The 121,896-nt window shown below is 57.0% G+C and overlaps 1 protein-coding gene and 1 long non-coding RNA gene across 2 annotated transcripts; one reads left to right on the top strand and one right to left on the bottom strand.

Annotated features, from left to right (window-relative positions):
* Window positions 1-853: 853 nt before the first annotated feature.
* KIRREL3 (kirre like nephrin family adhesion molecule 3) lies at window positions 854-116,231 on the bottom strand. Its single transcript, XM_036277257.1, has 17 exons — window positions 116,216-116,231; window positions 115,526-115,603; window positions 85,382-85,531; window positions 80,910-81,059; window positions 39,403-39,560; window positions 29,717-29,867; window positions 24,026-24,131; window positions 19,208-19,356; window positions 17,386-17,513; window positions 16,435-16,561; window positions 12,444-12,544; window positions 10,522-10,720; window positions 9,276-9,311; window positions 6,105-6,212; window positions 4,629-4,738; window positions 3,080-3,166; window positions 854-2,491 (listed from the first exon to the last, which is right to left on the bottom strand). Exons 1-17 carry the CDS (start codon window positions 116,229-116,231, stop codon window positions 2,048-2,050), a joined length of 2,298 nt encoding a protein of 765 aa, XP_036133150.1. The 3' UTR covers window positions 854-2,047.
* Window positions 31,342-36,761, top strand: LOC118640053. The gene is made up of 4 exons (XR_004961327.1): window positions 31,342-31,471; window positions 33,308-33,360; window positions 36,091-36,274; window positions 36,699-36,761. It is a non-coding gene; the product is annotated as an uncharacterized LOC118640053 (long non-coding RNA).
* Window positions 116,232-121,896: the final 5,665 nt, after the last annotated feature.

Below are 121,896 nucleotides of genomic sequence, written 5' to 3'. Positions count from 1 at the left end.
AAGGAAGGCTGTGGTGGGGATTAGGAGGATTTCCCACCCACTTCCAAGGCGAGGAGACCAGGGCACATTGATGGACAAATCCTCTTTTTCAAACCAGCACACTAAGGCATTTTGCATATGGTCTTGGGAACTTGTTCCCTTATGGCAAAGGCAACACACACATGGAAAGGAAGAAGGCTCTTCGGGATAAACCTACAATGCTCAGGGACCCATTCCCCGGCCTCTGTGTGGGGCCAGAACGGTACCAGGAGCGAGACATGGGACTGGAGTGAATAGTTCTCATCAGTTTCTACTCCGTGGGCTCAGGGGCTGCAAAAGAAGACGTCTAGGGCACTGGGGGTTTTGAAGCCGTAGGGAAAAGGTGGACGCGGAGCACCCTCTGCGTGGAGATTCAAGGAGAGCAGTGTATAAATCTGTGGGCGGGGCCATCCAAGGAATCAGTGTGCGGAAGGAAGCACAGACTTTTGTGGTGAAGATTCCCACGATGGGTAAGGACTATGGGGGAAGTTGGAGAAGAAAGGCCTAAAACCATTGAGGAATGCCAACCTCAGGGACAATTTACATTCTCCAAAGTTCCATTTGAATTCTGCTCCCCGAACCCATCCCATCCCATCTGCCATCACTACATCAAGCTGCCCACCAAGCACGCCCACTCTGGGCACATTACTGGAGTCTTAGAGTGTTACGGTTTTTGGTGCCCTAGGTTCTTTGAAGAGGGCCTCCTTCCCTGAACCCCCAAAGAAGGGAGCTTGCCTTGCAGAATGTTGCTAAGAGACTTTGAATGCCCCCCCCCCCCCCAGGCAATGACCACCTTGCCTCTGAGCTGTGTATGGCATGAGGCAGGTGGTTGGTGAGTCCCGCTTTGGCGCCCCTCTGGGTTGGGCTCATCCACGAGGAGAGGAGTTTGCCTGGAGGGACCACTGCACCCCAACCAGCGCGCTGGCTTCATTACCCAGGAAAACGGAGTCAAACAAGGGCAAAGAACCTGGTGTTCCCAAAGCTCCGGGTTCTTCCCGTGGCTCTGCAGGAACAAAAGGGAAGAACGGATTTGCTGGAGTAACAGCCCTAACGTTTATTCTCGGGCAGTCAGAAGGAGGGTAAGGTGTTGATGTACTTTCTCTCTTGTCCACGGAGTCTCACTGAAGACAGGGCCACTGTTCCTGGTGTGAATGGAGGGCCCTGGAGACACATCAACTGAGAAAGCGCTTCCAATCATCTTAAAGACCTGCCCTCTGGTCCCCTCAAACCTGCATCTCCCAGGAAACACTGTCCTGGGGAGCAGAGTAGCTCTCATCCTCCTTGTATTAGCTGATGTGCTGCAGAGAGGGGGTAGGCGGAGGCTCGGAGGCTCACAGCCTGGCAGGGGCACATGGGGAGGCGCTCCCCCCCACCCCACCCAGGACAGCAGTTTCCGATCTGGCCAGTCCCCCCTCAGAGGTCAGAGGCGTGAGTCCAAGGACAGAACTGCCAGCGTATGGACACAAAACGCCGAACGAATTGGGGTGGGCTCCCAGCCAGGGTGGTGAGAGGCGGTCCTGAGGCCCGGGCCACTTCTGGCTCTGAGCAGCAGAGGGCGCTGGGGTCTCGGGGCAGCTCAGTGAGGGGTGGGGCGCGGCTTCACCCCTCTTCTCCCTAGGGTTGCGCAGGAGCACAGGCGCGGGGTGGAGCTTCTGAGCCGCGAGGGGGAGAGCTCAGGGGAGACGGAGAGTGGTTGGCAGGTTCATTAAAGCAAAGTTACAGCCGCCTCTAGTGCCTGTGGGAGGAGCAGGTGGGGAGCGGCCTCCAGGAAAGGGCTGGGCAGTGTCCAGCGGAGCCTAGGGCGCTGAGCCGCACCCTCTGACACTTCCCACCCCGCGCCCCTGGCGCACTGCAGCTGGGGACCCAGATTTGTGCTTGATCGGGGCTTCAGAGGAGGATGGCGGCAGAGGCCGGCGGGGGCTGTCCTGGAGGCCCGGTTCTGGGGTCCTCTGCGAAGTCCCCGTGTTATCTGGAGAGCCAGGATGTGCGGCTGCCCCAGGCCCCGCCTCCCTGCCGGGGAACTGGATGCTCAGACGTGAGTCTGCATCCGCCGCTGCAGGGGTCGGCTGGGGTCGGAGTTCTGGGAAGAGGACTGGGAGTGGTGGGAAGAGGAGGCAGAGGCCTTGCTGGCCTTGTCGAACTGCACGTAGCCGTCCTGCTTGCCGCTGCTGCTGACGCTGCTGTCGCACTGCGTGTCCAGGAAGGAGCTGCTGTCGCTGAGGGAGCCCCGCTGGAACTCCCGCTCGCACAGCTCGATGGACGAGCTGCCCATGCCCAGCACGAACCTCTGGCTGTAGTCATAGAGGCGGCCCTGGCCACTCAGCGTGCTGTAGATGTTGGTGAAGGACATGCCGGTGGGCACTCGCTGCTTGCCCGCAGGGCGCAGGTCCGGCTGGCAGCTGGACAGCGAGATGGTGGGGGTGGAGTGGTGCTCCTTGAAGGTGTTGACACTGTAGTAGCCGTTGGTGGGGTCCTGAGAGGGGTCAAAGCGAGAGAGCAGCGTCACCGGCACGCAGAGCCCGCCCTGAACCTCCTGGGCTGAGCAGTCCTACCTTCCACAGGAAGGGACGCGGACACGCAGGAGGAAGGGACAGCAGCAGAGAAATGCGGGGAGGGGCTCTGGAAGGGTCATCCTGGTGGGGACACCAAGAAGAGAGGCCTGTCAGGTGTTCCGGCGGCAGCAGAGGGGAGGGCCCCGAGGGAGGGGAGCGGGGCCTCTCCTGGGTGTGCTCACGTAGCCCAGCACAATGCCAGGTCATTTGAGAAGAGGCTTTGTTTTTGTCCAGAACACGGATACGTAGTTTTTAAATGTATCTGTGAAAAGGCCGTGGGAGAGGAGAACTGTGGGACCTCAGCCTTAACCCTGTTGCCTCCTGAACGTGGGGCTGACAGCAGGGGGTGTGCAGGTGAGGGTCCCTGAGGGAGAGGACAGGCACCCGTCCCCAAGGGGACCTCTGGCCCTTGTCCTCTGTTTGCTGTCATTGTCTGGCCACAGGGCTTGGGCTAGCTGAGTTGGAGGCCAGATTCTGTACCGGACCCTACAGCTCGTGGCCACTCCTACCTTCAGGTTCTGAAACTCCTTCTCCTCTTCCTTGAGGACCTCCAGCTGCTTGAGGACTGAGTCTTGTTGGAATTCTCCCCGGTCCATCTGCAACCCCAAAATGGGTGTTCAGTGGGCGGGAGGTGGGCTAAGTATCCACTCCTCCCCAGGAAAAGACGGAGAAATCAACCAGAAAGGAGTCTGCCATCTCTGCCCCACCCCGCCCCGCCCCCACTGCCTGGCCCACAGGAGGCAGGTGAAGGAGGCAGGAGCGTGTGTGCGTGCGTGCGTGGGTGAGGGGCATTTCTCGAAGACTGAACTCACTTCCCCTCGGGGGCCACCTACAGAGCTCTCGCTTGGCTGTTTCACTTCAATTTATTGAGCATCTGCCGTGCTAAGGGCCAGGCACGCACAGAGTAAGGCACAACTGTTCTCATCAGGGCAATGGATCTGTAGATACATGATTATGAGACCTTGGCACCTGGGCACGGGGTGGGGCCCCAGCAAAGCAGGGCATCATCCAGTGCTAGGCTTAATGAAGGCATGAAGAAGAAATCACAGTGAGCACGGTGACCCCGGGCCACACAGCAATGACCTCGTGTCCTAAGTTTTCTTCCTTCTCAGATACCAAAGAGCTCAAGAGAAGGATCACTTCTTGTTTCTCTTTGGGTCCCCAGCACACCTGGTACAGTGCCTTGGGTATTGTGGCCACTGACTAACATCCTTTGGGGATGGAATCCTATTTAAATGTTTGTATTAATTCCTGGATTTGCCCAGTGCAATGCCTACTCTGCACACCGTGGGGCTGTTACGGGTGTTATGTTTGTGTCAGATGCATGAATGCAGTGGCGTAGCTCTAAATTCCTGAGAATTCAAATAATACACCTACGGTGAAACATGACTCATACTCAGCACACAGAGGGCGTGTCCGTTCATCTGAACGACTGCAGGGCTGCTATCTGTGCCCGCAGCTGCTTCCCCTGTGTCACTGCTGCACAGATAGCTGGCATCTCTGGAGAGCCGACTGTGCTCTCTTACTTTCATCTCGCTTCCCAGCTGGGGAGACTGAGGCAGGGCAGCCCCTGCCCCTCCCCCTCCGTTCAGGATGTTTGCACAGCTGGGAGGAGGAGCGGCCTCCGGCTGGCTGCTGGAGACCTTATGGTTTGTTTACAGTAAGCAAGTCAGTTTCGATGAGGAACCTATGCCTCTTGCAGACTTTTTGGGGGACATTGGGATATGAGGTACAGACTGAATATCTGTAATATCTGTGGGTGAAGGTGTGTGGAGTTATATGTTCTAGAACACACTATGGCTATGTATGTGAGTCTTCTCTCCCTACCCAATGGCCAGGTTCTTTGAAAGCTGGGACTGCATCTTAGACGTCTAGGAGACTCAGGAGCACCCAGCACAACAGAGCAGACACACGGCCACTCTTGGTGGGTTGGTAGCAGGCACCTGGCCTAGTACTGGGGGAAGGGCCCATCCTGACCGACACTCTGCTTCATGGGAGCGTCTCGGGCTTCCGGAGGGCACAGAGGCTGGGTGGGGTGGGGGTAGACAGCATTCTCACCATCAGCTGCTTGATGGTGGGGTGTTCCTCGGCCTCCCGGCCGGAGGCGGGCTCCTTGTGGACGATCTCCACTCGGATATCGTTCTTGGCGGACACAACGCCTTTGAGATCTGGACACAAAATAAGAATGTGGAGATGACAGACTCCATCTGCATCCTCAGGCTTAGGGCCTGAGACGTCAAGCCCCCATCCTCGTCGCGCCCAGAGTTCACCCTCCTGCCCGAGCTCAGCGGCTTCCCCGCGTCCCTCCTGCCGGCAGCACGCCCGCTGACTGCGGAGGGCTGTAGGACCCCAGGGCTCTGCCTCGGTTGGCTCTTGGTGGCATGCACGTCCCTGCGCTGTGAGAGGTGGTCCCCATCCTCGTCCACCTCACAGAGCGGGGCCCTTGCACGCTGCTGCATCCCCACCTCCTTCTGGAAGTCTCCTCTGACCATGCAGCCGGCTCTGAGCTCCCTTCACAGAAGCGCAAACCTGACTGACAGCAAGGACCTTCCTGGCCAGCCTCCCGGCCGAAGCAGGGCCCGGCACGCGTGGCCCAGCTCCCGTGTCCATGCTCTGGGGATGGCAGCTTCTCGGGGGAGCAGCCAATTCGTAGTCTGAGAGTTGTTAGAAAATCCCAGCTAAAACCTGCTCCCCCATCGTTTCCACTGAGAGGGTGGTGAGGCAGGTCCCAGGACCACACCACTAGGGCTGTCAAGGCCACTAGGCTTGGAGGGGAGGAGACGTAGGGGAGCACCCCGCTTTCTGCCACAGTGAGGGCCGCCACAGGGCGGAGGGAGCAGGCTCACTGATTATCCACCTGCGCCCCGTGCTCACAGCGCAGAGCGCTAGGGTCGCGGGGGGTCACCAAAGTCAGCCGTCTGACGCCTGACTATCACACATAGGGAAACCGAGGCCAGGAACGGTGTGGCCTGCCCAGGCTCACGTGTGGGGACGTGGGACCGGAGGGCTGTGCCTCCGTTGTCGACACCTCTGTGCTGCCAACGTTTTACACGTCGGTCCGGCAGCATCCGCGTCGGGCTGCGCGTCGGGGGAGGGGGCTCAAGAGGCACAGTATTTCCAAGGGCATACAAACACCAAGATGTTGTTGCTGATGACTAAAGACCTTGAAAAGGCTGCACAGAGGGATTCCTTGAATGCTATTTTTGTTTTTTATGTGTGGGTGACCAGCTTTTCCGGTTGGACTTGCTGGTCTTGGAGGGTGAGATTTCTATAGCGTTCTATCCGGCTACATGTGTTCATCCAGAGCGCTGGCTGACTGCCCTGTCGGTGAAGTTAGTTCAGTCCAGTTCGCTGAGTGCCCACTATGTGCCAGACGCCACGCCCTGCACACAGGGAGGTGCACACGCCCAGCGGCCCGCGGCTCACGGCGCCGCCGGGCCTGCTCCCTGCTCCCTGCTCCCTTGCTCTCCGGGACAGTCTAAGCCGGGCCTTTTCCTGTCCCCCTCCCTGAGACCCCGGGTCCCCCTCCCGTACTTCTCTGGGAGCGGGCGCAGCAGAAGGCCACGATGGTTGCCATGAGGACGAGGAAGGCCACGCCAGCTCCTACGGCCACCCCGATGATGACGGCCATCGGCACAGACTCTGTGGGAGAGAAGCAGGCACAGCTGACAGGGACCCGACAGCCCACACCCAGGGCCCGACCCAGTTCCCGGGGGGGCAGCCTCCGCAAGCTGGGGCCAGAGCCCTGCATTTCCTGGAAGTGCCTGTGGGGGGCGCTGGGCCGGCAGCAGCGGAGTCCCCCAGAGCCAGCTCAGTGGGACATGGGCTGGGTGTGGGCGGGAGGGCAGGAGCGGTGGTGGGCAGGGAGGAGAGCAGCCGGGAGGGGCTGGGGAGGGGCATGACAGATGAGAGGCTGGACTGGGCGCAGGTTAGCTCTCTTGGGTACCGAGCCAGGGACAGTCTAGGATGTGGTGGCTGAAGAGCTGCAAGTCCTGGCTTTTCTTTGAGAAATGACTGTGGTCACGTCCTTGTCCGTTCAGTTTCTGTGTTCCTCCTCGTCCCTTCCCCGGGGGTGGGTGTGAGAGGCGGGCCAAGGCCAGCCAGTTTTGTGAGTTCTCAGGTGTGAAGCAGCACCCCCTTGGGGCCCGCCGGGCACAGAAGTCTTGGTGGTAGAGACCCAAGACTCAGGGGCCAGGGGAGCAGGATCACGGCTCCTTCCTCTTTAAGGAGAAATGCCCCTTTTCCTTGTCCCCCTCCCCGCCTCGTCCTGCGCCTTCCTCTCCTAGGCCAGTCCTCTGGGCATCTGGCAGCCTTTCTCCAGGGGCCCAGGCTGCAGCTCGGCAAAGCCTGGCTCCCCACCGAGTTTCTGTGGCCTGCGCCTGCCCAGCCCAGCAGAGGTGGGGACAGGAGGGTGGTGTTGGGGTGGGGTGGGAGGTGTCCTTCCAGAAGGCCCTGGACTTTCTGTGGCTCCATATGGGGCCCGAGCTCATGATTTGGGGCCCTGAACAGAACGAGAGAATGCAGGGCACAGAGACCTTAGGGTCCCCTGAGTCCATGCCTCCCATTTTACAGATGGAAACACTGAGGTCCAGAGAAGTCGGGTAACTTGGTCAAGGACACACAGCTTCAGCAGAGCCAGGGCAAATCTAGGTTTCCTCTTATCCCTCCCCCCAACGCCCAGTCCAATCCTGCCCAGCTCTGCTCACTGTACCACCCAGCAACTGTCCCCTGCTCTATACAGTCCAGACCCCATCCCTCCTGAGCGACTTTACCTCTCCTAGCTGTCAAACGGATGACAGTGCCCACCTGGGCAGGGAGTGAGCGCAGGTGCCGGCCTCGGAACAGCCTGGCCCCCGGCCCCTCTCAGCCTCTGCTCTGCTTCTGTCCGGGGAGGGCCCTTCCTCACAGAGCGGGGGCTCCCTCCCTCACACCCGCCCCTGCTACTCTATGTGGCTGACTGTGGGACATCCAGGTATTTGTCTTGAGCTGTGGGTTAGCGTCTCATCGTCGTTTTCTTCCCAGAGAAGAAGAAAACCGCAACCCTGGCCCTTGGAGATGCTGCCGGGAGGAGGAGGCCGTCCCCTGCTCCTGAAGAGGGTGCTCGCTGGTTGGCAGTGCTGGTGGTTACGCCGGCGCGTCCCTCCCAGCCCAGGACTTGCACACCAGCTGCCGACTGGTGGCTGAGAGCCCTGCTGGCGTGGCAGGGGGCGGGTGGGGAGGGCCTGGGGCGCTGCACACATTCAGGGGCTGCACATGGAGGTGCCTGGATCGATCGCAATAGTCAGCAGAGAAGGGACTGGGCTTCAGTGACAAATAGATGGTTCTGTCTTCAGCTGCCCTTCCATCAGGGAGGGAAACTACTTTGGAAGCTCACTGGCTCCATGCTTTTGAATTATATTAATTTTGGACTGATTTTGTTTCTCGTCGGACTCCCGGTAGGTTTCCTTGGGATAACTTGGTCTTGTCTCAGCTGAGCCCAGAGCCTGAGGACGACCATGGAAGGTTCCTCACCCTCTCTGGGCCTCACTCAGGGTCTCACCTGTAAAACCAGAGAACTAGGGAAGCGGACCTCTGCCCCGGCCTCCTGCGACTTCACCTGTCCTGACGTTGTTAGCAGCCGGAGGCACCCTCTCATCTGGAGCAGGTGGGCGGGCAGGAGAGGGTCTGATGGGGGCCCGGGGACCCCTGGGGTGGCCATCCTCTGTGGCCTGCCTGTGTGCATCTCCCCTTGTCCACTTTCTGAGGTCTCTGCCCCTTGTGCTGGCTGTCCTTTTCTGGACAGGGCACCCCTCAGCTGTCCCCTGGAGGTTCAGCCTCCTCTCCATCCAAGGCGGTGGACTGGGCACAAAGGGGTCAGGGCCCTCTGAGCGAGGGTGAACACACACGGGACATGGCAACAGGCCGGAGACACCCGGCCAGCACCGGCGGGCTCCGAGGGGCCCCTGGGGACAACAGCAGGCAGCTGCCCGGCCCCCTGAAGCTCGCAGAGGAACTGAGCGCCCAGCTCCCTGCGGGCCAGCGTGGCGGGAGCACGAGGGCAGAGGACCCCACACGTTCGCTGTCCTCAGCCAGCCCTGTGCACTCGGGTTTGCCCTGATTCTCGTCTGGGATTCTGCTTGGAGGGTGGGGGCAACTGTCTCCTGTGAGGCCCAAAGAGCAGCTCAACCCAGGGGTCCTGATGACCACTCAGCTGGGCGGGGTGGCCGTGCTCTGGGAAGCTGGGGGAGGGGCAGCCATGAGAAAGCATGGATTTGCATGGATTGTGCGGCCACAGCAGGGCCTGAGGCCCTGGCCCCTGGGGGCCAATGCCAAGCTGGTGATGATGTGGAGAAGCTGGAGAGTCAGGAAGAGAAAGAAATAGAGGGAGAACAGGCTGAAGGAGCTGTCCCCCGTGGGGAGGAGCCCGGCTGTTGAAGGGAAGGGATGAGAGGGACAGAGCAGAAGGAACAGAGCCTGGTCCCTGGTTGCAAGGAGCCTGTAGGCTCCGGTGGCAATGAGGCAGGAGACAGGTCTCCGGGGTTCCTTGACCCACGCTAGCTGGGAACCCCTCTCCCTGCTGCTCTGACTGTGCTGAACTCTCGAGGTGGGGGAGGGCAGAGAAGTTAGCGGCCTGCATAGGCCTCCCTCCCCCCCTGGAGTCCCCTCCCCTGCTAGCCCTGAGGTCCCTTCCCCCCAGCCCAGGGAGTTCTCTTGTCTCCTTCGTACCTGCTTCCAGCCCGGCTCCCGACTTCATTTCCGAACCTGTTTGGGAATAAAGCAAGCGTCCACAGCCAGGGCCTGGCTGGCCAGGGTGGGGCGGGGCTGGGGACTGCCACCGGGGGGTCCGGGTGCGGGCGGCCCTCTTCAATCACATCTGTGGGACTGCCCCATGGGCCCAGGCTATCCCAACTGAACTTGGAGAGACTTGGAGACTCCAGGGGAAGGGACCAGAGAGAGAAGTCAGGGCTGGGGAGGGTGGGTCTGGGAGGTGGGGTAAGAACTCAGAGGAGAGCATGGGGGGTGAGGGCACCAAGGGGAAGACATGGAGGGAAAGCAGCCGGCCTCGGGATGATGTGTGGATGGTATTATGCAAATTGTATGCAAAGCATTATGCGAAGCAGCACCTATTAGGGAAGAGGTGTTGGGAGACCCTGTGATCCAGAGTCCTTGCGGCCCCGAGGGCCCAGAGGGACCACCTGCATGGTCCAGAGCCTTTGCCGGGCCTGACAGCCTGGGGGTGGCCTTCATCTTGGAGGGGCTAGTCCTGGACAACCCCAGGAAGGGGCAAGGTCTGCAGCCCCTCCCGAGCCCCAGTGGGCGGCGGGTGTCCCGAGCTCCTCTGAGTCCCACTCCGTGCACCCTCTGGTCTGTCAGACCTGTGAGCAGGGACGAGCTCATGACCAGGAGCTGGGCAGCCTGCACCCAGGTCGGGGGTGAGCCTTCGCCTTCCTCCGCTGAGGGCTTCCCTTCAGCTCGGCCTGGGGCCTTGGGGGCTTTCTGGGTGTCTGGACGGGCTGGCTTGTCATGTCAACTGGCACAGGGGTATCTGTGTCCTGCCCAGGGCCCCGGGTTGCCCCTCAGTGGATCGCACACCCCCGCGCTCTTTGGCACCAGACCGGTGCCCCCAGGGAAATGCCGAGTGCAGGCAAGCCGGGGCCTCTACGGGGTGTTGGCAGCTCATCATGGCGAGGAACTTGGCTCGCTCCTGTGGGCGCCCTTTCCCGAAGCAGCACCTCGGAGAGCCAGCTCCCTGAGCAGCTTTCTACCCCCTGGCTTCCTGGCGAGGGCTTGTGCCTCGCCCGTCCTGCGACCTGCCCGAGGCTGCGGGCCGGGGAGCCGGACCCTGACCTGTCCCCAGGCCCAGCCCGCTGGAGCCCTCAGCAGGCTTTCTTTCCCCTCAGGACACTGAAGGCCGCTCGGAGGCCTGCCCCGGGCGGGGAGGGCCTGCCGGCCCCAGCGCCCCGGGCCCCACCTTGCTCCTTGAGCCGGATGATCTCCGTGTCGGAGCCGAAGCTGTTCCAGGCGGTGCAGTTGTAGATGGTCTGGAAATCGGCCCGCACGATGTTGCTGATGGTCAGGGTGGAGATGACACCCTCCTCCGTGCTGACCGTCTCCACTGTGTAGCGCCCCGAGGTCCCCGACTCCAGCACGTTCTCCTTCCACGACCAGGCCTGCCCGGGGTGCCAGAGTTAGGTGGAGACCTCACGCGGCCACCCACACCGGGACCACCGTGCTGCCGCCTCGTGAGGCGCGGCTGACCCCGCCGGGCTCACATGCAAGCCCAGTCACCGCACCGGTCCCCGCACATCCCAACACACCTGTGCTGCACGGACATTCACACGTGTACACACATTCCAACACATCATGAACACGTGCACACACCACACACGTGACAACACCCACATAGCACCCCACTCCACAGTGCCACTCCGTACAGGCGCATGTACACGCACATGTACACGCACACAGAGGTTAGGCCGCCTCGGGGGGCATGTCCTCCCAGACGGGTCCTCATGTGCTTCTACACCGGGGCACTTTCCACAGGCGAGCGGGAGGCTCTGCGGCAGCCACGGAGCACGCCCTGTCCCCCGCCCCAGAGAGGCCGAGTCTAGTTTTGTTACTTTTAGGTCTTGTCTGTACAAAAGCACGCTCCGAGAGTTGTGTTCGTGTATCTTAATCTCTCCTGGTGTCTCAGGGTGATCGTGCACTTCCCCCCCTGTTTCACGGCACACCTGTTTGGCCGGGGTTTGTGAGAATGTCACGCAGGTGGGACAGTGCCCGGCGGGCACCGGGACCGGGAGCGGGGCTCAGGCTCAGCACCACGGACAGTCCAGGCTGTGGGCTGTCCTGTGCCCTGCAGGTCCCCGAGCATCCTGGCCTCCGTACAACAGAGCCGGAGCACCCCTCCAGCAGGTGTCACCCCTCCGGCTGTGACACCAAAGACTCTCCGGACACCACACATCCCCGGGGGCCAAACTCACCAGGAGGAAGACTGCGACTCTGCTCAAGAGTGAGCGGGACGGGGAGGCTTCGGTATTAGTTCTATGTGTGAATTCTTGCCATTTTTGTGTGAGTCTTTCAGACAGTGAATTAACTGCGTGCAGGAGAAAGTGTGAGCAGCAATACTGCTCTAGTAATGCCTCATGTACAGGATGGCACCGAGTTTGTCGCCTCAGCGCCCCAGCCCTGGACACGTGCGCCCATGCCCTCCCTGCGCTACTGGATCATGAGAAGTAGCACTGCCCCGGAGCTGGCCCAGGGTGTCTTCTAGCAGAACGGTCCTGGGCCTGGGGGCTCACTACCCAAAATATCTGCCCACCTCCTCCAGTGCCGCCCCGGCTTGCACCAGTTTCAGCTGGGCTGGGTGGAAGGCTCTTGCACACACGCAAGTGCCCGGAAGGGCTAAGTGTGGCTGCTCAGCTGCCTTAGCTGCACGGCACGAAGAGGAGGTTCCGGGGGGGAGGGAGGATGGAGGCGGACCTTCTCCGTGGACGGAGGCTGAGAGAGGGGGACTCTGGAGGTGCAGAAAGGGGTTTGCCCTCCATAAACTGCACCCTTCATAGGATTTTGCCAAGAACTTGAACCCGGGAAAGTGAAAAAATTGTGCATCTTTCTTTTCCTTCTGCTCCCTCACTTGCTCCCCTGCTCCCAGGATGCAGAATTCCGTCCGAAGCAGCAATGCTAGAACCAACCGTCCCAGCGCAGTGGCAGATGAACCCTGGCTGACAGCGGCTCTAAAGAAGGAGACCGTCTGTGACTTTTGTCTTCAGGTGCCTTTCCAAGACAGCAAGTGGGGGTAACTTCCCCGCGGAGGAGAGGAAGCAGAGGTGGGCACTGGCTGCCCGGTGGGCGCACGGCTGCAAGCGAGGACCCCACCCCCTCCCAGGCACTCACTATGCGGTCAGGCGGCGGTGTGCTCCGGATGAAGCACTTGATCTGGCCCTTCTCCCCGTGCAGGGCGTGCTGGGTCTGGGTGCTGGAGATGATGGGGGGCCCTGTGGGGGAAACGGCATCACATCAGAGATTCGGGAAAGGCAGGTCCCTGGCTGGGCCCCGTGTGGGTGGGTTTGGAAGTCTGTGCATTATTCCAGTCATTCAGCAGACATTTGGGTGACGCATCAGTCACAAACCCCTTCAGGGGTCATGAGTGGACTCTTCCAAGTCAGAATGCCCAGAAGACATTGTAGAGGTTCAGAAGGAGTCACCCCAACATGTGCTGTTATGCCATGTGGATTACTTTGAGTTAAAGGCGATAGAGACCTTGTGGGCTTGAGAGAAACCTCCAACTCCCCTTAACTTCCAATAAGAATTTAAATTAGAATTTAAATCAGAGGTCACATTTTTGACCGACCTATATAGCAGGGCAAACTGCCAATTACTGGACATCTGCCTTTCCTATCGGCCTGCACTGACCTCCCCGGCGGCCCCACGGGCCTTACCCACCCTTAGCTCAGACGCCACGCACACCTCACTTTAACTTTCTGTCCCTCTCTCGTGTATGTGGGCTCCCCATATGTACATGTGCAATTCAATTCGGTTATTTTCTCTCGTTCATCTGTCACGGATCGATCTGATTACTCAATCAGCCCAAAGAACCAGGGGATGGAAGGGGGATCGTCTCCCCACAATATAAATAACCGTGATAGAAGGCAGTGAGCCCTGGGACCCCAGGAACGTACAGATGAAGTGCTAACCGACTAGAGGAGAGAGAGGAGTTCTACCTGGCCGACAGGGAACACTTTATGAAGGAGGCGGTCAGCCCACGAAGGGGGTCGGGGAGCTGTCAGGAGGAAGGGATAGGGCACCTCCACCCTTCCAGCGGTTCCATTTCAAGCCATTTTCTCATATCTCCAGTAGAGGGAGCCCTTGCCTAACAAACCGGGTGTCCTGGGCAGGGCTGAGCATCTGGGGTTTTGAAATGGCTGGTGATGTTCTACCTGTGGGAGCGTCACCCAGGACAGGGGCAATGTGCTGGGCACGTTCATAGCTTTCATCTCACACATATCTCAGGAGATCTCAGGTGGCCCAGGTGAGACCATGGCCCCAGCATCTTCTCATCCAATCCGCGTGTGTGCCTTCGTGTGTGTGCATGTGTGTGCATGTGTTGCTTGTGTGTGTGTGACATGTCGCGGTCCTGGAGTGCCTGTCTCAGCTACTGCCTCAGACAGCCTCGTCCAGCAGTGCGCCCTGTCTCGTCCGGGTCTAGTCTGCCTGTTATCCACCCCAAGTCTTTCCTTCCTGGACACTAGGGGGGATGGAGGAGCAGCGAGTTCAGGCATTTGTGCCGCCAACGTCCTGGCTGGTGGGCAGCTGACGCAAGGGGTACATGAGTGGAGGCCCCTGTGCCCCCTTCCCAATCCTTGGGGTAAAGGCCAGGGCTCAGGAGGCAGAGAAAGGGATCTGAGGACAGGTAACATTATATGGGGAACAAAACAAAAATTGCTGCAAACATAATTGCTGTTTATTAGCCACCGTAATTAAACCAGATTTGCATTTCTATGAGTAGCTCTCAGCCAAGAGGGGAAAAGCCACTGGGAGACACTCAGGTGACTTTCTGAGCTTAGGACGCAAATGGCTTGGAGCTGGGTCAGGCAGCCGTGGGGGCCCCACAAGAGCAGGGCTCCCATACTCGGCTGCCTGTACAAGTGGGCGGGGCCCTCGGCGCCAAGAGGCAGGAGGGCTGAGTGTTTCAGGAACTCGGTCAAGCTTTGCTCTGCTGCTGGGGTGCAGGTGATGAAACCCTAGCACCTCCCTCCCCTCACTTCCCAGGAGCGAGGACTCCCCGGAGCATTCTCAGGCAGACGCATCTGTGTTAAAGGCCTTTTTCAAAGAAACCAGAAATCAGAATAGGGGCAGAACGGGGCTCAGAAAGTCACAGAGCAGCAGGAACACGGCTCATCTCCCCTTCCTGCAGCCGACCTCTGTGATCCTGAGAGCGACGCCCAGCCGTCCCCGCCGGCTGGGATTTGTTCGGAAGAAAACCCCATCATTCTGGATCTCTGCAGAATGTCAAATCCTTCGGTCTCGTTCAGGCCCCTTCGCAAAGGGCCGCACCGTCCCTCACCTGCTCCTCAGATGCCCAGGTGGACTGGCAGGCTCCTCTCCCTCAGCCATGTACCCCACCCCCTGCTCCAGGGACGGGGACCCTCGTTCAGCAGAATCAAGCCACTTCCTTGCTCACTTCCAGCCCGTGGGCATTCTCCTGGGTACCTAGGGGAGTTTGTGCAGAGGGTTGGAGGCAGGAAAGGGGGGTGGAGGGCCAGACCCTGGAGGGAGCAGATTCAATCCTGGGCAGACGCCAGGGCCCGGGCGGGGGTGTCCCATCCAAGAGGAATGTCCTTCCATGATGCGTGTTCCCTCCTCAACACGCCACTTAAATCTCTGCTGGGAAATTCCTGAATGTCTCAAGTGGTCGTGGAATGTCAGCCCCTCCCTCATTCACCCGCTACCCCAGAAACAAGGCTGCTCCTTAAAAAGCTTCAGGCTGGGGGACCCTGGAAGTCCTGTGTGAGTCCCCAGACTGGCTGGTCCCCGGGCGAGTGGACCGGAGCTGCGGTGGTCATGGGCTGGCCCTGCCCAGCACCCTCCGAGGGCTGGCGGCGGGGTGGCCGAGATTTCACCGGGGCCTGGAGCCTGAGCTGAGTGTCAGACCCAGAGCGGCAGGGAAAGGCTGCAGCCGTGTTGCCATGGATATACGAGGTGCCATCGGATGCTGTTATTTTTAGCCCTGTGGTGCCAATTTATTGGTGGTGTGCTAGGGACACATAGGAAAGGCAGGAAGGCCCCTGAGTCAGGGTTCTGCCCGCGGCAGGTGGCCTGTGAGCACTTGGGGCTGGGTAGGTCACCCCACTCTGGGAGGGGAGAGAAAAGGGAACAGATGAGGGGCTGGCTCATGGAGACAGCAGAGGGGCCTGGCTAAGGGAACGCCAAGATGGTCAGTTTCCTAGCAAAGGGGGAGCAGGATGAGGCTTTCAGGGGGCGGCTTCCTGAGATGAAGCCGACTGGGCACATTTCTGGAAGTGGGCTGGGCCCCTCCCGAGGGCCAGGCAGACCCGGTGGGAGGAGGCTTGCAAAGGGCCGTGGGCATGGCAGACACGAGGTCGGCCACCAGGAGCCCAGGGGAGGATGTCTGGAAGCAGCGGGCGGCCTTGGCCTTGGTGCCTGTCACCCCTCAGCCACCTCGGGCTCCTGATCATGGCCAGGCACGCGTCACAGTGGGGACATAGAATCTCTGTCCTGGGGCCACGCCGTCTTGGGTCTGCCCTGAGCTGGGGCCCAGCTTCTCCAGGGCCGTCTCCACCCTGTCAGCCAGGCCTGGTCTCAGCCCTGCCCCCCAAATGCTCCGTGCAACAGGCCTCCAGTAGCTCACACGGCGTTCTGGGGGAGACACGGAAACTCCCCGCTGTCATTGTTCTTATTATCTGCGACAAGACACCTTCCCTCCCCTTCGGGGGCCCCAGGGCACTGGTCTTGTCCATGTGACAGGGGTGCCAGGTGGGTGGCTCTATGCAATGGGAAGAGGCCTATCAGGAGCCCAGAGACCCGCCCGTAACTCCTAACTCCCCGCCAGGGCCGAGGTTAGGGTTAAAGGCGGGTGTGGTTTTGGCTGCCCAGCGACCCTCTGACCCTTTTTCCTGGCCAGGATCAAATTCCTCAGCTACCGTTCTTAGGGCTGAGACCCTTCAGAAGACAAAAAAGGAGAGAGGTGACCAGAAAACCACCCAGGTCCTTTCCAGGTCAGAACCGAACTCCGGCCTGGACTCGACGAGAGGACATCAGAGCCACGCACCCACAGCGGGAGGTGACGGCAAGGCCCAGAACTGATGGCGTCCCTTGGGTCCCTCTCCCTGCCCCACACCCCCAGCCCGGCAGGAGGGGGTCTTACCATTGACAGTCAGGGTCACCTCTCGCTCCCCGGCCCCCACCCGGGGCACCACCGCTCGGCACACGTACTTCCCAGCATCCTCTTGGCGGACAGCTTTGAGGGTCAGGGTCTTTTCATTGCTCAGGACCTGGGAGAATCAGGCACAGAGTTGGGGTGACTCTCTGTCTCAGAAGCGGAGTCTGAGAGACGGGTCTCCAGCATGTCAGTGAACCAGGGCTGGGGTACGAGGCAGATGTTTATTCATGGCGCCGGCGTGTGGGAGAGCCCACACACCAAGGAAGGACTCTGTGGATGAGTGCGGAGCAGGAGGGGACCTCCTGGCTGCACCCCGAGGCGTCTCCCACGGAGGGGCTGGTCACCGACCTGTTCCCGGCTGGCCACAGGCGAAATGACCCTACAGCTGAGCTTCTCTGAGGGTCCCGGCCTTTTCTGAGTCATTTCCAGGGTCCCTTTGGCGTGTGGTTTGGGGCGAAGGAGAGAAAACAGCCCGTGGCCTTGGCTGGACCACCCGTGAGGCTCTGGGCAGCTCCTGGTCCTCCCTGTGCTGCCTGCCGAGCCCTACGCCGGGCTCAGCTCCCAGGGCAGGGCGGCCTCGGGCACCGAGCTGGCCGCAGGGACGCTGCCCTGCCCGGGCTCTCTGGTCCTCCCGGGGCCGCCTCGGATGCGCATGGAAGAACGTGCGCGTTTAAGGAGGAACACGGGAAGAGAGCGGAGCGTGGCCCAGAGGCCGAAGGGCACCTTGACTCGGTGGGGACCACCAGCCTCTTACCAGGTTCATGGCAGGACACCCATAGTGGCTGCACGTGTGAGGGGCTGAGGAGGGCGTGTGGGAACCTTCCAGGGTCCCTGTCCCTCACTGGAGGCCGACACCCCGACAGAGGGGTGGCAGGGGCCGGGGAGGCCGCTGCCCTGGCCCGGGCCCCACCCCGCCAGAGGCTCCCCGGGACTCACCACGCCAGAGCCTCGCTTCATCCAGACGATGGTCAGGGACGGGTTTCCAGTCCAGGCACAGCTGAAGACAGCGTCTGAGCCCAGGTCCACGAGCAGGGACTGTGGCTCCGTCGTCATCCGGGGCCCGACTGTGAGGGCGGAAGGGAGAGACGGGGCTCTGGTGGGCCGGGCGTTCTGGGGACCCTCTTCGCTGCTTCTCACTTCCCCCCGTCTGGGTGCTGGCCTCAGTCCACTGCAGCCCGTTCCCTCCCGCCCCGGGCCTCTGCCCCTCCGGGCCTGGGGTCAGGACGCCAGGAAAGGCCCTCCTGGCGCCGGCCTCCCCGGGGCCGCTGCAGGAACCCCGCACCAGGAAGGGCCTTCGGGCCCCTTCTGTGCCTGGACACGCCCTCAGGGCTCGCCTCGCCCTTCCCTGGGTCCTGGGCCCGGGAAGCGCCCCCTCCCAGGGTGCGGCAGAGGCCTTCCCCTTGGGCCCAGGGATCTTCATATCTCTGCCTTCAAGACAACGGGCCCCTCCTGAGCCTCCCAGGCTCCTCCTGGCGTTGGACCAGGTGGCTTTCTGGTGCCGCCACCTCTGCCCCCAGGTTGTCCTCTGTCCAGCCCATTCCGGCCTCTTCTTCAACCCCAGCTGTGCCCACACCCCTGCTAAGTGGTGAGGTGAGCAGGGCTCCTGGCCGCCTCCCCAGAGCCTCCTGCAGGCCACGCCTGTCCCCAGAGTTCCCAGTGGTGAACTTTAGGCGCGGGGCCGGAGAGCCGATTTCAGGGAGCAAAAGGGGAAACTGGGGTCAGCAGTGCAGCCTCGTCCCCTGATGCAGAAGGGAGCACAGTACTCGTGGAGGCTGCCGGGGAGAGGACGGTCAGCCGGTCAGCCGCAGAGAAAGTTTGTGAAAATGCTTTCGCACTGCAGGGCGGTAGAGGCGCTAATGTTTATTGCTGTGGGTGCCCAGTCAGCTGGGAGGCCGCCCCCAGGCCACCAGGGAGGAGGGGACGTCGGTGAGCCCTGAACAGCAGGGCAGTGGGTTGTGCAAGCTGGGTCTCGGGTTTCATTCTGCCCCCTCCACACTGTGTAGCCTCGGCCCCTGTCCCCTCCGTGGGGCACTGGGAACAATCACTGCCTCTGGTGAGGCAGTGAGGCTCTGTGCACAGGGACAGCTCCAGGAGCGAGGGAGGCATTGCCCTTGTGTGCGGTGAGCCCCGCACTGGCTCCAGTCAGCGCACACGGCCCGGCCCGCCCGGGAGTCGCACACTGGCTCCCCTCAGTGCACACGGCCCGCCCAGGAGCCCCACACTGGCTCCCCGTCAGCACACACGGCCCGGCCCGCCCGGGAGTCGCACACTGGCTCCCCTCAGTGCACACGGCCCGCCCGGGAGCCCCCCGCACTGTCTCCCCTCAGTGCACACAGCCCGCCCAGGAGCCCCGCACTGGCTCCCCTCAGTGCACACAGCCCGCCCAGGAGCCCCGCACTGGCTCCCCGTCAGTGCACACGGCCTGCCCGGGAGCCCCGCACTGGCTCCCCGTCAGTGCACACGGCCTGCCCAGGAGCCCCCCGCACTGTCTCCCCTCAGTGCACACAGCCCACCCAGGAGCCCCCCGCACTGTCTCCCCTCAGTGCACACAGCCCGCCCAGGAGCCCCGCACTGGCTCCCCGTCAGTGCACACGGCCTGCCCGGGAGCCCCGCACTGTCTCCCCTCAGTGCACACGGCCCACCCAGGAGCCCCCCCGCACTGGCTCCCCGTCAGTGCACACGGCCCACCTGGGAGCCCCCCACACTGGCTCCCTGTCAGCGCAGACGACCCAGGCCGGAGCCACACAGTGGCACTCACAGTAGACGTCGACCGTGCGGCTGGTGTTGGTGCTGCCCAAGGCGTTGGTCACCTCGCAGGAGACCGGCTCGGAGAAGTAGGTGTAGTCCACGGTGGTTCGGTACACTTCTCCCGAGGCTTCCTTGATCGTCTGGCCCCGCTTGGCCCACCTGCAACACAGCGCGAAGGCTGGGCTGACCTCTGGTGGCAAGGGCGTCCCTCCTGTCCGGGAAGCTGTCGCTGGGGGCTGACACACCCACCCCACAGGGAAAGGAGGCTGGGCCGGGGCCTGGGGCAGGCCCCTGCGGCTCCCCAGGGGAACACTCCCCACGGGGTTGGTTCCAGGGCTGGGGGGAAGCTGGCGGTGCAGGCTAGGCTTTGGCCGGAGGGTTGCCAGGTGGTCAGTGACCCTGGACAGTGGGCTATTCTGGAGGAGGTGGGTTGACTGTTCGGCCCGTCAGCCCACCTGGCTGGCCAGGCAATGAATTATAGCACGACAGTCCGCAGAAGGCTTGGCTCCCTGCTCTGAGCTCTGTCGGGGACCCTTCCCTGGCGCGCTGGAAAAGGAGGCGGAGTCTGCAGCCCCAGAGGCTGGTGGCACGTGCGCACACACAGAGGAGGCTCCAGGAAGCCTGAGTTGCAGACCAGGTGGGAAGCTGCCGGAGAGGGGTTCGCAGGGCCCCACTGCCCTCCCAGCCAGTTCCCTCAGCTCTCCTGTCCTGACTCCTGGCCCCAGAGCAGGTGCCCTCACAGTGCCCCCCTCCCACCCTCCCACCCTGGCTCTGCGCCTTGGCTCCTGTGTCCTGCTTTGTCAGGGAGGCAGGAAGAAGGCTGTGCCGACTTCCTCAGCCCACCGACCTGGCCAATCAGGGCCAGAAGAGGGATGAGACCAAAAGGCTCCGTCCTGGCCTTGGGGCGCAGGGCATGGTGTGGACCCGTGAGTGACCCCCTGTCTGGCGGGTGCTGGCAGCCCCAGGGAATGTGAGAGTGTGGGGGTGTGGGGGGCTCCTTATAGGTCTCCAGGAAGAGAGCTCATCGCTTCCCCTGGTTTAATCCCACTGTGGACAACACGCACTTCAAACCCCAAACCCCCACCCAGCTCCTCCTGCAGTTCAAGCCTGTTTCGGGGTGCATGTCTTCAGCCCCCACCAGGTCTCCCTGTGACCAGGGATCTCTGTAACCCCGGCCTCCCTGCTGGCCCTGCCTTCGCCCCTCCTCATTCCCGGGAGCCGTCCCGCCTTCCGCCCTTCCCTCCGTCGGTTCCCGCCCCGCCCGTCCCTGGGCCCCAGAGATGGCCATCTCTCAGCACCGCGGCTCCCGGGCTGGCACCATGTGGTTATTACTGTGAATTAATATCGGGTACTTATTAAGAACACGATTAATAAATAACAATTATAGTTTAACAACAGAGCAGACCATGCTTCCTGAGAGCTTAAGGAGCTTCCCAGTGCACCATTATGAGTTATTCATGAATCACTTCAACTTCTAGCTTTAATTTAATGACTAGATTTAATCGGCATGGCCCCTGCCTGAGGTGGATGAATTCAGTTCCAGACACGCGGCTGGGGAGCAGCGTTCAACCCTACACCTCCCACCCGGCTGAAGCGAGGGGTCAGGGTGGGGTCCGAGCAGCTGGCTGGGCCGGGAGGAGGGCGGGCAGCTGCCCGGGCTCTGCCCAGACCCTGCTCCTGGCCGCTGACCGAGCCCAGGCTGGGGCTGGGGGGGGGGGGGGGGCTGCTGCTCTTCCATCCCCACAGGGGTTCCTCCCTCCCTGTCCAGGCCCCTCACTGTACAAGCCGTGGAGGCTGGAAGCTGTACCCCTTGGTTCTGAGGGGTTCAGGAGAACCGCGGGGCTCTCACGGGCCTGGAGCGCAGCGCACGGCTCGGGGTGTCTTCGCCAGCGACCTGTGCTGTCTGAGCCCGGCCTCACAGGCAGAGTGGGGAGTGCGACAGATTCTTGGACTGCCCTCTCCCAGGGTCACGCAGGAGCTGGCTGTGGGGGCGGAGCTTGTGGGGACCCCAAGGAGTCTCCTGCTCACGTCTCACTGGCCAGTCTTCTCCCCATCTTTATTCCCCTCCCACACCAAGAGCCCTCTCTGGGGATCCCTCCCAGAACCCCGAGCCACCTGTCTCAGCGGCTGCACCGGCGGGCCAGACCCCGCCCCGGCCCTCCTCAGCTCTCTCTTCTCCTCTCGGTTCTCGGGGTGCTCTTGTCGTGTCCCCTCACCCTCCCACCGCCCACCTACGCCCGGCTTCTCCCAGCCCCTCAGACACAGGAGTTGGGGTAATAAGCTCTCCCAATCAAGGTGACCTGAGCAAATATGAGAGGCTGAATTATCTGTATCACAGAATCAGGGGTCTGGTGTGTTGCAACCCACCGGCTGTCCTCCAGTAGCCCCAAGTTTCACATGGGTGGCGCCCCCTCCTCGTAACCCAGGGCGTCTCAGAGAAGCAGGCGGAAGACACACTTCAGGCTGCATTGGGGCCTGTTCTCACCCAGGCTCCGGTCCCCAGGGGCGGCCAAAGGGAGAGCTGAGCCTGGTTAGATGTGCCCCCGTGCCCACCCAGGCCCTTGCTGCGCGCTGGGGCGAGGAGGGCAGGGGCTAATTTCCGAGATCACAGCCTCTCGTGTGGAACAGCAGGAAGCCATCGGGAGGACTGGAAGAGACACAGATCCCTGCAGTCTTGTCAAAGCCAGTTTAAGGCTTTGCTCCCGGACCCAAGGAGGCATCTGGAATGACCTGCGGGCAAGACCTCCTGAAGCCGGGCGGAGAGGCAGTGGGAGGGCCCCCCCCCCCCCAGCCCTCCGCCCTCTTCTTTCCCAAGCCGGCTGGCTCTTGGGAGGTCTGCAGGGAGCCCGACCCACTCTGAAGAGCTCTCAGGACCTTTGGCTAGAAGTCCATGGGGAAGGTGACAAGCAAGGGCAGGTGCCCCCCTTCGAGGAGGCCACCTGGCCCACCCAACAGCTCCTCCTCTGTGTGAGGGGTGTGCCTGTGACTGTGACCCTCAGGACCGAGCCCAGGGAGGGCTGCATGGTCTCTGATTGCTTGTTCATTTAGTTAAAAAACACGACTTTGAAATTACAGATACGTTGCAAGAATAGTGCAACGAGCCGCCTTTCCTCTCAGTGTGACCCTCTAGCCGCGCGGGCTTCAGGGTCCTGTCTCGCGGGTGCGCTTACACCTCGTAACCATCGGCACCCCTGGTGTCCTGCGCTTTTGGGAGGGTTTCTTGGGTGTTGGCTCGCCCTGTGCTGGTCGGAGGGCAGGTGTGGAGGTGGGGGTGAGGTTGTGTCCTGGAGCACAGCCCTGCCCTCTGCCCAGCCTCCAGGTCCTCAGATGACCCAGAGCCGAGCGGTGCAGAGAAATGGGAGGTGGACCTGGTCTGCGCTGGTCTCTTAGGCCCAGCGAGCATCCCTGGGACGCTGTGAGGGTCACTGTGGGCTGTGTCTGTCCCGTGGGCTGTGGCATGAAGAGCTGTCAGTGAAACTGGCATTAGGGGTTATCTTCTGGGTATGTGGGGCCTGGTGTTTGGGGACCTTGAGCAGGGAGCAGACAGCAGGGACAGGTCAGCCTTGTCGACAGGAGCTGGGCCTGGAGGTGCGGAGCCGGAGCCCAGAGAAACGGTCTCTCTGGGTGTTTCCTTCTGCATCTTTAGTCCCTTCCAGGCAGATGCTGGGTCCCAGCCAATCCCGCCCTGGCCCTGGACCTCCTGGGCTGCTCGACTCCAGGGATCCCCTAACCCGGTGGACAGCTAAACCGGACAGGACAGATGGGTTTGCCTACTATTTAAAAATATCCTCAAGGACAAAGACTGTCTCTCCTGGTTTCTGGTCTCCATGCTGTTTTCCTATCTGCACTGCAGGGGGCACTGCCCTACGTCCAGCCCGAACCTCTGGCTGCTCTTTGGCCCATTACCTCTGATTCTGCCTCTGGGGCTGCACAGCCCCTCTGTCTCCCGCCCTGCACCCACGCTGGCCAGCGTGTTTCCTACTCTGAGACCATTAGCGTCTCTGTTACTGGCTGATGCTGCAGCTTAATAACCCATTTCAATGGCAGAGGCAACACTGGGCGCCCCCATCAGGTCTGGGTGGGAGGGAAGGGACGGGGCGAGGTTAGGCCATGGTGAGATCCAGCAGGCGAGGCCCGAGGCTGCCCTTGAGCACCTCTGAGGTCACGTCTCCGGATATCCCGTGCGGTGTGCAGGCAGGAGGGTACCCGGAGGAGCAGCTCGGAGCGTTCGGCCCGCCAGTCGTGTGTTTGTGCCTGAGAACCAGCACAGCCGCACCCCGTGCCCGGCCGAAGGCCAGTGTCACTCAGCTGCAGCGCTTGCCCCCGAGGGGCTCAGTCAGCAGGGAAAGACAAGCATGTAAGGAGTAGTGATGTCTGGTCAGTGTTGTGAGCAAGGGATGCTCAGGCCAGGGGTGTGAAAGTCCCGGGGGCCCCCTGGGCAGGGCCAGCTGTCCCAGACACCCCACCCCACCCAGGTGAACAGTTGGGTGACAAACTAGAATCCAGGTGCTGACCTTGCTGTTCCCTGGTTGTTTTAACGTTTGCCCTGAGCCTCTCTCCCTCTGTTCAGAAGCAAGGGGTCGACGAGCTATTCAGACAGAAGGGGGTGCCTACCGTCCCCACCTGGCCCGGGCGGAGGGGAGAAGGCAGGAGGAAAGGGGTGCTCGCCTGGCCAGGGATGGATGGAGTGGTGGGGCACGGAGAAGGACGGGGCGCCCACACTGAACCCGCCCTGCCGCATGCCCAGGGCCACGGCGACAGCCCACGTGACAGGCAGGGGTGTGGAGGGCCCAGCGGCCAGGCCGTGCGTCCTCGGCGTGGCCCTTACCTGTAGTGGGTGACAGCTGGGTTGGCCTTCGCAGAGCAGTGGAAGGTGACGACGTTGTCCTCCAGCACTGGCTGCGGCTCCACCGACAGGTTGACTAGTGGGGGGTCTGCAGAGAGAAGGGAGTCTCTTGTTGACCGGGGAGCGGGGTCCATGGTTTGGGGGAAGAATGAGGCAGGAAGACCCAGGAAGACCCCCTCGGCGACATGGAGGGTAAAGGCCAAGTTTCCACCACCCATGATCCTGGGGACCCTCAGAGCAGCCACCACTCCAATGATCCCAGAAAGTTGGGGGCTTCCGCAAGGGCTCCCCCACTCCCTGGAGATGTCTGCAGCAGGGCTCCCCCTGTGGATTCAAAGCCTGGTGTTTAAATGAACAGCCCACCGGAAAGTAGGGCTGCCCGGTCCCAGGATCAGGCCGCCCACCCTCCAGCTCTTCGGGAGAACAGAACACTCCAGAGGGGAGAAGGGGGGCAGGTACAATGGCGTGAGGGGAGTGGACACTAGGACCCATTAAATGCACACTGTCTTCGAAACGTGTGTCTCACATCTCTGTGTCCAGGCTCAGTGCCTCCGTGGACTTGAAGGGGGCAGTTACACCCTTCATCAGCCTGATGGTGTCTCCCGCGTTTTGTCGGGGCCCCCCAGATCCCGCTCCCGGCTGGCCCCGGCTTCCTCCTTCAACACGGTGAGAAGCTCTAAAGTGCTTGGTGGTGAGGGGTGGAGGGGACTGAGAGAGGGAGAGACACAGGGAGACAAGAACGGAGACAGAGAGACACAGAGAGGTCTGTGCAGGAAGGATGGTGGACAGGCAGACAGATACCCACAGGGGAGAGAGACATGGGGGGGGGGTGAGAGGTGCAGAGGAAGAATAAGAAAACAAAGCAGAGAAACACCACGAAGGAGAGATGGGGACAGACAGAGAGACTGACATACACCGAGAACCCTAATCAGACAAAGATTTCAGACTAAAAGCAAGAAGACCAAGCAGACAGAAACAGAAAATGACAGGGTTCTGGGGAGGAAAACCGGACAAAATAATGAGGAGTAGAGAAAAGAGACAGGGAGAAAGAGACCCTGAGATACGGAGATGGAAGTGGAGACGGGGTGTGGGGACCCACAGAGAATGGAGAGGCGGAGAAGCGGCTCAGAGAAGGGCTGGAGGCTGCTGGCCCCCTGCGCTCGGGGCAGCTGGCTTGGGACCCTCTCTAAAAGCGGGTGCCCATGCTCCGGGGCCTGTGCTGGCTCCCAGGCCTGGAGGGGTGATGACAGCCAGTGCCCATCCCTCTTCCTGTCCTGTTGTGAGGCCTGGCTGGAGTTCAACTCTGGGTGAGTTAAGAGGGCAGCGTGGTCCCCACGGCCTGGCCTGGCCCTGGGCAGCCTCTGGCCAGTCCCTACCAATAAGTGGAGCAAATTGCTGGAAGGTTCATGAGGACTTCCTAGGGGTTCAGCCATTTTCAGAACAAGAAGTAAAGAGGAAACACGCTGACCCATCTGGGTGCGTGTGAAGGGTCTCAGGAGGGGAGCAGGACTCCAGCCTGCCTGGCCTGGCTCCTGTTCGGAATGACAGGTGAGGTTCGGAGCCCCTCCGAGGGCCGTGGAGAAGCTCCAACGGCAGACGGAGCCTGGCTCCCCAGAGAGGGATCCATTTGACCACTGGGCCCCGTTTTGCCCCGCACCATGGTGCTCAAGCTGGGCCAGGCCAGGTTTCTGCAGACAGCTTGTTAAGACACGGGTTCCTGAGCAGCAGGTGGCCGACTTTGCGGGGGCCTGTGTCCTACTTTATCCCTCCTGATGGGACCACCATCCTTGGAGCATCTGCTCTTGGAACAGCTGGCTTGCCTGTCTTTTCCTGGAGAATTACCAGGGAAGTCACAGGTATTTCAGCGATCTCAGCTTAGGTTGTAAAGTGTAGTTGAAGTGGTCACAAAGGGGCATGCAGCAAGGGCTTGCCGTGAGACCTCTCCATCCACCTTCCCCGAGAGCTGTGACCTCCAGGAAGCTGCAGTTGCTCCCCGCTGCTGCCCATCACGTGAGCGGCAGCCCACCCAGCCTGGGACGAGCAGCTCCAGGGCCAGACTAATCCGGAGTCCCAGCCCTCTTCCCACGCAGGGCTGGCCAGCCCAGCTGGGGTCCGAGGCTCTGCTGGCGCCACCCCCAGAGACATGGAGACCACAGAGGAGCTCACATCTCCCTGCGGGTCGGAGAAGCACGTTCCGAGGGATAGGCATTAGAGCATCGCCATCTGGGCTTGATGTGTGGCTGGCTCCTGTCCTCACATTACGGAACCGGTACTGCGAGGTGGAGTGAATGTCTCCATCCAACTCTTGTGTGAGGAGGTGATAGTACCAGTTAGACAGAATCTAGAAACCCCACAGAGAACTTGAGGGGGCAATTCTGGGAGGCCCATCCCCACCTTTGTCAAATGATGGGTTTGGGGAGCAGGGGGATGGAGCACATTCCTATGGGGACCTTCTAGCTGCCTGGGCCCCTCTTCCATCACACGCCTGCCATTCTCAGTTTATCCTGTGGGAGAACCTCCCGCAGCTTCCCGCCTCCCAGCTACGCCCTCGACACCCGGCTGTCCTGCCGGAGCTCAGGAGCAGGGGCCTGGGAAGCGCCCCTCTCTCCGGCATTCCCCTCTGGATGTGGGTGTGAATCTGCAGGCACCGACCAGGCTCCAGAGGCATAAATGGTTTATGTCGTGTCCGACTATTAAACATGGTTCTCATCCCACTCGTGATGTCAGCTGCATGGCTTGCAGAGGGCGGCTCTGATGTAGCGGGTGGAACCGGGCTCACATCGAACAGATGTTACAGCTGAGAGTCTGTTAGCGTTTCTATCAGCAACGCAGGCACGTGTGTGTGTGTGTGTGTGTGTGTGTGTGTGTGTGTGTGTGGTGTCTGTGCACCCGCTCAGGGGAAACGTTACATGGAGGAGGGGGTGGGAAAAGAGAGAAATTCCATGACTTAGTGATTTTATAACACATCCATTTGCAACTTGGCAGCTGGATGCAGAGTCCAGATGTAGTGAGACTTTGGGGGTGTTGAGCTTTCTCTCCCATTACTCAATCTGGGGGCTTTGTCTTCCGTTGGGTAACATAGAAAGACCAAGGGAAACAAACAACACATGTGCTTCTGCTGAGTGTGGATGCTTCTTGGTTGACTGAGAAAATGAGCAGGTTTGCAAAGGCAGCTCCGACCCAGCCCGTGGTGCCCCAGTGAACAGCCGGACGCCTACTGAATGAACGAGTGGATGCCTGGAGTGGGGAGGGAGCAGGGGGCCAGGGGTCCAGGGAGCCTGTGCTTTCGCCTGGCACACCCTTGCAAACACTTTTGGGAGGGGACCAATGGATGGAGACCGCTCCCCTGCTGGGCTGTGGGACCCATTGTGGGGGGGCGGTCGCACACCCATGGCCGTGCATAGTAACAACAGCTAACAGGTACGAAGAGCTTACCACGTGCCAGGCACTGTGCTAGGGATATCATCTGACTAATTTAATCTCACAGCAACCCTATGAGGTAAGCATTATTACCTCTGTATCCAGATGAGGAAACTGAGGCACAAAGAGGTTGAATAACCAGGTCAACCTTGGCAGAGCGGTGGCCTTCCCTGTGCTTCCGTGGGTGGGCGGACCGGTGGAACCAGGCCTCGGGTTCTAAGCCTCATTCTGACCTCATTCCTGACACCTCCTCCTGTGGCTGATGCCCTTGGAGAGAGAGGCAGCCAGGCCCAGAGACCTGGCAAGGCTGCCGTGCTCCTCTGGTGCAGACTGTCATCCGTGTCCTCTGGGACATCGATCTCAGCAGAGTGCATTTGGGGCAATGGCTTTTAGTAGTCGGCGGGCCGTGCGGGTTATCCTGGTGGGATGCACCTGGTCTGGAGCAGAAGCAGGCTTCTCCAGGGTCTCCCTGGCAGGGCCCGGCCGCGCCCTGGGAGCCAAGCACGTGGTTTCTTCTGTGCAGGATTCATGGCTGGCGCAGGCCTCCTGACCAGGCTGGGGACGGGGGCGGGGGGGGGGGGGGGCGCGCCGCCGCCGCCACAGCTGGCAGCTCGGCTGTCTCAGGCCTCCCACCCTCATGCCTCCCAAGCTTGGCGTGTGTCTGGAGAGAGCTCAGATTCGTGGTCAATCCCAGGGCAGGAAGGGAGCTCAGATGTCACTCAGTGCCGTCAGATGAGGAACTGGATCCCTGGGCCGAGCAGCGAGCGCGCCCAGCTCCTGGGTGGCCGAGGCGATGCCCACGGCGCTTTGCTGCCCAGAAGCAGGTGGGTGTGGGGAGCCAGGCCCTGGGTGAGGGCCAGGGGAGGAGGACCCCTTTCAGGCTGCCCTTTGAACTTGCAGGACCCTCAGAGCCAGCGCCTCCCCCCCCCCCCCACCGCCCTGCTTGCTCTTCTTGGCTCTCACTGGTGAGGAATGAATGAAAACCCTCCGCTTGGCACAGGCTGGGCAACAGTTGATGAAGACGGCGAAGATAAAACTTTCCCAGTTAGGACGTTTCTTCCGCCCTCTGGAGTGTCCACGGCCTCTGCAGGCCTCCAGACCGAGCGGGACGTCTGCTCTCGCCCGAGGCGGGTCACGAAACCCCAGGACACAGAGCCCCGGAGCCGTGAGGAACAGGGTCCAGAAGCCTCAGGGGAGCCAGGGCTGTTTTCGATGAATTTGATTTAGAACGAGCACAGTGATGGGGAGGAAAGGGAAGTCATCCTGCAGCTCTGGCCTCTCACTCAGAGCCTGGGACGGAAGCGGCCACCGGCACGCGGGCACCATGCTCCCTGGCGGAGAGGACGCGCAGGACCAGAACAGTGGCTTTCTGTGCGGACTGCTCAAGCCTACCCTGGCCCAGAGCCGAGAGCGGGCCGCTGGACAGCCTCGCCGAGGCCTCTGTTCTCTGGGACTGAGCGGCCCTTCGGGGGACCTTTAGGAGTCTCCTCGGGGTGACTTTTAGAATGTGGTGCTGATGCAGCTTTGCAGCATCGTGGTTGTTAATATTAACTGTAACAACTGGAGCTCACTGAGGCCCATCATGCGGAAGCACAGAAGAGGGGTTACCCACGCAGGCCCTGCAAAGCTAGGCGGCCTACATTAGAAACCTCTGTGTCCTTGGGCAAACTAATCAGCCCTTGGGGGCCTCAGTTTCCCAGATAGGGGCCACAGTCATACCTACTCCAAATGGTTGCTGCACAGATTAAATGAGATAATACATGCCAAGTACGGACTGATGCCTGTTTCTCTTCTGTCCTTGACCGAGCCTTCCACGAGAGCCCCTAGAAGGGATGGTTCTGCTCACCAGGTCTAAACCCCGAGGGCTTCAGCTCCCAGCAGCTCTGCTGCGGCTTCTCCTCCAAGGGCCTGTGTGGGGCCCTGGCGAGGCAGGGCCGGGGCGACCAGACGACATTTATTGGGGTGGAAGTTCTACCGTGCGCAGGTGCAGTGATGCGGCTTCAGCCTGTCACTGCCAAGGACGCTTATCTGGGATGTTTTCACTTCACCCGACAATAAGGACACGCTGGCCTTTTGGGGGCCCGCAGATTCAGTCCACAGAGCTGCCCGACCTGTTGCCCTGCAGGGAGGGAGGCTGAGGGGCTGGGGTGGGGCTCTGCTGAGCTGGGTGTCCAGGCCTAGTCCCTCCCAACACCTGTGCCCCAGGCGGGGGTGTGGGTGGTTTCCTCAGTGCCCAGGCTGGTCAGTACTCACGCTGGATGTCGATGGTGACCGAGGTCTCCTTGCCCCCGGGGATGGCTTTGTTGGTGGCTCGGCACACGATGCTCTGCCCGTTCTCCACGTCTCCAGGGGAGATGAAGAGGGTGCTCACGATGCTCTCTCGCTTGCCGTCACGAAGCAGAGTCTGGGGTGGGAGAAAAGGCCCATGTCACTCGGCGGGGATGGCCTGAGCAGCTACAGGAAGAGAGAACCCTGTGCATGGAAGCAGGCCGCGCGGGACCCCAGGGTGCCCGTCTCTGTGCAGAGCTGGGGTTACCTCGGCTACCCGGTCTGGCCAAGTGCTGGGCTGCAGAAGGATAAAGGAGCCCGGCCGGTGTGGCTCAGTAGTTGAGCATTGACCCATGCACCAAGAGGTCGCCAGTTTGATTCCCAGTCAGGCCACATGCCCAGGTTGTGAGCCTGATCCCTGGTGGGGGGCATGCAGGAGGCGGCCAATCGATGTTCTCTCTCATTGATGTTTCTAGCTCTCTCTCCCTCTTCTTTCCTCTTTCTCTAAAATCAATAGAGAAAAATTTTTTAAAAAAAGGAACTAGAAAGCTTCTCATCATGCGTGAAAATTAGCCTGGACATGCAGATCCCAAATTATGAAGGAACTCAGGCTGGGCTTAATGGAAGCTAGGCTGCAAGTCCTACATAGAAATTCCCATCCATTGGCCTTCCGTGTCGGGGCCTCTGGGTCTGCAGGAAGCTCTGGGATGTGAGCGACAGGCAGTCTGTTGTCCCGTCGCTGAGAGTGGTCTGCAGACAGGAGCGGTTTGGGGACTGCGGGTGAGGGCAGGCCGCAGGGGGGATGCACACTGACCGGCTTTGTCACGTTATTTACGTAAACCCTTTCAACTTTTCAAATCATTTCACTTCCTGACCCCATTCGAGCCCTGACCAAGTTCTAGGCAGAGCAGACACCCTGTCTGCCATGGGACAGGTGAGACCACGGGTGAGACCACGGGTGAGGCCACGGGTGAGGCCACGGGTGAGACCACGGGCGAGACCACAGGTGAGACCACGGAGGCCTGGAGCTCGAGCACACACTTCCAGGTGCAGGTGAAATAAGTAAGGGTCCTGTTGTGGGTTCAGTAGCGTCCCCCAAAGTTCACGTCTGCCTGGAACCTTGGAATGTGAGCTTATTTGGAATCAGGGTCTTCACAGATGAGCTAAGTAATTAGTGATTACAGTCAGACCTCGAACAATTCGCTTCTCGGCCCGACAACCCTTTTGTGCTGACTCCTGTGTGATCAGTTGTGTGTCTCTCAGGTGACGGACAGAGGAGACAAGGAGCACGAGTCAGTTTACCACTGTCAACAGCTCAGGAAGTTGTGCTGTGAATATTTTCGTGTTCTTGGGTTTTTTTTGCTGCTTACCCTTAAATTTTCAGTTGTTACTGTCCATTTCATTTCCTTTTTCTTAAATGTTCATTTACATTTCATGTCCTTTTTGTTTTTAACGTGTTCATTTACAGATTAAACCGTACATTAGGCATGCACTGTATATAAGAAAGGTTAAAATGGAATCATGTGGGGGTCTGGAATGGATGAATTCAATTTACATTATTTTTCATGAGGAAAAAAATGCTTCCATTTCCAGCAGTTTTCCAGAGTGAACTAAGTTCCAGAATCGAGTGTCGTTGAGGATCTGGAGACAAGATCCTCCTGGATTTAGAATGGGCCCTAAACCCAATGTCTGGGATCCTTGCAAGAAGAGGAGACACGGAGAGACAGACGGCCACGTGAGGTAGCGGTGCCACAGAGGGGAGGGCCAGGAGCCGCCAGGAGCCGGGGGAGGTGCGGGGGCTTCTCCGCTTCCCGAGTGAGCACAGCCCTCTCTGCACCTCGAGTGCAGACCGTGGTCTCCACACTGTGCGACAGTGAACCTCAGGTGTGTTAGGCGGGCTGAAGTCCTCTGTCAGGGCAGCCCTAGGAAACTGACACCAGTCCTACGGCCTTGGGTCTCCGTCTTGCATTCCTTCGTCTGCGCAGGACCATGAGGTCATTCTGCAGCGAGTCGGCCACTGTCCCTCCCCTGCGCCCCTTTTCAGTGCCCTGCCCGTCCGTTTGGTGCCCTGGGAGCTGAACCCACTGGTGACCCACTAAGGTGGGTGCCGGGCAGGAGGGCCACTCCCGAGGTGGGACCCAGTCAGTCCTCGGAGATGCTGATTCTGGGAAGGGACTTAACTCCCTCCAGAAAGTGGGGGCAGACACAGTCTTATTTGCCTTGATTAGAGCCAGGGAACAGAATAACAGACTTTCCTTTCTCAAAAGCTCCTTCAGAATAACCACCAGACCCTGGGAGGCAGGGAGCATTGTTTCTGTTTAGCAGAAGAGAAAACTGAGTTCGAAGTGAGCCAGGAACTTGCTGGACAGGGCTGGGATTTGCACAGACCCTCCTACCACAGCTCCCCGAGAGCTGGGAGGAGATTGGTGTGATCTCCACTTAAAAGTGGGAACAGTTAGAACCATTACGCAGCCTCCAAGGTCACTGAGCCAAGGCTGCTGGAACCCTCTCTGGGTCCTTCTCAGCTGGGGCGGAGCTTGTGGCCTCCAGCCCCAGAACGTGGCCTGCGCCTCTGTCTAGGTCCGCACATCCCACGTACACAAAGCCAGACTCTGAGATGCCAGAGATTCCCGGCAGGGCCGCCATCTGCACTGTTTCTCCCGGGTCTGGAAAACTGCCTGGGCTTAGGCAGGTGCTGGTGGCTAGAGGCCTTCCCTGGGTGTGATGGGGTGGTGGTCTCAGCCCTGGGGAGAGGGATGCGGTGGTCCAGGCCAGCTGCGGGGCAGTGTGGGAGCAGGCTCAGGGCCAGGGCAGGAACTGGATGGAGGCCGGCACAGGGACCTGCCCAGCCACAGGCACCGAGGTTGAGCCCCCGTCAATCCCTAGTGGAAGGTGTTGCAGCCCCACCACAGAGCACACAGACCTCCTGTGGCTATAAATAGCCAAGGGATAATAAGAACAATTTCCTGGATGAAGAAAAAACCGGGATGGAGTATGTCTGTGCAGGGGAGAACGGGGAGGGAGATCCATACTAACCCCCTCCCTTTACTTTTCCACTGTGCTAACGAGGGGCATTTACATAAGTCTGACTGCCAGGGGCCCCTGGCTGATCTGCTCTTTGGGCGGAGGGGCTGGGCCCTCTGGGGCTGGAGGGAGGGAGCCAGGAGGCCTGCACTCCTAATGAGGCCCGGGACTGCCTCCCGCCTCCCAACCTCTGCCCCAGAATGATGATTAATGACATATTTACTGTGTGCTTTTCTGGGAAATAAAAATTCTAGTTCAAGCTGTTTGTTCCACCTAATTAGAGGAAAAGGAGATGTGTTCATTACACGGGGGAAGGCAGGCTTTCGGCAGGGCCCCTGGCCCTGGGTGCAGCCCAGGGAAGGGCCAGATCTGCAGGCCTGGGCTGTCCCGGGGGAGGGAGGCCCAGAAAGCCAGTGAGACCGGCCCTGCCCTCGGAGAAAGCTGGGCTTTTGGGTGAGGGCCTTTCTGCTCCAGCCTGGCCTTCCTGGTCTCACCCTGCTGTCTCCCTTCCGCACTCCTTCCTAATCTTCTCACCGCTCCTCTCTCTTACAGACCTCCCCTTCACGCGCCTGCAAATGGGAACTTTGGACTTCGTGGCCTTGAAGGTACCAGCCTGGTCGAACCTGTCGTTTGCTGATTCTTGTCACAGCCCCACTACTTCCCTCCCAGCTGCTTCCCTTCACGGAACTGGGCCCTAGGGACACACTGGGGCCCCAGCCCCCACCCCTGATGCTATTTCAGAAACCTTACTTAGTATGCAAATCGCTCATCCAGTGAATTTTTAATGGTGAGTCTTGGTTCTGGGGCTACTACTTCCAAGGCCTGGGGCCGCCCTCCCTCCAGCTTGGTGGCACCTGCGTGCAGCCAGACCCCAGCCCAGGCCGCCCCACGTGAGGGCAGCTCTCAGGTCCATCAGGCCCAGGGCACCCGTGTGCAGGTATGTCCTGGGCTGGGGCGTGTACATGGCCGTGTACAGGGGTGAGTGTGCCAGAGCGGCTGCCTTCATGGAGGGGCTTCCGGCCCCTGTCTGCAGCTGAGGAGCTTTCGGACTGTCCCAGTGGCTGTGTGAGGTCTGGGGCTCACCTCTAAGCCCTGCCTGCTGGGTGCTTTTTCCTGTCTGTGCCCCACGGCCCCACCCTGAGGGCAGGCACTTGACCTTCAATTGGCAGTGGCCCTGGAGGCTGGGCTGGCCAGGGACAGAATGCATGTCCAGTGTGGGCAGCGGTGGCTGCTCTCCTCTCTCCAAAGCCCCTGGGCCTCAGCTGGGCCGTGAAAAGCCAGGCCGAGCCCAAGAGATGGGAAGCCTGGCAATGCCTGCAATGGGGACCCAGGGGAGGGGGTGGAGGCCTGGAGGGAATGCAGTGAGGACCCAGGGGAGGGGCTGGAGGCCTGGAGGGAATGCAGTGAGGACCCAGGGGAGGGGGTGGAGGCCTGGAGGGAATGCAGAGAGGACCCAGGGGAGGGGGTGGAGGCCTGGAGGGAATGCAGTGGGGACCCAGGGGAGGGGGTGGAGGCCTGGAGGGAATGCAGTGGGTGGGACCCAGGGGAGGGGGTGGAGGCCTGGAGGGAATACAGTGGGGACCCAGGGGAGGGGGTGGAGGCCTGGAGGGAATGCAGTGGGGACCCAGGGAAGGGGGTGGAGGCCTGGAGGGAATGCAGTGAGGACCCAGGGGAGGGGGTGGAGGCCTGGAGGGAATGCAGTGGGGACCCAGGGGAGGGGGTGGAGGCCTGGAGGGAATGCAGTGGGGACCCAGGGGAGGGGGTGGAGGCCTGGAGGGAATGCAGTGGGGACCCAGGGGAGGGGGTGGAGGCCTGGAGGGAATGCAGTGAGGACCCAGGGGAGGGGGTGGAGGCCTGGAGGGAATGCAGTGGGTGGAACCCAGGGGAGGGGGTGGAGGCCTGGAGCAAATGCAGTGGGTGGGACCCAGGGGAGGGGGTGGAGGCCTGGAGGGAATGCAGTGGGTGGAACCCAGGGGAGGGGGTGGAGGCCTGGAGCAAATGCAGTGGGTGGGACCCAGCACCTGTGCAACGGGGGATGATCACTGGGGCAGATGCCTTGGGGGGCCTCCAGGAGACCCACCTGCCTGGCAACAAGGCCTCCTTCTCTCCCTTCTTCACCCACCTCCCCTACCTGCTGTTTTTCTTAAAAATCCTCTCTCTGTGCTTCCTCTCTTACTGTTGCCTGGGGAATCCGCTCGGGCCAGTTGCACAGGATGTCAGGGAAGGTGGAGACCTGCATTCTCAGGGACCCGTACTGTGCCTGGCCGGGAGGGGTGCCCCTCACAAAGACGGTCAGGATGAGTGGTGGGTGCTGCACTGCCTGGGGACGCTGGCCCCCAAGACAGACAGATGGGGTGGGGGATGCTGGGTGCCTGGAGGGGAGAGGGGCTGGGGGCAGCAGTCGGGCCCAGCGAAGGGGGTGTGATTCCAGAGCTGCTCCTGGCATGGGCCCAGAGAGACCCACGGGCCTGGCGGTGCGCGGCCCCTTGGACAGGGAGCAGGAGGGTAGGGCTGGAGGGGGAGGGGCTTTAAAGTAGGTATATACCCCACCGTGCTGAGACCCAACACCTCTCCAGGGTCAAGGCCTCAACCCTGCACCCGGCAGCTGCTTGTGAAGAAGCAGATGGAGCGGGACCCTGGCTCCCTGGGAGGCTCTCTCTCTGGGCTCCGCCCGCACGGTCTTCTCTTCTGCCATAGCCAGTTCTGCCCACCCTGGTTCGTGGATGGTTCTGGTGCCAGACCCAGAGAAGATGGCCCAAGGCTGGGTGCCCAGGAAGAGGCCGTGGAGAGGACTTGCAGTCCGCTCTAGTGTTTCTGCTGCCAGACAGCCGCTGGGAGCCCTGGGCCTTGCTCGCCCAAGCACCCCGGCCGGGGCTCTGGAGGCAGAGTGAGGCGAGGCACCGCCGGCCGGTGCTGGGCGATTCTCCTCCCAGGACAGAGGCCTTGGCCATCCTCGGGGGTTGCCGTCCTCAGTCCTACCAGCTCACCCGTCCCCTGCTGGCCACGTGGTGAAATAGCAGGAAGGATGTTCCATGAAACCAGGGCTGCCGCGTGACTTCTACGGAGCACTGGGTGGGCGCGGCAGGGCTCTGGGCCCAATAATGCTAACTACCCTTGGCGAGGCCCTTTGCAGGCTGCGTTCAGTACGCAGGCCCTTTACACCCTTTACAGTCGCACCGCAGTCTTCACAGGTGCCTGTGGTTGTCATCGTGCCATTTTGTAGCTGGGGAAACTGAGGCAGAGAGCTTCAGTTGCCATAAAATGGGATGGAACTCAGATTGAACCCAGGTCTGAGGACCACAGGCCTGCTATATGACCCTGACATTCTCACCTAGGAAATGTGGGTGCAGGGGGACCCTTGTTGCCTGTGAGGATCAAGGGGGCAGTGACCCCAACAGCCATGTACATCATGGGCTCACTCTGACAGATGCCCTTCGCGTTCAAACCTCATGACCATCCTTTGAGACAGGCGCTGGTGTTGTTCCCATTGTACAGAAGGGGACACTGAGGCACAACAAGGTGAGGAGCTTGCCCACGGTCACAGGGAGAAGGTGGCAAAGCCTAGCTTCAAATGGAGGCTGCCCAGCTCCCAGGCCCACTGGGACACCTATGTGGCAACGCTGAAGGCTGTTAGGGCTGCCTGCAGGGTCTTTTTGGAGGACCCGGGACCCCCTGACTGCGTGTGTGCTGTGTGCTCTCTCAGCCTCTGTCTCAGTGGCTCGTGCCCCGGCCCCTCCTCAAGCACAGCCTGTCTGGGCTGCTCTGCCTTCAGGACCTCCAAAGCGCCTGTGTGATTGGTCCATGCAGTCCTGGGGGAGGAGGGGCAGAGGGGTGGGCCCGAGAGCCCTGCTGGCCCACCCACCCTTCTCCGTGGGCTCCAGGTTACCAGTTCAGAGCTTGTCAGAGCTGGAAGACACTTACGAACTGAATTATGTCCCCCCAGGATTCATACAGTGAAGCCCCGATTCTGCACCTTGAGGATATGTGGAGACAGGGCCTTCAAGGAGGTAGGTAAGGTTAAATGAGGTCATAGGGGTGGGGCCTGATCCGGTAGGATTGGTGCCCTTATGAGAAGAGGGAGAGGAGAGGCCATGTGAGGACAGAGCGAGAAGGTGCATCTGTGAGCCGGGAAGACGGTCTCACCAGCACCAACGCTGCCGGCACCTTGGCCTTGGACTTCCAGCTTCCAGACTGTGAGAAAAGAAATGTCTGTCGTTTAAGCCACCGGTCCGTGGTACTTGTTTTGGCAGCCCTAGCAAACTAATACAGAGTGTCTGGTCCAGCCCCTTTGTTTTACAGATGAGGAAACTGAGGCCCAGGGAATGACTTTCCTGGGGGTGCACAGAGCAGGGACTGGAACCCAGGCCTCTGCTGCTTGGTGCAGTCATTCCTGTCACAGGCCAGTAAGAGTGTGACCAGGTTGTTGGGCAGGGGTGGAGCATGGCCTCCCTGCAGTAGCATGGTGCCAGCAAGGGGGCAGGGGACCCTGCACAGTCCCGCAAGGTCACTGATCTTTCTCTTGGCCAGATGGGGGTGTGTCCCCTGCGAGACAGAAATCTTGGCAGGGACCAGGGTGGGACTGGACAGATGCCCAGGCTGGAAGGAACACCCTTCCCTTTTCATGCACAGCAGGTGGCTCCGGCTGGGATGCGAGTGCGGGCTCGCCTCTCCATAGGCGGCTTTCCTCTGCATGGTACCCCAAGAAAGGCTTAATCCTGGCTTCTGGCCCCAGGCTCTGGGTGGGGACCTTGATCAGCAGCCCTGGGGTTGACTCTGCTTTGGACAGGAAGGACACGGCCTCAGAGACACCTGGTCCTCTGATGGTGAAGGCTTTGCTTAGCTTTCTAAGGACCCTGCTAGAGGAGCCAGGGTTGGGAGTGGGGAGCAGGCGGTGTACCTCCCCCTCTGAGGCCATGAGGAGAGGAGAGGAGAGTGGGTGCTGGAGGCCGGAACCTCCAGCTGCAGAGTTGGGGTGCTGGCTGGCCCGAGGCCCTGGTGCAGCCTCTGAGCAGCTGCTCAGCTGACTGAGGCCAGAGGGGCTCACGGGAAGGAGACCGTGGTTTCTGCCCAGCTGTCCCCTGAGCAGGGCGGCCCCTCCCTCGTCAGCCCCGGTCCTTCCGGTCCCGCACGTCTTTACAGGCTCTGTAGTCCAGGGCCTAGTGAGCGCACTTAGTCTCCTTCCGCGGGGGCTGGGGCGCTGTTTGGAAGTGAACCCGGGATTTTGTTTTTGTTCGGGTAGGGCCAGGCCAACAGATCTGGGCCAGCTGCCATGGAAAAGGCGGTCTGCTACTCACAGCACCCAGAAGGGGGCGCTGCAGGGCGCCCCGTATGTGGGGGTCAGAGGGAGAGGGAGAGGCCAGGGTGCAGCCCAGGGTCTGTGGGGGGGCGGGGGGGGGGGGGGGAGACAGGGTGCAGTCCCGGGTCTGTGGAGGGCGGAGGGAGCGGGAGAAGGCCAGGGTGCAGCCCAGGGTCTGTGGGAAGGGGGCAGGGGGGGAGCCAGGGTGCAGCCCCGGGTCTGTGGGGGGCGGAGGGAGCGGGAGAAGGCCAGGGTGCAGCCCAGGGTCTGTGGGGGGCAGAGGGGGAGAAGCCAGGGTGCAGCCCCGGGTCTGTGGGGGGCAGAGGGGGCGGGAGAAGGCCAGGGTGCAGCCCAGGGTCTGTGGGGGGCAGAGGGGGAGAAGCCAGGGTGCAGCCCCGGGTCTGTGGGGGGCAGAGGGAGCGGGAGAAGGCCAGGGTGCAGCCCCGGGTCTGTGGGGGCGGAGGGAGCGGGAGAAGGCCAGGGTGCAGCCTTTATTGTGGTTCCCGGGCCGAGGCTGGGCACGCGGTTGAAGAAGCTCAGGACTGGGCACCTCCAGCCGGCCTGCAGGCCGAGGCTGTGGGTGGTGCAGCCCCCCAGTACCTGGCCCCTGTCGTTTAGGGCTGGAGGACTGCGCAGTGAGCACAGGTGGGGAGGGCTTGGCTTGCACGTTCTCCGCAAGTCTCAGGAACTAGCTAACCTGGGAAGGGCCGGGCCTCCTCACAGGCTTGTAGAGGTCGAAGCATCGTAACGTTCAGAACAGGCAGACACGGGCCAGTCCAGGGCACTGGCGGCTCATGGAAGGACCCCCGTGTGAACTCGAGCACAGCACCCCGGGGGCAGGCAGAGCAGGGCGTAGGGCCTGCTGAGGGTTTCAGCCCTCCCTGGCCCCTGGCACCTACCAGTGGGACCTGGCCGTCCTGGAAAGAGGGGCCTACTTAGCAGACAGAAACACAGGCTCTCAGTGAAAACGGAATTGCAGGGGAACAATGAATAACTTGTTCATGTAAGTATACACCATGCACTGTCGAGGACATTCTTACAGGGAAAAGTTATTGTTTGTTGTTTGACTGAAATTCAAATGTAACGGGGCAACTCTGGGCCCCGGCCACCTCTGTCCTCAGGCTCCTTCTCTGACCATCCTCTATTCTTAGGGTTTTTATCGAGCTCAGCAATTACCCCAGGAGAGAGAGAGAGGAAGAGAGACACTGAGTAAGAGAGAAAGACAGAGACAGACAAAGAGGGAGAAACCAAAGTGACAGGACAGACACATAGAGACAGGACAGCTGGACCCCTCCCCATGCAGCCCCCCCCCCCCGCTGGCCCCTCCTGTCCTTCTGCCCCCAGACCTCACCTTGGAGTAGGTGGCCCCGTTGATGACCTCTCCCTTCCGCAACCAGATGATGGAAGCCGCAGGCTTGGCATTGTCTGCGTGGCAGGTGAGGTTGAGGGGGTCCCCTGCCCGCAGGCTGATCACGGGCCCACCAAGGATGACGGGGTCATCGGGTGGCACTGTGGGGACAGGAGGAGAGAGGTCAGGATGAGGGCACCCTGCCCCTCCAGCCAAGCAGACGGCTGAGCTGGTGGACTTTATGGAGCTGATGACAAACAGTAATTATCATACTCTGATAAAACATATAATCCCCTTGTACTGTAACAATAATACCAACAGCAATAATCCCACACATGTGCATTGCATGTGTATTTGCAGATAGCTGCATATCATTGTCTCATTCCTGCTCATGAGAGCCTGTGAGGGGACAGGGCAGGCGTCCTCAGCCTTGTTCACAGGTGGAGGAGTGACGCTCAGATGCCTGGATGACACCTTTAGTTCTTTCCTTTTAACCCATCTCCTTCTCCTCCTCCTCCTCCGCCTTCTCCTTCTCCTCCTCCTCCTCCTTCTCCTCTTCCTCCTTCATCTTCTTGTTCTCCTCCTCCTTCTCCTCCTCCTCCTCCGCCTTCTCCTTCTTGTTCTCCTTCTCCTCATCCTCCTCCTCCTCCTCTTCCTCCTTCATCCTCTTGTTCTCCTCCTCCTTCTCCTCCTCCTCCTCTTTTTCCTTCATTTCTTCCTTCTCCTCCTTCTCCTTTTACCTGTTCTCCTCCTTCTCTTCCTTCTTGTCCTCCTTCTCCTCCTCCTCTTTTTCCTTCTTCTCCTCTTTCTCCTTCTCCGCTCCCTCCTCCTTCTTTCTAAACAGAGCACTGTCACATCTTGTCTGAGTTCATCCTCACAACAATCTTGCTAGTAAACATTGTTATCCCAACTACACACACGCAGACCCGGAGGCTCAGCTGGGCTCAGTGACTTGCTCAAGGTCACGCTGCCACAGAGTGGCAGAGCCAAGTCTGGAAGCACCTGGGGCACAGAGCTGCCCCTTTCCCCTCAGGGGACGGTGACAACAGCCTTCACGACCGAGACAGTGTTTCAGAGGGTTGTGCGACTCCTGGCATCTCAGCACTGCCTACTTCCCAGGGTTCCAGCTGCCCCACCCCAGGCAGAATGCACCTCTCCCGCCCGGTTCCCCTGCTGTGTTTCGGTCGCACCGTCTGAGACCTGCGGCTGCTGCGACACGGGCAACAAGGCACGGACCTCGCCCACAGCACCCTGCAGGGCCGGTGCCTGGTGGACATTCCGTGAACGTTTGTTAACGCCAGTGAAGTCACGCCTTCGATCCCATGATGACCGTGGGATGTAGAGCGGCTGATATGCTAATACATGCCCATCATTTGCAGAAGGGGCCCAGAGAAGTTAAGTGACTGGCCAAAGTCAGAGCTTCTTCTAATGTTAGGACCTGTGGACACATGGAAGGCGTGGTCCCTGACGGTCCCGCCTCCCTCCCTGGACCAGCTGCGGAAGGGCGTCTCCCTGGGGACCACCTGCGATCCCTGCCCTTCCTCCCGGAGGGGCTGGGCCGGTTAGTTCTGGAGCCCTGGGAGGGCTGGCTGCATGTCTGGCAGTGCATGATACAGGGGCAGCCGAGTGACCAGCTAGGGTCCTAGAACAAGGGAACTCAGTTGCCAGAGAAAGTCTATTCTCCCTCCCAGGCCTGTGCAGCCTTCTGCGCTGGGGGCGCGAGGAGGACCAGGCGCCCCCACAGGCTGGGTCTTCCGGTTCGCCCGCCCCCAGGGCTCCCACAGTGGGCCTGGCTTCCCTCTCCTTCGGGGGGCTCCCCGCATCTGAGGCCCTCCCACCGCACTCAGCCTGCTCAGGAAAGAGCAGGAGGCTCTGGGCACACCTTCCGCTCGGCCCTGCCTGCTTCCCGCTTCCTGCCTGGAGGGGGCCTGGTCAGAACTGCAGTCGTCAGAGCCCCCCCAACAGAGTTTCTATCCCGCCCCCCCCCCCCCCGAAAGAACAAACCCTCAGGGCTTCTGAGAAGCCGTCACCAGCCCCAGGACTCCACCCTGATCGGATCGGGATGCCGGCCCAGGGAGGAAGTCTGCCTCATCCAACCCTGCCCAGCCTCCCGGGAGGCCCTGGGCACAGACAGATGGTGGGTGTGGGCTGGACAATGAAGACACCCTGTACCCCCTCATTAGTGCCAGAGGCCTCCTGGGTGCGGGTGTGGCCTGAGAGCCAAGGGAGGCTAATGAGGGCTTTCTATAACGGGGCGGGCGGTCCTTTTGCTGCAGAGGGGACTTTATCTCCATGGGACCGTGTCCCTCCCCGCAGGGAGGGCCGGGCTGGGGCTCCTGCCCCTTCCTTCTGTGGTGGCAGCTTCCCCCCACGAGGTGTCCAGGATGGAGGCGCAGCCGCTGAGCTTGCCAAGGGCCTGGACAGCCGGAAGGTCCACTGGAAGCAACAGGATAATAGGCCAGGGGTGCGGCCTGGTGGGAGGTGCCCTCCGCCAGAGGGCGAGGCCTCAACCCCTTCGTCCAGTTTTAGTTCCTCAGATAATGTGCAAAAGTTCAGCAGGGAACCTGGAGTGTTCTCTCCAGCACTGACTCTCGCTGCGTCTGAGACAGAGATTCTTAACCCTGGCCGCGCAGTAGTCTCCCAGGAGAGATGTTTAAGCTCAGGGCCGCAGCCCAGGAGCCCGAGAACTCCCAGAGTGCCCCGCGGGGCCACGTCTCAGAACCGACCGTCTCGGGGCCTTGGCTCAGGCTCCTAACTCCTGTGATCACGGTGTGGGGACCGAGGGGGCCTTTCCAAAAAAAAAAAAAAAGCCCGTGATGGGGGAGCCCTTCCTTCCTGCTGCGTGCTGTGCTGGGAATCCTGGATGAGGAGCGGAGACGAGGGGACAGGGTGTGGGACGGCCGTGTGAGGAGCGCTCACACATCCCCTCTCAGAATGGGTCCTGATTACATCTTCCCAAATAAGCGGTTATCACGCGGCTATTCATGCAGCCATGCATTATTGATTGGCCTTCGCTTGGCTGCACACCAGATGGGGTGGGGGTGCAGATGGGGTGGGGTGGGTGCGGAGGGAGGATGTTTGGGGGCCCACTGGCTGAATAGAAATCAACCACCCCGGTGGCAGCTGCAGCTCCCAGGGAAGGAAGGGGGACTCATTCCCTGTCTTCAGAGGGCCCAGAGCTGAGGCTGGGAGGCGAGAAAGTCTGGGGCAACCGGGCCAGGACATGCATTATTCATAGAGGCCCTCACAGGATTGGTTATTATCCTGAACCGCTACAGAGTTTGGTCTCCTAATTTTTAATCACAGGGAAGGTGGAAACGTTAGCCTTTTGTGATTAATCTGGAGATAAAAATAGTTGACTGTTTGCTGTTGTGCTGCTTGTCAGTCAGGACGAAAATGCATTAACTGTTGGGTGACTGACGCCCAGAGACCACCCGAGTGGATCCGGGGAAGCTGGTTCCCAGAGCTGGAAGCCAGCCTGCGGGCCATGACCCTCCGCGCTGCGCAGGAAACGGCAGATCGTGGGAACCGACGTTCTCGAACCTCGGGGGTGGCTGCTATTGGCAGTCAACTGTCCTGTCCCCCAGGATTTAGGCAGGCAACTGGGGGTCTCTTTCCCTGCTCTGGCCTGCCCCCACCAGCCCTGCACACTGCCACCACCTCTCTGTGTGCGGACTTTCTCCAGGCTCTGCTGTCAAGGGCGAGGGGCTCCTGTGGAGGGGGGCGGGGCACACAGCCCAGTTTTGCATCCACAGAGGAAACTGAGGCCCAGGAGCACAAGGGGCTGCCCCGCTCGCCAGGAGTGAGGCAGAGGAGGGTGGGCCCGGGCCCGGGTGACTCCAGCGGCAGGTAAAGCTGCCGCAGTGTTTACGCACTGAGGTTCTCGATATCGTTTTCAGAAACGAGAGTCTGGCTGAGTACGGACCCGCCACCTGGCCCCAGCACTGTCTGTAGGAAGTCCTCCCAGGAAGGCCCTGGGCTTCTGGACGAGAGCCTGTGCCAGGGCTCAGCCTCTGACTGTCCCTCCCACAGGACACAGCTGGACAGAGGGCGAAGTGGAATTGTGGGCCAAGGGTTTCCATCCCACTCTGGACCGGCTCATCGCCTCTGTGCCCAGTGCCCGCGTGGCGCCAGGCTCCCTGACTCTTTGTCTGCGTTGGCCGAGTCGACCAACCTGGGGATGTTCTCTTGGTGCCAGGCCTCAGGCGGTGCCATGTGGGCCCAGAATGTTGGTCCCGTGGGTGGCTAGTAGGGGCACCAGCCCAGACACAGAAGGTTATGTTGGCGAGTGGCACTGGAGAGGTGCTGGAGGCCAGCCAGACCACCTTCCTGCCCCCAGGTGGCATGGCTGAGCACCTGGCAGATGCTAAGCTCTGTGGGGGCAGCAGTGGGTCTCCAACTCCTGCACAGGGCCTATCCCCAAACCACCAGGAAGTCGTCAACAGCATGATCTGGGCGAGTCCCGCTCCACTCCAAAGCTGGCAGGGTTACCTGGCAGGTGGTCGGAACCGCACGCGTCTGCACCTCTGGCGCTGGCCTGCCTCCGGCACCCGTGCCCTGTGCCCACAACTCAGCCTTTCTGTCCCTGGACCAGCCCGGCTCACCCTGGCACCGGGCCTTGCCCTGGCTCTGCTCTGTCTGATGCTGTTTTCTGAATCCTCATCTTCCTGGATTGTAAAGGAGGGCACAGCTTAAATTCAATCCTCAGTGAGGCCCAGGTGAGGCCCTCATCACGCCACCTGCTGCTTTTCCCCATCAGTGGGTTCATGCTGTCTTGTCTCCTTTCACTAGACAGGAGGCTCCCTAACGACAAAGGAGGCTGCTGTCGCCTGGTCACTGAAGTATTTCATCTCCAGATCAGTGCCTGACACATAGCAGGTGCTCAGTAAGTATCTGTTGAATGAACACATGAGCGCTCCCCGGGCTGGGGTCTTGCATGGCCATTCCCTCCAGCTCCTCAGCACTTTCATATTGTGTGTGGGTGTGTGGGCGGATAGAGTTGGGGTGGATGAATGAGTGCTGGAAGGGGGTGCAAAGAGGAGGAGCCTCCTGGCCTCCCCGGGACAGCCCTACAGGCATGCTCTGTGGGGTGACATGGGGGACTGGCTGCTTCCTGCCATTTCTGGAGGGAGAAGCCTGGGCTGGGGAGGCGTGGTAAGTGGAGGTAGTGGAGGTGGTGGTGGGTGGGGAGGGGGTTACTCCTCAGCCGTGTTCTTGGTAGCACCAGTCTTCTTGGTGGAGGAAGGACCCCAGTCGGATCCGCCTGGATCACAGGTTGGGACGAAGGCTGCAGGCTACAAGGTGACATGAGAGACCCCTGGCCGCGCAGGTGGAACTGGTCAGCTGCCCGCCCCAGGCCCCCAGGACTCAGGAGGTTGGGGAGTGGGCCAGTTCACGCGGAGAGTGTGAGAACTGACTGTGCTGGGGGAGGCGGGCACCGGGCCTCCGGCCCATCCCGCCAGCAGCTCTCACAGGTCAGAACCTCCTTTGCCCCAGTGTCCCAGGGGCCCTGCAGCTCTCTCCCCTCGCCTCCTCCCCTCCCAGCCTTTCGCCTTTCATTCTTCCATTCAGCCTCTTTCATGTCACAGTCCGGGCCGATAATGATTGAGAAAACCAGCCCCGCCTGCCCTCCTGGAGACCTTTTCCCTCTTGTGTGCCCGGATCACCTGCAGTACCGCACCGCCTGGGAGCTTGTTACAGCTGCAGCTGCTGGTCCCCACCTCCCGACCTCCCGAATCAGGCCTGGCATTGCAAAAGGACCCCAGGAACTCTGCATGACATCAGTGTTTGAGGAGCACTGCTCTGGAGGGCTCCCAGGGACGATTACAGACAAGGACCGCTTGGAAGGACAGGCTGTCTGGACGCGGAGTGCACGCACTGGGCCCTTCAGCCCGCAGGGGTGCCTGGTTCCCTCCCCACATTTCTGGGTTAGCTTAATGAAAGGGCCCAGACGCTCCCAGACCCTGGGTGTGCGGTTGGTGACCTTGATTCACACAGGTCTCCCTGCATAGGCTATTTCTTCAACTGGGAGTGCTGGAGGTCTCTTCCCTCTCTTCTCCCGGGTCCCCTTCCCTAGCCTTCGACTCGGCTCACGAGTTCCCCAGTTCAGGAGGTCCTTCTGGAGTCGCCCAGTGGAACCGGGTGACTTTTGTCCAAGATCCCATAGCATCCTGGGCATCCTCTCTCAGTGGCTGACCTACTCTGTGGCAGCGATCTGCATGTGTGCGTCTCCCCTAGACTGCAACAGCGCCCTCTCCTGGTCCCCATCACCCGTTGGAGCGCCTGCCGCCCTGGGGTATCCCGAATGATGTTGGCAGGGCGGAACCTGGCCCGAGTCCGTCACTTTACAGGCTGCGTGACCGGGACAGTCCTATAGCTGATGGCTGTGGGCAGCAGGGCGGCAAAGACACCTCACCTGCGCGTTATGACGAGGGTCACCTGCTCTGATAGGCAGACCGTGCTCATGTCTAGTTCCTAGCCTGAGGTTTCGTTCTCTCGCGATGAGAAGGCACCGTGGCAAGGGCCCTCTCACTTTAGTGTCAATGCCCTTTGAAACAGGGACGAGGAAGGCCTCCATTTTACAGATCAGGAAACAGACTCGGAGGCGGCAAAGTACTTGGCGAAGGGGACGCAGCAGGTAAGTGGCAGAGCTGGAATTTAGACCCGGGTTGCGTGGCCCTGTAATTTGTTCCGCTAGAGTCAGAACAGCTTACGGGCCGCACGGAAAGCGGCAGCCACCCTCCACAGCCCTTCCATCCTGACCGACGCTGGGACAGGCTCTCAGACCCCTCAGTCTGTTTCAGAGGACGAGGGCGCACGGGCCCAGCGCGCAGTGCTGCTCGGGACATGTCGGCTCTGGGAAGGAACAGACGCTGTTTGCTGTTCAGATCCACTCCTGGCTCCCTCCTGTCCTCTGTCCAGGTTCACGCGCGCACACCCGCCACCTACTGGCCAAACTGCAGAACTGCAGGACGTCAAGAACCGGGACGCGCCAGCTTTTAAGGACATGCTTTTCAGGGCGAGCTCAGCATTCATTCAGAAAATTCACATTGAGCACTCACTGTGTGCCAAGCCCCACTTGAAGCATGGGGACAGAACGTTCATGCCCTGGTGGAGTTTATATCCGAGTGGAGAGACAGACAAAAAAGAATCCATACATTATATACTGTCGGGTGATGATAAGTGCGAAGAAGACGAGACTGGGTGGGGAATAGACAGATCCTCCAGGGTTCTCTTGTTTTCTCCTATCCACTCTGGCTGCTACTCTCTGTCTTCTTCCCACGGCAGCTGTTGGTCTTCCCCAGGGCCTCCCTCGCTAGCACGCCGTCCCGCACGCTGGGGGAAGCTGGCACGCCTGGTGCTGGTGAGCCCCGGGCAGCACCGCCCTTCAGTGACTGCAGCCAGAGTCGACAACTCTTTCTGGATTCTACCCCCTTCACCCTGCCTTGTTACCTATCCTGGTAAATTCTCTGGACTCTCTCACGTGTCTGTCCATTCCATCCCCAAAAGTCTTCCTGGCTCAGACCCTCGTCATTTCTCGCTTGGATGAGGCTACTGCTCATTCCCTCCCTCATCCCCCCACACTGTCCCAGACTGATCTGCACTGAGTCGGGGCATTCACCCGTCCATTCTAGCACCCATTCAGTCCCCATTTGCCGAGTAGCTAACACTCCCTTGTTTAAAATCTTTCCAAGGGTACTGCCATCTGGATAAAGTCTGAACTTCTTGGTTCCTGTCAACCTTTCCTGTCTCATTTTTCACCACTTTAATTCAAATTCTTCTTGTGGATAAGGATCACTTACTTGGAATACATTACTTTCCCCCAGTTGTCCCTTCCCATTTGTTTAGCTAACCTGAAGGCCGGGCAGCTTGGGTTCAAGTCCTAGGTCCTACCTTCACTAGCATTTGGCCTCGGGCAAGGTGCTTAGCTTCTGTTTCCTCATTTGTAAAATGGGGGATGTAATAAAATCAGATTCGCTGTTTAGTTGCCAGAGTCAAGTGGGATGCGACGTCGATGTGGGAAAACACTATAAACGGTCCAGTGTTTTATGGATGCTGTAAGTTATTGGTTCTCTAAACAGACTGGGCTTGTTCCCTTGAAAGATTATGGGCAGAGTACCTGGGGCTTAGATGTCCGGTGCTTTGTCTCATTGGGAAAGTAGAGTTTCTCTCTCTTTTCTCCTGCCCTGTGTTCACCGGGATGTCCAGGGTGATCCCATGCCGTCCTGCCTAGCTTGGCTTTTCCTCCCTCCAGGCCCCCCACATCCTGTGCCCAGGAGAGTGAGGCACGCATGAGCCCAGCTGACTCCACGTGAGACAGAGATGAGCCATCTCAGCTGAGCTCAGCCAGTTGCTGACTCAGAACTATTATGTTTGGGGTGGTTTATTACGCAGCAAAAAAACCCCCCAAAACCTAACTGGTATATTCAGTAGTAACCTACTGTCTGGTGACCACCCAGTGTCTGGGCTCCTGGGATGGTCTTGGAAAGGGGCCTGGCATGCACTCTGTCCTTTCCACTCGGATCCTGCCCACCTCCAGTGTGGCCAGTGACTATTCTGCAAGCTCAGTCTCTGCTACTAACAAGGTTCACTGGCTCCCCGCTGCTCCGGGCCAGAAACCAATTCCTCAGCATGGATGTCTCTACGGTTAGGCCTTCTCTCTCCAGCTCTTCCTCCTATGCCAAGGCAGACGGGATAGTCTGTCCTTTTAGAACCACGTGCATTTGCTTGTGAAGTTCCCCTGCTGGGGATGTCCTGACCCCGAGTCTTAACTGGCTAGGATCCCATCGTCTCTTCAGTCATTTCAGAGTCTGCCTTTGCCTCCTTAACTCTCGGTCATTCTCTGCGGCTGTTACCGCTCCAGGAAGCCTTCTGTCAGTCTGTGTCCAGCCTCGGCTCTGCCACTTCCACGAGCCCGCGTGGGCCTTGATGCCCCTGCCGTGGGCTGCCCCACGAGCGTGAGTCCTGGAGGCTGGTCCCTGCAGGCTCTTCTTCCTCTCCCAGCATTCAGCAGGTGGCCCACAGTGAGCGCTCAGTAGCTACTTGTTGCCTGGCGCCTTGCCTGACTGCCGATGGGGAGAGCAGGCCCCAGCCTCCCGCACTGGCCTCAGGCCGGTGAGCGGTGAGCAGCGCTCTGTGCGCCTGATCCAGGCTCCGCCTTCCAGAGTGGGAGGCTCACCGCCTCTGCATTTCCCCACCACCTAGCGCATCCCCTTGGATGTAGTAAAACAACAACAATACGAATATAGCTAACAGTGATCTAGGACTAACAAGACTTCCAAGCTGGCTTCCCCTTTGGTGGGAAAGAGGGACCTGTGAGCGCATCAGCGTGGCTCCTGAAGCAGGTGGGCTGCAGGGCGGTGGGGGCAAGCACAGGGGTGGGTGGCCCCTTGGCCTGCCCGGGACGGGGGGTGTGCAGGGGGCCAACATCAGAGCCCTTCTAAGGCATGTTTGCAGGAGTAACTGGCACATACCTGCCTCACAGCACCAGGTCTGACTTTGACGTGACTTTGGGGTTCTGATCAGCGTGGCTGGGCCCGGAGAAGCTGAGCATGGTGGCTTGGTCCACCATTTATCTGCTTTTTTTTTTCTTTTTGAAATTGAATTATAATTGACATGCAATATTAAATTAGTTTCAGGTGTACCGCATAGTGATTCGATATTTTTATACATTACAGAATGATCACCACGGTAAGTCTAGTTACCATCTGTCACTCTCAAAGTCATTGTATGTTACTGACTACATTCCCTGCGCTGTGCATCACCTCTTGTGATTTGTTTTATAACTGCAACTTTGTACCTCTTGGTCCCCGAGAGGGGACCTCTTGGTCACCTATTTTGTCCCAGCAGGTACTGACTGATACCTCACCGTAAACTCGTGCTGTGGGTCCCTGCAGTGTCCTTCTACAGATGGGGAAGCTGAGGTTTAGAATGGTCAGTCCATTTGAGGCAAGTCACACAAGTCGTGGGGCGCGGAACCAGGCCGCTGCCCACTGCTAACCTCAGCGCTGCAGGCCACGTGGGGACGAGAACTGTCCGGGGCCCCGTGTGACTTCCCAGCTCGAAGGCAGCCAAGCTCCTAGCAGGAGGCTGGCGTGACCCGAGGTGTCTGTCTGCCTGGCCCAGAATAGAAAGCAGAGCTGATGGACTTGATTTGACCACGGGGTCCCCATCTGGCTGTGGCCCTCCGGGAGAAGCTGGCGGCTTTCCCTAAGGAGGGGAGGAGCCGGGGAGGGAGACCTTCCCCACCAGTACCCGGAGCCTCAGCGGTCTGTGCAGAAACTGAGGGGTGCGGCGAGGGATCACCTCATTAAGGGGTTTAAAAATAAACACAAGAAATTCCCATGTTTGGCTCCTAAAATGAGAGGTTAAGGACACGGCTTTTTTCATGATAAAAGCGTGAATTGTTCCAGATGGTGGTTGGCTGGAGGTGAGAAGGGCAGGGGGGGGGGGGGGCAGAGCCAAAACCGAGGGAGAAGTGCAGGGAGGGGAGCGCAGAGCGGAGCTGGGGCCGGCGCCGAACTCAGGGCCGAGTCAAGGTGAGGAGAGACCACCAGTGTCGCCGGACGCTGATGGCCATGCGCCCGGGCAGGGAGGGGAAGAAGCCAGGTGCTTTCTCAGGCCTCTTGCCTCAAACATTTGTTTCAGGGACTCTCCGAAAGCCACCAAATGTACCTTTCAACGTTATGCAAAATTTTCAAGTCTACTGTTTGCCGAATCCTAAGACAAAAAAAAAAATCAAATTCTTTTCCTGATCTGAGCCCTTTTGGAAACAGTACAAGTCTCTAAATTTACGAAAGGGCAACACTTTTGGAATTCATTACGAAAGGGGATTTTAATGCTCGTCTATAGCTTGGCATTACAGCTCATTTGAAACCTCCTATCCTCACCTTCCGCAGAGAGACCACATCTCTCAGAAACTGGCGAGCATCGCACTCGTCTTCCGGGATGGAAGGGCCTCTTTACAGCCACAGGGCGTCACTCAGAAAGCAAGTCCTGCCCAGCCCCCGGGGGCTTGCGTGGGGGCTGTCCCAGTGGGGGTCGTGCAAGCTAACTGAGATTCAGATCTGAGGACATTTAGTGTGTGGGGGGCTCTCAGCAGCTGAGGGTGGAGTAAATGAAGGGGTAAGAAGGGACAGCTGCAGGAAGGGGGCTCGGAGGAGACAGTTTCTAGATGGGGGTGCGTTGGGACAGGCAGCTTTGAAAACCATGGGGTGTTGAGTGTTGCGGTGCCCCAGGAAGTCCACTCTCACCCTGTGGGCACTCCATATTGGATTCATGGGCCAGTTTTGGAAGCGACTGTGTTTTGGGCTCCTAAGGGCCTTGCTGGTTTGGAGGTGGCTACAGGCATTTGAATCACGTGGGCCTGGGCAGCCAGTGTCCCCTGGCTTTCCTGAGACCTCAGATAAGACTCTAACCCTCTGCTCTCCCTACTCTCCACCTTCAACCACCCCTTTCTCTGGGACCCACCAGCCCAGCCTAGGACCCTTGGATCCTTAATCCCCCCGTCCAAGCCTTCCCTTTCCCTTTGATGAGCAATCGAATCACCTGGGAAGTGTTCCGGGCATGGCGGATGCTCTCTAAAAAGGGACAGGACTGAGTGTCTGTGAGTGTCCTGGGAGCAGCCCACGCCGGAATATACGGCGTTCAGCTCGGATCCGCGATGCTGTCTGTGCGGGGATCCGGGGCTGCACATACCGGCCCAAAGGCAGAAGTACCGCCGGGAGCAGCGCCCGTCAGTGCTCGGGGAGCGGACCCGAGAGGCGCTCAGTGCTGGCTGGAAGGAAATGGACTGGATGTGTCTTCAGCCAGGTCCCCGTGACAGGCATTCGTGTGTGTGGCCAGAGGCCTAGATCACCCACACCTGGGATATAATCGGAGGTAGAATTTGCATTTGAATTTGGAGTGCACTGCGTGAGTGTGTCTGTAAGAGCGTCGGGGGCGGGAAAGGCAGCTTTGCGCTTTGGTATATTTATTTCAGGTTCCCATTAGAGTTAATTTGCATGCTCTGGACATAGCCACCGGGAGAGGTGGGCAGAGCGTCGTCTGCATGAAGCAGTCCTCAGCCTGGACTTGTTCAGAGGCAGGTCACTGGGAATGTCCGGGCCTGACTCCACAGGTGCCCAGTTTCTCGCGGCTAAGAAGCTGCCTCACCGACCATGCCACCGGGCCTGCCAAGTACCAGCTGCGTGGCCTCGATGAGTCAATTAGTTCTCCGGGCCTGTGTCTTCATCACAGAACAGGAAGGGTAATAATACTCTGAGGGTAGCAGGCTGATTATGTGAGACGGCACATGTAAGTCCCTGGACTTATTATTAATATAATTATTAATGCTCATCCCTCCCTTCTCTCTCTTCCCTCCTTATCTCCCAAAGAATGGTTCTCCTCCTACATCGCAGAGGGTAGTCTGAGGGCCCAGGAGGCCAAGCAAAACGAGGACTAGTCCTTGGGGTCAGATATGATGACCCCTCCCCTTCCCACTGGAGCCTGAGGTTGCGCAGAGGTGGTCATTTGCTCTTAAAGCAGCAGCAGGTACACCTGTCCGGGGAGGGACGGGTTTCAGAGAGGAGAGCATGGTGCCCTCTCGGAGAATGGGGCAGGCTCTGTCTGTCCTGTGTCCATCCACTAGTGGAGAGGAGTCCTGAGCAGGGTGGCTTCAGATAACCCTGAAGATGTTCCAAAGACAGGATGGGTGTCAGGGCCACCGCTCTCTAGCTGTGTAAACTTGGGCAAGTCTCAGTGTCCACATCTGCCAAGTGGGCACAACAGTAAATACGGCCGGAATGTCACGAAGGCCAAGAAGGACGAGCACGCTTCTAAAGCCGGAGCCCTGCACAGGGCCCGAAGGAAGAGCGAGGGCGGTGGAGGGGGTCTGGATGAACGGGGGTGCTTTCTCCTCTCTCATGCCCAGGAGGGAAAGGAAGCACCCTCAGAGCTGACCCAACCCCGTGCACCGCCCTGAGACGTTGAGTGACCTGCTCACCTCAGTTTCCTCAGGGCTTATCACGTACAAGGGTGACTGACAGATGGACATCCAGTAATAAAGAGGTCACTGGTAAGGGGGTGGGGCAAATGTTTTACAGCTGTTCATATGGAAAATAATACAATGATAAATGGTAATACCAGGATGAACTCTGGTGTACTCACAGATGTAAACCTCCTTTTTTCCCACCCTGGATAGAGAATGGTCAATATATAATCTCCATCCACACTAAAATGGGAGATAGGCTCATGCTACAGCATGAGGGAGTGGGGTTAGACTTCAGGAAGAACTGTCATTAGAGATACAGCTAGGGGAGAGAGGTCTGGCCTCTCTTTCTCCAGAGCCCCTTTCCCCTCTGTCAGGATGAGTTGGGTGTGGCACAGTGACATGACCCTGAGGCAGGGGGATGGATCTGGAGGCTTCTCAAAGCCTCTCTCAGCTCCTGTCCGCTGACATGCTTACTCAATTTTTGTGAAGTTTCTTCCCTGCCCCCCAATTAGCCTCTGCCTGTCCAGTTCTCTGAGAGGCGCTTCTGTTGGAAGAGGAACAGGAAGGGTTTCGGGGCCGAGGGCGCAGGAAGGACGGGCTGGGTGGGGACAGGGAGGACGCAGCTGCTGACACCCACCATGAGGCAGCAAGCCTGGCTGGGCCCGGCCCCTGCTGCTCATGGGGCACTGGCACCAGGCAGTTTCTGTGGCTTCCTACGAACTCTGAAAGGGCCGGTTCGTCCGAGCGGGTTGTGCCTCAGCAGCTGTTAATGGTGCCTGTGAAGATGCTGGCAGGGCTGAGGTAGGCCGTGCAGGGAGCCGCTCCAGCCTCTTCGCTGCTCGGAGCCCCCAGCCCGCCAAGCCCACCTTTCTGAGGCTCAGAGGGATGTACAGGGGGCAGCCCTGGAGCCCTGGCTGGGAGCCCGTGGCCAGAGGACCAAAGACAGACCTCCAGGCACGACAGGCAGGCCGCTCTTCCCGAAAAGATGGGCCAGGCAAGGGGGGGAAATTAAGCTAGACACAAAGATGAACTTTCTAATGCTGCACTGAGCGACCAGAGAGGTTGTGGAATAGCTTCGGGTGCTCTGGCTGACCAGCAAGGAGTGGTCATTCACAGTGCCCACTGTAGAGCAGTTTCCCCTTAGTTACTTCCTTGAACCCCGAAAGGACCCAGTGGGGCAGGTGGGGCAGGGCAGGGCGGGCCAGAGAACTGCCTGACGTCACAAAGCAGGAGCTGGCGTTGGAACCTGAACGTCATTCAGGCCCAGAGCGGTTTCCCCACAGCACCCTCCCCGTCCCCGGCTGGCCCTCTGCACAAGTGCAGGGTGACAGCCACGGAGCCTGAGCTGTCTCGTTCCTAGTGCTTCCTTCCTCCACCCAGCGTCCCGGAGCCCTCTGGTTCAGGCTGGGGCTGGAGGCCCAACAGCTCCCCCCAGCTCAGGGCGGGGCGCAGGATTTAAGTGCGTGCCAGGCACTCGGGGATGGGGACAGATAATACGAAAATGAAAAAAGTCACAACGAATAAAAAATATCCACGGTGAACAAAATATCACAATTTTAACTTAAGAGAGAATCATTACACTGAAATGAGTTAGAAATGATTTAAGATAGTCACTCGGTCAAGAGAAATGACCAAATATGGCCAATAACTGAAAATGAGAAACACAGAGAGAAGTAGGTTATTATTATGGTGCTTCCATCAAACCAGGAAAGTAAAATGATCAATTATTATTATTATTGTTATAATTATTTTTAAATACTTTTTTTTTTACTTTAAAGAGAGGGAAGGAGAGAGCTAGAAACATCAATGAGAGAGAACATCGACTATCTACCTCCCGCCTGTCCCCACTGGGGATCGGGCCCACAACCTGGGCACCCGCCCTGACCAGGAATCGAACCGGCGACTTCCTGGTGCATGAGTAAACACTCAACCAGTGAGCCACACCAGCCGGGCATTATTATTATTTAAAAAAAAAATGTTTTACTGATTTTTCAGAGAGAGAGGAAGAGAGAGAGAGAGAGAGATAGAAACATCTATGTGAGAGAGAAACATCAATTGGCTGCCTCCTGCACGCCCCCTACTGGGGTTCGAGCCCACAATCCAGGCATCTGCCCTCATTGGGAATTGAACCGGGACCTCTCAGTCCATGGGATGACACTCAATCCACTGAGCCACACCAGCTGGGCTTAGTTATTTTTTTGTAAATAAAGTATTTAGAGTTAAAATAATGTTGCTTTATTATACTTATTTTAAATGTTCTAATGTTTTCAAGTATTTTAATGTTCAGAAGAGAAAATGAACCATTAAAAAGCACACAAATTCATGTGCACACGGGCATACATTTTTCTTCCTGCCTCAGGCTCTCGTGTGAGGTGGTGACACTGTTACTGATCCCGTCTTTATTACATATTTCTGATGTTCAGAAATTAATATTTTTTGCATTAATTTTGATTTTAAAAATATTGCAATCATTATTTATCTAAATTACTGAGGTTTTTGATGCTCCTTAAATTTCATGCCTCACCCCAACCTTGGTCCTGCTCCAACTGTTCCCCGGGGGTCAGCTGCTCCTCTTCCCTGTGCCTGGGGACAGGGCAGGCTGACCCCTCGGGCTCTTGGACCATCTGGGGCATGTTCAGGCCAGGAGCTCCCAGGGGAAGAGCACACTGGGGGGAGCCTGCTGATCAGGGAGACGGATGGGCTCCGGGGGCTCTGCAGATAGAGCTGGGCAGCCGTTCCGGGGCCACCCCTCGAGACCGCGGCGTGATGACCCTCACCGATCGCCAGGCCAGAAGCCCCTGGATCTCAGGGGGGCCCCAGGTGAGCAGAGCCTCCTTCAGGTTCTGCTGAGCTGGTGCCCAGAAGGGCTGATCTCCAGCCAGGCGACCAGGCTGTGCACTGACCAATTCCAGGGGGTGTTGCGGGGCCCCTCTGAGCCCCTGTCTTCCAGTAGGCCCTGCCAAGCTGCCTGGGGGCTGGGAGGGACTGTGGGAAGACGGCGGAGGAAATGAAACAGGTGGAGGGACGTTAGTGACGAGCCTGCAGGCTTGCTCTTCTTCGCTTCCTCAGAAACCTCCAGAGCCCCCCATCTGCAAAATGGAGCCTGAAGCCTCAGCTTGACTTCAAGGCCCTCTGTCATCTGCACCCCCTTCTCTTTTGCCCTCTGACCCACCCAGGGTCCCCCACGTGAATGCCCTCTCTGCTCCAGGTCCCCGTGTGCCTCCTCCCCGAAGCCCTCCCTCCCGTCCGCGTCCTCGCTGTGCCCCTTCTTGCAGCCCAGTCCCCGCCGGGAAGCACCCTGTGGGCACAGGTCGCCTCCCCAAGCAGACGGAATTCTCCGAGGGCCTGGGCACTGCTCACGCTGGGCTTTCCCCCCCAGAGCCCCCCTGGGCTGGCAGCCAGGCCTCAGGAAGGAGGGGCCCTGAGGATGCGCTCATACCTGCAGCTCTCAGTGTGCGCGGGCGGGAGCGGGGGCTGCCTGCAGGAGGGGCCTGTCAGGGTACAGTCAGGACCACGGGGCAGGAGGGGGAGCTCAGAGGTCCCTCCCGGTCCGTCTCTGATGCAAGTTGCAACTCCATCCTACCAGCAACTCAGGCTGGACACCTTGGGTGCCCTTGACTTTGCCTGGTCTCACACTCCGATTGCTATGGCCCCACCATGAAACACACAGAGCTCCCCCCTTCTCCCACCTGCACTGCTACTGCCCCAGGCAGTCACTACACCTAACACCTGGACTACACGGTGGCTTCCTAACTGGTTTCCTGCATTCATCCTTGGCCCCCCCCCCATCCCATCCCCCATGATCTCTTCTCAAAAAAGCAGCCAGAGGGATCCTTTTCATGGTATGTCTCTCCTCTGCTCAAAGCTGCTGGTGCTTCCCTATCTCAAGCAGAGTAGAATCTGAAGTCGTTCTTGTGGCCTACAAGACCCTATGAGACCTGTCCTCTGACTTCACCTCCAACACTTCCTCCCGTATTCCCGCTGTGTCAGCCACACAGGCCTCTGCTGTTCCTAGAAAATGACAAGAAGCCCCCTGCCCCAGGGCCTTTGCACTTGCTGTCCCGTCTCTGGGATGCTCTGTCTCCAGATGTCTGCTTGGCTCACTCCCTTCCTTTCTTCAGGTTTTTGGTATGTGTTACAGACTCAAAGAGGTTTTCCCTGGCACCCATATAAACTAGCACCTCTGCACCCCTCCCTCTGGCTCCTCACCCTGCTTCGCTTCACGTCATTCATGACATTGCAGTGTTCGCTTATTGTCTGTCTCCTTCCATCGGTGGAAGCTCCATGAGAACAGCAACATTTTCTGTTTTGTTCACTGTTGTAACATCAGCGCTTAGAACGTCAATGCACATAGTAGGTACTTAATATGAACGGCTTAATGTGAGTGAATATGAACGAGGGGCCACGGTGCTCCCACTTGTATAGGACTGGATGGGCTTCCATCCCATCACGACACGTCCGGCTCTCACGCTCTGGTTGGAGGCCTCTCTGCACCCCGTGTCCCCACTTTGCATTCAGTTAGGGCTCTACACTTTTCCAATGGCTTTCCCATACAGTCTCCTTCATCTTCTTGGTAATCTCTGGGGGCTCGCAGTGGTCACGTGAGATGTCCCAGGTCACCTGTGAGTTAGGGGTGGAGCCTGGGTCAGAGCTCGGGCCCCCGGGGCCCAGCCTTGTCATTCCAGTCCTCCAGGTGGCCCCAGGGCCTGATTCGTGTGCGCTCCATGGGGCCCGGGCCCGGTCAGTCCCTTGGGAGGCTGCCGAGCAAGTCCCTGGTCTCTCCAGCCTGGCACAGTGCCAGCTGTGGGTCAGTGCTCGGTCACTGCTCCTGCTCATTTGACGGCTAAGGGTGCTTATAATAAAGGACATTTATCACAGGACGGTGGCTCGCACTGGGGGGTTTTCCTGCCTAGTTTTGCTGAAGAGCTCAGGGTGCCTCCGTTCATTTCAAACAGCCTCTTTGAACAGCTGGGACAGATAGGAATACTTGTTCCTCTGTTACGGCTAGAAAAACAGGGGCTCCGAAAGGTGCAATGACCTGCCGAAGGTCTCAGGTAAGTCGGGGGAGGGACTAGGGCAATGGCGTGGTGGCAAACAAGCCCTTCAGACGTAACCAAACGCAGCACCAAATGAAACTTTAACTGTGGCCTGGCCGGTGTGGCTCAGTGGCTGAGCGTCGACCCATGCACCAAGAGGTTGCCGGTTCAATTCCTGGTCAGGGCACATGCCCAGGTTGTGGGTCCGATCCCCGGTGGGGGGCATGCAGGAGGCGGCCAATCGATGTTCTCTCTCATTGATGTTTCTATCTCTCTCTCCTTTCCTCTCTAAAATCAATAAAGAAAAAAAAAATAATAAAAAAATAACCCCTAACTGTGGTGCTTGGCAGTTTCCACGGTGCAGATTCTCCCGTTACAGCCCAGTCAAGCTCCCTGCATGTCGCTGGATGCGGAGTTGGCAGATGCGGTCTCGGGGGCCAGGGCAGCTGCCTCCAGCGCCCCACTGTGCCAGGTGACAGCGCTTCCCCGGGACTTTCCAGTCTGTACAGCACTGTCAGTGCAGCCCGTGCCCGCTCTTCACCACGACCCTTTTGGAGAGGAGCCCGTATGCCCACTGATCAGATGAGAACACGGGGGTTGGTGCCTTGCTGAGGACGCCGGCCAGGCCAGGGCCGGGGAAGTGGGGCAGGGAAGGGATGACAACTCCACCTGGTTTAGTCCTCTAGTTGCTTCATCCGTGGGAGCAGGGCTTGGGCTCCAGAACACACCGCAGTGGCACTGAGGTCCACTGCCTGAGCTTGCAGGTGGCCTTGGTGGTCGTTCATCTGTCCCACCAAACTCACTGGGTGCTGCTATCTGTTGGGCGTGGTGAGGCCCTGGGTGCGGAGAGCAAGGGGGCCTGGTCCCTGAGCACAGGGGCACCCAGTCCAGGTTGGGGAGCCACCCACAGAACACAGGACTTGTGGTAAGTGCTGTCATGGGTCCTGAACCAGCCTGGGGAAGCTCGGAGGCTGAGGCCCGAGGGGCCCTGCAGCATGCTGGGGGCGGGGAGTGAACGGAGTCTTCCACGCAGGGGAAGTGAGAGAGAATCGTGTGCAAGCCCTTGGAGAAGGTGAGCGAGGTGGGAGCATGCAGGCAGCCGAGGCTGAGGGAGGTGGGTCCTTAGACACGTCCTGTGCAGGGCCTGCTTCTGCATTGGCTGGTCCCCAGTGCCGTCCCAGCTCTGACATTCCACCGCTCCGCGATTCTGAGCCTGCTCTGTCTCTGAGTGTGCTACTGAGAATCTGGAGTGGCACGAGGCAGGGCCAGCCTGGCCAGAGTCAAAGCCACATTGGAATCCTGGGCCTTGGCAAACTGACCTCTTGTTTGCCAGTCTTAAATCCCTGGCTCCCTGGAGCCCAGCAGAGGCAGAAAAGGTGTCTGCTGCCCATGCCCCGCCCTCTCCTCCCCAGGGGTGGGGGTGGTGCTGGGTCGGCAGGTGCCCACCCATGGATTCTGGCCACAGGACACCAGGGCTAGTGGGAGCCAGCAGGGCAGGCTGGGTGCCAGGAGAGAGGCAGGGCGGGGCTCCCACATGCAGATGGCTGAGGCCGCACCCTGCTCTGGGTTCCCCATGGAAGCCCTACACAGCGCAGCGGGGTAAGAATTTCACTTCCCTGAAGCCACGGTGCTGGGTGAGATGCCCTCAGGGCCCCAGCGTGGCGCCCGCTGTTCCTGCCGTCCCAGCCCAGGCATGAGGCACAGCACAGGGCACAGAGGCGGCCCAGCCCTTCCGGGCCCCATGGCAACGAGATGCCCTGAGCTGGATCCACCCTGCTGAGCTGCGTTTAGCTTCTTGGCCTGGGAAGCTGTGCAAGCTAACAAGTGACAGCTGTTGTTTGCAGCCCCTGAGTTTGGGGGGATTGGTGACACGCAACAGCCGACCGGAACCGAGTCTGCAGGAATGGCCGCCGGTTCCCAAACACCTGTGCCCAGAGCACTGGGAGGCACGGTGCTGTTTGTAACATGCCTCCTGCACAGTCACCTCTCTTCACATGATAACCGAACACTGGTAGGACAGGTATCCTCAGTCCTGATTTTACAGATGAAGACCCGAGGGTCAGAGAGCTGAGCGATTTGGACGGGGCATACGCTTGGGCCGAGGAATCGGATGGTGAGCGCCTTTCCCCACGTCTCCATCCGCCACGTCGTCTCCTTCCGCTCATTCTCAGCTCCCCGGCACCCAGCGCTTTGGCCACGTTTGCAGAGAGGAGTGGGTGCTATGGAGGCGACAGGAAGGCGGTCGGGGGGCACAGATTCCCAGAAAAGCAGGGAAAGTCCAGGGGGACTATCTAGGGATTGAGGGCTTGCCTTGGCTTTCTGTCTCCCCAGATCAGAGCCCTGAACAGAAGCCCTGAGGAAAGTGGGGGGGGCAGGCACAGGAAACACGGGAGGTGCGTTAGGCAGGGAGTCAGGGCTAGGGAAGCAGGGCTCAGCCAAGGGGGACGGACACAGATCCCAAGTCCCGGGAACTTCGCTCTGCACCCCGGGAGCTGGGCTGGCGCCCCAGGGCCACAATCACCCTGAAGTGCTTCTTGGGGGCCCAGGAGGGTAGGAGGGCCTTGCTGGCAGTCACCAAGAGGTGAAGGGTGCAGGGCCCACTCGTGAGCACGGGAGTTGGCAGAGGAAATGTATTTTTGGGGTCCTGAGAATCCTCTCAGATACGAGGGCGAACACTCAGCCAGAGCAGCGGGGCGAGGGGTGCAGCTTACACGGGGGATGTGCGTGCGTGTGTGCGTGTGTGTGTGTGTGTCCCTCTTCACCAAATGACAGAGAGGAGTGTTTCTTGTGCCTGGCATCTGTCTGCTCTCACCAGCGTGCAGCGGCGAGGGTGGGCCTGTCGGGTGCTTCGGGTGGTCCACACGAACGATTCGGGAGCCCCAGCCACCGGGCCGACCCCGCGCGGCCACAGGCACCCTTGGTGGAGCCGTGAGAACTTCCTCTGCTCTCCAGGGGACTCTGGATGGAGACGCTTGTGCCCAGGGTAACTCCCCAGGCTGCCCAGTGGGCACCCAGCTCTCCTCTCCTCGCGGGGAACCGCTCGGATAACGGTCCGATTGTTCACCGTGCAGAAGCCATGCTGAGAGCACACGTGCGTGCCCACACGGGGCCGTCTCAGCGGGCATCTCTCATCTGGGGGGTCTGCAGCTCTCGGGGACAGAGGTTTCTGTACCGTCCTGGTGGGGGTTGACTCTCGTCCCCCCTCAGTTGCCGGCACTTTCTCTGCACTAAGCGTGGGGCTGAGCGGAGGTTCCAGATGCCAAGGCCGCGGTCTCTGGTCCCTATTGTACCCCCTGCGCCCCCGGCCTGTGGGTAACTGGGGCAGGTGGCAGGCTCAGAGGCCTGTTGTCTCATGTGACAGATGACGTGAGGCTGAGTCAGGGGACTCCCTCAAAGCCTGTTCATTGGGCTCATGCTGCCCTCGGGCTGGGACTGGGCTGACCCAGCAGTGGGGCGGAACTGGGTGGCCATCAGTCCTCAGAACCTCAAGGGGGGAAAGAAGGGGACCCCAGAGGGGAGTTTAGCTTCTTCCCCCGAAACGATGCATCAGTGGAGACAAAAAGGAGATTGTTGGGGAAAAATTTGAGTTCCCCCTCATTGATTTTAATCTAATTTGATTACAACACTGCAGCAGACAGCGGCCCGCCTTCAACGAGCGGGCTCTGCTCGGATCCTGCGACTGTCCCTGATCAGCAGGCGCATCAGGAAGACGCTGCTAATTGTCACCGTGCCTCGTCCTAGCCTGTGCCAGGTAAGGGATGGCAGCGAGAGAGACTTACAATCAGATCTAATTAGTCATGATCACAGATCCCAACGAGAAACTGTTTTCAGGCGAACATTCCCAGAGAGAGGTGCTAATAGTCTCCAGGGCTCTGCCTGCCACGGACTCGGGGAAGGGGTTTGAGAGGAACGCGTGCCCTCACACCCCACGACTCATCCTGTGACCTTCGGGGAAGGGAGACCCACGGGGAGCTCCGGGCTCAGTGCTGGGGGTGGGTAGGCCCCTGGGCAGAACATAGGACGTCCGGGTCACAGGGCTCCAGGGGACAGCGCTTCCCCCACATGTACCGAGGTCGAGGTCCCTCTTCCACAGGGCCACCGGCAGTGGGCCCTCAGCAAGTCCAGTTAGTCAATGGCTAGGGACCCTGAGGCCTGGAAATTCCTGGGTCATTCAAGAAACTGCACATGGCTTAGGCACCACGGGTACTGATGCTAGCGTCACTGCTGAGTTGAACAGGATGAAAGGCATTGCATAGGAGTCCCCTGGCCAGCAAACTGGGGGTGCGACTGTCCACCCCACTCTAGGAGCCCCAGCACGTCTCCTGTCTTTCAGCCTCTCGCAGGCACAGACTCTTCCCTGCCCCACCTTGCGCTCACCAGGAAGTAACCAGCATTTCCCCGCCTTCCGGCCTGGGCTCCACACCCCATGCTTCTCCCCCTGGGACCAGCAGATCAGGTGGCGAGCTGGCTCAGACACCCTCCACGGGTCCGCACTGCTCAGAACCAAGCTGGAATGCTTCAGCACGGCTCAAGGCCTCCTCATCCACTTGACCACTCAGCCCTGGCTCTTTCTCAAGGGGCCGAGGGGCCGTTCTCTGAGCTCTCTGTGCCTCTGCTGTTGTTATTATATTTTCATCCTGCAGCTACTAAAACCCCACCCCTCCTACCAAGGGGGAGTTCAATAGCCACTCTCCTCGCGAAGCCTTTCTAGATTTTCTCAGCAATGAGCCCTTTCTGTTGTGTTGGGAGAACCAAACATGTCTTTCATTTTGCCTTGTATGATAATAAGTGGTTTATGTTTTCTCCTGTGGCTACAAACCCCTCGAGGGCACAGACGATGTTTTGCTATTTCTACGTCTCCCCTTCGTATCTCCCCAACACTTTCCAACGTAACAGGGATTTAATAAGAATCTGGCCCACAAAGGAGCGAGCGCGAGAACGGGAAACTTCCACTCGCCGCTGCCTGACGAGTCGACGTGAATGCTTCCGGGAAGCTGACCTGTGGCGTGCGGGTCCCAGGCTCTGAACCGTCCCTGGGACTGAATGCCGCTGGCTCCGGGGTGAGCTCAGAGGGAGCCTGTCCAGAGGGCCCTGGCAGCCGCCACCCTGTTGAAACGAGCCTCCCGGAAGCCACGGGAGCCCTTGAGCCCTTGAAGTGAGGCTAGTGTGACCAAGGAGCTGTATTTTCAGTTTTGTTGAGTTTTAATTAATTCAAAATTGAAATCAAATAGCCACCGGTGGCCAGTGGTTGATGTACTGGCCAGCACAGCCCCAGACTCTGCCAGGAGTCCTCAGAGACCCCGACCCAGGGCAGCAGGAGGGGCCTGGCACCAAAGCCCATTTGGTGTCAACCGAGCCTGCTCACAAGCTATTCCAGAGACTCACGTTAGTTCAGTTGAAAACCGGGTCTATTTCTAAGGTATTCTTGTATTTGCTGATCTGATAATTCTCCATGAACCAGGGAGACACCATCCCAGACCACGTCGGGAACTACGTGCGTCGTTTTACCTAATTTCCTGCCTGCTGAACAGATCCCGCCCGCTCAGCCCGACCTGGGTCCTGCTTAGGGGCACAGCCTGTGCCGGGCGATGAGTGGCAGAGGGCGGGGCACCGAGTCCTGGACCCCGAACAGAGGGCAGCTGCCAGCAGGGAGCCACCCGCTGCCCGCGCCCTCCAGTAAAGTCTGCTGTGCTCGGCCGCACCTGGAGCTCCCCGCTGGCCTGCCCTTGGCCGCCCCTTCGAGTGACCGGACATTGCCGGCCGGCCGCCTCTGTCACCTCCTCTTGTTTCTGTTTCTAGTTTAAGCCAGGTCCACACTATGACTCCCTGGAGCCAGTTGGCGCCTGGGGCTGGGGTCAGGGGCAGCAGGTGTCGGCGAAGGCGTCGTGAATGCATCACATGGCCCAGGTCAGCAACAGCGTGTGGGGACAGGTGGGCCACCTCTCCCTGACCAGGGCAGCCACCACACAGCTGTCGCCAAACCCATCCATGGGCCTAATATTGCCAGATCTTTGCAAGAGAAGTCAGATATTGGAATTTTTCATACAGAGGCTTCCAGAGTCTTAAATGTAGGCAACACATTAAAAAGGAAAAAAACAAACAAAACGAACAAACAAAAAAACGCCCTGGCGGGTTTGGCTCAGAGGTTAGAGTGTCAGCCCGCGGACCAAAGAGTTGTGGGTTCGATTCCAGTCAAAGGCACGTACCTTGGTTGTAGTTTGGTCCCCAGCCCTGGTCTGGTGGTGGGGGAGGCAACCAATCAATTTCTCTCTCTCTCACGGGGATGTTTCTCTCCCTCCCTCCCACTCTATCTGAAGCTAGTTGGAGAAATATCCTCAGGCAAGGATTAACAAAATAAATAAAGAAAAATGCCTCTAAAGATACTCTGTCCTGGCCGGCTTGGCTCAGCGGTTAGAGCGTCGGCCTGCGGACCAATGAGTCATGGGTTTGATTCCGGTCCAGGGCATGAACCTCGGTTGCGGTTTGTCCCTGGCCCTGGTTGGGTCATGCGGGGAGGCAACCAGTCGATGTGGCTCTATCACATCGATGTTTCTCTCTGTCTCTCTCTCTCCCCCTCCTTCCCACTCTATCTGATGATAAATAGAAAGATGTCCTCTGGTAAGAAATAAAAAAATAACAATAATAAATAAAGATACTCTCTCTGGCAGCTAACCAGACCTGCGTGCCTGGCCTGCCACTGGCCAGCTGCCACTTGTGAGCCTGGCTTCAGTGACTCCCGTGGCCTCCGCCCACTCTGGTGGCTCTGTCTCTGGTGTATGCCATGTTGCCGAGCACAGAGCGGGCACTGTGGGATCCACACATCTATTAGGGAAGAGCAGCGCTCCAGAACCCCGCGTGTGCCAGGCCCGGTGTCCCATCCGGGGAACGCGGCCCACAGCCCCCGCCACGCCCTTGGAAGATGAGATGGGGCCGCTGCTCCCTCCAGTGCCGTCAGGGAGGCCGCCCCTCGGCGCGGTGACCTGGGTGGGAAAGTGACGCACTTGAGCACCGTTCACAGGGAGCGAGCGCTCCGATCCTCTCTCCGGAGAGTTCTTTCCTGCTATGGATTTTCAAGACCGGTGGCGGCAGAATCAGTCTCTCCCTTTTTTCTTTTGGTGCTGTGTCTCTAGTCAATAAATAAGTGGGGGATAAAGGATGTGCAGGAAAATAGAATGCAGTCAAAAGGTAAATTGTGGGCTTACAGGCCCCTGAGAGACGGGCTCAGACTCGAAAACGTTCCTCGTTTGCAGCTGGTTTCTTCCCTCAGCCCAGCTCCCGGCCCTCGGATTTGCATCTCGGAAAGGTAATCTTTAGAACTGATTTCCCTCGGTTGCATTTCATGGCGTAGAGACTAAACAGGCTGTTGTATTACGGTAATAACATCAACATTTCACCTACCTTTGCCTTAATTATTTTTCTGTCTTGCCAATGAAACCTGTTTAATAAGATTTATAGGTGGCAGGGAGGTGGGGTGAGCGGGTGTGCGGCTCAGATAATGGGCCAAGCTGACTTCCCCTCACCGGGCGTCTCGGCGTAAAAACATGAACTAAAAGCTTCGCAGCACTTAAGTAAAAATAATGTCAACGTTTCACCTGCCTCCCCCTTAATTATTTCTCTCTCACACTCTTGCCACCTGAACCTGTTTAGATAAGATTGCCTCACAGATAAAGACCCGCGCTCTCATTCTCTCAGGCAGACAGGGTGCTGTTTTTCTGCCATTATCCCTGCAAAGGGAGTCGTGAACCAGAAAGGCTTCCTCTCGGCCCTTCCTGGGCTTCAGAGCCTGTGGACCTGGGGCAGATCAAGGGAAAGGAGGGCAGGCGACCGTGAGGGCAGATGTGGGCCCTGGCTTGGGAGGCAGGTGGGCACCGGGAGCGGACTCGGAGGAGGGCCCTCTCTCTACACCTGCTCTCTCCCAGGTGCTCCCAGACAGGGGTGAGTGGATCTCGTTGGAAGGTGTGGGGAGGGTTCCTATCACATGTACCATGAGGCCAGCCCTCAGGGGGGGAAGCACCTGCCATGGCCCCAGCTTTATTGCTTGCTGGTTCACTGGGTGGTCCTTGCGGAGGTAAGAACCCTTCTGAGTCATGGTTTCCTAAAAATGAAGAGGCTGGTCTAGATGAGTCAGGCTTATACTTTTGGGAGCTACCGATGGAGTCCTTTGAGGATGTGGAGCCTCTCCCCAGAAATGTACATCTGCACTCAGAACTTCCCACCCTGCATCGTCCTGAACTCTGCTCTTCCTCCTGTGGCGACTGCTGGCGGCCGCTGCTGCCGTCATGGCCTGAGCCTCTACTCCTCGTCTGCTGTTGCAAGGGCATCTTTTTTTTAATCCATTGATTTTTTTTTTTTTAGATAGAGTGGGAGGGAGAGAGAAACATCAACATGAAAGGGACATATTGATTGTTTGTGTGCTGCACAACCCCGACCAGGGCCAGGGATTGAACCTGCAACCCAGGTATGTGCCCTTAACTGAGAATCGAACCTGCAACTCTTTGATATGCAGGCCAATGTTCTAACCACTGAGCGACCGGCCAGGGCTGCAAGGGCCTTTTTTTTTTTTTTTTATCCTCACCCAAGGACATTTTTCCATTTTTTGTTCAGATAGAGTGGGAGGGAGAGAGAAGAAGAGACAGAGAGAGAGAAACATCGACGTGAAAGGGACACATCGAGTGGCTGCCACCCGCACGACCCGACCAAGGCCAGGGACAAACTGCAACTGAGGTACGTGCCCTTAGCGGGAACTGAACCCGGGTCTCTCTGGACTGCAGGCTGACGCTCTAACCGCTGAGCCAAACTGGCCAGGGCATGCAAGGGCCTCTTAGTAGGTCTCCTGCCCTTGTCCTCTTCGAGTATGTTCTCAGGCCAGCAGCCAGGGGGATTCTTCTAAGATTAAGTCAGATCACGCCGCTGCTCTGTTGAGAACCCTTCACTCATTCTGCTTTTTCCCTTCAAGTAGGGATTTTGCTCCCAGATGCACAGCTAATTTACCTCTTCAAGTTTTTGTTCCAAAGCTACCTTCTACAGGGAAAATCTGAATAGAGCTACATCAGGGGAAAAAATTGAGTTAATAAAATAAAAAATATTCCCACAAAGAAAACTCTAGACCCAGATGGCTTCACCGATGAGTTCTAGAAAATATTTAAAAAATAAATAATATTAATCATTCACAAAATGTTCCAGAAAGTAAAGGAGGGAGGATCACTTGCTAACTCATTCTATATGACCAGTATTACCGTGACAGTAAAGCTAGACAAAGACTTCACAGGAGACTCCAGATCACTGTCCATCATGAATATACATAAAAATCCCCCAACAAAAAATTAGCAAACTGAATCTGGCAACATGAGTAAAATATTATATACCATGACCCAGTGGGATTTTCCCCAGGAATTCAAGGCTGGTTTGATATTTGAAAATCAATTAATGTAATATACCCTATTACATAAAGAACAAAAACCACACAATCATCTCAATAGATGCAGGGAAAGAATGTCACAAAATTCAATACCATTCATGGTAAAGGCTCTCAACACAGTAGAAACAGATGGAAGCTTCCTCAACTTGATATAGGGCATCTATGAAAAACTTACATTTAACATACTTTATGGTGAAAAACGGAATGCTTTCTCCTAAGACTGGGAATAAAGCCAGATGCCTGCTCTCACCACTTTTATTCAGCTCTGTACTGAAAGTTTAGTACAGTAAGTTTAGTTCTAGGACAGAAAGTTCTAGTACAGTAAGTTTTGTCCAGTAAGGGAAAAAATGCATCCAATTAGAAAAGAAGACTGTCTTTATTCTTATATAAATTATCCTATATACAGAAAATCTTTTTAAAAACATGTTTTTATTGATTTTTTTAGAGAGAGAGAGAATGGGAGAGAGAGAAAAACATTGATGTGAGAAACATTGATCGGCTGCCTCCTGCACGCCCCCTACTGGGGATCAAGCCTACAAACCGGGCGTGTGCCCTGAACAGGAATCGAATGGGGACCTCAGTCCATGGGACAATGCTCAATCCACTGAGCCACACTGGCCAGGCAATAGATAGAAAATCTTAAAGAATCCACTAAGAAAATGAAAATCTAGTAAAGGAGTTTATCAAGGTTATAGGATCTAAGATCCATATACAAAAACCATTTGTGTTTCTATATATTAGCAATGGACAATCTGAAAATGAAATTAAAAAAACAATTTCATTCACAATAGCATCAAAAAGAATAAAATACTTAGGAATAAATTTAACAAAAGAAGTACAAGATGTATACTGAAAACTAAAAATTGGTGCTGGGAAAAATTAAAGATCTAAATAAATGGAAAGACAGTCCATGTTCATGGATTAGAAGACTCAGTGTTGTTAAGATGGAAATTCTCTTCATATTGGTCTATAGCTTTAATACAATTCCTATAAAAATTCCAGCAACCATTTTGTACAAATTGACAAGTTGATCCTAAAATTTACATGGAAATACAAGGGACCCAAAATTGCTAGAACCATTTTGAAAAAGAACAAAATTGGAGAACTTCCTTTTCCTGAATTCAAAATTTGCTATTAAGTTATAGTATTTAAGATAGGGCGGTACTGGCAAAAGAACAGACATATAGATCAATGCATCAATGCATCATGGTAGTCCAGATAGGTTGAGTTTTGAAAAAGATGCGAAGGCAATTCAGTGGGGAGAAGGAGAGTGTTTTTCAACAAATGATGCTGGGACAACCAGATGCAAAAATGATAAATTTAGTTTCTTACCTCACAAACTGCCCAAAAATTAAGTTAAAGGGAATTGTGGACTAAATGTAAGAGCTGAAACTGTAGAACACGTGGAAGAAAATATAGGAGTAAATCTCTGTGACTTTGGGCTAAACAGCGTTCTTAGATATAATATCAAAAGCACAATTCATAAAAGACAGAAAAACTAACAGATGTGATTAAAATGAAAACGTTTTGTGCTTCAAAAGATGGCATTAAAGAGGTAAAGAGACAAGCTATAAACAGAGAAGATATTTGAAAATTAAATATCTAATAAATAATTTATATTCAGCCTAACCGGTGTGGCTCAGTGGATGGAGTGTCATCCCATGGACTGAGAGGTCCTGGTTTGATCCCAGATTAAAGCACATGCCTGGGTTGCGGGATCGATCCCCAGTAGGGGGCGTGCAGGAGGCAGCCGACTGATATTTCTCTCTCACATTGATGTTTCTCTCTCTCTCTCTCCCTTCTTTTCTCTCTTAAAAAAATCAATGAAAAACATATTAAAAAAAAGAATTTGTATTCAGAATATATAAAGAATGCTCACAACACAATAAGACAAATGATTCAATTTAAAAATGAGCAAAAGATTTGAACAGACACTTTACCAAAGGAGATAAAGAATGGATAATCATCACATCCAAAGATGCTCAATATCATTAGTCATCAGGGGAATGCAAATTAAATCCATCATGGAGTATCACTTCAAACCCATTAGAAGAGCCATAATAGAAAAGGCCAGCTATGACAAGTATTGATGAGATTATGGAGACACTGGAACTCTCATTCACGGCGGGAATGGAAATAAACGGGCACAGCTGCTGTGGAAAGTAGTTTTGCACCTTCTTGAAAAGTTAAGCTTAAACGTTCCACATGACTTGGATATTCCACACCTAGAAATCTACCCATGAAAAACGAAAACACATCCATACACATGCACCTATATGTGAATGTTCACAGCAGCTTCATGCATAACAGCCCCAGACTGGAAATAATCCCGATGTCCACCAAGCGATGAAAGGACAGACAGGATGGGGTCTATCCACACAACGGGTGCTACTCTGCAATGAAAATAAGTGAGCCAGCCCTGGCCAGTTTGGCTCTGTGGTTAGAACGTCGGCCCGAAGACCAATGAGTCCCGAGTTCGATTCGGGTCAAGGGCACGTACCTCGGTTGCAGTTAGCCCCAGGCCCTGGTCGGGGTCGTGCGGGAAGCAGCCAGTCGATGTGTCTCTTTCACATTGACGTCTCTCTCTCTGTCTCGCTCTCTCCCTCCCTCCCACTCTATCGGAAGATAAATAGAAAAATATCCTCGGGTGAGGATTAAAAAAAAAAACATAAACAAAAAATACTATAACATTTCCTTTCTATGTTTATTGTTATTGTCCTGGGATATAAGTTCCATGAAGGCCAGGGAGTTTAATCTGTTCTGATCACTGAGGTGTACTCCCAGCGCCTAGACCGGTGCCTGGCGCGCGGAAGGTGTGCACACAGCGTTGAAAATGGGACTGAATAAGGAACCCTTGACCGGCAGGTCCTGCCAGCACTCGAGTTCTCTAATCGGGGTTAGGTGTGGGGGCGTCATCTCCAAGGTTAGGCTGTGCTCATGAGGGGAACTGCTGTTCGGGCCGTGCTGGTATTTGGGACTGGGACTGGAGGAAAGACTGGGCGTCCCCAGTGACCCGTGCGCAGAGCCCGGCTTTCTCGATCTTGAAGACTCGGGGAGGACGGTTCTCCTGCGGCCACTGGTATGTTTTCTTTCCTTTTTGACCCCAGTCGGCCCACATGTAAAATGAGTTTTCTCCAGCATCCTAGTGACTGTGTCTCTCTGTGTAGACGGAGGAGAAGCGCGTGCAGGGTGGAGGGAGCGGTGTGATCGGGGAGAGAAGTCTCAGCTCTTCGGGGGGGGGGGGCTGTGTGGCCACCAGCTGCACCCCTGTCCTCACCTTCCCCACGGAGGCTGCAGTGGTGTTCCTTCCTGGCACTGGGTGACTTCTCAGCTGCTAACACCTTTCTTGATATATTTACATATGGGAAAATCTTCCTTTCTATAAACATTTACAAACACCTTGATAGGTTTGTGAAAATGTGACACCCGTCTGGAAGCCAGTCTTCCTGGGCTGTGGGCTCAGCTACTTACTTTTGTGGGTCAGAGGCAGCTGTGTGGGCTTCTGGGCGCCTGTGACCCTCCCACTTAGGAAAGCCCCCTCCACGTGGACAGGGTCGTTTAGCGTCCGAGAGGTGGGGAAAGGCCAGTGGGCAGTCCCCTGGCAGTGGGGCTGGCTGGGATGGAGAATGGACACCGGGTCTCAGGGCCCTGGCTCCCGACGTGCCTCTGGGGAGCGGGGTAGCCAGGAAGGGTTTTCTGAAGCCTCGGGTTCATTGTGCAGCCACCTCTCTGCCTGGGGTCCCCGGGCCAGGGTGAGGGCTCAGACAAGGCTCTGAGTCCCGGGCTGGAGGGAGACGGGCCTCGCAGCCCCTACCTGAAGGGGGGGAGTCCGAAATTGTGGAAGAGGGTGGGGCCAACTTAGCGGAAAGGGCAGAGGTTTTGGGGCCAGAAGGACCCGAGTTCAGATTCTCACTCTTTTTCTTTCTTGCTCTGTGACCTTGGGCAAGTTAGTGGGTCCCTTTGTGTGTGATCTTTCTCATCTGTGAAAGGAGCCACGGGGCCTGCCTGGTGAGAGGGTGCATGAGGGCGTGTGTGGGGTTGCCCTGGCGGCATCTGGTCCCGGGTCCCAGCCCAACACAGCAACAAAATCACAGAGCTCTGGCGAGCCCACTCCCGAGTAGCCGGATCTCTCTCCTCTGCAGAGAGGTGCCCGCGGCCCTGGCTCCTGCTGGCGGGCCCTGCCTGCTCCTCCGCTGTGGCGTCCCGCGCTGGCGTGGACAGCAGGCTCTCCTGGAGGCCGGCCCCTGCCCACCCTCCGGGCCTTCTCTTTTCGGGACTGGACCTCTGGGAGCCTGCCTTGGGCTTTGTGACTTAGGCGCTAAACCGTGCTAAGGGGACACCCCTCCCTGCCCCGTTGGCTGCTGAGGGAAGGCTTCCATTTGGTAGCGTTTTCCTTTCTCATTTCATGCTGTAATGGAGATTCATGGCTAGTTTTAAATCCATAATTTGCCATGAAGCCCTCGTCTCAGCCCAGGCTGAGGTCAGAGCGGAGAAGAAGGGAGCTATTTTTATCCTGAGAGGTCTCCCAGCCCAGCTCGGCCTCACAGGCTCCCCAGGGCTGGCCTCGGCCTGCCAGCCAGTGTCCTGGGTGTGGCACGCACCGTGCTCAGGGGTCTGGAGCCAGGAGAGGGGCAGCTCTTTCCCGTGGGACTGGGGCCCAGTCTGCCCTCTCGGGCGGCGTGACTCTCTTTCCTGTTTCATTTTTCAAACGGGCGATTGATAGAGTGGCAGGCCTCGTGCTGGGCATATCTTGCGCCCCTACTCCAACCTAGGGGGAGGGTCACCAAAATCTGTCTACTTCCCCCCAGTGACTGATTCTCTCGTGTCTTCCCACCAGGGGGGCCTGCCTGCTGTTCAGCTGAGCTCAGAACTCTGTGTGTGTGTGTGTGTGTGTGTGTGTGTGTGTGCACGCCAGTGCTCGGCCTGCAGGCGAGGCATGTGTGAATGAGACATGCATAACCAGCTGGATGCCTGTGGGGACTCAGGAGACGCCCCCACACAGGTGGGCCCTTGTCTTTGTTTCCCAGGTGCGAGGGGATGTTGGAAGCCACGGCCGCCCAGGGGAGCAAGGCCCTGGGGTGCAGATTCCCGTGGTCCACGCTCATGCTCCCCTTGCTCAGCCTCTCCTGGGCCGCGCTCGGTTAGACACAGCCTTGCTCTCGGAGCCAGGGAACGGGGACTCGGGACACGAGCCCAGGCCTGACCCCGACCACAATCAACTGAGGAGAAGCAGAGTCAAACTGGGGGGTGGATTTGTACGTCCTCTTTCCAGCTGACTGCCAGGGAGACGGGGGGAGGTGAAGCACCTTTGTCTCATGTCTCAAGGCTGGTCGGCGGCAGGACTGGGCCCTTGGCCGAAGTGCCCGTGCCTGTGCCCTGGGTGGGGGGTCACACCTGAGCACTGCAGGGCTGCCCGAGAGTCTGTGGTTTGGGGGGGGGGCGCTGGGAGTTCGGAGGAGCAGGAGGCTGGGCACTGAGCGTGTGCCGTGGAGCCTGGGTGGGCGCCCGTGGAATCTCCACGTGCTCGAGGAAGGGGCAGGGAGCGGCTGGCCTGGGGGCTGTTTGGGCCGCTGCCTCCAGCCTTAGGGGGTGAGCACTGCCCCCAAGGCAGTGTCGGGCGTCGGGCCACTCCTGCGAGGCCACGTAGGCCAGCAGCTCTCCTCTCATGGCCCACGTCTGTTCCGGCCGACCTGGCAATGCCACGTGGGGACGTGGGGGCTGTGATCCTTGGCATCAGGTGTCCCCTGCTCGGAGAGGACCCTGCTTGCCCCCTGCTGTCCACATTGCTACATTTGCCTGTGTCTCTAATGGATCGCCAGCCTCCCTGGGGTCCTTGACTGCGTCCCACCTCATTTCCTGCCGTGATGGATGGGCCCCCGCTAGGGGAGTGAACTCTGCTGACACCCCATCGAGATGAGAACGGGGAGGGGTGGGGCAAGCAGAGAGGCCTTTCCTTTCCACGGCAACATGGCACACTACAGGGCCCGGGAGACCGTGGCTGGGGGGCTGATCTTAGCATGGGGGTGTCCCGAGTGATTCAACCCCCAAGTCAACACTTCTGGACCCAATGGCACTCGGCTACAGAGTGCTCGGGTCTCACCCTGTCTCACACCCCACCCTCCATCAACGACTGCTATGGGCTGCCACTCGGGGCATATGGCATTGAACCCACAGAGTGGACCTTAGAGACCAGGCCCCAGGGACCTTATACTGTAATTTAGGAGAGAGACTATTAGTCTTGTCATGTGTCCAGCAGGTCAGCACAGGGTTAAACCGGGAGGGCAGAGAGGGTGTGCAGAGGCGGGGAACCAGGTTCTGGACCAGAGGACACTGGGGGTGGCCAGGGGCCCCAAGAGGGAGTGTAGCAGTAGGGAGTGGGGAGGAGCAGGCAGGGGTGGGGGTGGGGGAGGGCACCAGAGTTAAGTAGGGCTTCCATCTGGAACTTCAGAGATAAGTCTGCTTAGTTTGTTCTAATCTTCCATCTCTGGCTTATTTTCTGCCCTATTTGGGGTGATTGTAGGGTAATGGATGTGGCAGGAAACAGGCCCACAGCACAGATGAGATAGGGCACCCAGGACCAGGCCGGGCCCAAGCCAAGCACGCCTGATGAGGAGATAAGGAAACTAATGCGCTTGTCTTCCCAGGCGCTGGAGCTCGGGCGCTGCAGGAAGCAGGCTGGGCCGAACGGTCGCTTCCCCAGGACGGGAGTCGGGTCCCCCGAGAAGGAGGGGTTGCTTGTTGGGGTCCCCTAACACTGCAGGAAGCATAGTAACACCCACAATGGCGACAGTGGTAACTGGCAAGGCTGACAGGCTTGCTGCATGAAATGTAACTGTCAGTTACTTTAAAAAGTGTTGGGTTGAGTGTTGTGATGGAGGTGTGTACTGAAGGCAGAGGGGGACAGTCAGGCCACCTGAAGTTCAGGAGGGCTTCCCGGAGGAGGCGATATCCTAGATGAGTTCTGACAGGCGAGCAAGAGTTAGCCAAGGGAAGAGCGGTGGGAAGGGCATTCTAGGCGGAAACACACAATAACAAAGACGGAGGTGTGGGGAGTGGAGGGAGCCACAGGCTGGTTGCTGTCCTCGGAGAAGGGGGTAGCAGAGTTGGGGCTGGAGAGAAAGCAGAGGGCAGGCCTCAGAGTCCTCGTGTGCTGTGAAGGGAGCCTGGGTTTGTCCTGCGCGGTGTTTTCTCAGCCCTGAAGACCCACTCAGACTGTGCCCTACTGACAGGGTGACTGTGGCTGGGTTTCCTGCCACCAGTTTCTAGAACGGCTTAGAAACCAGTGCTCGTTGGTTCTGGGTCAGCTCTGCCTTCCTGGCTGCATGAGCCGAGCTATTCACTGCCTCTCTCTGGGCCCACTTCCCCAGATGAGGGGGTCAGGAGTCGGGGTGTTGCCAACACAGTGGACCCAGGAGATTGCTGGTGGGGGGAGCTGCGTGGTTTTGAAAAAGGCACAAGGTAAGGACACGGTTGGGCCTTATCTGTTTGCCCCTCTCAGTATTTGGGGCTGACATCAGTTTAAAGACACCCTTTTTATTGGAATTGACTTAGTCTCCATGTTAAATAATTCATGTTTAGGAAGCCTTGTTTCTGATGGGAGCTACAGACAGCAGTTAATATTAGAACAGCCAGGAAGAGGAGGGGAGGGGAGGGAAGACTGGGAAAATACCTCTGTAAATAATTAATCTCACATCCACCACCCTCCCCTGCCTGCTTCCAGCCCCCCCCCCCTTCTCTTTCTTCTAGTGTTTATTCCAGCTGACACCCAGCATAACTAGCCAGTTTACCTGTTTAATCTGTTTGTTATTTATGGCTGTCTGTTTCCCTGCTAGAATGCCCGCTCCCGCAGGGCAGGGGCTGCTTTCTCTTTTGTTTACGGATGAATCTCACGCACCTAGATCAGTGCTTGGCACACAATATGTGCTCAGGAAATGTTTGCTGAGCAACTCCTTGGCACCCACTTCTTCCCTGCTCTGGGTCCTCGTCTTTGCTTCCCAAGTTTTTGGGCACTTAGGGAAATCAAATGCAATATCCCCCCTTCAGTCTGGCCCTGGAACGGTTACGATGTTTTCCACCCCGGGGTTCCTGCAGGTGGGAGAAGGAGCAGCCCAAATGTGTGCGTGTGTGTGCAAGTGTGTATGTAAGTGTGTGCAAGTGTGTGTACAAGTGTGTGTGTGTGCAAGCGTGTGTGCGTGTTAGTCTGATGTTCACAGCAATTCTAGAAGATTGGTAATTTTTTTTTTATCCTCACCAAAGGACATTTTCGCATTTATCTTCAGATAGAGCGGGAGGGAGAGAGGGAGGAAGAGAGAGAGAGAAACATCGATGCGCGAGAGATACATCAAGTGGTTGCTACCCCCCACACATGACCCCAGCCGGGGCTGGGAACAAACTGCAACCGAGGTACATGCCCTTAGCGGGGACCGAACCCGGGACTCTCTGGTCCATGGGTTGATGCTCTAACTGCTGAGCCAAACCAGCCAGGGCTAAAAGATTGGTATTTTCATTATCCCGATTTTATAGTAAAAACCAGAAACTTTATTCATTCATTCATTCATTAAAAATCTTCAAATATCACTGAGTACCTACTCTGCACTAAGTGCTGGTTAAAGAGAGTTGAACCCGAGACCCAGTGCCAGCCCTGAGGACCTGCCCAAGGCCCCCGGAGATAAGCTGCACAGAGGTATTTCTCCTCCCGGGGCTTTTCCTCCTGAACCCCAGCTCTGCACAGGTGCTTGGGGGTCTCATGATGGGCAACTGAGCTGTGTGTCTGCAGAGGTGGCCCAAGGCGTGTGGAGGCTGCGTGCAGAGGTGGGCCCTGGGTTAAGGTAGAGCCCGTGTCCGAATCCCGGGGCTGGGTGGGATTGGAGAGGTCCTAGCTCCACCCTCTCAGCAGAAAGCATCTAAAATAACTAAACGGTCACCTTCTCCACCTCCATCATCACACGAATCCCAGGTCCTGTGCAGGTCAGAGCACTTTCCTAAAACAGCTGGTCCTTATTTTAGAAGCCATGCATTTTGGGAGCTGTACGGTTCTTAGAGATCCTCTTATTTATCACCACCTTCATTTTACAGATGAGGCGACTGAGACCCCGAGTGGCTGAGTAGCAGGGCCAAGTACACAGCTGGTTCATGGTAGGACCAGGGCTGTGGCCTCAGTCTGCTGCTCTTTCCATGATACCATGATTTTCAGATGTTCTGGGGGTGGAAAGATGCAAGTCTCGACCCGGCTTGAGTCAAGAGCCTGGTCCCTGGCTGGCTGAGTCACAGAGGGCCTGCAGCTTGCCTGCTATCAGCCTGGACCGGGCTCCCAGCCCCTCCCCCCTCTTCCCCTCCTGGTTCCCTAGCTCCCTCCCTCTCTGCCTCTGGAGGTAGCAAATGCCCAGCTCAAAGTTGCTCCTTGCCTGATTACATCTGCGAGCTGGAAACATAGGCTAATTAATATGTCTGTGACTCCAGGCTTGGCTGCCGGGCCCGAGTGCCCGGGCCCTCCCTGGAGCTCCGCGCAGGCTCTGGGAGCGGGCCCTCGGCTTCTCCAAGCACGAGCAGATGTGTGGTTTCACAGTGCACATCTGCTGGCTATACAGTCTCTCGTATTTGCCCTCCTCACGTGGCGCTTTGATGGAAGACTCCTGGGGGTCCCCTGTGTTCCAGCCAAAGTGTTTGCTTTGCAGTTTTGCCAGAATACCATCTGATTCTGCTCTCACATCTTCCGCAGGTTCTAATCAGGCTCTTACTTTATTTAATTAAAAATCGATCTCAGGCAAATACAGACTAAATTAGGGAGCGCTCTCATTCCGGGACACAGGAAAGGCTGCTCCCCCGTCCCCCTGGGGAACCGGCTGGGACATTTTCCCAGGCTGAGATGTCAAGCAGAGCAGATGGGGTCTTGGTTGGGAAGCTGGCTGGGCAGGGTAGACACGGCCCTCTCCCCTCTGCTAGAACAGCTGCTTTGGCTCACCACCACGGTGCACAGACCAGGGCTCCCTTTCCAGAAGGCTGGGAGCTCCTGCGTGCAGGGCCTCTCTCCAGGGCAGTAGGTGGGGCTGTACACCGCCAGAACTCAGCCAGGTCGGTGCCTCAGGCAGAGCCCTTCAGGGCCATCCGAGGGCTGGTACCTGCGGACAAGCTCAGGGGTGGAGGCCTAGGGTGGCCCTGCGGAGTCGGGGGCAGGGTGGGGGGACAGTAGGCAGAGCTGGGTGAGTCTAGGAGGAATTGTTTCTGTGGGGTCTGTAGGAAAGGCCCTGCTCAGGCTCCCTTTGTGGCTGCAGGAATTTTACCCTGGCCATCCTGCCAGGGCCTCCGGAAACCCTCCCTTCTGCCTCTTCAACTGACCCCCACACCGAAATCAAACATCTTCCCCACACAACCCAGCGCTGTGCCCAGAGGCAGTGCCGGGCTGTGCCCCTGGAGAGGGAGAAGGGGCAGCGCATGCCACCTGGATATGACCCACGGCAAAGTCAAGTCTGTTGAGATCAGACCCCGAGCCCGGCCTTCAGAAGCCTGCTTCTTAACCAGCCAGACAAAGGAGCTTCTGCAGCCTTCAGGAACACGGAGACCAGGCAGGGGGCTCTGGCTCGGAACTGGAGAATCTGGGTCGCGCCTGCGTGTAAGTCAGCTGGGGGCGCCCGCACGTGCCGTTGCCTCTGGGTTCCCTCTTGTGAGACATTCGGAATGACTCGGACCTGGTTATCTAACCGTGATAGAAGGAAAGGAATCTATAAATCGCCGGGTGTGACTGGCAAGGCTCTGATACCCGGACAACAACTTGAGGATGAGATCATCTCCATCTGTTGTAGGTCCTGCGTGGAGCGTGAGTGGGCAGTGCCCGGGTTTGCCTCATTTTCAGCATCCTTTGGGACCTCTCGCAGGGACCAGCGAAGCAGGAGGCAGATTCTTTCGAGGATGGGGCTGAATTACCTCTGAAGATGAAGATGCTACGACTTCGCTGAGCAAATCTGTCCTGGCATTTCGCAATCTCCCCAAACCAGAAGACATATTAGGCACTAAATCCTCCTTCTCTCTTCGCTCACCCCCACCTATTCCCATTGTAGTCCCCGTCTCAGGGGAGATGGAGCCGGTTGCTCCACTCTGAATGTCCCTGAGGACTTTCCGAAGGCCCCTTCCTGCCTCAGGCCCAGCTGTTTACCCTGCCCAGCCGGCTTACTTCCATTCCCTTCATCGCAGGCCGGAGGCTCAAAGGTGGCGGCCGGTTCTGAGGTTGGCCCGTTCCTCCTCCCGTCTGGAGCAGCCAGGCTGAGCTTGGTAAGCGGTCCTCCGGGGCCTGTCTGCTGCTGTGCTTGGGCTAATCTGCCTGTGTGCTGGCTGTGTAGATCTGAAGATAACCTGACACTCTCGTAAATATTTCATCTCACCCTGGCCACGCGCACGCCTTATCTACCAGGCGAGGAGGCAGCACCCGGCGCTGACCCCGCGTCAGAGCCGCAGCAGCCTGAGAGTGGGTAGGGCAGAGTCTGAGCCCCTCTTCTGGCTGCTGAGACACCCCCCGCCCCAGGCGCCTGGCAGACTCCCTGAGGAGGCGGTGAGGGTGCGAGGGCTCTCACCCGGAGGCCCTGGGCCGGGCCCTCTGCTTCTCCGAGCCTCAGGTTCTCATCTGGGACAACAGTTATGTCCCGCAGACCTGCATCGACAGCTGGGCAGGCACAGGTGGAGGTCTTCAAGGGGGGCTGCCAGAGCCGTGCAGCCAGACCCTCACTCGTGTAAACCGAGACCCTCACCCATGTAAACCGAGACCCTCACTCGCGTAAACCGAGACCCTCACCCATGTAAACCGAGACCCTCACTCGCGTAAACCGAGACCCTCACCCATGTAAACCGAGACCCTCACTCGGGTAAACCGAGACCCTCACCCGTGTAAACCGAGGCCCTCACTCGTGCAAACCGAGACCCTCACTCGCATAAACCGAGACCCTCACTCGCGTAAACCGAGGCCCTCACTCGGGTAAACCGAGGCCCTCACTCGGGTAAACCGAGGCCCTCACTCGCGTAAACCGAGGCCCTCACTCGTGTAAACCGAGGCCCTCACCCCCTCACCCGTGTAAACCGAGACCCTCACCCGTGTAAACCGAGACCCTCACCCGTGCAAACCGAGACCCTCACCCGTGCAAACCGAGGCCCTCACCCGTGCAAACCGAGGCCCTCACCCGTGTAAACCGAGGCCCTCACCCGTGTAAACCGAGGCCCTCACCCGTGTAAACCGAGACCCTCACCCGTGCAAACCGAGACCCTCACCCGTGTAAACCGAGGCCCTCACCCGTGTAAACCGAGGCCCTCACCCGTGTAAACCGAGGCCCTCACCCGGGTAAACCGAGGCCCTCACTCGGGTAAACCGAGGCCCTCACTCGGGTAAACCGAGGCCCTCACTCACGCAAACCGAGGCCCTCACTCACGCAAACCGAGACCCTCACTCGTGCAAACCGAGACCCTCACTCGTGCAAACCGAGACCCTCACTCGCATAAACCGAGGCCCTCACTCGGTAAACCGAGGCCCTCACTCGGGTAAACCGAGGCCCTCACTCGGGTAAACCGGGCCCCTCACCCTCACCCCCATCATACCCGTGTAAACCGAGGCCCTCACCCGTGTAAACCGAGGCCCTCACCCGTGCAAACCGAGACCCTCACCCGTGCAAACCGAGGCCCTCACCCGTGCAAACCGAGGCCCTCACCCGGGTAAACCGAGGCCCTCACCCGGGTAAACCGAGGCCCTCACTCGGGTAAACCGAGGCCCTCACTCGCGTAAACCGAGGCCCTCACTCGCGTAAACCGAGGCCCTCACTCGCGTAAACCGAGGCCCTCACCCGCGTAAACCGAGGCCCTCACTCGCGTAAACCGAGGCCCTCACCCGCGTAAACCGAGGCCCTCACTCGGGTAAACCGAGGCCCTCACTCGGGTAACCGAGGCCCTCACCCGCGTAAACCGAGGCCCTCACTCGCGTAAACCGAGGCCCTCACCCGCGTAAACCGAGGCCCTCACCCGCGTAAACCGAGGCCCTCACCCGCGTAAACCGAGGCCCTCACTCGGGTAAACCGAGGCCCTCACTCGGGTAAACCGAGGCCCTCACTCGGGTAAACCGAGGCCCTCACTCGCGTAAACCGAGGCCCTCACTCGCGCAAACCGAGGCCCTCACTCGCGCAAACCGAGACCCTCACTCGGGTAAACCGAGACCCTCACTCGGGTAACCGAGGCCCTCACTCGCGTAAACCGAGGCCCTCACCCGGGTAAACCGAGGCCCTCACTCGGGTAACCGAGGCCCTGATACTTGTGTAAATCAGGACCCTGACACTCCTGTGAACCGAGACACTGTGACTGTGTGCATTGCTCTGTCCCCAGGCCGCCTGGGTCCGCATCTCGCGAGAGGAAGGAGGTGCAGGGAGAGAGAACTCAAGAGGCAGCGAGCCCACCGTGTGCAGGCAGGGCTGCCCGAGGGAGGCGGGGCACCTGCTCAGGCAGGATGTCCCAGGGACACTGGGCTCCAGGAAGCCGAGATGAAGGGACCAAGAGCAAAGGTATGAGTTGGAATCAGAGCCTGAAATGAGTCTCCCAGGCACGGCGCGGGCTGCCCAGGGCTCCTAGGAGCGGGCGGGGAAGGAACGGGCAGTGGTGTGGGGGTCCCTGTGGATGCTGAAACCAGGGGGACAATCAAGCTCCAGGCGGATTCTGACAGGGGAGGTGCCACATGGGGTTTCTAGCACCCTGAGGGAGGTCAGTCCAGAAAGAAATGACTCAGAGCCGCATCACGTTTTTCTCTGTCTCCCCGCGTGAAGCACATGCTCTCTGACTGAATAGACGAGCATCCAGGAGCTCTTATTTGCCCCCTAAGCTGGAGTCGAACACACGCATCGGGCAAGGCCATAGGTAAGGGGCATTGGCCTCCTGATTTCCAGGGCAGGAGCTTTCATTTCCCCTCTTTGTGGGGAGGGGTTCCTGACACAGGGAGGCCATGGCCAGAGCCCCGGGGGACAAGGCCTGGGGCTTCTCCCAGGCCAGGCCCCTGAAGGAAGCCTCCCGGAACTGAGCCCGCGGTGTTTCCCACAGCACCCTTGCCCCACGCGCGGGCAGTTCTTACCCAGGACGGTGAGGCGCGCAGGGCGGGACCGGATGGCGGCCTGGATGGCCTGGCACTCGTACACGGCGTCATCTTGCAGCTCTGCCCGCAGGATCTTCAGGTGATGTTCTCCCGACAGGTGGTTCCCTACCACCAGGTACTGTGGGTAACCTGTGGGGACAGCAGGCCCATCAAGGGGCTGGTCCGGGGTGGAGGTGACATTCATGTAACACAGGACCGTGGCGCACACCTGAGCAGGGCCTTGATGTCAGCGTGAGGAGCACAGAGATGAGTTTCCCAGGTGCTGGGCAGAGTGTGTGTGTAAGGGAACTGTCGATGGCTTTGGGAAGCGGTTGTTAGAGGGGGGGAGAGAACAGAGAGGGAGATGCTCAGTGTGGACAGACTCAGCGGGCTTCTCACTCTGGACAGCGGTGGGCACCTCAGTGTGGGTACCAAGCCGACATGCAATTTGATGAGGACACACAGAGAGACTGAGAGGCCCAGGCTGAGATCCACAGACAGACAGAAGACGGAATAAGAGAGAGAGAAGGGACAACACAGAAAGTGATTTGGGAAAGGATTAAGAGTGACTTTGGGGACAAGTCTTGCTTCGGGATGGAGGATCCAGGCCACCTTGCCAATGCCCGAGCCTCTGGTCACTTTGAACCACAAGCAACACTATTCTCCTCCTTCCCAACCCGAACCCCAGTGTCTGATTAAGCACTTGTGAGGTGCTCAGGACACTTAGGAACTTGGGGTCTCTTGTACACTGGAGATGAATAATAGATAAATAAACGCTTGAGCATGATAAATCATTAATCAGCTTTCCTGTGGCTGTGTGGGTTGACTATAAATGCCCACGTAAGTCCCAGCGGCCAGGCTGGGCAGACCCTCCCTTTCCTGGGTCTTGGGCCCTAAAGTCCCTTAGTGTCTCTCAGAAGGATCTGTTTCCATGCCCCCCCTTACCTGAGCTCTGCTTCCCCTTAGCAGTCCGTCCCAGGTCCTTGCCCCTGTCTGGTCCCCTTCTCTCCTCAGAGGCCCGCCCACCCTTGGGCAGCCCCAGATTGCTCTCTTGCAGAAGGACCTCCGCAAGGGTGACTGAGCAGTGTGACTGCTCAGAAAGGTGTCATAGGATTGAGCCCACTTGGCCGCTAAAAGGGAGGACTAAGGCTTAGACAATGAGAGACGTACACAGAGACAGACAGAAGGACATGCAAGAAGGAGCTCTCTGTCTTCAAATGCTTCCGTCTCTCGGTGGGGAGTAGGTGTGGTTTTGCACCCCCCAAGGGCAGCATTAGCAATGGGCAGAATGAGTACGGGGAAATGCTGTTAGAATATTGTTAACAGTTTGAGGTGTCCAATAGAATCTGGGCTGCCAAAGGTGGTAGTGAGGTCCCTGTCACTAGCTGTATTCAAGCAGAGGTTGTATGATCATCTGTCAGAGACACTGCAGAGGAGAGTTCTACCCTGATTAGAATATTGGAGCTCAAAGTCCCCTTCCACCCCCATGAGCTAAGGGTCTTCCCGAGGTGGCAGCTCTCCCTGGGGGGTGAGCTATACAGGGCCACCCATTCCTGGTCCCTGAAGCAGCTGTGATTTTCTGCCAGATTTCCCAGTATGCTTTGTGGGTGCTCCCTGTGCGGCCGAGCCCTTTAGGCTCATGTCTTCATGACTAGCATTGTCCCCATCACGCAATCAAATGGCCCTGCCCTCCACAGCTGTTAGGCCTGGCCAGAGAGGCTCACAGGGCAGCCAGCTGTGTCCTGCCCACCCTTCCCGCACTCTACCGGGCTTGGGGAAGGAGCCCAGGTGAGCTAAGCTGGCTCCCCCAGGGCCAGGGCTAGAAATGGCTTCTAGCCCCGTCCTTCCCTGCTGCTGCTGCCCTCACTGTATCTGGTTGACCACGCCAGCCCCTTCAGCCCGGCCTCTGGACCTGTGATTAGTCCCTGTTCTCCTGAAGGCATCTTGGCTGGAGCTTGTGTTGTTGTCTTGCAAGCAAGCGATCAGCCACGATTTCACTCTCAGGAGCTGCTGGAAACACCAGTGATGGGTTTGTTTGCATTTGCCTAATTAGGCAACAGAGCTATGATGCCTTCCCCAGGGCTGGCAGCATCCTCGGAAAACATCAGCCCAGAAGAACAGATTCTGAGGAAGGGCCTAGCTCCTTCCACAGCATCATTGCTCCCTCTTGCTATTCTCGGGGGAGACAACATTACTGGGAGCCTGGCGTCTACAGCCAGATTGCCTGGGTTCAGATGTCAGCCTGTCACGTTCTCTGGGTGCTTTTTGGGTTGGTTACTTTTACCTCTTGTGCTCCTGTTATCAGTGAAGGGGAACTATCCCAGTACCTGGCAGAGTTCTGGCGAAGATTAGACAGGACAATCTATGCAAAGTACCTGGTGCATAGTTAGTCTACAAATACTGGTTATGTGGAAGTGACCGCGAGGTAGGGCAACAAAGAGGTCTCTGTCTTTCTAAGTGCGAGCGGACTGGGTGTCTGGGCCACCTGGGGCTTCGAAGCCAGGCCTCTAGGCACTGGGCTTTGGGATATATTTGAACCAATTTCTGTCTCAAGTGTGACTGTGTTTACCTGTCACATAAAGGGGAAAATCCTTCCTTTTCTCTCTGTGGATCATTGTAGATTCATGAGAAAACATCTGCGCTTCTTAGGAGAAAAATGTCCTATCAACATGAGGGAGAATATTTATCAGTCGCTTCCTTGGACTGTTTCTTCCAGCCGTGGTGACCAGAAAGACAGCGAGGTCTTCAGCTGGGGCGTGTCCCCGGTGGACTGAACGCAGGTGGACGTCCCGCAGGGCTGAGCCTCAGTTTCCCCACAGGAGAATGCTGTGGCATTAAGTGCCCTGCAAATACTTGTGAAGTGAATGGGGACCTATTACTCTCAATTCCTCATCAGTATTTATTGGGCATGTAAGTATCTGTCGTTATTGTCATGATGCTATTTTGGGGACAGGTGATCAAATACAGAGGAAATGCTTTAGCAGGAGTTTGACTTCATTGGCTCTGCAGGGAGGGGGGCAACCTCCTTCCTATAAATGGAGTCAAGTTACAAGGGAAGCAGACCCCAGGTCCTCAGAGTCCGTGGTCCTTTAGCACTTAGCAGGTCCCAGTCCTGGACCCCAGGAAGCCATTCATGGGGATGACGCCGGAGACTCAGTGGACTGTGCAATGAATACCAGTCTGTGAACCATCCACGGGGATGGTGCCTCCTCTTGGCCACCGATCAACAAGACCTCAGTTCCTGACTGAAGGCTGCAAACCATTGCCTGGGAACTCGGGAGCCTCCTTAACCAGCAACAATACTGGGCCAAGCTCAGGGATGTGCAGAGCCTGCGTGATTCCAGTGTGGGGAGCTGTGCCCTTCCCCCAGTTCCTCTAGCGTAAGGGAGTTCAGAGTCCCCGAACGTGGCGGGTTCCCATAATACTTAGGTTTTTATGGCAGCACGATATATTCTGGAGATATTACTGTGTGTTTCCTCTACGCTCAGTTGGGCTGCAGCACTCAAATCCTGTGATGCTATTGACCGTGGCTATAATGTTTCAATATACATTTTTGGCAAGACATAACTCACGGTTTAAAATATTAATTCCCGGACCATCCTGTTGCAGAGTGCACTTCGATCTTTCCTGTGTCTGCACCCAGGAGAGCGGCAAAGCTACTGCTCAGTCGAATACACAGTTTTCCCTCCTCCTCCACCCTCGGCCATGCCCCAGTTGCAGAGACACTCAGATCCCTGGTCCCGAATTTTACATTTTCTGCTAAGCCTGGCAAGTAGTCACATGCCTCCCTCCCCAATGGGGGAGAATAATGGAGGGTGGGGAGTGACCAGGAGGGCGATTCTATTCCGTTTTCTCCCGGAGGAGAGGACAGATTGGAAAGACATCTCCATGGGCTTTAGGGTTGACATTCACAACAGCTAACAGATGACAGGGCATGGCGCCGACCGGGGAGCTCGGATGGCAGCCGTCAGTGGTCTCAGGAGCCCACCAGTGCATCACTGATCAACAGAGGGCCGGTGGGCGGATGAGGGCTTGGACGTTATTTCATACGCTTCTCCTCTTTTCTTCCCGTCACATGGGGACTCCTAAATCCCCAGGCTTCCTGTGAGCCTTGTCTGTTGGGCCTGCTTCCATAGATGGGAGCTGGGAAGAACCAGTTGTGACTTAAGTGGACGAACACGTTACCTCTGGGAAGCTGACTTCACGTGAATCCTGTGTGATTTCAGAGCAGACCCTCCTGGGCAGCGCTGTGCTGGGTTTAGGACATATCCCCACATCGAGGGGTCAGTGCTGGTTCAGCACCCGTTGTCAGAGGGGTCCTCTGGGCCCTGGGGATCCTGGGCCCGGGCCTTGCCCAGCCTGTCTCTGCCCGTGGACCTGCATGGCAGCTGGGGATGGGTCCCCAGGAGGGCGGGTGGGTGGGTGAGGCGGATGGGTTGCAGGCCCCCCCGGGGAGGTCTGGGGGTACTCACTCGAGAGGTCTCTGCCCACACCCAGAGCCAAGCCGTCTTTGATCCACAGAACGAAGCCGTCGTACTCCGGGATGGCGCACAGCAGTGTCACCGGCTGCCCTGACACCACGGCCTGGTCCTGGGGCTGCTGGCTGAAGGAGTACACTTGGCCTAGGAAGGAGACAAGCAGAGGTCAGTTACTGCGGGGAGCAGCGGAGCCCCGGCTGGCCCAGGGGACAAGGGCACCCCTGCCCCAGAGCACCTCCTTTCTTGCCTGGGGCCCAGCTTCATCCCCTGCCTGCAGGGGCTGGATCCCCACCACAGCCTCCTCAGCCCCCAGCCGTCCACTCACACCGGGTCCAGCCGTCCTCCCCAGACCGGCCACGCCTGCCACTCACTGCCCTTGGGACATGCTTCTCCCTTCCGTCGGGCTAAGTCCTACGGAACACCACTTCCTGTACCCGCTTCCACACATGCCCCTCCCGTCGTCAAAGTGAGAGGGCACTGGGCCATCTAAGCCGGCCAGTCCGCATTCATTCAACACGGCCGCAGCGTACAGCATGCCAGGCATCGTTCTAGGACTTGAACCATTAGCTCGTTCATAGTTCCGTCCTCATAGCCACCAGAGGAGGCACAAGGAGGCGGGCGAGTCGCAGGGTCTGCGGTGGTCCCCAGGTGCTGAGTGTGCCTCGCCTTGAGCTGTCACCCCCACAGTGGACGCATCAATGCTATTTCACAGGGGTCAGAGGCGAACCACACTGTCCAGGGTGCATCCAGGGCAGGGCTAGGCTCTGAACCCAGACTTTGGGCTCCAAAGACTGTTCTCATCTACCGAGCTATGCCGCGTGCAGACCCCGCAGGCTGGTCCCGGAGGGGTTGCTGGAGAAGGGGGTGGTGTGAGCATGTTGCGGGGGGCCACACTGGATGGGCGACAGGGCGAGGAGAGTTCCCGAGCCCCTGCCCGCAGTGCGACCTTGCTTCACACGCCCTCCCTCCTGTAACCTATTACATTCCATTTCAGGGCAGAAATAGCCCCATGTTACAGCAGACACCAGGATCAGAGAGGCAGAGTAACCTGCCTGAGGTCACACAGCTAGAGTGGTGGAACAGCAGTGGGTCCACTGACTCCCGAGCCCTCCTTTCCCACAGCCGGCTCTGCGGGTCCAGACAGACAACCCGGGAAACGGGACCTGGCGGCAGGCTGCTGCCATGGCCTCCCCATCACCCCAAGAGTCGGGATGGCCCCAGAGGCCGAGACACAGAGTCCCGCCCAGCACAGACCACGGGCTGGCAGAGCTCTCGCAGCCTGCGGCGGAGCCCCCAGACGGAGCGGCGGCGGAGCCCCCAGACGGAGCGGCGGCAGAGCCCCCAGACGGAGCAGCGGAGCCCCCAGACGGAGCGGCGGAGCCCCCAGACGGAGCGGCGGCGGAGCCCCCAGACGGACGGCGGAGTCCACAGGCGCCAGTCTGGCAGGTGGGCAGGGAGCGGAGCCTCCGACCTGATGAGATCCTGGCTGGGTCTCTGAGGAGTCTCATTAACAATCAAACTGGCACTGAATTGTGGGAGTAACACTTTTTCTTCTGATTTGAGCTTTACAAATTAGATTTCATAGGACATTTTAATCAGCTATGTGTGGTGAGGTGTTTTTTCCTCTCTGTCTCTTCAGGTTCTCTGCTGTAATTAGACTGTTCCTGGCACCAAAACAAGAGAGAGAAGGAGGGAAGGGACGGGAGGAGAAAGGAGATGGGAGGAAGAGCATGAGGGGGGGGAGTGAGGGGAGAGAGAAGAAAAAGAGGGGCTGGGGGAAGTAAGGGGAAGGGGGGAGGGGAAAGGAGGGAAGTGAGGGGGAGGGGAGGAGAGGCCAGGGGAAGAGGGGGGAGGGGAAAGGTGGGAAGTGAGGGGGAGAGGAGGAGTGGCCAGGGGAAGAGGGGGGAGGGGAAAGGTGGGAAGTGAGGGGGAGAGGAGGAGTGGCCAGGGGAAGAGGGGGGAGGGGAAAGGTGGGAAGTGAGGGGGAGGGGAGGAGAGGCCAGGGGAAGAGGGGGGAGGGGAAAGGAGGGAAGTGAGGGGGAGAGGAGGAGTGGCCAGGGGAAGAGGGGGGAGGGGAAAGGTGGGAAGTGAGGGGGAGGGGAGGAGAGGCCAGGGGAAGGGGGGAGGGGAAAGGAGGGAAGTGAGGGGGAGGGGAGGAGAGGCCAGGGGAAGGGGGGAGGGGAAAGGAGGGAAGTGAGGGGGAGGGGAAGAGAGGCCAGGGGAAGGGGGGAGGGGAAAGGAGGGAAGTGAGGGGGGGGGAGGAGAGGCCAGGGGAAGGGGGGAGGGGAAAGCTGAGAGTGAGGAAGCCAAGGGTGGGAGTGGGTGGGGAGAGAGGCTCTGATGATTTCTCAGCTCCTTTTATGCCCAAATCTTGCTCCCAAGAAGGGCAGTGTGGAGACAGCCCGAGAGCTGCTGGGGTGTCTCAGAGAGAATTCCCAGGCTGTCAGCGGGAAGGTGAGGGGGTTGTACTAGAAAGCCCTGAGCAAAGTGGTGCCCAAGCCCTCAGAAATGTCGTTAATGGGGACCCCTGAAGTGGGTAACTGTCCCATTGGCCCCACCCCCGGTCCCGCTTCCTGTTGGTGCTGGTGAGCACAGCCGGAGAGCTGGGCATAGGACGCACCGGGTTGGAGAGGCTGGGGGGCCAAGGTGGGCCCCGGACTGTGGAGACACTGGGCTGTCACCGTGGAAACCAGGCTTGGAGGGAGGCGTGCCCGGTGGAAGCAGGCCTTGGAGGTGGGCACTGAGGGTCAGTTCCACTCTGGAGGTGTCTCAGAACCAGGAGCTGGAGCAGGCGGAGGACCCCCCTAAATCAGACATGGGGCTACAGGAAGGAGCTGACGGGGAGGGAAGAGCGTGCGTGGCCCGGCTGGAGGAGTCTCAGATCCACCCACCCTAGCAGGCTTCGCGAGAAGTTTCCTTCTCACCCTTTGTCTGTTTGGATCCCCTCAGCTTTTCTATGGAGAGAATGTTTCTGGGGGGAGATTAACACACAGGATGGTCTCAAGAAACCACCCAAAGAATACAATTTGCAAATTATTTTGGGGGAGGGAATGGTTAGGGCTTTAATGGACAATTTTCTTTTTAGCCTCCTTTTAATTTTTACACACCAAATATAAAACACTAAAAAAACATTGTTTTCTTTGAAATAAATGGAATGCTTTTCCCAGACAGAATCGTAAGCCCCGTGTCACTCTCTAGAGTAGACGAAAGACGAGGTGCTGAGGGCGGGGAGCATGGGGAGGGGGGCCCCGCTTCCTTTCAGCCATGGGACAGACCTCGAGGCCTCCCCTTCCAGCTCAAGACCCCTGGGAACACAGCACAAAAGCCGTGGGGTAGGTCCTCGCCCAAAGAATGCCCCTGACCTCTCCTCTCGCCCCGTCTGCTAGACCCCTGTTACCTTCGCCAAAAAAGTGACATTTGAGTGAGCCTGGGACCATCTTCCGTAATGTGCTGGGCATTCCAGCAAGCAGACAGGAGGCCCCTTGAGAACGTGTGTTTCTTCAGCACACCTTTACTGAGACCTGCTCTGGGGCAGGTGTTGCACTGCCTTGTGGGAACAGGTGCCTGTGACCGGGTCCCTCCCTCCAGGGGGTTGGTGTGTATCCCCAGCCCCCGCGCTCCGACCTGAGCACAGAGCAGGTGCTGCATCGCCTCAGCCCTGCTCTCATTGTAGACTCAACACGCTTCGCACCACCCATCCTAAGCTTCCTGCCTCAGTTTCTCATTTTGTCCCATGGTGTTATTCTGGTGGGAAGCCTGGCAGTCAGTGCGGCCTCCCTGTGGATGCTTTATTTTATTTTTTATTTATTTTTAGTTTTAAAATCCTCCCCCGAGGACATTTTTCTATTTATCATCAGACAGAGTGGGAGGGAGGGAGAGAGGCAGAGAGAGAGAGACATCGATGTGAGAGGGATACATCAACTGGTTGCCTCCCGCACGACCCGACCAGGGCCTGGGACGCACTGAAACCGAGGTACGTGCCCTTGACCGGAATCAAACCCATGACTCATTGGTACGTGGGCCGACGCTCTAACCGCTGAGCCAAACTGGTCAGGGCCATGCTTTACTTTTACTCTGTCCCATCAAGAGGTCTGGCCCAGCCTTCTTCCATCACATCTCTCAGATCCAGCCTTTCCTCTCCATTCCTATGGCATGACCCGAAGTCCAGGCCCTCAACCTGGTGCTTAACACAGACCACGAATGCCTTCAGGTACACCCTGGATTTTTTTTCAAAATCGCCACTGTCCTCACGTTTTCCCCTTTCCGAGAGGTGGAAACTCTGGTGGATCTTCCTGTGTGCAGGACAGCACTCCATCCTCATTGCGAGCTTCTCTGGAATCTAGTGGATCTCCCTGACTGCAGGACAGCACTCCTTCCTCATTGCGAGCTTCTCCAGAATCTAGTGGATCTCCCTGTGTGCAGGACAGCACTCCATCCTTATTGCGAGCTTCTCCGAAATCTAGTGGATCTCCCTGTGTGCAGGACAGCACTCCTTCCTCATTGTGAGCTTCTCTGGAATCTAGTGGATCTCCCTGTGTGCAGGACAGCATTCCATCCTCATTGCGAGCTTCTCCGGAATCTAGTGGATCTCCCTGTGTGCAGGACAGCACTCCTTCCTCATTGTGAGCTTCTCTGGAATCTAGTGGATCTCCCTGTGTGCAGGACAGCACTCCATCCCAGATTGTGAGCTTCTCCGGAATCTAGTGGATCTCCCTGAGTGCAGGACAGCACTCCATCCTCATTGCGAGCTTCTCCGAAATCTGCCCCTTTTTCCTGGGTGCTCAGTGGCAGCCCTGTGCTGGCTGATCACGGGTGTTACCTGGAGTCCTGGCTGTCCCTCCATCCTGGGGTACCCCTCCAGGCCTCCCTGGCCAGCCCTGATGTCCCTGAAGGGCCAGTTCTGCCCCCACCTTGATCTTTGCCTGTACCTCTGGGCACTATCACCAGGAGATCTTCATCTTCTCTCTTTACTCCTCCCCCTCCCCTCCCCTTTTCCTCCTTCTCATTTCCCTTAATTTCTTCAAAACATTATTGAGCACCTACTACATGTTTGTTAGATGCCAAACAAATAAAAGTAAATAAGAAGCAGAGGGTTAACTCCTTGAGGGCAGGGCCACGGACCCTTTCCACCTTGCCTTCTCCACGCCTTGCCTGCTGGGTGAGCACTGGCCGAGTCTGTTCGACGGCCTGTGGTTCTTGTAGCTTACCTGCTCTAGTGTCTCCTGACATCTGTACTTACTGTAGGGAAACCGTTTTTACATTGTAAGCGAGTGATTAGACAGACATTGTGCCGAGCACACCACACAGAAGGCATGAAGTGGAAAGAAAGGGGAGGGGCCGGGGTCTCAAGGAGGTGGGCTTTACAGGACAAAAGTAACTGAGTTATTCATGAAAACCTGCTTTATGTCAGGCCTTCGAATGCAACTACAGTGCCAGTTAGCTGTTATCACACACAGCTTTCAGCTGAACCGGGGCCTAAAAATGAAGTGACATGACCAAGGTCACACAGTGGGCCTGGTGTAACTCAGGGTCACACTGTGGGTCCACGTGTAATTCAAGGTCATGCAGTGGGCCCTGGTGTAATTCAAGGTCACATAGTAAACCCAGGTGTGACTCAAGGTCACACAATGGACCTAGGAATAATTCAAGGTCACACTGGGTCCAGGAGTAATTCGTGATCACGCAGTAGATCCACATGTAATTTAAGATTATGCAGTGGACCGGGATGTAACTCAAGGTCACATAGTGGGCCCAGGTGTAATTCAAGGTCATATCGTGGCCTAAGTATAATTCAAGGTCATGCAGTGGGCCCAGGTGTAATTCAAGGTTATACCGTGGCCTAGGTGTAATTCAAGGTCATGTAGTGGGCCCAGGTATAATTCAAGGTCATATCATGGCCTAGGTGTAATTCAAGGTCATGCAGTGGGCCTACGTGTAATTCAAGGTCATATCATGGCCTAGGTGTAATTCAAGGTCATGCAGCGGGTCCAGGTGTGATTCAAGGTCATGCAGTGGGCCCAGGTGTGATTCAAGGTCATGCAGTGGGCCTAGGTGTAATTCAAGGTCATATCATGGCCTAGGTGTAATTCAAGGTCATATCATGGCCTAGGTGTAATTCAAGGTCATATCATGGCCTAGGTGTAATTCAAGGTCATGCAATGGGTCCAGGTGTGATTCAAGGTCATGCAGTGGGCCCAGGTGTAATTCAAGGTCATGCAGTGGGCCTAGGTGTAATTCAAGGTCATATCATGGCATAGGTGTAATTCAAGGTCATATCATGGCATAGGTGTAATTCAAAGTCATGCAGTGGGTCCAGGTGTGATTCAAGGTCATGCAGTGGGCCCAGGTGTAATTCAAGGTCATGCAGTGGGCCTAGGTGTAATTCAAGGTCATATCATGGCATAGGTGTAATTCAAGGTCATGCAGTGGGCCCAGGTGTAATTCAAGGTCATATTGTGGCCCAGGTGTAATTCAAACCCAAGTGCCTCTGGCTGCAAACCCTGTTTTCTTGCCATTATCTTATGCTGGCTATTGACATAAGGGCCTGAAATCTGATTTTGATTCTCAAACAGGTACCCACCCCACCAACCAGGCAGCCCCTTCAGAGAATCTAAAGAGAGGCAGAGAATCTTTGGAGTGAAAAGCAGTTTCTCAGTTCTTCCCTAAGTTTACATGACCTTCTCCCAACACCACTGGTCAACACCGCCAATTAGGGTTCAGGATGGAGCCCTGTACTGGCCGCTGTGGGGGGTATGAAAGAAAGGAGGTATACCCTGGCTGGTGTTGCTCAGTGGTTAGAGCATCAACCCGTGCACCGAAGGGTCACAGGTTTGATTCCCGGTCAAGGGCACATACCTGGTTGTAGGTTTGATCCCTGGCCCTGGTTGGGGCACGTGTGGGAGGCAACCAATAGATGTGTTTCTCTCACATTGATGTTTCTCTCTCTCTCTCCCTTTCCCCCTTCCCTTCTATTCTCTCTAAAAATCAATGGAAAAATTATCCTTGGGTGAGGATTAACAACAGCAGCAGCAATAAAAAAGAGGGGAGGTATAATAATTATCGGTACTTTTTATTATATAAATAGTCATTATTTATATAATAATAATGTTATATGCATATTATATAACTAGGTATATACTATAAATAATATTTTTATTGTTATAGAGTTGATAATAACTTACGTTCATTGAATGTAAACATGTGTTAAAAGCTTTACGTGGTTATGTGATTGAATTCTCCCCACAGGCAGCTCTAGGAGGTAGAACCATATCAAACCCCGTTGAAGGTGAGTCTGTTCTGGGGCCCCGGGCACCGAATGACAGAGCAGGGACATCAGGCCCCGCAGTCCTGTTTCCGAGCCCCATCTTAAGGCCCTTATTATGGTTCTTGGCCCCTGGCAACGCAAGAATCTGCCCGAGACCTTCCAGCCCAACCTTTGCCCTGGCCAGAACTGAACAGTATCGAGGGAACTGCAGAGGAGCAGGCCAGGGGGCGATGCACTCGGAGCTCTCCCCACGGCCCTTCACCCCGGGCTCCTTTCGGGGCTCTGGCTCACGTTAGCACAGACTGGACCATCGCCACCTGGAGCTGGGAGGTCCCAGGAGCCCTCAGTGCTGCGGTCTGACCCTGGCTCTGTGTGTGCGCGAGACACTTAACATGCTGGAGACCCCGTGGTTCTCTCTGAACCCACTCCTTTGGCCCCTGGTCTGAGGTTACCCCTCAATTCTCAGTTGCTTCCTGGGGAGGAAAGAGGCATTTTGCTATGAAAAGCTGAGATTATAAAGGCCACAGTGATTTTACAGCAGTGTTCCAGGGGACGGGCTGCTGTGTGTGTGTGTGTGTGAGTGCATGTATGTGTGTGTGAGTGTGTGAGTGTGTGTGTGTGTGAGAGTGTCTGAATGAAGTGGGTCCGGGTCCCCCCCCTTCTCTTCCCAGACCTTTTCTGCTTCTATTCCTTGTCAACCAGTTAAGATTTTGCTCGAACAAATTATTTGTCTTCTCCCAGAACGTTTGAAAGCCTCTGGTTTAGAGTTTCGGGGTTGAATTTTTTCTGGCACTACGATGTGTGCCGAGAAGGTCAGGGCCTCCTGGAGACCTTGGGAGCAGACTGTGGTCTGGACCATCGTTAAGGTCCCAGGAGCCCTCAGTGCTGCGGTCGGACCCTGGCTCTGTGTGGAAACAGGTGGGAAGAGCCCACGGCGGGTCCTCCATGCTGGGCTCGGGGGAACCATGGGCTCGCCCACCCCTTCCACCCATACCTGTCAGCCTCAAGCTTTGGGGGACACGTCTGGTGCTGTAGTGTCCCAAGCCTCTAGCCACTCCTATAGGCATATGTCTCGTGGTCAGGTAGTTCAGGGTGTGAGGGTCGGGGGGCCAGCACAGAGCATGGGGATTCGGGGTTAGTTAGTGTGACAGAGGAGAGAGCCTCGCCGCAAACTCTGCCCTGGAGCCTGATGTGGGAGCAGGGATGCTGATGGCCCCAAGTCACCCTGCAAGTCCCCACTGTCAGCCCATGCTCAGCGGTCAGATCGGAGACGGCAGATATGGGGTGTGCTCACTCTCCTGCTGCCCCCCTGGGCACTTGGGCCAGGCCTTTGCTCCAGCAGCAGGTGGAGGGGAGGTGACCCCTGCCCTTCGGGCCCGTCTAAGCCAGGCCTGGGCAGGAACGGCAGGGCCAGCTGGACGCTTGCCCTGGCTTCTCGGGAGCCAGTGCTCTGCAAACACAGATGCGTGGCCACCCTCACTGTTCCTTCAGAGGGGAGGGAGCAGGGCCCAGAGAGGCTGCATGACACCCCGAGGACACCCACTGGTCCAGGAGCAGGTTCAGTACAAACCTCTCCAGTGCCCTGGGGAAGCACCCACTGCCTCCCCGGGGCCTGAACGTGGCGGCCCAGCTGGCATGCTGCCTGCCTCCGTCTCAGGACAGCCAGCGAAATGTGTTGACAGTCTGTGGATGGCCAACCTTGACCACAAGGCACTAGAGTCTGAGGTCATACAAAGTCCTTCTGGGGTTTAAGACAGGCCTGCTGCGTGCATGGGGGCCGGGGGAGGACACAGGGAGGCTCCCCGGGGGAATCATGCAGGATATGATGGCGGAGAGATGGCGTTCGCGGTAGGAAGAACTGCAAACGACCTCAGGTGCCCACTTTGACTACCTAACCGACCAGTCACCCTCCAGGGCCTGGGGCCTGGACAGTGGGAAACGCGGGGTCAGGCGGGACTAGGAAGGAATGCGGCCCTGTCACTAACAGTGCTATCTGGGGCACATTCCTCACCCCCCACCGAAACTGTTTCCTCATCTAAAATGGGGGTGACAGTTCCTTGGCAGCTGCCGTGAGGGTGGGCGGCTTCCCGAGCGGATGACGCTGGCACCCAGAGGGGTCCCATCAGGGCTGTTCTGGTCTCACACTCCCCAGAAGTCTTTCCTGAGCCTGGCACTGGCAGAACTGGGGCCCAGCAGCACCTGTCCCGGGCTGAGGGCTTCCCAAATCCATCGAGGTCGGACGGACTGGACTCCGCTTTGCCAGCGAGCTGCATGGGTGAGCGGTGACTGTGGAGCCCACCTGCAGCTCTGCCATGGCCAAGGTCCTGGGTTCGGTCCCCAGGCTGCCGGCCTGCCCTGTGGAGAAGGCTCGGTCCCCGGCTCGGGGTCATGTGGGAGGCAACCCGTCGATGTGTCTCTCACATCAATGATTTTCTCTCTCCCCTCCTCTGTCCTTCCCTCCCACGGTCGCTGAAAAATCAATGGAAAAAATGTCCTCGGGTGAGGATTAAAGAGAAATTAAGAAAAAATAAGAATACGTGTGCCGCGGATATGTACCCCAGCCTTCTCCCAGCACAGGCAATGGTCTCTTCTGAGATCCAGGGCAGCTGCCCTGGTCCAGGAGCAGGCAGATGGGAGGAGGCAGGAGGAGCCAGCTCGGCAGCTCCGCGCTGACGCCAGAACCATGCCAGGTGGCGGGAAGGGACCAGGGAGGGTGACTCAGATCTGCCCTGGGAGCCGAGGCCTCAGGTCCTGCTGTTGGCTTCTGCTGAGCACAGAGCCAGCCCCTAAAGCAGGAGAAGGGGCTTTGGGGCATTTCCACCATGCCCTGTGGTGACCTGCTCAGGGGAGCAGGGCTGGGGTGATGTCCTGGTCGCTGGCTCACTTGTAAAACTGACTGTCACGGAGGGTCAAATGGTGGCAGTCATGGTGCCAGCCTGCAGAGCCCCGGCGGTCACGGTCTCCAGGGTCCCCTGGCTGGGTGTGGGGGTGCAGAGGAGGGACTGACACATCTCCCACGACACGACGCTTCGAGTCTGGGAGAGATAATATGTGCAGAAAGAAATGCAATCAAAGGCACTACACCATCAGCCCAGAGCGAAGTGTAAAGCAAGTCCTGAGAGAGAGTGCTTTTCCTTCTGGGGGAAGGCAGGAGGGGCCACAGATGGGGTGTGTGGCATGAGGAGACATGGGGGGGGCTTTGAAATGGACTTAAAGGGAAAGCAAGATGAGGACACGGAGGGAGCGTCCCTGGTGTACCTGGGATGGACACACGGGTGCCACCCCGCGTAGGCTGGCTATTACAGCTGGGTCCCCGCGACGTTCCGTAGTCCCCACAGCATAGTCGTCAGTGCCCGCCGGGTGCGTTGCTGGGCGTGTGTGCACGTGTGTGCACGTGTGTGCATTGGGACCCAGGTGTAGGGAGCCGCGGGAGGTCTGACGGGGCTGGCCCTCGGAGGTGTGCTCGGAGGTTCGCTCTTCACGAGAAGGCAGCAAAGGTCTCCGACCCACATGCTCAGATCTGAGGGACCGCGGTGGCCACCGTGAGGACTGGTGACGGGGGTTTTCTACTGGGGAAGGCACCCTGGAGGAGTTTCTGTCTGGGGCTCAGGCTAATGCTGCCTCAGTGGGAAGAACGTGGATGTAGGCGCCTTGCGGAGGTAGGAGGGACAGCAGTCGGTAGGGGAAGAGGAAGCCGGCGGCATCAAGGCCCTCTCCCTGGCCCGCAGGACTGTGAATGGTCGCCCGGAGGAGCCCTTTCTGTCTCCGGAGAAGCAGGTTTGGATGGCAGTGAGTTCAGTTGTACGTGTGTTGATGGAGCGGGGCCTCGTACGTATGGAGTGCTCCCGGGGCTCCAGCAGGGGAGCGTTTTCACAGTCTGTCCTTCCACTCGGCGTTGACCTCAGAATTCATCCCCAAATACCGAAAGCTATGGACATCGATGCGACTCTAAGAGGGACATGGTTGCTCCCGGCTTAGAGGCTGCAGCAGCTGGCTTGGGTAGAACATCAAATTCCTGTCAGGGTTTACACAAGCTTAGAGCCCGGTCGGGATGCAAGAGGTCATCTAACCCAATCTGCTTCCTCTGGACCGGGGCCGAGAACACAGAGAAGCCAGGAGAACAAGGCAGGGAGGAAGAGGGACCTCTGCTGTCTGTTTCTCCAAGACACCTGCGGGGATAGACTTGGAAAGCCCACCATTGCCATTTGTCGCCGTTGGCAACTTGGTTCCGATGCACAGGTGAGGAGAAGCTGCAACTTGGTTCCGATGCACAGGTGAGGAGAGGCTGCAACTTGGTTCCGATGCACAGGTGAGGAGAAGCTGCAACTTGGTTCCGATGCATAGGTGCGGAGAAGCTGCAACTTGGTCCCGATGCACAGGTGCGGAGAAGCTGCAACTTGGTCCCGATGCACAGGTGCGGAGAAGCTGCAACTTGGTCCCGATGCACAGGTGCGGAGAAGCTGCAACTTGGTCCCGATGCACAGGTGCGGAGAAGCTGCAACTTGGTCCCGATGCACAGGTGCGGAGAGCTGCAACTTGGTCCCGATGCACAGGTGCGGAGAAGCTGCAACTTGGTTCCGATGCACAGGTGCGGAGAAGCTGCAACTTGGTCCCGATGCACAGGTGCGGAGAAGCTGCAACTTGGTCCCGATGCACAGGTGAGGAGAAGCTGCAACTTGGTCCCGATGCAGAGGTGCGGAGAAGCTGCAACTTGGTCCCGATGCACAGGTGCGGAGAAGCTGCAACTTGGTCCCGATGCACAGGTGCGGAGAAGCTGCAACTTGGTCCCGATGCACAGGTGCGGAGAAGCTGCAACTTGGTCCCGATGCACAGGTGCGGAGAAGCTGCAACTTGGTTCCGATGCACAGGTGCGGAGAAGCTGGCCGGGATCACAAACGTTCCAGGAACCGGCTGGATGTTTGGGCTCACGCAGGGGAGCCTGACTACTTCTCCTGTGCGAAGGGCTGCTGTGGAGCAGGACTCCCATGGCCGTTCCTTGCCTGTCATTCTCTTGGCCTCACACGTCTCTCCCCAGGACACAAAATCCGCCAAGGTTGTCCTGGACAGCATGGGTCGTTAATGAAGAGCAATGGGGCTGGCCGAGGCAGGGTGACACCAAAGTCACTATAAATCCTTTGCCTACTGATTATCGGCCTGTGGCCCCAGCCAGCGCCTGCACTGGGCTCATTAGTGACACAGAGAGGTAATCCTCCATCCGTTCAGCCAAGCTCTGGTGCCAAGAAGAACTGATAAGTGCTGCTGGACACGGGCGCACCGGCGTCTGCGAAGGACCCATCCATCCCCGCCTGCTGCGGTCCTGGGGTCCGACCCAGAAGAGTGCGGGCTGTGGTGCGGATGGTGGGGAGGCTAGGATGCCGGATCGAGTCCCAGGCCTGCTGCCGGCTGGCCGTGGGCCCAGGCTACGCCCTGATTTCTTGGGTCTCAGGCTTCTGTGCACATGTCCTCACTAAACCATTGCTGGGGGAGGGTGGGCGCAATAGGGGAGAAAGTGGGGTAGTGATAGAAGGACTGAGCGGGACGATGCCATTAGCCGTTGGTGGCTGTAGGCATCCGAGGTGGGCAGGCAGAGCGCCCTCGGTGTGTGTCAGCTTGGGGACCGCTGGCACAGGCTGGAGGCAGGGCTGTGGGCTGCTGACTCCGTGATGTCTAGCGTCTCTTGTTCTCTTTTGTAAGCGGTACCGTGTGGACGCCGAAGGCTGTGCCCTCACGTGAGCACCCCGCCCAGGAGGTCCCAGTCTGGTGCTGCCTCTGCCCTTGGTCCCAGCTCTTCCCTGCTCTAAGATCAGAGTCCACGTGCAAGGGCGGGGATTGGAGTCAGTCTCGCAGTCTCTCCCTTCCAGCCCTAGTGATCCAGGTTCTGATTTACCCCAAATCTTATTTTGGGGGGCCCTAGGGCTGCAAGAATAAAACCGAGGCACCAGGAAGTAAACACAAATCTCCCATAGACACTGGTCTACTTGGGGAAGACCCATGTCCTAAACATAATTTAAAAAAAAAATCAACATTTAAAAACAAGGCTGTAGACCTAGCCAGTTGGAAACTGCTCTAACACGTCCACGTGCAGAAGAATCACCTGGGGAGGTGGCTAAAAATACAGTTTCCTAGGCTCTAAGCCAGAAATTCCAAGGTAGCCTCCGAGCTGGGCCAAGGTATCTGCACTTGACCTGCTTTCCAGCTGCAGGGGGCCTGTGTGTGCAGGCAGGAGGCGTGGGGGCTTTGCTCGTTTGGGCTGTCACTTGTGGCCTTGGTCAAGCCGCCGCTTCTCTCTGGGTGAGCCTTGGCTTCCTTAACTGCACGGCGGAGGTGCTGGATGAGGTCAGTCGTTTTCACATTTGTTTTTAGTGCATGCAACCCTTTTGTCAATGGAACCTCATGTGGAACCCCAGTGTAGAAAGTGGGTGGAGGCAGAGCTGGGGCAGAGCTGGAGGGACCGAGTCCAGCCGGTGGGACTCCATGGTCCGCCTGTGGAAGCTCAAGGACCCGGAAGGTCCTGTGCGGATCGGATGGTGTCCGGTGTTCCGTGAAGGGCAACGTGGCTTTGTCCCACTGACAGGCGCAAAGGCCTGGGGCCTGGGGCGCACTGCGCGGTTAAGGCAGGCTGGCCTCGACACAGGAGGTATGTCCCTGTCACTCCCTAACCTTGCACTGGGGACTGCCATCTACACCTGGCGTTTAGAGGGGAGTCTCCTCTCGGCTGCTGGAATTGTCCCCCATGGGAGCAGATCATCTCGGTGCCATGTCTTGAATTTTTCCCCCCTTGGAGCCCAAATACCATCAACTCAATTATCTCTGTTAATGGAGAGGAGCAAGGGCGTGCATAATCCCAGATGATGGGCATTCTAATACAATGAATAATTCTAAGTAACATTTAGTTTCAACTTTGGAGTGCATTTTGGTATTCATGCCTGAATATGGATGTGTTTGATATTCTGGGAATTTTTAATACTTAAAGAAAAAGTGCTAACGATGGAGCCCCCTTTGCCTCCTGCCCAGCCAGTGGGGACGTCACCGCTGGTACTGGCCGCCCTCCAGCCTCCCCAGCTCGCCGTCATGGCTCACACGTTCCCTAGGAGGGGACGGGGATATTAGCTGATTTTTCCTTTAAAGGACTTTCATTCCCTTTGGGCCTCATGCAAATAAGAACAAAATAGGAAACTGTGAAATGTTAACAGAGGACTTCATTAAGCAATCTTGGTGGTAGCATTTTCCAGGAATGGGGACAATTTGCCAACAGATAATTGAGAGCGGACTATATATGTCCTCTAATTAAAAAAGTGATTCTTCTCATGGCCCTGGGACTCTAGGCCCTGTCTTCTGGTTGCTTTGGGATATTAGCCACAAGGAGCTCTCGCACATGCGTCAGACTTTGCCAGGCAGCCCGCACACGCTGTTTACTTACTTCCCCTCACGGTGCCCGGTGGAGAAGGCGGTGTCGCAGCCCTGACGGACAGACCTGAATGCCACGGTCCCGCAGCAAGTGTGTGCCTTCCTTCCCAGCCCTCCGCGTCACCCTGTCTCTCTGTCACCACCTCACAGTGGCCCTGGCAAGGGCTCAGATGATTTGCGACAACTCTGAGGATGTAGCAGCAAAGGAAACCAAAGGAAACTAACGTGTAACGGCCACCCCAGTCTTTGTTTGGACTTTGAAGGGGCAATGTGGGCAAAGAAGAGGTTTTGTGCTGAGCGTGCCCGAGAGGAAGGAGAGGGACTGTGCCCACTGCTGGGGCGCCAGGGTGGGCTGAGGGGTTTCCTGGAAGGCTGCGGCTGGGTCTCTGAGCCCAGGTGTGACCTTTGTGACCTTGGACAAATTACATTACCCCCCTGAGCTTCGATTTCCTAATCCATAAAATGGGAGTGTGTCTCTCTCCCTCCCAGGATTGTTGAGGTGAAAATAGCTAGCCCGGCCCTGGCCAGTTTGGCTCGGTGCTTAGAATGGCGGCCCACAGACATGGCACCGAGATGACCTACTTCCCATGGGGGACAATTCCGGCAGCTGTGAGGAGATGCCCCTCTACACCCCAGGTCTAGATGGTGGTCCCCAGGGCAAGGCTAGGGAGTGACATGGACATACCTCACGTGTCCAGGCCTTGTTAGACGGTGCTGGGTGGGACAGGTGTGTGAGCTCTGTGGTCCCCCATCAGAAGCCAGAGGCTGCCGACTGTGTCCTCCAGCTGCCCCAGGCTGTGTCCAGTAACAGGCAAAGAGCTGACGGGAGACCTGCTTCACACCGCGGGTGGAGGGCCTGCCCACCTGCCGACCACAGTCAACCGGAGAAAACTCGGGGGTCCCAGGGACCCGGGGCCAGCTGAATCCCACCTGCCCGCACCCGCATTCAGAGGCCCTTTGCTAAGCTTTCTCAGCCCCGTCTGGGCTGGGGGGTGACTCCGTGGGCCTTTGCAGCACCCACTGTGGTGCCGAGTCCCTTATCTGTGACGGGATGACTTAGGAGGACCTTCTGGTGCCCGGCCAGGCCCTTCTACTGGGCACAGAACCGGGGGCAGCAAATGGAAGTCTCCTTGGGAGATGAGGCCCGTTCCTGCCTGTGCCCCAGGACGTGTCTTTTCCAGCATCAGTGCCCCTGGGTGGGCCACAGCCCCTCCGACGGGAGAGGCACGCGTGGCTTCGCTGGGGGGAGCAGAGCAGCGCTCAAGCCGCCTCCCCTAAAGGCAACACTATTTGGTAACACTTGGCGTCTTGGGGAGAGAATTCATGTCCGTAATTAGTTACTGTATATCACCGTTAGTACTCTGCTCAGGATTTACTGGGCAAATACCATTTAACTGCACAATAACTACAGGTCCTCGCTGCTTATTGGGTAATTTACTAAGGCTGGGAGAATGGGGCAGGAGGGACTCAATAGGAGGCATTGTAACCCCTTGAATCAAACTTTATGAGTTTGGGTTTTGGCAGGGACGCGGCTGCTGGTAGCCAGCTCTCATCGCTTTGTTTTGCAGGGCTGGCTGGCAGAGTGGCTTCCTTTCCTTTATTTATTGCAGGAGAGGTCTGGGCCTGGGGTCTGGGGCTGGTCCCTGCTGCCGGGGGCTACCAGGGGTTGGCACTCAGGGTCTTTGGCTGAACACAAAGAAGCCCAGCAGGGGCTGGCAGCAGGAAGCCAGGCTTGGTGTCCTGGGGGCTCCATCCAACCCTTCCATTTCCTTCCTCTACGGGGCTTCTTTGTATCTGGGCCAGTGGGTGGAGAGCACAGGGACCTGCCCTTGGCTGGCCGCATAAAGATAATCCTAGACCACTTTCCTCCCAAGTGCCGCGATGGTGGCGAGGCAGCCATTCCCGGGCGCTTGGCCGACGTCCCCAGCCTTAATCTGCTCGAGCAGAGTCTGTCTTTGTTTGGCCGTGCACTGTCTCAACTCCTCTAACCTATTTAGACCAGGGAGAGGGGGAGAGGCACAGCGATGAAAAACGCAACGTGCAGCATCGCCTTACGCAATCTAATAAATTACTCGGCACCCGGCTGCCAGCTCAGACTAAGCCCAGGATAGCCTGCAGTAATTATTTGGATCAAATGCAGTTTATCTGCTTCATATTTGTGCTTCTGTGCTCAGTGGTAACTTATAAATGTCATTGTGGTGTTTATTTGTTATAATGAAACTTAATGGCGTTGGAAGCCAGGAGCAGAGCTGGTGGGGCGGCAGGTTTAAAACAATCTCTTCATCTCTGGAGAAGGAATGAGCCAAGATAACAGGGAAGTGCCCACAGGGAAGGGCTTTGCAGAGATGGCTGTGTCGTACTGCTGTGTGGTGGACGGAGACGCCAGGAGCCACCTCCAGAGGACCTGTCGGGAGGCAGGAAGACTTGGCTGGGTTTAATCCCAGCACCACCCTTCTGTCCCTTCTCCACCCTCCGAGGGCATCTGAGGGTGGGAGGTGTTCAGTGTTCACACAACTCGATGGAACAGATACAGGTTGCCGGGGTCTTGGGAGGCCAAGGTCTTGTTGGCTGGAGATGGAAAGCAGAACCCCATGGTGACAGTGTCATGGAGAACAGGCCATTCTTGAGGGTTGGGAGAAGAGAGTGGGGGATGGAAAACAAAGGGAGGGCACCAGGAGGGCCAAGCGAGGGGAGGCTTTCTCCTTTGAGTGAGGAAGGGGCGCTGGTACTAGGGAGCATGAGGCGTGAGCAGACTGGGAGGAGCAGCGGTAGGAGCAGGTGCCCCGTGGCTCTGCGGAAGAACCGTGACAAGGATGCTCCATTTACTGCAGAATGAAGGCTTTGGCCTCACACAGCCCCGGGCTCTGCCATTTCCAGCTATATGGCTTTGGGCAAGTGATTTATCTTTCCCCAATTTCACTTCCTTTTGTGGGAACTGGGAGTGATACCAAATACTTTCAGGTCTGTGGTGATGTTTAAAGGGGGTGATGTGTATACAGGGATGAACATGGTGTTTGGCACATAGTCAACAAACAAATGGCCGTAGCAGTGACTGGCATGTAGTAGATGTTCAATAAACGTCTGCTGAGCTCATGAATGAATAAAACGTCCCACCTTGGTACATTACAAAACCCTCTTCCAAACAGCTTAACTTGGATTGAGACCTCATGACTGTGCAGGGCTGACCTTGTCATCCCCATTTACAGTCACCCCAGGGTGGTTATGGGAACTTGCCCAAGGCTACCCAGTTAGCGGGTGCAGTGAGCACTGGCTCTCCTGTGGCCCAGGGCAGGATTCCCTCCATCAGTCCTGCTGGACAGCTCCCCGTCTCTGCTGGGAGGCTGCACGCTGCTCTCGGGACCAGCTGCCCTGCTCCCCGGAGCCCAGTCAGGGAACCTGTGCTGACCTTCCCAGCTGTGCCCGGAGGCAGAGGGGGTCTTTCCGTCCACTTCATCTTAATACTACACTTAGCCTTTACTCATGAAATATTCATTCTCTCCCCTCAGTGCATTCTCATGCAAAGCTCCTAACATAAATACGGATGAAAATTCTTAGTCATTGTTATTTCTCCCACTAGCTGCTCCCCTCCCTCAATGCAACTCCTGTTTTGATCTTAGCACAATGAGACTGGGTTGAGGGGATGAGCCTGGAGCGCTAATAACGGTGCCTTGCGTTTTACCGTGTTTAATACTTTCTCAAAGCACCTGTACAACCACTAAGCGTATTTTATCTTTGCAACATATGCATGGGGGGAAGAGGGCTAACAACATGAGCATTCCCATTTTGCTGACCAGAGAGCAGAGCTCAAGAGGTCAAGATTAAGGTCACGTACTTAGTCGGGAACAGAACTTATTTTGAAAAACATCTCTCATTCTTAATATTATTTGACTCTTGATAAAATGTTCTCTGGGAAACTGAGTGTGCTTGCTTCATGTAAATAAATGATAGCACCATTTACAGGTCACAGAGTTTTATCCTTGTCATTTTGACTGGTCTTCACAAGGCAGGAGTGGTGCATCCCTATTGGACCAGCTCATGTAACGGCCTAGATCTGAACCTTACACCATCATTTCCCAAAGTGGGTTCCAAGGAATGCTAGTCCTAATAAAACGTGCTCTAGGAAGAATGTTCTGAGGTCCAATGAGTTTGGGAAACTCCGTGAACCATACCCCCTCTCGGAGGTTCGCCAGGCCCTTCGGCACATGACGTCTGGGAAATTCTGCAGGAGAGCCTTGTTTAATTAGGGTAACCCAGCTCCTCTCCACCTTATGTAACCGCGGAGCCTGTATTTCGTGGAAAGCCTGTTAACGGCTGCAGAAACGCTGCCCCAGGGGGAGGCGATGCGGGTCCCCTCTCTGCTGTGCTTTCTGGTGCGGGGCTGGGGCAGGAGAACACAGAGGGTGAGGACAGGTAGAACGCATGCGTGTGGGCCCATCGGAGCTGAAGTGTCCCCTCCCAGGCTGCTCTTGTCCTTCCTGCAGCCCCAGGACAGGGAGTCCCAAATAATTCACTCAGTATTAAGTGCAGTCGGTCCAGCCTGCATCTGGGCAGGATCAGAGGGGCAGCCTGACGGGCTGCGGGGTTTGGGGGCAGGGCCATGTGGGGAGACAGGGGAGAGCAGGCCTTGGCCACTGGGCAGAATCTGCGTGGACGCCGCGTAGGCGCTCGGTCCTGTCTGCCCTGGTTGGTGATGGGGGACGTCACCCTACCCTCGTCTCTCAAACACCCAAAGCTCTGGGAGGCAGAGCAGAAATGCGAGAACCAGGGCTTCAGTCTTGGCTTTACCAGGTCGAGAGCTGTGTGCCTTCAAGTAGATGACTATACTTTCCTGTGCCTCAGCTTCTCCATCCTTGAAACGGAGATGACAGCGTCTGCCTTGTGGCGAGGTGAGGAGTAGTGACGTGTGTTAAAGTGCCTCTCTCACCCGGCACCTTTCCACTTAGCTCCCCGTCTACTCAGAATGAACGGCTCCCCCACCTTTGTGCTCCAGGAGCACGTCCCTTCCCCAGCCCTCCGCTCCCCCAGCACCCCGTCTTCTGCTCGCTCACCGTACACCTGTACCCCACTGCACTCGACGCCCTCTCGGGGAGGTGGCCAGCCCGGTCGGCGCCCACCTGCATCCTGAGGGCGGGGCACTTCAGTGCCCACAGGCAACCCCCAGTCACTCATCCCTGCAACCTTCTCCCGAGGTTCTCTCTTAAGCTGCCGAGGCCTCCCCACCCTCACAAGGAGCAGGTCGAAGCGCCCAGGAACTGCACCCCCACCCCAGCAGCCCTCAGCCAGTCAGTGACGCGGGCTGGTGAAAGTATGCCCCGTCCTCGGGTGGCCCAGTTTCCCCGCTGGGACTAGGCTCCAGTCGCCCACCCTGGTAGTGGGGGTTGATAACGTCTTCCCTTTTTCATGTCAATCCCCCACCCTCCACCTCAGGGGCCCTCTACCTCCCACGTGGACCACGACACGCAAGACCTTGCTTAGGTCTTCTGGGGGAACCCAGGTAAGATACGGGCATCCCGGATGTGTTCTCCATCTGCACATTCCCCACAGCACCAGGCACACACGAGATGCCCGGTCAGTCTCCCCATCACACAGAAACAAGCGAACAATCTGAAGGAGCGGTTGTCCTGCAGCTGCTGGCCGAGGTGGGGGGACCCAGGAGCCCAGGGCAGAGTGGCCGCTCTCCTCCTCTCCTCTGAGAGGTCGCCCCCTCTCCTCGGGTCCTGTCCCACCGACAAACCGTGGCGGGTGCAGGGACCGCTGCCCGCCGGCGCCCTCCCTCCAGGAGAGGACAGCCGCGTGGCACAGTGTTCCGAGAGCCTCTCATGAGCAATGGCGGGGAAGTGCTGCTCTTTCAGATCGAGGCCAGTGGTTCTTCCTTTGACTCGGAGGCGGGAGAATTCCGTGGCTCTATTTATCCCACACTCTGTCTGCAGTTACTGAAACTGTCACGGGGCCCCATATTCCATAGGCTATTATGTGGATTTCAAACCATTATATAAATGCACTTGATTTGGTGCTTCTGAATGTCATTAAACTCCTCCCATACCAGTAACAACACAGTTGCCATGGAAACTAACACATTTGAGAAGGGAAGGCACAGGGAAGAAAGCCGTCAGAGCAGGGGCGAAAACGTGTCCACCGGTTCCGGGTTCCAGAGCGCGGGGCCCAGTGATGGGACATGGCCACTCTGTAGAGAAGGGCCAGCTCCTTCAGGGTTCCATCGACTCTCTCTGATAGAAGCCCTGGATAATTCGTCTCAGCCTGAACTTGCTCAGTCCAGCACACAGCTCTAAAAACTCTCTGGCACCCAGGCTATTAACCACCCTCATTTCTGCAGACTTTCACCCTGGGAGAGAGGAGACGGAGGTCTCAGCACTCAGCGGTGAGCCTTTGAGGCTAGCTGAGCTGGAGGGAGCGGGGGAGAGGTGGTGAGGAGGGAGCAGGCTTCCTCGATGCAGCCGGCGTAGGTGAGACCCCAGGACTTTACCAGTGGCTGCTACCTAAGTCACCAGGTCCCGCTGTCATCCGTGCAGTTAGAATGATAACACGGTAGACACCTGGGGTTGAAGTGTTATGTTTGAAAACCCTCAGGGGAGCCTGGCTGAGGAGCCAGCTGTCCGCGGCCTTGGTAGGCAGCAAGCTTCCTGTCTTCGGAGGGATTCAAGCATAGGTTGCAATGGCCTCGTAACACAAGTGGCTCCCAGGGCTCGGCTCTGATTTCACATTGTCCAGGAGCCGTCTGGGCACTGCGCGCTTGGAGGGCAGTCTGACGCGATTTCCTTCTCTGCTCCTACAGCTCCTGGACATTCCTAGTTGCAGCGTGACACCGAATGGTGATGGCTGCGATGTCCGTGGGGCAGGCCCGGTCTGTGCATGCCGAGCGCCCCCGGCACAGTGCGGGCACAGAGTAGGCACTGGGCATGTGGCTGGTGAAGAGATGAGCGCACAGCATCACAGTGTCAGAAGGACTATGTGTGCTGGTACTTTGCAAGGACATGGAGCCTTCAGAAGGTGGTGTGGACCTGGTGACCGTTGGTCCCTTCCGGCTTCAAGGATCTTGAATGATAGGGTTCTACACATACTCTGACTATGTATGTATGGGATGTGAATCTAGATTTCTTGGACTCTCAAGCCACAGTGCTTAATGATTAAGCATGTTAACCACAATGCTAAAAAGCAACCCAAAACTCAGTATGGGTATGCAATAAATCTACTGTCCCCAGATGGAGGGCAACGTTTCTGGGGCCAGAGCTATGTCCAGCCTGTCTGAGATGCTGTGCCTGGCACAGGGCTGGGCTCACAGAGGTGAGGGCTTTCCTCTGTGTATTCTGTGTCCACATGGAAGAACCAACCTCCCTCCTTTTCCTCCAGGGTCCTTGCTTCTGCTCTCTTCCAAACCGCGGCTTCAAACCCATTTTTAGCAGGCAACCCTCCCTGATAGAGCCTGCCTTGTCTCTCCCAGGCTTCCGGGACTCAGCGGAGCGGCGTGGAAAGGGGGCTGAACTTAGGGAGAAGCCTGGGTTTGAGTCTGGGCTCCATCACTAGCCAGCTGTGTGAGTCTGGGTAACTCACATTACTTTCCCGAGTCTCAGGTTCCTCTTCTCCGTGTGAAATCCAGTGTTTCTTCTGGGAGTCTAGGTTCTCAAATCACCCAGTCCCGCCCTCTTGGGAACCACTGCCCAGGGGCGGAGAAGGTCACTGTCCTCTCCTTTCAGTGTCTATGCTGTGCAAACATGCTGGACTCCTGGCGTAGGATGGAGACCAAACGGAGCTCACAGACTGGTAGGGGAGACACTACTTAAACAGTGGCAGCGTGGACACATATGACTGAGCTCAGGGTGCTGAAGGGAAGGGACATGGTTCGTGAGAGCATAGATGGGGGAGGGGTTCTGAGCAGGCTGAACTGGAGAAGTGGGACCTAAACTCAGAGTGAAGGGCTGGGCATGGGGGGAGGGTGTGGCCAGCGTCCAAGAGGAGGGACCGGGACAGACAAAGCCGTGGTGACAGAGGGAGCAACCCCGTTTGAGGAGCTGAGACATGGCCGACGTCGCTAGGCGCGGAGTGCCCAAGGGTCAAGGGGAGGCCGAAGAGGTGTGGGCACCAGATCGTAGCGCTGTGTGAAACACGCCCAGGATTTGGGCATTTTTCCTAAAAGCGATAGAAAGCCGTCGAAATGTTTTCAAGAGGAACATGGCATCAGATTTGCATTCTGAAATATTGCTGTGGCTGAGGTGTGGGAGATGAGCGGGAGGGAAGGGGCCCGATGGACACACGGAACCGGTTAGCAGGCCGCTGCCGCAGTCCAGGGGAGGGCAGGAGGTGACGGGCACGTGCGCGGTGGCCGAGAGGGGCAGAGATGCACGGGTTCAAGAGATATTTGGGAGGTGGCATTTCTAGGTCTTGGTAAGGGTTGAATATGGGTGTGAGAGAAATGGATGTTTGAAAAGAAGCTCGGCAGGGTCTGTGTCCTAGGGCGCCCACACCCTCTGAGATAAGCCGGGGGGATGGGTCTGGGGAAAGTTCTGGAATCCTCCATCAGATTGTGGCAGCAGAGTGAGATGGCAGGTCCCCTGTTCCAAGACACTGAGTGGATTAAATAACAATCTTAAAGTGCCCGGAAATCCGAGCCTTGCCATAAATAATAAACAGGGACGTTATACAAATAACCGCTTTGCGGCCCCAGTGGAAGAAAACACATCAGTAAAAAAATGAAATAAGAAAAAAATGCACCCAAGAGCCCCAACTAACAAAATGACAGTTTTAGCCGACATTCTGGGGGCTCGAGCAGGCGGTGCAGGGATGGTCTCGAGAAAATCACGGGCCTTCAGCGTGAGCCAGTCCGCGGGTCCCGCAGTCAGACGGGAGGAGCTCACGTGCCGCGGACGGGTTCTCCGACGGGTCGGGTCCCTGGGCCAAGTCCCGGCCTCCCTACTGAGGTTCCCTCTGCTCTGAAGCAGGTGCAGGTTGTCCACAGGCCCCTGCCCCAGCCTCAGGCCACCCGGGCACAGCTGAGCCGCCAGCTCACGCTCAGAGAACCGGCAGGAAGGATAAACAAGAGCTGTCTTCTGAGGCTGCTGAGCAAAGCCAGCCCGTCCATGTCCTAGTACGGTTCCTTCGGAAATCACGGCATTTAGTTATTGGGTCTGCGGCGGTGAGACTAGGGGGTGGGCAGGGTACTGAGAGCCAAGAGAGATTTTGAATCATTACATTTTAGAGGCTTGTAGATGATCATAACCAACATTATTCAGTTTTGTACACGAGGTTGACCTCTGCATATTCAGGGACTTGCCCAAGGTCACAGGCTTGGCTCCTTCCACAACACAAGCCAAGGGGGCACCGCCCTTATCTCCTCTGTCAGGGGATAGGCAAGCAACAGCGGAAGCTTTTTTTTTAATCCTCACCCGAGGACTTTTTGGACTTATCTTCAGATAGAGCGGGAGGAAGAGGGGGAGGAAGAGAGAGAGAAACATCGACATGAGAGAGACACATTGACTGGTTGCCACCCTCACGACCCCACACGACCCCAACCGGGCCAGGGACGGTTGAAGCACATGTTCTTAGCGGAAACCGAACCTGGGACTCTCTGGTCTGCTGGCCGACGCTCTAACCACTGAGCCAAACCAGCCAGGGCAACAGCGAAAGCTTTTGACTCATTTTTACGGATTAGGGAATCAGGGTGCAGAAAGATGGCATAGCCCCCACGCGGTCACAAAGAACAGCCAGGGCTGCTGCTGCTGCTGCCGCCCCGATTCCCACCCTCCCGGGCTGGCTGAGGGTGAGGACAGACACCCGAGGGGGCGCTGTGCTCCCTAAGCCTGGACGAGGAGGGTGGGACCTCCCGGAGCTGTGGGGCAAGAGCCTGGATGGGGTCTGCCATCTGCAGAGCCAGCCTTTCCGTGAACAGAAGCTGCCTTTGCTAATCACTGCGTTTGCTTCTTCCCGGGAAAGTGAAAGCCACGCCGCGAGGAGGCGGTTCCGCTTTCCTCTCACTGAGATGGGGGCGCGCCGGCCCCTGTGGCTCTGAAGGCCTGGAGTCTGTGATGCTGATGCCCCTCCAGATGCCAGCCCGAGAGGGGCGCTGTGGGCGAGGGAGCGCTGGGCTCAGGCAGCCTCCTCTCTCCCCCTTTGGGCCTCCTTGTCCTCATTCTCCTTCTCGAGTCCCAGGGTCTGACAGAATTTTCTGGTTCCTTAGCCATGGTCTTCCCCGGCCGCTGTCCAGGTCTGTCCTGATTCCCCCCACAGCAGCTGGAGACTCCTGTGTTTCGCCCCCTCCTCCCCGACCCTTCCCACTTTCTCTGTTTTCAGCTACCCTGAGAAACCAGACCAGCTGAAGTATTAGGGCTTCCCCTCTGTCCACACTCAGTCTCCTCTTTCAGAATTCCAGGACCATGGGTCTGAGTGTCAGGAGATCTGGGCTGTGGTCCTGGCTCTTCCAGCAACTTCCTGTTGGCCCCAGGCCAGCGCTCAGTGCTCCTGGGCCCCCTCGAGTTGGTGGGCTGCTCTGTAGGCACTAGGAATGTTTATGGCTCTAACACAGAGGAATATGGGGTTGCTGAGAGGCAGGTAGAGCCCCGTATCAGATACAACGTGAGAGTTTGTATCTGCCTCTGAATAGGATCAGGTCATGGGATCTCCAGGAGAAACAGGTCATGGGAACAGCCAGGAGAAGGAGAAGGGAGAGAATGTTGGTGGTGAAGATGGTGGTGGAGGTGGTGGTGATGATGGCGATGGTGATGGTGGTGATGATGGTGGTGGAGGTGGTGGTGGTGATGGTGGTGGTGGTGGCGTGTGTGTGTGTGTAGGGGCTATGGGATGAGGGATCTCTGAGAACTAGTCCAGCAATAAGTTGAGTGAGGAAGGAGAGACGGTGTGGAAAGAAGGGGGAGCACTTGTGGGGCCTCCCCTCCAAGCCCCCGTGCTGAGCTGACCTGCCTGGCCCCGGCCTCCCAGGAGGAGTCCTAGCACTGGACTTGGGGGGAGGCTGATGGGCAGACATGGAATCCCTGGAGACGCAGGCTCCTTTCCTGGGATTCGCTACCTCAGCTCGCTCTGCCGAGGACCCTTTGAAACATCCACTTAATGCCTGTGGGTGCCTTGGTCCTTCATGGCACTAATTAACTATGTAATTAAGCTTGACCAAGCCTGGCTGGTGTGGCTCAGTGGTTGAGCGTCGACCCAGGCACCAAGAGGTCGCCGGTTTGACTCCTAGTCAGGGCACATGCCCAGGTTTCGGGCTGATCCCCAGTGGGAGGCATGCAGAAGGCAGCCAATCGATGTTCTCTCTCATTGATGTTTCCGTCTTTCTCTCCCTCTCCCTTCCTCTCTCTCTAAAATCAGTAAAGAAAAAAAAAATTTAAACTTGACCGACTACTCCCTAACGGGAGACACTGGGCCATGGGAGGAAAGGGGGGGGTCCTTGAGTAGCTGAAGCTAACCCTTTAGGGCAGACAGGCTAATCAATAATCACCGATCGGAGTAAGCGCCACAAAACAAAGAGGCTGTTGCCCCCGTGCATCATTATGGTTAGAGAAGTAGGGGCATCCAATTAGGATCTCCTTGTGGTGGGGACGGCAACCCTGAGATGGACCTGTGTTTATCCTGAGCGTATCGAGGGCAGGCGCTATGTCCTGCTTACTTGTAAAAGCTCCAGTGCTTAGAACAATGCCTGGAACTTAGTATAAAAACTGGTATTATTTTTCTGGTAGGTACCCAATGGCGGTTTGATGAATAAATAAATGATCTCCTTCCAGCAGGTCCTATTTAATCGCCAGGTACTTAATCACATGAGGACTCTTAGGTCAAACAAACCTGATATTCTTATGCCCAGTCTGTCTTTACTTCCTCCTTTCTTGTCTGCCCTTCATTCATTTCTGTTCGTATCTCCAGTTGATGCCAGGGATGCGTTGAGTCCAAACAGGAAAGAACGCACACACATACAGGCACACACACACCACATATCACTGACGCCTCCATTCCTGCAGATGTTGCAAATTCTATCTGAGAGGCTAGTAAGCCTCCCAAATAGAGCCACCCTCCTGGACTGTCACAGGCCTCCTTAAACGATCCCGGAATAGTGTCTTCTCTTTATTGCTTTGTGTAGTTCAATCGCACCAATTGCAATTATTCTAGCTTATGATCAACCCCAAAACTATAAAGCTCCTGTTCATTCATTGTTTTTCTCAAGCTGTTATTTTTGGGGCATATAGAGAGGAGGGGAGAGTGGAGGGAGAAGAAAATAGAAGATACCAGATTAGCAGGGAAACATCAAATAGGAGACCACTTCTCCCCAGGTGACACACACCCTACTAAATACTGTGAAACAGAACAAATAAACTTTAATACAGTACAAGTAAGCCACTCATATTTATTCTAAATTAGAAATATAATAATCGCCACCTTATCTTTAATGGAAGAAATAGCTAATTGTTCTAATGTCTCACTAATTCCAGCATCTGGGAGAAAAACAATTATTTTTTTTTACTATTCTAACAATTGTTCAATTTACACCAAGGTGTATGGTGCAGCTTGGACAGAGATTTCTGTTTCTTGAGCTATGCCATGGCTGTTATTCCAGTTCAATTATTAATATGTGGAAGTTATAATTATTTTGAGTATTGGTACAAGATAATTATAAACCATAAAACAGCTCCCCATTCTTGCTGATGCCTTTTCTTATCTGCAGACGTTTGGGCACGTGAGTTTTAGGAAAAAAGAAACTGTACTGTGGCACTTGGGGTAGCAAGACTGTCCGGGGGGGGGGGGCAGAGGAGCCTTCCCCGCCCCTCGGGGTCCCTTCCTCTTCTCTGTCTGTCCAGAGCCGAAGGTGACGCACTCATGCATCTCTTCTTCTGCTGCTATCTCACCCCCTCCTATCCTGTCTCCTTGATGGTTGAGATTTGTAATCATTCACACATGGTGGTTTAGCTTGTTCAACACCCCACCAGCCCTTCTCCATCCAGACATAACAGGAGATACTGCGCGTGTGGTTGTGTGTGAGTATGTGTGTGGATGTGTGTGTTGGGGCATTTGGGAGGGTGAGAGCCAGAGGGAGGCAGGGGTGAGGTGTTAGCTGCCTTGGGCCGTTACTGCTGTCTCTGCTGCCCACCTCTTTCTGAATACTTTGCTTGGATCTCAATTAGTCATTACTAGGGGGAGGGGATAGGTTGGAGTAAGGCACCTGGGATCTATCATTCTTAACCAAGTCAACTGTAATCAGGTGAAAGTAATAACACATTTGTGTGGATAGTATGTGTTTAGAGAGGGGGCACAGAGAGAATAGATACTGTTTTGGCATCTTCCCATTTAAAAAAAAAACTTTAAAAATGCCATTTTAGCTTAGTTTTTGCACAAAGTAAGGCCAACTGTCCTCAAGCCAGGTCCCAGTTTTGTTTCTGAGTCCTTATCTAGTTCTCCCTGACCCCCTTCTGCCCTTCTTAAGCAATATCTAAGTGCCTCTCTTCCTCCTGCTGAATTTCTTTTTCTTACCACTTTCTACATTCCTGGTTCAGAGTATTAACACTGTGCCTTTCTGCTATGGCAAATGCATTCAGACCCCTTGCTATGGGATGAATTGTGTTCCCTTTTCTCCCAATTTATATGTTCGAGCCCCAGGCCCAATGTGACTGTACTCGGAGATAGGGCCCTTACAAAAGTAATTAAGGTTAAATGAGTTCTAGCGGGTAGGGCCTTGATCCAATAGGATTGCTGTGTTCAAAAGAAGAGCCATCAGAGGGCTGCTCCCTGCCACGTGAGGACAGAGTAAGAAGTGGCCATCTGCGGGCCAGGAAAAGAGCTGTCTCAGGAACCTGACCATGCTGGCACCCTGACCTTGCACTTTCTGTCTCTAGAATTGTGAGAAAATAATTTCTGCTGTTTAAGCTTCCCAGTCGGAAGTGTTTTGTTCTAGCAGCCTGAGCTGGCTGATCGGTCTTCCCCACCATCAGCCTAGTGTGAAAGGTGGGGAATCACATCATGCCCGTGAGTCAGGGGATATGAGTCTTCGTAGGCTCCAGGATCTACAGTCAGTATCCTTCTACTCGACCAGACACCCCGAGCTTGAGGTGTCAAATCCAGCCCAGCCCCTGCCTTTTTGGCTTCCCCAGTCTCTGTCGCTTCAGAGTCTCTAATGAGCGTCGCCCGCAAGGGAATGCGTCTATTCAGCACCACGGACAGAGGCACCCTGTCAGCTCCCACAAATGAGAAGTTACTGCCTTGCACTCTCCTGAAGGCGGTGCTGGGGTGGAGAGGGGAGGCTGAGGAAGCGAATGGTCAGGGAGACTGACTGGCAGGAGGCAGAAAACGCAGCCTCCATCTCTGGCTGTGCTCAGCCCCAGGGCTCGCGCGAATGGGAAGTGGCCGCCTGGTGCTGCTGCCTTCCTACACAGACAGGCAGCGAAATGGGGAAGGTGACAGTCCTTGTGCTTAACTGCGCTGGCTGCCTCTTGTCACACTGTCACCACGATGGATGCTGGTGACGAACCTATAGCTGGCAAGACATTGGGTTTGGGGAGCCCGAGGGGGGTGTCATGGACTGTGGGTTGGGAGGAGAGCCAGCTGAAGAGCTCAGGAGAGTGCACTGGAACTGTGCTGTGGTCTAACCCTGGGAATAGACGTGGTGCAGGTGAGTTTCCTCCCCGTGCCTGGATGGCAGCCCAGGGCCTCGGGAGTGGAGGGGCCCAGCTCAGAGCAAGCTGGGCTGGTAGCAAGCCAGGGCTTCATTTGTCTGACTTTAATGAATAAATGGCATCCCCAGCCATTGTTTATCTACTTTTGAATCCTGACAAACAGTCTGTGGCATCTGATGGAAAGGGTTATTAGCTACACAGAGACAGATGGCTGGGAATGAGGGGAATTGGCTCTCTATGACAGCAAGCCCATAAGCAACAGCACCCCGCTCACATCCCAGCCTCCCCCTCAATGTCAATGCCTTTCCCAAGCTCCCAGGACCCGGTCGAGCCTCAGAGGAACAACCCGCGGCGAAAGGAAGGCAGAGTGGCCCATGAGTGAGTGGGAGGGGCGGGGCACACGGCACTGGGGCGCAGGGCAGGTTTCCAAGTGCAAGTTTGTTGAGAATAAAAACTCTGCCTTATTCTCCGTTAGCATTGTCCCAAGTGCCCTGGAAGGTGTCGTCCATTCAATAGGCATTTAAGAAATGTGAATACCGGAGGGGAAGGTGAAGCGGTCTGGGTTAGAAAAGACAATGGGAGCAGATTTGATTGTGCTGGTGGGTGGGAAACAAAAGGCAGAGGCACGAGGAGGGAAGGAGGGGACGCAGAGGGGAGGAATCGGCACACTGTTCCAGGCAGGACTGATCCTCTCCACGTCACTATGTGAAGAGCTTCATGGAAATCAAACTGCTCTGCCCACTGTCCTCTCCAGATACCCCAGGCTCTTTGTCTTGGTCTATAGTTGCAGGACATAGCTTCCTCCCTCCACGTTACTCCTGAGAGGGTAGGCGGGTTGTCACTGACCTTCATTCATTCTCCGAAACTTGTCCTTGGCCATGTAGCCCAGCACCAGACAGCATCCTCTCTTCTGGAGGCCCAGCTCTGGAAGAAAAACACAGGTGGGTGAGCTGGGAAGGGGTCAGGGGTCAGTGAACCCCCTCTGCAGGGGGCGTGGCTCTCGTTGCTCTTATGAACAGGGCTACTTATTCAGTTCACAAACATTCACGTTGCATTTACTATGGTCCAGGCATCATTTTAAGCTACAAATTCCTTATTTGACTTTCACGACCCTGTGAGGTACATACCATTATCCACTCTGTACCACCCTCACTCACACATGTGTTTTGTAGGCAGCCTTAGATGGTAGAGCTAGGACGGCAGAACCAGGAGTCTGAACCTAGGCAGTCTGGATCCAGGATCCACACGTATAACCACTACTCATAGGTTAACGAGGCCCAGCATGTCCCAGGCCTGGGGATACACCAGGATGACACTGGGACTGTGGTCGGACCTGCCAGAGAAGAGGCAGTGTCCAGCCAGTGGTGCCCAGGATGGAACAATGCAGCCAGGCACAGTGCGACGCAGAGGGACAGAGCAGTGATGGTGACTTTGGAAGAAGACACAAGGGTCGAGGTAGAGATAGGAAGAGTCTGCCTTTTGGGGGAGAGGAGGTTTCTGGGGCTGGGGATTCTGGGCATTCTTATATGTAGGTACCATTCAGCACGACCATCACGCACCTCTGAGGTGTACACACAGTGGGGATCACAGGGGTTGGGAGGGCTAAGACACACAGAACAGACTCTGGTCCCCAAGCCCTTGAGCCAATTGGAAAAATAAGTTAGAACAATAATTCGAGAAAGCAAAGGCAAGGGAAAATTTTTTTTCCACAGTGTTTGTACATCAGTGCCCACCGTGTGTGAGCATCGGACTGGAGGGCATCTGCTTCTCAAGAAGTCCTGCTTTCTTCTCTGGCGTGTAGCCTCTAATCCTGACTTGTAGCACTTTCTGAGTTCTGGAGCGATTCCATCCCACATTTCTCGTTGACCCTTTGGCTCCCACACCAACTCCATGAGATAGGCAGACAGGTCACTGCTCTTTACATGATACAGATGAGAAAATACAAATTCAAAGATGCTAAATGGCTTCCCATCATTCTTTTAGACTCTCACCCCTACCTCTTTGCTTAGAAGTCCTACCAAGGCGACAGCTGCCCTAAACGGGGAATGAAGAAGGGGTATGATTTCCGAGAGGTGGGATAAGCCTGCACCTTCTCCCAGGCCTGGCCAGCCTCTCTGGGCATCCAACAGTTTCTCGGAGAAGGAGGCTCCCACTGAGTGGTGTGTTGCAGCAACTTCTCCAAAAACACTGGTTGTTTCTAGGCTGTTGGCGCACAGGCAGGCTGGGCTCCTCCTCCGCCCTACGTCCCCACCCACCCCTTTTGCCCAGCACACCCTCCACAACAGCAGGATGAAAGGGAGCACAGGCCCATGAGAGACAGAGGAGTCAAGCTTGGGGCCTCCTGCCCTGGAGAAATACAAAACGTGGCAGGTGGTGCTGAAGGCCATGGCCCCTGGAGGTCGCTCGCTTTGATCTCCTGATTCTTTAAAGGGGTTTATTGACCATCAGGAAAAGCAGAGAAGCAGCCCTGAGCCTGCCCCCCCAGAGGCACTCGCTCCTTCTCCTGTCCTTCCGGCTCACTCAGCGGAAGGCAGGCCAGCCCGCCCGCACTTCAAACAGCCTCACATCTCCGGCGCCCAATTGGCGATGTTAAGTTCCCGCATCTACGGCCTTGGCTGTTTCTTCAGGGGCTCTGGCTCTGTCGAGGGGCCGTGTGGATCAAAGCCCCTTTGATGTTTACTTACTATATTTGTGGATTCTTTCTAATAACCCCCTTCAAGAGGCAGGAATGCAGCATGTCAAGGGGGGTCGGCGGAAGCACCAGCTGCGAGGAGGCTCTGAGCTCCCCTGAACACTGACCTCGCCCTGAGACGTTGTTGGAACCTCAGCCTGCTGACGACAGGCACAGTTAGCCTGTCCCTTGTAAGTGCACGCCGGTTGTTCCCCCTCGGATGATACGGTGGCTGACGACTCTTTTTATTTGATTTGATTTTTTCCCTTTATTTATTTTAATTAATTAATTTATTTTTTTGGTACTTGCCCCTAGCGGAAACCCAACCTGGGACTCTCTGGTCCACAGGTCAATGCTCCAACCACTGAGCCAAACCGGCCAGGGCTCCTTTGTTTATTTTAGAGAGAGAAAGGGAGAGAGAGAGAGAGATAGAAACATCAATGAGAGAGAACATTGATTGGCCGCCTCCTGCATGCCCCCCTCTGAGGATCGGGCCCACAACCTGGGCATGTGCCCTGACTGGGAATTGAACCGGTGACCTCTTGGTGCATGGGTCAAAGCTCAATCACTGAGCCACACTGGCCGGACTGTTGACAATTCTTTTATTTATTTATTTGTTTGTTTTTGTTACAGATGTTTCTCATTTTCCCCCCATCGACACCCTCCTCCTCTTCCCCCCTGCCCCATCCCCAGCTTTGTTGTCTATGTTCATTGGTCATGCATACATGCATGTAAGTTCTGTGGTTTATCTCTCCCCCAACAAACCTCCCCTCCTCTGAGGCTTGTCAGTCTGTACCCACCTCTATGTCTCTGGATTAATTTTGTTCAGCAGTTTGTTTAGTTCATTATATTCCACAAATAAGTGAGATTATGTGATATTTGTTTCTGTGCTTGGCTTATTTCGCTTAGCATAGTACTCTCCAGGTCCTTCCATGTCACCTCAAAGGATAAGATCTTTCTTTCTTACAGCTGCATAGTACTCCATTGTGTACATGTACCACAGCTTTTTAATCCACTCATCTACTGATGGACACTTGGGCTGTTTCCAGATCTTAGCTATTGTAAACAGTGCTGCTACGAACATAGGGGTACATATAGTCTTTCTGATGGGGTTTCAGGTTTCTTAGGGTATATTCCTAGAAGACTGTTGACAATTCTTATCATAGTTTCCAGTGACTCCTTCTGTCCATCTAAAGCAGATCAGCAGTGGCTGCTACTGGAAAGGGAGCCTGGGTTCCCGGACTGAGCCCAGGGGGACCAGGGGAGCTCTGAGCCTGGGGCAGAAGGTGCTGGATGTATTTAGGCCAATTTCCTGTTGCTCTTCCTGGAAAGTCCCCTAATTTCCAGGGAAATGAGGGGGCGTAATTTCCCCAGAGCTTTAGAGAACGTGGACAAGCTCTTGAATCTGGATTATCCATATTGACTGTCTCAGCCACCCCAACTCGACCTGTCTGATGTCAATGCGATAGGTTACCGCTAGAGGGATTGCTGGAGGAAAGAGGCCACACGGAGTTATTTTATTTACTATTTTTTAAAAAATATGTTTTTATTGATTTTAGAGAGGGAGGAAGGGAGAGGGAGAGAGAGAGAGAGAGAGAGAAATATCTATGAGAAAAGCATCAATTGGCTGCCTCCTGCATGTCCCCTACTGGGGGTCAAGCCTGCAACCCAGGCATGTGCCCGACTGGGAATGGGACCAGTGACCTCTTGGTGTCCTGGATGACACTCAACCAACGGAGCCACACCAGCCCAGCCATGTGTACCGATATTTTAAGTAAGAGCCTCACTGACCATGTTTGAGTTTTGCAAATGACCAGGAAAAAAAATTGAAAAGAAACTTGATTAATAAAAGAAACGGAGGACGAGGCAATTTCTCAATGTATTTGGCTCATTTACTTTGACACGTGTGGGTTAGTCTTAATTATTTAGGCAGCTACATTACAAGGCGCTAATAAGCACACTGCAGAACTTTATTAAGTGAGAGGCTCTCTGACTGAGTCTTTACTGAGAAGTGGGGAGAAGCCACTGGGATCTTTGCAAAAACAAGCAGTTTGGAGGATCAGCGAAGCGAGAACAGCTAGCTATCCATATGCGACCATTTGGGATTTCTTCAGAGAGATTTGCCAGAGCTAAATGAGAGGGTGTTGGGTCCGAGTGAGGAAGCGCCGGCAGGGCTGGAGTGGGGGAGGGGAGGAGAAGCTGGAAACCCAGTGAGAACAGGGAAGAAGGGTCTAATGCTTGGGCTTAGGGAAACCCCGCCCACCTCTCAAGGGAGAGATGATCAAATGTGACAGACAGAACAGTGACCTTCACTCTGTGAGCCAGACCAGCCTCCAGACGGCCACCTTCCCAGTCGCCCTGCCCTGGCGCGGAGCGGGGAGTCAGACCACAGGTGCCCATGTTAGAGCGGCGAGGTGATGGAGCCTTCGCCATGGGGACTTGGGGTTGCAGGCTTTGCTGAGCATTAGCAGTGGCAGAACCATTGGATGCACCAAAGGTGCCCATGGAAAAGGAGGAACCGGAAACAAGTTGTCCCGGCTTAGAATGAAAGTTCACAGCACAGAAGTCCAGGGTCACCTGCAGGGGGCGGTGTGGAGGGCCCTGTCTGGGGAGATCAAAGGTTTAGGAAACACTGCTGAGCGAGGACACAGTGTTTCTAAGGGAGTAGGGAAGATTTGGTCCCAGGCCTCTACACTGTGAGCAACAGAAGGTCTGCCTTTAAAACCAACCAACCAACCCACCCACCCACCCACTCACCCACCCACCCACCAACCCACCAACCCACCAACCCACCCACCCACCAACCAACCAACCCACCCACCCACCAACCAACCAACCAACCAACCACCCACCCACCAACCAACCAACCAACCAACCAACCAACCAACCAACCCACCAACCAACCAACCCACCAACCAAAACCCCCTCTGAGCCCCTGGTCCCAAGCACAGTGCCTGCTGACGTAATGAAAGGGCCACCTACAAAATACTGGGGAGTGATCAGTTTTCCTCTCCCCAGTCAGAAGGCAATCAAATGGGCTTAAGTGTGGCACAGAGGATTGGATTAGGGAAAGAGGGTGGTGGATGAAAATTGTAATTCATTGGAACAGGAGTCTAGGAAACATGAGACTTTCCTCTGGAGAGGAATAAAAAGCCTTATAAATGGAACGGTTTCCCTTCAGTTTCAGAGGGTGAGGCTGGGACTCTTTCTAGCCTTAGGGTTTTTAAATTCTTATTAGTAATAACAATGATACAGTGATATTACTTCACATTTGTGAAATACTGATTTTTTTCACGACGCTGTCATATTCACTCTCTCATTAGATACTCACAGCAGCTCTGTGAAGTAGGCGAGGCAGAAATTATTTCTCTCATTTTGGTTTCAGAATCCGAGGCTCAGAGAAGTAAAACGCCAACCCAAGACCGAAGCACTAGCCGGTACTAGTGCTCAGGCTAGAACCCTGGTCTGGCGTCTGGCTTAGCTCTCAGGTGAGGTCTGGGATCCCAGGGTGCTGCTGTGGATCAGGACAGACCAGGGGACAGACAGCACCCATCAATGGTCCTGCCTGGGACGAGGTGCAGAACTGTGTCCCCCAACATCCTAAATTGAAGTTCCAACCCTAGCACCTCAGAATGTGGCTTTATTGGAGATAAGACCTTTACAGAGGTAATCAGGTTAAAATGGCCCTTAGGGGCCACTGATCCAATATGACTGGGGTTCTCATAAAAAGGAAAAATGGGAGACAGACGCACATATGGGAGAATGCCGTATGAACTTGAAGATGGTCATCAGCTAGCCAAGGTCAGAGCCTGGAACGGATCTTTCCCTCACAGTCTGCAGAAGGAACCAACCCTGCCCACATCTTGATTTTGTTCTTCCAACCTCCAGAACTGTGAGACAATGCATCTGTGCTCTCTAAGTCCCCAGCCTCTGGTGCTTTGTCACAGCAGCCCAGCAAACCAACACAGACGGGAGGCAGGGAGGAATTGGTCTTCTCTCAGGGCCTGGCTATTTCCAGTGGCCACGATTCTTTGAAGCTGATCCCCTAGGTCCCAGAGCTGTCTGCAGGGACTCACAGGACAGCATCACGCAGCCGCTCAGAGGCTCATCAGAGGACACCGACTGACCTGAGGGCAGCCAGTAGGGCTGCTAAATAGGATGGTGAGGGTGGTGGACACAGGGTCGATGGGGAGAGGGGAGGTGGAGAGGGAGGGCTGGCTATCCGCCTGTGCCCAGGAGCCCTCCATGGTGACGCAGGGTGCCTTTAGCATTCCTGCTGCCAGTGTGAGGGAGACAGTGGCCAACGTAGTGCTTGCTTATGGCCCCAGCCAGAAACTACTGAGCTCTGAGTAACTGTGGGAGCTGGTGACAGAAGACACGTGCCAGCTCCTACTGCCTCCCCACTTCCGAGGCTGCCCAGGGCACTTGGGGGCCTTCCTGACCTCAGCTTGCCTGGTCATGGCCAATCAGAGGTTCTTGCGGAAGACAAATCCTTTCCATATGAAGCTATGTGACTCGAGCATGTGCCCAGAAGTCTATGAACAAG

Source organism: Molossus molossus, unplaced genomic scaffold, assembly GCF_014108415.1.
Source record: "Molossus molossus isolate mMolMol1 unplaced genomic scaffold, mMolMol1.p scaffold_m16_p_22, whole genome shotgun sequence".
Taxonomy (NCBI): domain Eukaryota; kingdom Metazoa; phylum Chordata; class Mammalia; order Chiroptera; family Molossidae; genus Molossus; species Molossus molossus.
Note: the sequence above shows the minus strand (reverse complement) of the source record. Positions and strands in the feature narration are given on the sequence as shown.

What these genes read in the sequence shown, in the direction of transcription:
- KIRREL3 (XM_036277257.1), bottom strand. An exon ending in CCAGCTGTCACCCACTACAG is followed by an intron (nt 19,357 to 24,025) that starts GTAAGGGCCACG and finishes GCTGTGTTGCAG; the next exon opens with GTGGGCCAAGCGGGGCCAGA. An exon ending in GGTGACCCTGACTGTCAATG is followed by an intron (nt 12,545 to 16,434) that starts GTAAGACCCCCT and finishes TTTCCCCCACAG; the next exon opens with GGCCCCCCATCATCTCCAGC.